Raw genomic sequence first — 144,179 nt, 5'->3', positions numbered from 1 at the left:
CAAAAAACGACGAAAAAACGAGTAGAACAGAGGGCAGAAAGGCACAAAAAATGAGGGAAAACTAGTGGAATAGAGGGCAGAACCGCAGAAGGGCACAAAAAAACGAGGGAAAAACGAGTGTAACAGAGGGCAGAAAGGCACAAAAAACGAGGGAAAAACTAGTTGAACAGAGGGCAGAAAGTCACAAAAAACAAGGGAAAAATGAGTCGAACAGAGGGCAGAAAGGCAAAAAAAAAGGGGAAAACGAGGGGAACAGAGAGCAGAAGGGCACAAAAAAAACGAGTGGCACAGCGGGCAGAAAGACACAAAAAACCGAGTGGCACAGAGGGCAGAAGGGCACAAAAAATGAGTGGAACAGAGGGCAGAAAGGCACCAAAAACTAGGGAATAACGAGTCGAACAGAGGGCAGAAAGGCACAAAAAACGAGGGACAAACAAGGGGAACAGAGAGCAGAAGGGCACAAAAAACGAGTGGCACAAAGGGCACAAAACCGAGTGGAATAGAGGGCAGAGAGGCACAAAAAACGAGGGGAAAACGAGTCAAACAGAAGGCAGAAATGCACAAAAAACAAAGAAAAACAAGTCGAACAGAGGGCAGAAGGGCACAAAAAACGAGGGGAAAACGAGTAAAGAGGGCAGAAGGGCACAAAAAAAAACGAGGGAAAAACGAGTGGAGCAATTAAACTTACACTTACCTTAAAAGTGAAACTGTAGCTCGCCAACGTCGCCAAGCCGAAAATGGTTTCCTAGGTGACGGTGTAGGTCGTAGATGCAGGAAGAGAAGTCTCCAGCAGGTCAGGCAGCAGGTGAGGCCAGGCAGGGACTGAGAACCGCGTCGATATCTGGATCTGGTCAAAAAGGAAAGGAGACAGAGCAAGAAAAGCCCAAAAAATAAAGGGCATGGAGCACGAGGGCGGGACTGCTGAGGTGCAGAAACACCCATCCAGTGACGTCTGCTATGACCACTGATGGTCGCAGATGTCTGTTCCATTGGTAGGTCCGAGTCCGACTCTCCGGCAAGGTTAAGAAGGGGTGGGGCGGGTTGCATGAGCTGCGATAGGCGTAGTTAACAGGGCGTGGTGATCAGCAAGCAGTCCGAGGCTTTACCCGGAAATGCGTGCTTTGGTCGGTGCCCGCTGTGTGCGCTTCATCGCATTTGAAGGTGCAGGGTGGATGGCGTTTTAATAAGTAAGCAGGGGGGCGGCAACCCCCTAGAAAATAAGTGGGGGGACGCCGTCTACCCGCGTGGTACCCCGACTCGAGCCCTGCATCTATCCTAAAACGGGGGTAGTTATTGATCTACCCCTGAAGCAACACTGTATGTGATCTAGGGTAACGTGACACCATACCATTGAAAGGATCCACGTCAGGATAATTTGATGAACTGTATAAAGTTGAACATTGGTTAGGAATGCATTCTAATTTGGATCCTTATACATATGATAGCATTAACATGGTTAGAAGAGTGAGTTTGCTGGATAGTGATGTGAAGAAGTGGGCAGGAGATTGTGTGGTGATTCATTTTAATAGGCCCACTATAGCAGCACGGTATTGACCACTATAGGCTCACTGAGAAATATCAAATCTTCACTAATTCAGGCTCTTGGTTACTTTTATAACCCTGAGGTGGTATGTGCCACTTCTTAGACATCGGTTCCTCAACATGCATGCACACGGAACAGATGGCCTCTGCTGTCCCCTGTTTTGAAGATCGTCAACAGATATCTCATACATTCTTTCAAAACAGCAAGCTTTATATCCAGGACTGGATGAATTTTCACCAGCTGAAGTTAAACTCCGATAAATCCAAAGTTATAGTCACTAAAAATAACCTGATTCAAAGGAATCCCTACTTTTGGCCCCCCGCATTAGGTCCTCAATCTACGCCTAAGAACGTGGTGAAAAGCCTTGGGATTCTCATTGATGAGGATCTATCCCGCAAACATAAGATTGTAGCGGTGTCATCCTCTTCCTACCTCCAAATTTGGACGATAAGGAAAATCAGAAGATATTTTACGGAGGAAGATGTCATCCGAATTCTTATTGCTCTCACGATATCTCGATATCTCGTATTGGTTATGCCAAAGCTCTTTACCTGGGACTCCCCACTGGATTAAACAACGGACTGCAACTAGTGCAAAATCAGGCAGCCAGATGGGTCGTTTATCACCCACGCCATTGACTCACTAAGCCACTGACGAAAAAGCTCCACTGGCTCCCAAGGGTTCAGAGGACCATCTTTATAACAGCCTGCGCTATTTTCAAGGATCCTCATGGCAAAACCCTGTCTGTGTATCCTGCAGAATTCAGTGCAACACCCCCACTCTCCATCTTAGATTGGCTCACCACATTTTACTTACAGTGCCAAGAAGCAAAAGAAAAAGGTTAGGAGGGGTCAGATTGTTCTTATGAGCACCCCTCACCTGGAACTCTCTCCCATTGGACATCAGGTCAGCATCCACTTAAGTGAGTTTCAGGAAACTTTTAAAAACCTGGTTGTTTCAACGAGCTTATGTCTAACCCAGATGCTAGTTGTTGTCCTCTGCTACTTGGTGCCAAGAGATCTTATGGTGAGTGTGCGCTCTACAAGATTCCTATAACAAAACATAACGGATATGCCCCTTTGAGTAACCTAGATTCATGTGACTGACTCTTTCAATCTGATTCTTCTTTGAAGTCTGATGTCCCTCCATCTGCATGACTCCCTGTTGATATGCCTGGTTGTCACCCTAAAGATGTTTTGGTTTTGTCATAAAACACTGCTGGCGTCTACGTTTAATGACTTAAACTGGCTTTACTTTAGAAGGCAATACCATGTGCTTTGTTTGCAAGAAACATGGGACAAGTCGAATCGTGTTTTCCTTGAAGGGTAGAAAGCTAATGTTATTCCTGCAGTGGCATCGGCGGCGGGGAGGGTGAAAGTTGGTCTGGTCACCTTTATTTCCTTAGATTTTAGTGGGAAGACCAAGGAAAACGATCTAGGACCGTATATAAAACAAGCTTTAAAATAAACATATCCTGGTTTTACCACAGTAGCTTTGGTCAACATTAACAATGCCAAATTGTGGTTATAGGAATCTTCTAATCTTTCCCCCTTAATTTTGTTATTGACACACTGAAAAATAAAATGCATCATTTGGATAACCTAATTATAGCAGGGGATTTGAACATCCATTTATGTGGCTGCTTGCTTCATTCACTTAACAAATTGTTTAAGTGTACTGTAGTAGATGGATTACATATGGACCATACCAGGGAGGGCACAGATTTAAATGCTATTCTAAATACCAATAACCGTGTCTTTCACCTCGATGAACTGGTCAACTCCACAACTTCACATATATTACCAACTTTTGCGGGTAGGGGTTGTGGGTCAATAATTGATTTTATTTTTGTGTCGGCCCCCCTCTTCATGCTGATTTCTAAATTTGGTATATTTCATAGTCCGTTTGGTGACCAACATCCGGTCTCTCTTTCATTAAGCGGGCTGAGTTCTCTAATTAGGTGTCTACCTGGGCTACACGGTTGTGTTCTCCAATCAATCAAGGTATGGGACTAAGATAGTCACTTGTGGAGCCCAATAATTTTAAACGTTCCCTATTCTCTGGCTGTATGCAAGAGCTTCTTCTATGTCTGGATTTGTACTTTACTTAGAGGGCGATCCTAGCTGCTTTTGGGAATATTTCCAACAAGGTGACAGCATTACTTCATAATTGCTCTAAGGCACTACAATGCTTGAAGGAAGCCTTAAAATGCATACCTAGAGATAAGGAGCGCATTACAACTTGTCAGAAGTTTTACAAATTGAAACTCAAAAAGCGTAACATCATCCTTAGAGATATAGCATGGGATGACTTGATGCAAGCAAGAATAAGTAAAAACAGCTCCATGCTTTGGCTTGTTTTTAATCAGCCTTGCCTTTGCACATGAAATGGCCCAACCTAATGCCACCACATCACTGCTAGCCAATGGGTTGCTCATTTTGAAGGTGTTTAGAATCGTATGCCTATTTTATCAGATAATGAAATAGGCTCATCTGTAGCAGAGACATCTGATCTCATATTTACACCAGATGAAATCAATCTGGAATCTTAGCTTTGTCAAGAAATCAGGCCGCAGGGATTGATGGAATCGACCCTGACATGTTTATTAGCGAAATTGAGATTTGGGGCACAGCACGGACATTGATTTTAAATGTAGCAGTTAGGGACGGTCCTCCATCTTCATGGAATACCACAGTAATAGTCCCTGGTTTCAAGAAAGGTGGTAGACAATCCGTGATGCTACAGACTGATATCTTTGATTGACTCTGTTGTGAAGGTCATGGGGAGAGTGCTGTTGGATAGACTACCTTTGAGGGCAAACGAGAATAATATAATCTCAGAGTCGCAATGTGGCTTGAAGCCTAACAATCGACCAGTACCTGAACCTATATTTGATCATTATTATAATTATTATAGATTTATAGAGCAACACAGCTACCCAACATGGTTTCCCAGCGTTGGACCGGACAACAGACAAACCACAGGCTGAAGGACGACAGCCCAGGATGTAGAATTTTTGCAATTTTCACCCCGAGTGGGCTGGGGATGCTCAGACGTGAGTCCCAGGCTCTCCACACCACTGGAGTCAAGCTATCCAGGCTGATGAAGGCTGATAGCCAGAAACCGGTTCTTGGATGCTTGATTTCGGTCTGGGACAGACATGGCTTGGTAGTTCGGACTGGACTGTTCCCATGAGGCACAGGGTCAGTTGAGTAGGGTGTCGGGCCTCCGGGTGAACTGGGCGAAGTCCTACCTGTTCCCGGCCCGCCCGCGCAGACTTTGTTCCCAGTCTGCGGAAGGAGTGACGTCGCAGGAGAGGAGTCTTCGCTACCTTGGCACCTCGATCTTTCATGATCAGGCAGACATCCTGGAGGGCAATATTGGATTGGCAATACGGCTCACTAAGGTGAACTTTGACTTCTGGAGCACGCTCCCATTGTCGCTGATGGGGAGAGTGGCACTCCTTAAAATGGTGACCCTGCCGCGGCTGCTTTATTTCTTCAGGACCCTCCCGATCTGGATCCCGGTGAGCTACTTCCGGAAGTTGAGGTCAATGGTGATCGGCTTTCTAGGGGGGGCGGGCAGGCGCAGGGTGGCACACAGCACGCTTCTCCGTCCTAGAGCAGAAGGAGGGCTAGCAGGGCCGGACTATGAATTATACTACCTGGCGGCCCAGCTGCAATGGTTGACACAGTGGGTCGCGAGAGCCAGGAGGGAGGAAGACGGATCAGGAGAGCCGGCGGGACCGGTTCAGGTTTTAGCCCGGATTGTCCTGGGACTTCCGATGGGAGAGTTCCACCTCACCCAGGAATTCGCGACGGCACGGAAATGCTGGAACAGATACCGACGGAGGGGCCACATTGCGGTCCCATATGCACCTGAGATCCCGCTGAAGCTGTGCGGGGCACTCCCGCATGGGGGCTCATGGCGCCGACTTGAGAGCTGGGGGCAGCAGGGGTTGGAGTCCATGGGGGACCTGTATGAGAACGGATAGCTGCTGCCTTTCGACCTCTTGCGAGACCGCTTTGAACTGACTGGGGGGACTTCCTCCTCCACGCGGCGCTGACGACGGCGATCCGCAAGCACTGGAGGACGGACATGTCGGAACCGCCGCTTTCGCTGGGCTGCCAATACGCAGTGATGCTGGCGGGGACGGTCAAGGCTGTCACGTGCCTATATAGACGCATGGTCTCGGAGTCTATCGCCCCACTCCTATCTCTGAAAGCGAAATGGGAGGCCGACTTGACGATGGAAATTCCTGAGGAGGCATGGTCTAGCATAGTGGAACGGGCCCGGAGCGGGTCGCGCAACGCTAGGTTCCAGCTGGTGCACTTCTACGTCCTGCACAGGGCCTACCTGACCCCTGACAAGTTACATACATATTTCCCGTCCCACCCGGCGACCTGCCCGCGATGTCCGGCGGACGTGGCTGACTTCCAGCACATGTTCTGGTCCTGCCCGCAGTTATGCTCCTTTTGGCGGGAGGTAGTGGATACTCTGGGGGAGATCACGGAGAGGGACTTACAATTCAGCATGGCACACTGCTTCCTACACTGGTTCCCACACACATCAAAGAACAAAATCACTAGCAAGTTTCTGGACCTAGGCCTACTCTTAGCAAAGCGGGCCATAACATCCCAATGGAAATCAAGTAGGGGTCCCACTATAGAGAGATGGAAGGCTGAGCTACACAAATGGGCCCGATGTGAGGGGGAGGTCCGCACGCAGGCCGCGCTCAGGGCGAACAATGACGCGGCTCTGGAGAGGGCCAGGGCGTGGGAGCGGTTGGTCCTCGACCTCCAACTCCTAGACCTAGATGATGAAGACAACCCCGCACATAGCCCTGCTCCGGCGGAGTAGCCGTCTGAGGTGGTGATGGCCCGACCTCCACCCCTTGTTTCCCTGATTCCTACGTGATGACTATTAGTCTTAGTTGATTGCTCCTGATGTTCTGCCTCGGGTCCGGGTTAGTAGAGTGGTATGTAGACTCGCATTAGTGGTACTCTGACACGCCTGGGGGGAGGTGGGGGGTGGGGCGAAGGGGGGAGGGGAGATGAGGAAGGGGGGAGAAGGTAGGGCGGAGGGGGGGTTGGGGGAGTTGGGCAAGGGGGAGGGGTTTGCTCGGGGAGGGGGACGAAGTTTGGTGGGGACTGTTGTAACATTGCAAGCGTGGGGGGGAATGTGGGGTCCGAAAAGCGGCCTTGCCATCTTCCAGACAACAGGATGTCGCTGACCCCTGCGACATCCCCCAGGACGGACCTTTCTCCACGATTGCGCCACTCAACCTCCGGGGTGTGAGCTAAATGGCTGTGTGAGGGAAGCATTGGAGAACTATATGCACACTGATTAATGGCTGATATGGCGAATACAATATGTCATAAATACTTGTTTTTGCTGCAATAAAAATATAGTTACCCAAAAAAAATGAGGCACAGGGTCAGAGCTGATTTGCAGATAGCCAGTGTCTAACCCAGGGTGGTGTGGAGTGCAAAAAAACGATGGATTTAGGCCCAGATCCTTGTACTGGGGTGAATGTATAACATTGTTCTACATTCTGTCCATCAACTGTGTTTTTTGCAATTTTCACCCCGAGTGGGCTGGGAATGCTCAGATGTGAGTCCCAGCCTCTCCACACCACTGGAGTCAAGCTATCCAGGCTGATGAAGGCTGATAGCCAGAAACCGGTCCTTGGATGCTTGATTCCGGTCTGGGAAAGACATGGCTTGGTAGTTCGGACTGGACTGTTCCCACGAGGCACAGGGTCAGAGCTGATTTGCATATAGCCAGTGTCTAACCCTGGGTGGTGTGGAGTGCAAAAAAACGATGGATTTAGGCCCAGATCCTTGTACTGGGGTGAATGTATGACATTGTTCTACATTCTGTCCATCAACTGTGTTTTGCAATTTTCACCCCGAGTGGGCTGGGGATGCTCAGACGTGAGTCCCAGGCTCTCCACACCACTGGAGTCAAGCTATCCAGGCTGATGAAGGCTGATAGCCAGAAACCGGTCCTTGGATGCTTGATTCCGGTCTGGGAAAGACATGGCTTGGTAGTTCGGACTGGACTGTTCCCATAAGGCACAGGGTCAGAGCTGATTTGCACATAGCCAGTGTCTAACCCAGGGTGGTGTGTAGTGCAAAGAAACGATGGATTCAGGCCCAGATCCTTGTACTGGGGTGAATGTATGACATTGTTCTACATCCTGTCCATCAACCGTGTTTTTTGCAATTTTCACCCCGAGTGGGCTGGGGATGCTCAGACGTGAGTCCCAGGCTCTCCACACCACTGGAGTCAAGCTATCCAGGCTGATGAAGGCTGATAGCCAGAAACCGGCCCTTGGATGCTTGATTCCTGTCTGGGAAAGACATAGCTTGGTAGTTCGGACTGGACTGTTCCCATGAGGCACAGGGTCAGAGCTGATTTGCATATAGCCAGTGTCTAACCCAGGGTGGTGTGGAGTGCAAAAAACCGATGGATTTAGGCCCAGATCCTTGTACTGGGGTGAATGTATGACATTGTTCTACATTCTGTCCATCAACTGTGTTTTTTGCAATTTTCACCCCGAGTGGGCTGGGGATGCTCAGACGTGAGTCCCAGGCTCTCCACACCACTGGAGTCAAGCTATCCAGGCTGATGAAGGATGATAGCCAGAAACCGGTCCTTGGATGCTTGATTCCGGTCTGGGAAAGACATGGCTTGGTAGTTCGGACTGGACTGTTCCCATGAGGCACAGGGTCAGAGCTGATTTGCATATAGCCAGTGTCTAACCCAGGGTGGTGTGGAGTGCAAAGAAACGATGGATTTAGGCCCAGATCCTTGTACTGGGGTGAATGTATGACATTGTTCTACATTCTGTCCTTAAACTGTGCTTTTTGCAATTTTCACCCCGAGTTGGCTGGGGATGCTCAGATGTGAGTCCCAGGCTCTCCACACCACTGGAGTCAAGCTATCCAGGCTGATGAAGGCTGATAGCCAGAAACCGGTCCTTGGATGCTTGATTCCGGTCTGGGAAAGACATGGCTTGATAGTTCGGACTGGACTGTTCCCATGAGGCACAGGGTCAGAGCTGATTTGCATATAGCCAGTGTCTAACCCAGGGTGGTGTGGAGTGCAAATAAAACGATGGATTTAGGCCCAGATCCTTGTACTGGGGTGAATGTATGACATTGTTCTACATTCTGTCCATCAACTGTGTTTTTTGCAGTAGAATTATACTTGGCTATAAAAGAAAGTCTTTAGATTCTTACGAACGGCTAGGAACGAGTGACACGTTCTGAGCTCCATTTGAAGAGAGTTCCAAAGTTTAGGGCCCATTAGGAAAACGAACGGCCTCTCACACGAACAAGATGGAACCTGGGCACAGAAAACAGTGAAAGGATACCTGATCTCAGCTGTCGGGCGGGTGCCTACGATTTCACCAGGCTTTGTATGTAAGAGGGCACCAAACCATGTTTGGCCCGGAGCATGTAGCATAACGCCTTGAATTCGATGCACTTGGTCACCTCGAGCCAGTGGAGTTTATGAAGCAAAGGTGTCGCGGAGGGATGTCTAGGCAGCCGAAAAAGGAGGCAGGCAGCCGCATTCTGTATGAGCTGCAGACGATGGACTGAGGCTTATTTCTGCACCCAAGTACAATACATTGCCGTAATCTAGTCTGGAAGTCACCAACACATGCATTACCGTTCTCTGGGCTGCCGGTAGAATTAACCTAATGATATTTTTAAGCCATTTGAGAACCGCAAAAGCAGGTTACAGTGACCCCAGACACCTGAGATTTGAGGAAGAGATTGTCATCAATCATCAATAATAAAACCCAGGTACAGAGCAGGTAATGGTCCCAAAGTGTTAGGCTAATGGTTAGTTCCCCAAAGTTCATCAATACATAAGTAGTAGCTCTGCCCAAATTGATTCATCTGGCCTTTATAAACCTTACGTCCGCTTTTGATAGGGTCAACAAGATAAACTGGGAAACAGCAATTAGAACATGACTATTACTACAAATTATCTCTGCAACACGGCTGTTACAAAGTAGGGTTCCATTACCATGCATTACCATTACCAAGCAGGAATTTTATAGTGCTTATGCCTTTACCACACATGCCTATACAATGATTTTGTTGCAAATGCATGAATGGTAAAGGCATCAGTATTTCAAATGTAAGTATTAGATATGTACTAAGTGAAAAGAATCTGACACAACAACAATAGGAAGCAACACGGAGATTGAAAGATGATACGTCCATAGACTTCAAACCATCTGTTAACCCCTTCGCCGCTCGCGGTATTTCCCCGCTGTGCTGGGGGGCGGGGGGCGCGTACAGCGCCACCATACTCATGACGAGGTCAGCTCGTCATGAGCCACGGCGCTCCGGTGCTCATGACGAGCTGAGCTCGTCATGACCGCGCCCGTTCCAGTGGAACGTTCAGCACAGCAGGGGAATCAGCCCAGCGTGCGAGCGTTCCACGGAACGTGCGCGGTCATGACGAGCTCAGCTCGTCATGAGCACCGGAGCGCCGTCGCTCATGACGTGCTGAGCTCGTCATGAGCATCTAAAAGGTTAAAGGTGGTAATGTGGTGTTACTCACAAAGGAAGCCTACCAAAATTAAGCTTTGAGACAACTTGGGAACCCTGGATGTTATCAACCAGTATCACAAAAAATCTACTCACAATGTATAGTTGAGTTTCCCAAGTTACTGATCTCTTGAAAAGATAAAGGAACCTTAGAATATAATGAATTTCAATATCTTTATTGTGAATATCCAGTAACACCAACTTTTTACGACATCCCCAAGATACATAAGGATGCCATTTGTCTACCGGGACTTCCTATTGTCTCATCCATGTGCAGCTTTTTGGAGAACACTTCAATATGAGTTGATTCATTCTTTTCTTCTTTTGTCTGTAGCATTAGTTCATATACCAAGTACACCAAAGACTTTTTGCGGCCGATTGAAGGGATAAGATGGGAAGATAGACTCCTACTGGTGCCTTTCTTCTCACATTGCCAACCTGTATACGTGCATTTCTCATGAAGATGGATTGAAGGATGTGTAAAGTTTTCTAAAGACACGAGCTTTAAACTTTTATGAACATAATACTATGTGTTTACAATTCACTACATTTTGCCGGTATAATACAATTAATTTGTTTGCAGAACAACTGTATCAACCGAAACAGGGGACTGCCATGTGCACGTGCCCCAGTTACGCAAATCTTTTTATGGGCTGGTGGGAGAAGCATGTGGCCTGTGCCGGAGAGAATGAGCGGTGGATGGAGTCCCTAGTATTATGGACTTGTTACATCAACGATTTATTTATAATCTGGAAGGGTACACATAAGGAGGTAGAAGAATACGTTAAAATTCACAAGTACTATCAGCCATACTAGTGTCCCGTTCCTAGATGTAACAGTATTCATGAAGGGGAATAGACTAGAAAGTACCCTTTACAGAAAACCAGCTGCTGGCAATTCTCTACTGCTTGCAAGCAGTCATCATTCACATAGCCTAATCCAAAGCATTCCTTAGAGAGAATTGCTTCGCATTAAAATGAAATTGCTCCACTTCCTGTGAGTACTTATGTGCAGAAGAGAAAACTATTAATAGATTCAGGAGATGAGGATACTCACCAAAGGTTCTAAGAGAAGAAAGGGAGAAGGTACATCAGAAAACAAGACAGCAACTGTTACTAGGAAAAATAAACAAATAAGCAAAGAGAGTGAAAATGTACTCAAGAATTTATGAGACTAGTTACAAACTATTCCACCAGTGCATCAAAACTGTTCCAGATAATGAGACATAATTGGAATATTTTACAATCAGATCCAGCAATAGGGGGATCCTTAACAACATCTACACAGACGAAGTACTGCACGGAAGGACCTACTGGTCCACAGTCATTACTCAAGCATGAAACAATATAAGAAACATGATAAAACGTATCCAGTTGCAAGATATTTTCAAACACAACATAACAGCAACCGGGAACTTTTAAGATTTTTCTGTTTAGACCAAATTGGGAAAGATGAGAGAGGAGGAGACCGGGTGAGAAAATTGAGGCAGATGGAATCAAAATACATTGTAACTTTACAGACCAAACACCCGGTAGGCCTTAACTCTGTAGAAGAACTATGGGTACACATAGGATTAAAGACTGATATACATCTCTTTCCCTTTCTTTCCGGTAATTGCAATATTTTTAGAAAAAGTCAGATTGAAATTAAATGAGAGATAACAGAAATTTAGTATGATGAGATTTGATTCAACCATTGGAAAGGGACAACTAACAAAGAAATGCTTAATTAATGTTTTGGAATTAGTCACAATGATCCCCTGCTCACGCTCAAAGTGTATAGTCAAATATAAGTCAACAGTTGTCTTCTTTCTTTCTGCTCTTTATTGTTTTCTTTCTTCAGTAAACGGTGTCACTTTTTTAGCCAATTGAATCTTTCGTAGCCTTAGCCAACACGTGTTTTGTCACCTTTAAAGGAAGTGATCCTGCGACTTCTTCAGGGCTAAGAAAGTACATAAATACAACAACTGTAGTGTATGAGGTCTTAGTGACTTGGTACCATTCATTAGGTCCAAAGAGCATTACTAGTATTTTATGCATTTGTGGAAACAGATGCGTACATTGTAGTGCCAGATCCAATGCAATACATATGATACATTAATAAATATATGTAAGAAAATGAGTGTAACATAGAGAAAATGCAAATGGTAAAAGACCCGTAATACAGTTTCCTGCCTCTAGCGAGAATTCATTGTTTTAAATAAATTGTAGACGTAAAAAGGAGATTAAAGAAGGGAAATTTCCATTGTGTTGCCGATAACCGTGAGCCTAAATCAAATGGATATTAAGTGCTCCGCTCATTTCGGGGATAATATGGTGAAACAAGTAATTCACAATACAATACCTAATATAACTCCTTCTAGAGTCCTAAAATTAAAAAAGAAACAGTGGTCACTGTGTGATCACAGTTAGTCCCACAAGTTTCATCACCTGATCGGTGTAAATCCAATACTGTCAAGGCTGGGCATACCTTTACTTCGGTGATAACTCTGACCTAAAAGTCATCCAAACATTATCTCCCAACTACCAAAATTCATAATATATATTTGGGTTTTCTTCTTAATGTTATGCTCCAATTACAGAGACAACTTTATCCTTGTGCCCGATCCTTAAAAGAAAGAGCAAGGGGATGTCAGAATAGTGAAATACCGCCTGACCGTATGGACAGAATTCAGTTTTGTAATAGCCTCAGACCCAAAGTGTTTACCGGTACATTTAGTGTTCCATGCTGTCCCAGAGTCCGTGAGTACGCCGAGTGTAAGAGAACGTGACCGTACATCCTTATTCAAGGCACTGGGAGCCGCTGACATTGAAAACGGACTCAAAAGAAACCACCCAGCCCTCATGTGTTTACCAACCCTGTCTTTCAAGGCTCTGATGGTGCTGCTGATAAATTTCCTTTGCATTTACACTCAATGGCATACACCACAAATTGGGTTTTACAGTTAATATTAGCCTCTGTCTTATAAGTTTTGTTGTTAGGCCCATTGAATTGTTTATTTTTGTCCAAGGCCCATCGAGACATAGCGCAGTGGCCACATTTGAAAAAACCCAATGTATGTGAAGTGAGCCAGTGTTTCTGTACCACCCTCCTATGGTAACTAGGACTTAAAAGACTTTTCAGGCATCTGCCTCTGCGATATGTTATTTCCCGTCAGGGTGATGTGAAATCTTAAAGTGTCTTATCTGCATGGTGTATGTGCCAATGTTTTTTCATGGTTAGCAAAAAATATTGATTCTGACGGAGTCTAAGTAAAACTTGATGGACATGCTAGTGGTGTAAGAAGGGATCACTCGAACAGAGCAAGATATCATTGAGATGTATTACAATTAATTGGTTAAGCATTTCAGCAAAAACGTAGTCCATAAAACGCTGAAAAATGTTTGGAACATTACTCAAACTGAAAAGCATAACTCGCTATTCTGATTCTGGTGTTCTAAAGGCAGTCTTCCATTTGTCCTCTTCCTTTAGTCAGAGAAGATGGTATTCTCCAAGAAGATCTAACTTGGTAAACATTTTAGAACCTCCAAAGGACTCTAAAATGTCTTTAATCAAAGGAAGAGAATATGTGCCTTTTATTGTGACCTTGGTTAGCCCTCTAAAGTCTATGCAGGGTCTCAACTCTTTCTTCGAGACAAAGAACATGGAAAAATGCAGTATGCTCGTGGAAACTATATGCAAAAACACAGCAGGTCAAAGGAGGCAGATGATTTACACTCTAGGGACTGTGCGGTATAGCGTGCCCCCTACGACCACCTGCAATGAAGCCAACACCTCTGCTACAGACAATCATACTCATGCATGCACGTGGTCTTCCAAGTATGAGCCTTGAAGTTTTACATTTTGCAGCTCTGTCCTATGTAAGTATTTGTTTAATACTCATTTATAGCACAAAGAGCGCAAAGAATCCTGACTAATACAAACCTTACCTCATCACTAATCCCACTCTTGAGTAACCCAGACACATAAAAACTAATTTCCAACACGGAGCCTGCACAAGAAGAACATTAGCCCTCTTTCTATCAACTAAACAGCAAAACTCTCACATAGTAGGCTGCTACTTGTCCAAAAAGCACTTCCACGCCTCAACATAGGTAGAAAATCCTAACAGCATATCATTCCTTCACATGTGGAAAACAGCAACATTGAATGTGCACTCAAGGACAGTGCTGCTCAGCCAGTATGCGATTAGATCACAAACAATATTGCAAATAACATCAAGAACATCTTATTGTGTTTTTATCCGGGAGCCTAAATCGATATTACTATTTTATGCCCTTGTTCGGTTATAATCAATAATATCCCTATAACGGCATAATAATCACATCCATATTCAGTCGTAGCACATGCTATCACATTAAGCAAGGCTACTTCCCCGGCCCCCTAGAAAGCACAACAAGTTCTCTAAACAATCCAAACCTCCAGCAACCTGGGAAATCCCCCTTGCTTTGTTTTGATTTCATCCTAGAACTCCTGTAAAGCACTGTAAGAACGGCCAGTTCTTAGTGACATCTTTATTGACGTCTTATGTCCAGCCTTACGTCAAACCCGGCACCTTACAGGTATAAATATACCAACGTTGCCTTAAGCAAACACACGGTGGTGGTATTGGGAGCAGCTATCTACTTGCCCGAGAGCCCAGCTGATGCGAGAGCCCACAGACGCTGCCCCTCCCTTCTGACGCACTGAGAGAGACGCTGTCTTTTCTCCTGCCGAGAAATCCAGCTCAGGTGTTTCCAGATACCTTTGCGGGTTACTGGGATATCGAGTCCTGAGAGAGAGATACAAGACCTCCTGCTTTCTATTACCCAGGTACGGAGCTGACTAAACCCTTAAAGAGAATTCTTGAGTCAGATTCTTGGCAAAACCAACTTAACTTAAACTGCTAATTACTTACTCCTTCCCACGTATTAGGCTTAGGTCAGGTACACAGGGATAGGCGTATTTAGAAGCACCAGTTGAGTACGTTAGTCAATGTATATATGTATATATATTTTATCTATTTTAAAGTAGCATATGGCTAAGAACCCATAACAATGCTTTTACAGTATTATTTTATAATCCTCCTTTTACTGTACGCACTTTACTTTACTATGAGTATTGCAATTGTGGCAATTCATTTCTCTTGTATGAGGAAGAAGACTGCTCAATAAATTACACCTTTTTATTGAAAACGCCCGTCTTTCTTTTCTCTGCATTCTGGTGAAACTAAGTACGCACATTTGACTGAGTGAAATAGCTGTCTATTGTTTTCACACGATTCTAGAGATACACTCTTATTCTGAGAGAGCAAAGTTGTCATGTTATATGGTTGTCGGAAGCTAATCCCTTCTTGTCTATCCCGGGAGGTTAAAACTCCTCCTCGTTTATTCGAGAAAGTTTCTAGTGACCTCTGAGCTAGCTGGCAAACCTTAAGTCTAATATAGTCATTAGAGACCTAGTCGACCTCAGTCCTACGTCTACACTGCTGAATATATTATTCCAATGCGCAGAGCCTATTGGGAATATAGGAACTACACTACATGGCGCCCAACGTTTGGTAAGGCGATAAATCTAACGCAAGACGTTAGAGTAACTCAGTCGTGCTTTTTCACACAGACCCTTTTTCCCGTAAATACTCCAAAAGACGTCTGGAGTGGGTAAAAGGTTAAAATCCGCCAGAACTTAGTAGAAAGAGATTTCTATGTATAGTTTTTGGTATAGTCAACGTTGAAGGATACAGTGTTCCAAAATATTGTGCACCTAATCTTTGTTTCCTTGAAACTTGATCTGCAAACAAAAACCTTTCTGCCAGTAAAATGACAGAAAGTGAAGAAGAAAGGGAGGCAGCTAGAATAGCAGCTCAACTCCTAGCGGATTACACAAATCTCCAAGAAAATGACCCGAGTGTTATACTCATTCCGTTCAACAGAAGGAAAACTATAACTCTTAAACTTATAGAAAACGGACTAACACCAAGAGGTGGAATAGTCGTATTCGTAATTGAGGCCCATGAGTATCGGCAGACAGAGGTATTCTATTCATGGATAAACTTTCCAGCAGCAAACGCTGTCACACACGACTTCCACTATTACAAAATAGAGGAACCTCCGGATGAGTACACCCCTTTCGAAGAGGTGGAAATACCATTAAAATACCAAGAGCACCTGCTCTGGTTTAAAGGTGCCCTAAAACATAATAATCACATCACCAGGCTCGGTCCACTAGGTAGACCAGGAGCAACGTGGCCGGTTCTAGCCAGCTACACACCACATCCAGACATAGAAAAAATGTCAGTACCAGAACTTTTGGTCCAGCTAAAAGTACTAATTAAAATACATAGACAATTAGTCCAATATGTAATGCGGACTACAACGGTCCAACCAGCAATTAACATTCCACAGCTGACCCCTCATCAGGGGAACACAAACAAAATTACACCACAGAACATACAATCATGTCTGGGTAAAGTACCCGCAAAACGGGAACAAATTCCATTCTGGTTAGCACAAAAAATCACTCAAATAGAGGCAGTACTTCCGGATACTACCCCTACTGAGAAACACAGAATTCTGACTATCTGTCTTCTAATGGGGATCGCACCACATGTGGAGGACTGTGACACTTGGGGCACAGTCTTTGTTTTTATTTACTCAAAAACACATGGTGTTCCATCTATGGCGATAATACCAGATGTGCTAAGACAGATTCAAAATGAATACGGTGCAGAACCTGCTTTAACTCTGGGTATGAAATTACTGAAAGACTTCAGGCAGGTCTCTGCTATATTATTAGCCAACATAAAAGGAGAAGCAGCATCTGTGGCGATCCGCCAGAAATTGAAAGAAACAGATATAGCAGACCAACCAATTGAACTTGCCAGAATCATAGAAAAATCCTATGAAGAACTAGGTAGATATAGTTTGGGTGGGAAACCAGTAAAACCCCAACTAACTGAAAATCCTGAAAAAATATTTATTAAAAATAATCTAAACAGTCCAAAAAAGAGCTGGGATGGAAATAAACAATCCACTCCCAAAGAAAAAAGATTCCAGTCCAGAGGAAGGTCTCCTCGGCGGAGAGAAAGATCTCCGTACCAAGGACACAAGTCTCCCCAGAGGGAGCCCTCTGAGAAAAGATACAACCTTAGAAATAGGGATAATCTGAAGAAACCTGATAGATATCAAGACATTGATACACGTCCCTCTCGATCTTTTCAGACTTCCTCGCAGAAATCGGAAAGAAGAGGACGGTCAGAACACAGGGAAGAGCACGTCAAGTCCAAAGACAAGGAACCTGCTCATCAAAGTAAAAAATTACAATTTCCAAGAAAGAAGGTAGCCAGCATTAAAATAGTTAAACATGCTGAGGATACTGAGGACACAACTGAAAAACGGAGAGTGGGCCCAGACAATGCTAGACAGCGCAGCAGAAGTGACCATAGCTCGCAGGATCCTGATGAATCATCTGGAGACAGTGGACACGAATGAATACATTCAGGTGGAAACTGCAGATACCAGAGTTAGCAAACCTCATAAAATATACGAGATAACATTACGTATAGAGGGAGATAAGAATAGGAAAGTAAGGGGTCTATTTTGGGATAACCTTTCCAAAGGCTATGACATCCTTTTAGCTGAGAAAGACTGGCCACCAGAGTTTGTCAGGGAGTGCCCTCATGGCGAAGAAATGATTATGCCTGCCTTCTCAAATCATATTCCAATTCATAACAAATAAACATATGCAAGAAAATGGACAGTAGCCCAAGCTCCTGCATTATATAAAAATCATGTAGGATGGGATGAGGACTCTCCTCCTCACAAAATCCAGTTAAAATGTCAACCAACTGCACAAAGACAGTACCCAATTAAGCAAGAAGCTAAAATACAGGTCAGGGAGATCTTAGATCAACTTGAATACCAGGGGGTGATTGAAACATGCACCTCACAAATGAACAATCCTTTGTTTCCTGTCTCCAAGCCAGACGATTCGTATCGTCTAGTTTTGGACTACAGACACCTTAACTCATGTTGCAAGACATTTGCAGTACAAAACTCACACAGTGCAGCACTAATGAATAACATTGTGCGCAAAAAATACAAAACAACATTAGGCATCTCTAATGGTTTCTTTTGTCAAAACATAGCACCTGAAAGCAGGTATTGGACCGCTTTCTCAATAATGGGGTCGCAGTAAATTTCTGTCGACTCCCACAGGGATTCAAGAATAGCCCAGGTTTATTCTCAGCAGGGGTAACAGAGTTACTACAAATGTATGATGATGAGGCATTATCTTATGTCGATGACATCTATCTCACAGATGATGACTTGGATACTCACTTGGAAAGAGTGAACACCATAATACTTGGGTTCGCAGCAGAGGGTTACAAATTCAACTTTAAAAAGTCACGAATTGCCCATCTAACAGTCCTGTTTTTAGGATATGAATTATCAAGTGAAGGCAAAAGCCTAGCAGACAATTTCTTAGAGAAGTGTGCTGTACTCCAAGCACCTAAAACGCTGAAGAACTTACAATCAATACTAGGTTTCCTGAATTTCTGAAGAACTTACATTTTAAATTATGCGGAGAGGGTTAAACCTCTCTATGAATTAATAAAACCTGATTTTAAACCAATCAATTGGACTCAAAAACACACAGAAATTTTGAGATCATTGCAAACAGACATGTTAGCTAAAACAAAATTGCAAACTCGCGATAACACACGCAACCTTGTAATCCGAGTCATCCCAGGAAGATGCGGATTCACGTACCTGACCTCTAATGAGGGAGAAACGGTACCAATAGCTTACAAATCACACTTGTACACACAGGCGGAAAAATCATTCAGTCTTGCGGAAGATATTGTAAATGCGGTTCAAACAGCTGTAGCAAAAGAAAAAGCCCAAGCCGAAGGCAAAAGGATAACTGTTTTAACAGCAGAATCAGTCTTTGAGTCATTAACAAGCCCACCTAATTTAACTACCGTGGCATTAGATCCAAAATGGATAGAATGGGAAAATTCTCTTGCTACAGAAAAAGTGAAATACTATTTTGACCCGGAAATGAAAAAACTGAAAGATCTAACATGAAAAAGAATATCCTCTGCCAATGGAGATTCTGCCTCTACAACTTTACGCCTGTGTAATATATACAGACGGATCTGCTCAACCCTCAGTTTGGGGAAAGCAAGCTCACAATGCTACGTGCTCGGTTGTTAAAAACCAGTGGCACGGAGGTAAATTGAGACCACTGGTAACTATGTCTCAATCCGTAAAAGACAATTCAGGTCAACGAACTGATTTATTAGCTTTAAAAATTGCGCTCGATATTGCCGATCGCGAATTCCCCACACTAATAGTGTGCGATTCGCATTACTGCATCAAATCTTACAATAATGACTTGCAGAACTGGATTCAAAACGATTACAAAGATGACACAGGTGCCACAATAAAGCATAAAAAGCTTTGGGAACAGGTAGTTCTTTTGCAGAAATAACTGCAAAAGACTCACGTGATACATACACTGAGTCATCAGCGCATGGGTACTCACAAACTTTCTCTCGGGGGCCAAATTTACAGTGTGGTTTGTGGCCGAGGGCCGCACCGGAGGGGGCGGGGTCAGTGGGGGAGGGGGCGGGGCTAGAGCAACAAAAAAACTGTGACCATGAGGTTGAACACGGGCCAATGCAGCGGACGCCTTCGTCCACTGAGCCAACAGACCCTGCATACACACATCCCTCGCTCCCTCTCTCTCCCTCCCTCTCTCTATCTCCCTCCCTCTCTCTCTCTCTCTCCCTCCCTCTCTCTATCGCTCTCCCTCACTCTCTCTGTCTCTCTCTCTCCCTCCCTCCCTCTCTCGCTGTCTCCCCCGGTCTCACTCACTCTGTCCTCCTCTCTTTCTCTATCTCTATCTCTCTGTCTCCCTCTCTTTCTCTGTCTGCCTCTCTTTCTCTCTGTCTCCCTCTCTCTCTCTCTCTGTCTCTCTCTCTCTCTCTATCACTGTCTGTCTCTGCCTCAAACTGTTTCTGTCTGTCCCTGTCTCTATCTAGCTCTGTCTGCCCCAGTCTCTTTCTGTCTCTGCCTCTATCTGTCTGTATATGTCTTTATCTGTCTCTGTCTCTATCTGTCTCACCTCACCTGGCTCTCACTCCATCTGCCCTATGTCACCTCACCTCCCTTAGTCCCTGCTGTCCTCTGTCACCCTCTGCCATCTCACCCAGCCCTCACTCCTTGCTGCCCTTCGTCACCTCCCCCCCTCTCCCCCCTTAGTCCCCGCTGTCCTCTGTCACCCTCTGCCATCTCACCTGGCTCTCACTCCCTGCTGCCCTTTCTCACCCCATCACAAATATCAGATTATTTTAGCATCTTTTTAGCAGTTAAAGTGACAATGCAGGGAATAGGATTTATTGTCTTTAATTCTGGCAGGCAGCAATTTGCATTCGGCACTCATACATATAGAAAGAAGCTGAGGAAAAAAGGGCAGAAAAGGCAGAACAATTTGAAGGAATGGAATAAAGGTTAGTAAGTTCACCATTCGGAACAAGCAATGCTATTTAAATTGTAGCAATATTATGTAAAATGTGGTCATGTCACAGACGCTATTTCTCAGATGTAAATATTTGAAAGATTAACCAGTCCCGGGCAGGCCCGGCTCCAGGAATTTTTAATTGGGTGGGCCAAGGGTGCATTTGGGTGGGCCACTGCGGGCTCGATTTGTCGCATATATGTCTAGGCAGGCCTGCTTCAGGCCCCTCCTTTACCTCTTCTTAGTCTTACAAGGCCCAGTAAAACTCACTCTTTTCCAAATCTCTTTTTAATGTTATCACTCACAAAAAGTGTTTTTTCTATGTAATGTTCCTTTGATGGGAAGAGGAGGTTTCTGAGGTGGGAGTATCAGGCAAGTGACATTTCTCGGGCTCCCTCTGTGTGAGCCTTCAGGGAGAATCCTTCTTCATTACTACCTTCACCTGACCCTGGACTCTGCAACGCACTCCCTTACAAGCTTGATTAGCCACTATTCCTCTCCAGTGCACCTTATCTCACAGATGACCTTGGGCCCCGCCCCATGTCAGGCACCATCTCCCGGTAAAAACATTAGTAAAATCACCTTCATACTTAAAACATTGAATAGAGCAATAAATATAATTAGCACACACTTTAAAGTATGTTCCACAGTGGCCCTTATGGCCCGACTGCTAATTAAATAAACAAAAACAGAAAGGCCATGACAGGGCCGGCTTCAGCGCTGATGCAAAAGTTTTTTTTGGCGCTGCACCAAAAACCTCTTTCTCCATAAATACCTTTACTACCACCTTCCAACAGTGTACCTCATCCATCCATGCCCCCCCCTATTGACCTCTTCCTCGGATTCCCTCACTGCCACACGCCACAAGTGCCCCTCATCTCCCCATAGTCCCTCCCCTTTATGACCTCCTCCTCGGATTCCCTCACTGCCACCCTCCCCCAGTGCCCCTCGTCTCTCTGTAGCCCCTCCCCCTCATGACCTCCTCATCAGACTCCCTCAATACCACCATCCACCGGTGCCCCTCATCTCTCCCTAGCTCCCCCTCCACCCCATGACCTCCTCTTCGGATTCCCTCACTGCCACCCCCCACCAGCTCCCCTCATCTCTCTGTAGCCCATCCCCCTCATGACCTCCTCCTTAGACTCCCTCACTACCACCCTCTACCAGTGCCTCTCATCTCTCCCTAGCTTCCCCCTCCACCCCATGACCTCTTCCTCGGATTCCCTAACTGTCATCCTCCAACAGTGCCCCTCATCGCTTCATAGCCCCTCCCACTACCTCCTCCTCGGATTCCCTCACTGGCACCCTCCACCAGCGGCCCTCATGTTTATGTATCCCCTCTCTCATATGCATTTAATTTGTTGTATAAAGCTGCTCATATCAGTGTAGTGTGTGTCAGTACTTTACACCACACACACACACTTACAGAGACAATGAATCATGCAAGTATGTAAATCAGTCTACAGGGAATGTCACATAAGCCAATGAGGATCACAAGGTGTAGGAATCATAGGTCATCCATTCTGGTGGGCAGTATATTTTAAGAGGGTTTGGTCTGGGGAAACACAACCTTAGGATTTAAAGATTATTCCATGGGGGTCAGCTTTACTGATAAAAATGTATATCTGCCCAAACATACTCATTTTAGCAACATTAGAATAATGAAAAGACTAGGGAAGTTCTAACGATATCACAAAATAAAAAAAGCGAAGTTCTAATTATGCCATTCATGTTTCTTTGCAGCTCTTTGGTGGCAGTTCATTGTTCACTGCCTTTTGTTAGGATTGTAACTTCTTAAGTAACACAAGGATCTCTGTGACAAAGGCAGTAACCCACTGAGCTATCCACATAAAATACAGTGCGTCTGCATTTAAAAAATACTAACAGACAAACGATTGCTCTAAAGCAGGATCATTAATCACCAACTTTATCTGGGCATTGCCATTTTGTATTGTTTTATTGTTGACCAGCATCGGCTATGATGAAATGATAAAAACTGTTTAAATGAAGCACATACGAAGTATGTGTCCTGCTGGGCCTGTGCAGATTTTAAAAATAATTTTTTTTGTAACACATTCTCTTACCTACTCCATTAGTCATACTTTGTGTCACAGCCTTATGTGATAAGCAGCTGCAGGGGTCAGGGGGTGACTAGGAATAAACAGACCACTTTTCCCCTGCGCTGCATAGAAAAAGAAATATCAACGCAGCAGGACAGTAGGCAAAGGTTACCAATGGTTACCGTTGTCAAAGAAAGGATTTGTCCCCTTTCACCATGCAGAGATGAAGGGGTGAAAAAAGTAAACAAAGCCTAGTTCACATGTTAGTGGTCTTTTAAAGACCTGTTAAGTACTTTGGTGCGGCTACGATAATCTTAAACTCTGTGTGTGTGTGTGCGCCCAGGAAGCTGTCTCCCCGGGCTGACACACACACACGATCTGTGGGTTGCACGCCTGCCTTCAAGCCCTCACTGCGAGGGCCAAGGCTCCTGTTTGGGTGGGCCAGGCTCATACTTTGGGTGGGCCGGGCCCACCCGGCCCACCCGCTAGAACCGGGCCTGGTCCCGGGGATACATTAAGCCACTGTAGGCAGCTGCCTGGCTGCTTGAAACTGCAAGTTGGCGCCAGATTGCATGGCAAAGGGAGTACCCAAACGCAAAATCTTATTTTGCCCGTGCTTCGAAAAAATTCCTGCTGTGAAGTTGAGATTAATTAACTATGAAAGCCAGCAGTAAAAGTTACTGCAAAGGCACCGAGCATAGTCACTGTTTCTTTATGCTAATGTCAATATGTTTAGCAAAAGGGGCACAAACCACCTCAACCCCCATCCCCCCTCCTCAGTCCCTGCTGTCCTCCGCCACCTCACTCTGCGCGTCAGCCCGGTATGAGGCAGCTTCCCCTGCACGAACACAGCCGCACCCAGTACTTAACAGGTCATTAAAAGACCATTTACATGTTAATGAGGCTTTGTTCACCTCTTCTTAGTGCCCCTGCAGCTGCCCTCTGAATATCGCTCGAATCTCCTGGCCCGTCTCTCCGAGTCCGTGCTGTTGCAATCAGTGGTGTTTGCTGGCACTTTCAAAAATAAAAATAACACAGGTATGCTGTCTGTAAGGTCCGCGGGCCGCCAAGGAAGGCTTGCCGGGCCGCTGCCGGCCCGCGGGCCGTACTTTGAGTACCCGTGCATCAGCGTGATGGCGTTCACGCTGCAGGGAATTCATTGGCTGACACAGCCAAAGCGGAAGCAACTAGACCGGCTTCCGTAGCCACGAAAAAGCGTTCAGAAAAATACATAGACGGGGAAACCATGCTGGCGGTAAAAACGTCTTCAAAAGGCGACTGTGCAGCATTACCCGTGAACTATCCACTCAATTATACATACATAATTGATGCAAACTCCGTTCCTTTTGCTCGAATCCCTGGAGTGGGGGATAGAGTAATTCCAAACACGAACAGGAGAATCTTCTTAATACAAGAAGCACATATGGGATTAGGTCTAAGGCATCAGATGATCAAAAAATCTCTGACAGAATTACAATCAGAATACTGGTGGCCGGGAATGAGCTTGCATAATCACAAATTTGCAATAAACTGTCAAAACTGCAACAGAGATCGCAGTGGCGAACCGGCCGAAGTAGTGCCAGGACCCCTATTAGAAAGCATAAGGCGATCTATACGCAAAATCAAACGGGAAAAATGCGTCCCAATGTATATTATTTAAGACTAGATTCACTTAAAATGTAGACACCAGCGCTCGGCTGACGCCAGAACTGTTATAAAAGATTTGCGAGTCTATACCGGCACATACGCAATTGGCATGCTACATTCTGATCAGGGTCCTGCTTTTAGCTCTCGAGCTTATAAGGAGGCCATGACCAACATGGGCATTGCATTGCGGTACTCTTGTCCCTTCCATCCTGAGGGAAATGGGATTGTGGAAAGAAAAAACCGAGACATAAAGCAATCTATATCGGCGAGGGTATTAGGTTCGGGTGATGGGTGGGTCCAACATTTAACAAGTGTCCAACGTAGTCTTAATAATCTGCCAAGAAATTCTCTAAAAGGTTTCAGCCCGTACGTACTATTGTTCGGTACTAGAATGCATATTCAGGACTTAGATAGTCAGACTTCAGTGGTAGAAGAAAAATGCTTTGATATCAAAGATCGTTTGGCTATTTTACAGGACTTAAATGAAACAAGAAAAGACCTGAGCAACATAAAGCTAAAACAGCAGCCAACAGCCACTGAAGAGAAACCACCTGTCCCAGCAAGGCCTGTCTGGATTCCAAAGATTGGGGATCTAGTCAGAGAGAAAATAGCGGTGAAGAAGGAATTTGGGCCTTCTTACAGAAAAGCAGTACCTGTCTTAGCTGTCAGCGGAACAAGATCAGTAGCACTACCGCCCCTTGCTGGTAAAAAGGAGAACCGAGTTGTATCCATCGACCTGGTAAAACCACAATCATGTGGCCAATAATAAGTAGTAGGCCCAGTGGACTCCCAAGATGTAGCAGAACAACAAAACTTGCTACAATACAAGAGGTTCAAACTGAGAGACTAATCACATTTGATAAACCTGCAGTGAATAAAAAAGGACTATGCAACAATGCCATGGAACTTGTGCCTCTTGAAACCCAAATTTCAACAGTTCGTCAAGAAACACCTGTCTACAACGATGTAGCCTCAGACTATGCTAATGAAACAAAAGATGCAAAAGCAAATAAAAATCCGGAAGCGATTCCAACAATTGACAGAACTGCATCTGGCTACTTCATCAATTTCGATGACTTTTCTGAGCGAGCCTGAAGAACAGCCAACAACAAAAACTTTTAAAGACAAAGTAACAGAACTCTTTCATCAACTCAAAGAAACCTATCTGATTTCTCCATGGATTGAATTTTGGATTGTGTTAGGTGTACTTTTCCTCCTGCTTTGGCTCATCATGGTTCTTTGAATGGGAAATTTTATTGAAGGAAAATACAGTACAATGGACACAGCAAGTCAGAACATCAACTTGGTCCTAAAGCCACACAAGTCATCTCACATCGAGAAAGGAGAACTATCATCCGTGAATGTCACAGCCAATCCAATACACGGTGGGGTAGCTTGGGACAAAACAGATTACGAAATCTATGGCCCGGTCGAGCTCTTGAAGTATCCACACCAGTTTAAGGTTTCATTAAGTGACTTTGTAAAACCGAGCACATTCTCTGATGATTGGGACTTTGAAAGTATTAATGATATGATGTCAGATTTAGTTATGTCAGCAAAATTTACAGAACATGATTACTTGCAGGGTTCATCGAATTATGAAGAAATGTACTGCTACAACCACTTTGCACATCATTATTTGCATAAATCTGCTCAACCTAGAAATGTTTTTAATTATAATCAATGGGAACATTGTGCAACTCCACCAAAAGGCAGTTCGAAAACATTTTACGAGAAATTCCCATACTTCTCAGGGTTTAACACAAGTGATGCAGAAACGTTTTATTTTAAAATGTTAAAAAAGACAGGAATGAAAACAATGCTGACAAACACTAAATTAATGAAAAAATGACTATATTTGGTTTTGATTTCTGGAAAAACAACATTGAAACAAAAACCATCTGGGGTACCAAAGATTGGCAGGTCCAAGGTTTAGAATCATTATTTAGAGCCTGTATGATCCCAGAACAAATTATATTCTTGAATGACACCATTCAACAGACAACCTGTCTTGGCCTAGCCAAAATTAAAGACTTAAACAAACCGTCTATTCCAAAGCCAACACCTGACAGTAATACCACTACAGACGTTGAGATAGACGTATCCCATATTTTTAACCAAAACAGAACACATCCTGATTGGAAAAAATGGTTGATCTGGCCCACAGACAAAAATAGCTGTCAAGATAGATTCCTGAACAAATTACAGGGGTTAAAATTGACCAGGCCAGACCCAAGATACTCCCAGAGACAACATCCAGGGATAGTTACAACATACAGTGTAGGAAAACTCTGCCTCGAATGGCTACACACATCCACACTGGCAGAAATTAAGCAACACTTGACTTTACTTAAAGACGGTGCTGACTTGCGTGATTTCATAATGGGACCACACAAACAGCGTCAAAAACGTTTCATAGCGGCCGGTGTATACGCTGCATACAACGAAGCTTGGAAAATAATGCAAATTGAAACAGCAGAAAAAATAAGAGAAATTGATTGTATCAATTTGGAAAAATCACTTTCTGTTGTGGACAATGGGTTAATGACTCTGTCTTCCAGAATATATTCACTGGACAGTATTGTATCATCTGCTATTGATATAATAGAGCAGGACTTACTAATGTTACAACACGGTCAGTCCCAATTGCGTTCTATTGTACAGCTTGGCTGGACGTTGCAAAATCTGCGTTCAGGCTACGTGCCCTGGCGTTTAATCAACACAACGTCATTATTCTCTATCTTTAACCTTACTGATACACAAATCAGTTTGGCACAAAAAGGAGCAGAGTATACAATTCTGAGCAGTGAAAAACTTGAGAGATTACCATTGACAATGTCAGAAAGACCTGTCATTGAATGGATAATACACGGAATAATAACAATTCCGATAACAACTTTCCAATTTAAATTCTGTCAAGAGTATATACCAGCAGGCCAGTATGAAAGGTTGGGTAAAGGGTACATTAAGTCATCATGGAAATTACCTTACACACACACATGTTATAGTGCAAAGGAACAGAATGTATTTCTTAGTGGTAACAATTGTAAACGATCACTAAGTGGTATACTTCTTTGTCAAGGTATTAACTTGCAGTTAGGAGAAAGGTACAACAATATCCAAAGAGAGAAGTTCCCCCAGTTTGGAGAGAAGGGGACGCAAACGCTAATCCAGCTGTTCTGCCTCATTTTCAGAGAGTATGGGTACATGTGCCATGGAAGAGAGTAGAAGTTTTGGCCCTTAAACAGTCTTTACCTGATCCCCGTAAGAATCCAGCTGACTATTACAAAGAATTGTCCCAGACAGTTGACGCATGCATCATGAATTTGGCAGATAGTGATATGCTGTTGGGTAATGTAGTACCTCAACTTCTATGGACAAAGATTCGTCATGAGGATCATGCAATTGAATTAGGTGACTCATGGGTCAATATTGCTGCTGCGCACGCTAGACAAGTTGGTGGTTCTAAGCCTGAGCCTCTAGTGGCAGATCTACCTGGCAGAATTATAGATTTTATGAAAACAATGATGCCAGCGTTACGAGTAAATTGGGACAAGTTAGCAGCATGTAAGCAGAAGAAGGACGAAAGTGTATCTGACTTCTTCACTAGATTTGAAGAGACATTTATCGACCATAGTGGTCAGGCTATGAGTACGAAAGGTGGACAAAGATTGTTCGTAGATAAGTTTGTCTTCAACTTACTTCCTGAACTGTGTAATAAGTTGAAAGATTCTGAGAGTTCTTGGGCTGTTTCCTCGTCGGCCCAGATATTGGCGACTGCATAGTATTATAAGAATAGGGATAAGGACGAGAAAGAAAGAGTAGAGAAAACAACAAAAGACTTAAAGACAAAGGTTCTTTTGCAGCAGGCGTATCCGCCTCGCTCGAATCAGCAAGAATCACAGCAACGCCCACAGATTCAGTAACGTCCATCGTTTCAGAGACCGCAACAGACGGCTGAGTATTTTCCTCCAAGACCTCCTTTGGGCTTGAATCAGTGTGCGTATTGCAGGGAGGACGGTCATTATAAAAATGAGTGCCCTGTGTTACGACAGCGTGCGAGTGGTATGCCGGCCCCAAGAGGTTGTGGTGGTTTTCAGCAAGTGTTTAGGGGTAGAGGACGTGGTGCGTTTCCTCAGAACGAACGTTCCTTTCCCCCACAAAATTCTATGAATTGTTTCGATCAACAGAAAATTGCGTCTGGTCAGTCGACTCAGTACTATGCTGATGACTATTATGTTGAGAGTGAGAATGCTGACTATAATGATTGCTAGGACAGCCATGGACAAAGAGAGGGAGTAGTGTCGGTTCCAGTAGATCAGATTGGGCCTTATGTTGCAGTAGTTACATCAGGTGTGGTAGCGCCTTTTCTTTTGGATACCGGTGCAGCGAAAAGTTCTATCATGCACTCTAAACTCCCTGGCGCACCTTTGTCTGGCTTAACGAATGTTTCGGTAGGATTCTCTGGCACCCCAGTTCATAATCCAGTTTCTAGTCCCTTGTGTCTTTCTATAGGGCCTTGTGAATTGGAAGCACCTCTCATTTTAACGACAGGTTGTGGTGAGAATTTGTTGGGTTTGGATTTGTTGAAAAGGTTGAATGCGACATTGCATTGTTCTCCTTCGGGAGTACAGCTTACATTGGGTAAGAAAGGGATCTCTCCGATGTATTTGTCTAAAGATTGGCTTCCACCGGAATTGCGCTCTCTCCCTGATACTCTTTGGGCTACTGGTCCTAATGATGTGGGTCTTTTGGAGATTCCACCTTATGTTGTAACACTCAAAGCGAATGTTAAATTGCCACGTATTCCCCAATACAGGATTTCTAGCGATGGTGAAAGAGCGCTTTTAGCAATCATTTATGATTTAATTGAGAAAGGTGTGATTGAAGAAACGAGAGGTAATGTGTGTAACAGTCCCGTTTTGCCTGTCTTGAAGCGCACTGACTCTTCTCAGCAACCTGTCTAGAGGTTTGTGATTGACCTTCGAGAGGTTAATAAAATTGTCGTGCCACAGTTTCCGGTTGTCCCAGACATTACTGCTTTGCTGACTATGATTCCTGCTTCAGCTGCCTGGTTTTCGGTTATAGATCTGAAGAATGCTTTCTTCAGTATCCCAATCGCTGAGGAGAGCAGAGATATTTTTGGCTTCTCTTTAGGAGGCCGAAGCTTCCGGTTTAAACGCGCTCCTCAAGGCTATTGAGAAAGTCCTTCCATTTATAGCCAGGCTTTGAAAACTCAGCTTGATACTCTGGTGTTGCCTGCTGGTACTGCTCTCATTCAGTATGTTGACGATTTGTTGGTGACTGCTGATGATGAAGAAACTTGTAAAGGAGCTACTCTTTCTTTGTTACGACATTTGTGTGACTTGCATCATAAAGTGTCACCTTCAAAGTTGCAGTATTGCCGCCAAGAGGTGACCTACTTAGGTCATCTCTTGTCAAAGGAGGGAAGAAGGTTGACCCCAGAACGAATTCAAGCGATTGCTCGAATGACTGTGCCTAAAATGCAGAGAGAGGTACGTGCTTTTCTGGGTATCACGTCGTATTGTAGACAGTGGATTCCGAACTTTTCTTTGTTGGCAAAACCTCTGTTGGAATTGACTTGTAAGGATATACCGAACCCTTTTCCTTGGTCTGACGATTGTCAGAAAAGTTTTTCTGAACTGCGTGATGCGTTGTGTTCTGCTCCAGTGTTGGGTACTCCTGACTATAGTAAGCCATTTACACTCTACGTCCACGAGAGAGAGGGTTGTGCATTATCAGTTTTGACTCAACAATTCGGTGATAAGCAGCGTCCATGTGCGTATTTCTCGTCGACTTTAGATCCGGTAGCTAGAGCATTGCCAAGTTGCTTAAGAGCTACAGCGGCAGCGGCTGTTTCTATCCGACAGTCTGCTGGATTGGTGATGGATAACACGTTGGTTGTGATGGTTCCACATGTAGTGGATACTTTGTTAAATAGAACCAAGACTCAGCACCTTACTAGTGCGAGATTGTCGGGCTATGAGTTGACGCTTTTGGCTAGTCATATACACATCAAGCGGTGTAATGTATTGAATCCAGCGACATCGTTGCCGATTTCTGTGGACACAGATGGTCAGGAACAGCATGATTGTTTTCTTAGGACGGAGGAGGAAACGAAGGGGAGAATCGATTTGAAAGATACTCCTCTTGCGGATCCTGATGGTACGCTATGGGTTGATGGGTCATGCTTCAAGATCCCAAATGGCGATACGACCGCAGCATATGCCGTGACGACATTATGTACGATTGTTGAAACAGAACGAGTGAGCTATAATTCGGCGCAAGCAGCAGAATTGATTGTATTAATGAGAGCGTGTATTTTGTCTGAGGGAAAGAGAGTGAATGTGTATACTGATAGCCAGTACGCGTTTGGTGAAGCACACAGTTTTGGACGCTTGTGGAAAGAAAGAGGATTTCTCACATCGCATGGGACTAAGATCCAACATGGGCAGTTGGTGAATGAGCTTCTGGAGTCACTTACTTTGCCGAAGCAAGTTGCGATTGTGAAGTGTAGTGCTCACCGGAAGGTTACGGATGATGTTGGTCGTGGTAATGCGTTTGCGGATGAAGTCGCGAAAGAAACAGCGAGAAATGTGATGAGTCGAATGTATGTTGCAGGCCCTGCGAGATGGATTGGTGCAGCTGGAATGTGTGAAGACACGATTGAGAGTGTGAAATCAATCCAGGCTGAAGCCACTGAAAATGAAAAGAGTGTGTGGAGAGAAACTACGGGTAGATTGGATTCGACTGGTTGTTGGGTTGAGTTATTAGAACACCAAAGATGGATGTTGCCGGATGCATATGTGCTTGCGGTGGTTACGATGGCACATGGGTTGTCTCACATTAGTGCGAAAGGAATTTGTAAGTTGTTGGCTCCAGTATGGCAGAATGCTGGAATTCCTAAATGTGCTGAGAATGTGGTCAAGAATTGTATGGTGTGTTTGATGTATAATCCAGGTAAGGGAACTCCAACTCCAGCAGGTCACTTTGCGCCTCCGACGTATCCGTTCGAGGTTCTGCAATTGGATTTTATCCACATGGAAAGATGCAACAATCTGAAATACGTCCTTGTAGTTGTTTGTGCCTTTTCTAGATGGGTAGAGGCATACCCCCTAAAAGACAATACGGCCTCGTCCACAGCTAAAGTCTTGCTCAAAGAATATTTTCCCTAGGTTTGGGTTGCCAAGAATGGTATGGAGTGATAATGGAAGTGAGTTCGTGGGGAAGATCATGAAGAGAGTGTGTGAGGGTTTGGGCATAAGACAAAAATTCCATGCTGCGAATCATCCCCAATCAGCTGGATTAGTGGAATGTTACAATGGCACTTTGAAGCTAAAATTAGCCAAAATTCAAGTGAGTTCTGGTCTCCAATGGCCCGATGCTTTGCCGTTGGCACTTTTGTCAACTAGAACTACAGTGCATTCCCGAATCGGACTCAGTCCATAGGAAATTGTCTTTGGTTGACCGGCAAATGTGTGGGGAGTGCCGAGACCAACAAAATTTCGTGATATTGACTATCCTGTGTTGGTGGACTATTTGTATGACCTAACGGCTAAATTGCGTGTCTTGCATCAACAGGTTCACGATAACCTGTCATCGGCCTCTGTGGACCCAGGTCACACCATCAATCCTGGTGACTGGGTCCTCGTGAAAAATTTTCAGCGGACCAAGAACGACCAGCCCTGCTGAACGGGCCCTCATCAGGTGTTGCTGTCTACAAGAACCTCTGTAAAGGTCTTTGGGAAGAAAAATTGGATCCACGGCGTGCACTGTAAGAGGGTACCTTTACCTCTGCCGTACGACTGGTGGATCCTCGACGGTATTGCAGACACCGAGACCGAAAGGTTGCCAAAGTTCACACCGTGAACACCGCGACGCTGAGTTGGTATGGAGAGGGACTGAGAAAGAAGACGATGATGTCCAACAAGCAGCTGTGCCTTCATCTTTGAGATTGGACACCACCGAGCCTGAACTGCTATTTCAGAATCAGACAGAGCTTGGTAAAAACCGTTATAATCTACGACCTAGAAATAATGGACTAATAAAGAGCAAATAATTCCTTTTTGATTTTAGAACTGCACTCTCTCAACCAAAAAACTGTTTGGATCTTTTTTCCTTTTTCCAACCGCCATCCGGGTTCAGCTGTAGGGTCGCGGTGTAAAGACTTGGGATTGCAGCCGTGTAGACACAAGGTTGACGGTTCTGGTTGGTCTTAGGGCGTTCCCTGGGCTGACAGACGCACTCCTGAGCAGAAGAAAACCAACCACCGCGAACAGCCCAGTTAGAGGATGGAGTTTTTTGGGATCAAGAGAGCTGCTGAGAAAATGAACTTTAAGATGAAACTATGTAAAATAATACATAACAAGTACTTTCTGATCACATGTATTCTGCTGTTTTTTAGCATGAAGTTGACTTTGGTGGGTTGGATTGTCTTTTCTACTCAATTAACTTCTGCACCCGTTTCCCAACCTACGACTTTTCCTACTACTACTTCTTTGCATTCCTTTCATATCTTACCCGAACACGAGTAGATTAGAAGATCAGAGTTTGTACATAACACATTCATACAGCTACTGCACCAACATCAGTTGGTAGTGAACATTACTAATTGTTGGGTGTGTGGTCTTATGCCACATACTACAGATAGAGTTGTTCCCTATCTGATCTTACCGTTTAGTCAGAATGGATCGTTATGGGCTTTTCAGACGATGTTCATTTATGCCCTGGAAGTCTATCCCCTGCATTCCATGAGAGATAACTTGAGTAATCAAGCCTTGGTGAAGGGAGTTATGAATATGAGCAGAGATATCGATACGTACAGGACTATTCCCAAGGAAGAGTTATCGGCTTATGTTGGATGGAACACGACAGGATACAGTGTTAGTGTGAGTGAAAGGCAGAAACGAAAGAGGTCACCTCCGATTTGGGTCGTACCCCACCAAGGTCAATTTTGTCTGCAAGGTAATGGCAATAATCCGAAAGCTCAGCTGGGGAAGAGTGTTTGTACTCAGACGTATGTTTTTACGTCTCAATCTTCCCCACCGTTTTTGGCAGCTAAGGGCACGTATTTTGTTTGTTACAACAGAGCATATACATGGTTGCCCCCTGATTTTTCAGGAATGTGTTACGTTGGATACTTGTTGCCTCCCACGTATACTGCTGCTGCAGATTACCACAAGACAAGAGTTGTTAGAGGTGTTTTCGATCGGGAAGATACCGCTGGGCAGGAAGTGGGAGACTTCTTTAAGGGTTTCTTGCCATTTTGGGGACCTATGGCTAACAGTAGAGGCTTACGGCAATTGACGAGAGTGGTTGAATCCACCATAAACGAAACTGCCAGTGCCCTCAGTAATCTGAGAGCTGAGCTTCAAGCAGATTGCCTTATGACGTTACAGAATCGTATGGTTTTAGACGTCATACTCACAGATCGAGGTGGAGTATGTAAAGTGATCCAATCGAGCTGCTGCGTTTTTATCCCAGATAATGCTCCAACAGTATACGAGGCCATTTCCAAGTTACATAAGATCTCCGGGTCTATAGATGTGGACGAAGGAGATTGGTCGTTAACTGGATGGTTTTGGGGACTATTATCCGTTTGGGGATGGAAGCTTCTGATGATCATTGGTGCGGCTCTAGCGGTTCTTTTCTCGTGTTGTCTTTGCATACAGTGCGGTCCTGCCATATGTGGCCTTTGTGCTACTACATGTATCAGGAGACCGCCTGTCTCGATAGATGCACAGAGAAACAAGATAATGCTTCAACAGCATCTTGGTGATCTGATGAGAATTGACATCGACTCAGATATAGACTGAATAATTGCCTATGTAAGGGCAAAAGGAGGGTCTGAGGTTCCGTGAATTCTGGACCCGTGTTTTAAATGTCATGGTTCCGTTATGATTTCGGTAACAAGGAACCGTAACAGATGAGTTCGGCAAGTAAGAGTGTTTTCGCCATGTTACACACGAAGACTCGCAGTTTATTTGAAGATTTTGCTCTGAACCATAGTTATCATTCTGTGTAAAGCAGCCATTTTGTGGTTGCCCTCACATAGGCCGATGACCGCGGCTGAACAAGTCTTTAAGACTCGTGTCGTTTTGCTGGGGTTTGTGCTGACTTTTACATGACCCGAAGTGAACTGACCTCGTTGCCTGAAGCCGACCTTGCTGATTATTCTACAAGAGACACATTCTACTGAAAAGGAGCTGAGAGATATGTGTAGTAATAGGAAATGGATTCAGCATGTGATAACGACCACACAGCAGACTACAAATAAGGGAGTTGCTATATTGATTAAGGCGAATCTTGATATATCCTTAATAAAGTCAAGAGTGGATAGTAAAGGGAGGTGGGTGATAGTTAAGATCAAATATAACACACATAATTTCACAGTTGTAGGATATTATGGGCCAAATTTAGATGACACACTCCCTTTGAAAGAACTTTTGGTGGAACTTAGATTTTGATGATCCTTTAATTTTTGCAGGGGATTTCAATTTAGTCTTAGACCCACACTTAGATAAATCCCATAAACTCAAATATTCGCATAATCCTAAAACGAGACTATTATTATTAAATGCAATAAAACAGTATGGCTGGAAAGATATATGGAGGAAGAGAGCAGGCAAATATAAGGAATACACCTTTCATAACAAGAAGCTTCGGCATAAATCTAGATTAGATTTTTTCTTAGTAGCACAGCAACTTTGTCAGTCTGTCAAAGAGGTTAAACACGTTGGTGCCCATATCTCAGATCATTCGGCTGTTTCTCTATCTCTCAAATTACCAGACACACAGAAGGTTAGAAGATATACCGTAGATAGGAGCATTCGTTTGGATAAAGAAATAGTAGCGACTTTGCTTTTTGAATCAGACGAGTTTTTTAAAACTAACTTAGAAACAGCTACGCTCCCCATAGTTTGGGACACATATAAAGCTTTTTTAAGAGGACTATTATTAGCTCTGCAATCTGCTAAATATAAAATATATAGAGCAAAGATTACCCAGATTGAGATTAATATTAAAGCTTTAGAATCTGGGCTATTTGATCCAAGCTCTGCAACTTCAGACAATATTAAGGAAGAGTTGATTGCCTGTAAATCACAACTTGAACAGGTTTTGGATGAGAGGCTTAGACAACGTTGGCAGGCTAGTTCTCTGGCCCACTTTGAGTATGGGGAGACCAGCGGCAAGCTGCTTGCTTGGAAAGCTAAGAAAGAGCAGAAGAGGAACACTATTAAGGGAGTTCAGATAGATACCATGGCTGAGGTCACAGAAAACAGCACAGATATCGAACAGGCCTTTTATCAACATTTTTGCACAGTGTATAATGAGGACTTAAACCCTGATCATGAAAATATTCGGGCATGGATGGATAAATATGCTCTTCGTCAGATAGATGATCAGAGATCGGAGAATTTAAATAGGGGAATTAGCTCAAATGAAATAATGTTGGCAATAAACTCCGCCAAAAAAAGTAAGGCTTCAGGTCCGGATGGATTGCCGGCGGAGGTATATAAGATTTTGGCTCCTATAATTACTCCCGTTCTACAAAAGCTCTTTACTTATATTTTCGAGGAAGGGGGCCAAATTCCTCCTTCATGGAATGAGGCTACAGTTGTTCTTATTCTCAAACCATTGAAGGTACCATCTCAGTGTGATTCGTATAGACCCATCTCTCTGCTCAATTCTGATTACAAATTGATGGCGAAAATACTGGCAGAGAGATTAAATGGGGTAGCAGCTAGCCTGTTACACGTTGACCAAAAGGGATTTGTTAGAGGGCGGTCTATACAAGACTTAACCCAAGCACTAGTAGGTTCAATCGATCTCGCTACTTTGCACAAAATCCCACTCGCGGTCATAACATTAGATGCCACTAAGGCGTTTGATCGTGTCAATTGGGTTTTCCTGACCAGGGTCTTAGAAAGGTGCAATTTAGGTAGGAATTTGTGTAGATCTATCGCGGCATTCTATCAAGCACCAACTGCTAGAGTATTAATTAATGGAAATCTATCTTCTCCCATAAAAATTAACAGAGGCACAAGACAGGGTTGTCCGCTTTCACCCTTGCTTTTTGACCTATATATAGAGTCATTGGCAGAAAATATAAGACAAGACCAGCGCATCTTACCATTTAAATTTAATAATTGGGAAAAAAAAGTTTCTTTATATGCTGACGATATGATGATATATACAGCAGATCCAATTAATGCTATTCCTTTTATTTATAGTGCCGCGTCTCATTTTGGTCAAATTTCAGGTTATCAAATCAATCAGGCCAAAACAGAATGCATGTTTTGGAATGGTAGAACTTTACCAAATATTCCAATTTTAAAGCAGGAAATAAGATATTTGGGAATCCAAATTACGCAGGATATAAATCTAATAGCGGAAAAAAATCTTATAAAAGTAGAGCGGGAAAGTGAGGAAGCATTGAAAGGTTGGGCACTTCTTCCTTTGACCTTGATTGGTAGGGTTAATATGATCAAAATGATGTTGTTACCTAAATTAATCTTTATTTTTCAGAACGTTCCACTTGCCTTTAGTGAAGCCCAGCTAAATAAAATTCAAGCTAAATGGAACACTTTTATTTGGGCCTCAAAGGGCATAAGAATCGCATGGAAGAAGTTACGTAGACGTAAATGTAAAGGCGGACTATGTGCACCGGATCTGAAACTCTATTCCTGGACTTTACTGATCAAGGCAGGAATCAGGCTATTCGACTCTCCAACAATGACAGAAACAGATAATATGTTCCAGATTATGCTTTCTGAGCTCCAGGAAGGAACTCATGGATTTTTGTTTAAGTTCGGTGATGTCCGTTTTTTCAAAAAAGTTCGGTTAAAAGTCCTTAGAGATATGGCCCATGTATGGACAAGAATGAGAAGGGCGTTGAATATTTCATATTACTCTGCGATGGCTCCAATCTGGGATTCACCAGGCTCGCCAGAATGGACCAAAGATTCTTTAGCATTGCCTCTATGGGCAGCTGATTTGAATGCATGGGGCCAGATAATTCCGGAAGGAGTTCTTTTGAGTTGGGAGGAGATCCTCACGCTTACTGACAATAACTTATCCAAGTTTAAATACTTACAAATCAAAAGTTGGGCTCAGGATAAGTTAACTCAGATTGGTGTAAACTCTGCTTTGGAAGAACTCTTATTGAATAAAGCAAGGAAAATTAAAACATCGGTGCTTTATTGGACAATCTTAGAAGCAGAGGATGGGGAGTTTAGCCTACCGGAGCATCTTTGGAAAAATCATGACCTAGATGTCGACTTGCAGACTATATGGCAAGTATCTTTTGACTTACTTCATCTGACAGTCTCACCTGCCAATTTAAAGCGAAACCATCTCTTTTCCCTCCATAGAGTCTATTGGTCTCCGGCTAGATTGGCTAAGTTTTCTAAAGGCTCTATTCCATGCTGTCCAAAGTGTAAGTTGGAGAAGGCGGACGATCTCCATATGTTTTTAACCTGTCCTAATTTAAAGATTTTTTACTGTTACCTGTTTCTGTTTCTTTCTTTATGGTCTATTTATGACATGGGTCGTGGTCTTCTTTTATTATGGAGTCTAGAGGAGAATGTTGGGTTTGTCCGATGATTGATCATGGGCCGGACAACTGAAAAGTGGGTTTTACCGTCATGCGATACTTTTGGTGTAGATACATGTGATTGGACAGTTTGTAAATATTAGGTGTTCTGTCTGGAATGTGATGTTTGGCATAAAAAGGGATGACTTGCTTTGTAAGGGTGAGCAGTCTCCTGAGAACTCATACCGTGATGATTTCTAGGATTTCTGTTACTGGCTGCAGTCAATATATTCGATCTTTGACGTCACCACGAAGAGTCCCGTGTCTCTGTATTGAATTCTAAGACAGGTGAACCCGAAGACTTTGGGCGTGCCCCTGGTGCCGCCGGGCCCTAAATAACCCGGTTCTTCAGTACCGGTGAGTACCAGCCCATTTAAAGCACTAGTCCTATAAAAAATTTTAACGTGTTAGGAGAGAGCATGTCCTGCCTATAACAGCATGCAAGACAAAGTTATTTGAGAAAATAGTGCTTGGAGGCTGTAACTAAAGCCTACCAAGCAACAACACACATAACAGGGGGTTTTACCATGGGAGGTTACTATATGAGGCAAGGGGGGACTACTAAGCCTTTTGACCAATGAACAGCCACAGCTTACAGTGGACAGTGACACAAGCCAGGGAAAAATGAGGACCAAGAGTGGGCGGAGCTTCAAGTCCCTACATCAATACACAGACCCTCCAGGATTTCGCAATTTCGCGGTTTGCCGCGAAATCGGCACTTTTGTAAAAATGCAGCGATTTTTACAAAAGTGCCCACGAAATCTGCACTTTTGTAGAAATCGCGGCATTTTTACAAAAGCCGCTATATCCTGGGGGGTCTGACCAAAGCGTGGCATGAGTACTGTGGAGAGAGGTGGCGTGCCACAGAGTGGGCATTGCTGCTTCTACATCAGAAAGGTTCATTTGAAGGTTCAGGAGCTGTCCTGCATGTGCTCCGGAAGTCCTGTCCAGTGTATTCACTGTTTAGCAGCGATTGTTCATTTCCCATCCTCAGATTTTAGCTCATTGTTCCCGTGGCACATCGCTTCCTAACCTCCACGCACGAGATGCTACGGAAAAAACTTGATGGATAGATCGATATTTTCGACTTTCATTTACTTCCCCTCCAGGCCTCCGCTCCTCCCTTTCTGAAAGATGAGCAGCTATTAGTTTTTCTTTACTATTTATCGACGCAGGTCACTTCACGGTACTGGAACACTTGAGCGCGCAGAACTACAAATGCAATGGCATGTCATATACATGGGAAGCTGCACTGCAGGCAGATCCGAAGCAAGATAACTGTGTGTACCAATCCCTTCATACACACGGCAGAACAATCGGCGCAAGACTACCGCCACAACCCTGTGTGAGTAAGACCTTGCCTTGGGGCGTTCAGTCACAAAGTGAGGTAGAGAAGATCAACCCCATGCAAAAGGGTAAAACCTTATCCAGAAAGGGGTTCAAAACATTCTGGTATAACCCTAATCCTTAAAACACCAAAGCATAGAAATCAATCCCAGATTGAAAAGCAATCTCAACCCTGTGACCTTCAGTTTCAAAGATAAAACAAGGAAACAAATCCCCATTGGGAATGAATCTACAAATCTTTGTTCTACATTACCAAGTCTGACCCTACTAACCCTTCATTGATAGTAACTTGTGGAACAATCCCATGGTACACATCATGAAATATAGCTGCAATAGTCACTTACTAATATAAAGCCAAGGTACAATTGTGTGCCCCACAGAAACAAAGGCAGCTCAGGTAAGCAAACACTTACAAGAAAGCAGCTTCTATCCATATTCGAAACAAAACTAGAACTATTTGCAGCAATATATTTCAAGGTGGAACATGTTGTATCTTGAGTCTCCCTGCTGCTCAGCTAGAATGAATGTGATGTAGAATGTTGGATGAGTGGAATGCTAGTGCTTGGTGAATGTCAGTTGGGTGAGGGCTGAGCAGCAGGACAGCTGCTCCTGATGGGGTTGTCATTATAACTTACTACTTAACATCGTAAAAGTAACTTGCTAATCAACAAGGAAGATCCAGCTTCTTATTGATTACATCATTTGGCGACATCTTTGGGGAATCTACGCGTGCAAAATAAAAGAAAACGAACAGCTAAGGAGTACTGTTAAGGAAAAGCAGAGAAATTCAAGCCTGAAGAAAAAAAAAGTACATGATGAGTAAGGGAAATCGGAACCAGGATATCTCGAGGTAAATGAATTTTAATTTAAGGGTGTGTGACACAGACTGGCAAACTAACCCCATCAGTGACCCGTACATCGGTCGCCCTGAAACCGGAGTTTGCCAGATCCATCACCGTGTTGTTAGATGTATTCGGGGGCAGTAAATCGAGCCTCAGTGTAAAACATTTACACTTTGACAGCTGCTGCGTTATTGTATGTGGATCGGGGGCAGTTAAATCGAGCCTCAGTGGAGAGTGATGATAATTGCAGTTCATCTGTTCATTTGTAATCAGGGCCGAAAAACGAGCCTCAGAGAGTGGTGAGAGCATTTGGAGAGAGAAGCCGCTTTGCCGTTTATTTGTACACGGGGGAAAAATCGGGCCTCAGTAAGAAGTCTGCGCATGGATTTTCAGGAGAAAAGATTGACACTTGCTGACCTTTAATTAGCTAGAACTTCGGGGGCAGAGAATCGAGCCTCAATGAGGAAATGAGTCTATTTCGTGAAAAAGCAATTTGTTATTCTTGTTGGAAGAAGGAAGATTTATTAGGAAAATACTCTGTGGTGAATGAAATTTAAAAAAACGAGTGACTTATAAGGTGTGTGAGCCTGTGGAACAAAAGCTAAAAAAAAAAAAAAAACAGTGAATTCAAAGGAAATACGTTTGTTTAGTAACAGCGTGTAATTAGACTTGGGTGAGTGATCTTACTTGGCCCCAACTGCCAACTGCTGTGTTCTTCGTGCTCGGAGAGATCCTTTCACTGGGAAATCGTTTGGTGATTGATGACGTGTCAGAATTTTCAGGGCTCATGGTGGACAAGCTGCGTGTCCCACGTCACACGTTTCCTCTGTTTTCCTTCGAGAATTAGACGCTGCAGCTCCTGGTGACTCATGCCGTTACCTTCTGACGTGTTGACGTCTCTTTTCTCTACGCGATGGCAACCATTTGCATTTTTATAGCAACAATGAGGGTTGCTAAGTAACACGCGGAATGAACTTTTTAGTTATCGTGAGGAAACTCCGTAGCAGTTGTGGGAAGGAGAAACTGTTCATGAGGTCTACGTGCATGTACAGCAGTTTTGACGGTAATGTGCTCGGATTTTGAGACAGTTGAGACCCAGGATAAGAAATTTTGTGAGAAATAAGAAAAATAGAAAATGGAAAGCAACAGTGTGTTATCAACATGACTTTCTTCTGTATGGTTCATTGACTTATGGATAACGCCGGCGTGATAACAACTGTGTGGATGCAGTTTTGAGAAGTATCTGTAAACTTCAACTGTCCTAGAAATAGTTGCGAGACTGTTAGCCCAGAAGTGTATGAATTAGACGATAGTCCCAATAATAGTGGCGGCTAAGTGAAACCATGATCGGGACCATTTTACAGAGTGGAAAACACAAGGGGGAACCGTAATATGGGGTCCAAGAACCAGGGTTGGGGACAACTCTTTGTATTCACCAAGAACTATTTCACCGTGTGTGTTGTGTATGAGTAGTGTGTTTGTGTTGGGAGTGTCCATCACATGTGTTGTGATAGGAATGTCCATTGCCTCGCACGTCAGGGTTGCGATGTAGATGGTTGTTGCCTCACACTTCAGGGTTGCGGTTGAGATGTCTGTTACCTCGCACGTCAAGGTTGCGATGGGGATGTTTGTGTCTCGCACGTCAGGGTTGCGATGGGGATGTTAGTTGTCTCGCACGTCAGGGTTGCGGTTGAGATGTCTGTTACCTCGCACATCAGAGTTGCGATGGGGATGTTTGTCGTCGCGCACGTCAGGGTTGCAATGAGGATATTTGTTGTCTCGCACGTCAGGGTTGCGGTTGAGATGTCTGTTACCTCGCACGTCAAGGTTGCGATTGGGATGTTTGTTGTCTCGCACGTCAGGGTTGCGATTGGGATGTGAGTATGAATAAGTTATGTAGGGACTTGTTCATTTGTCTGAGTGGTACACGTAGTTTCCTGATTTATTTGGTGTTAAAGTTTATTCCAGTGGGTGCTACTTGTTGTACTGGTCTGGCCAACTGGTATGATTTGTAGTATTTGGGATTGATGGTGTAGGGTGAAGGATAGTGCTTTATTGCGGATATCTATGTGACGTTCTACCCAGACTGTGGTGTGCAAGATGAGATGTTATTTAGCGTTTCAGGTTGTATACTTTTAGTTGTTAGGTGAATCGTGGTATAACGATTCAGGATGTACCTTCTTTATAAGTTGGTTAGTAGAATGATATTGCGTATATTGCATATTCAATTTTGTGCATTGTTTTAAGTTTGTGACTATGTGTACATTTCATATGGTCATTATCTTAATTAATTCATCTGTTATATTTTTACAATGTAATTGTTCTCATAACAATGGGAGATATGTTGTATTTCATTATCTTAATTAATTCATCTGTTATATTTCGCATTGCAATTGTTCCCATAACGAAGGGAGATATGTTGTATCTTGAGTCTCCCTGCTGCTCAGCTAGAATGAATGTGATGTAGAATGTTGGATGAGTGGAATGCTAGTGATTGGTGAATGTCAGTTGGGTGAGGGCTGAGCAGCAGGACAGCTGCTCCTGATGGGGTTGTCATTATAACTTACTACTTAACATCATAAAAGTAACTTGCTAATCAACAAGGAAGATCCAGCTTCTTATTGATTACATCAGAACACTCTGCTAAAACAGTTTCCATTGTTTTAAAGCTGAAAATGAATGATTATGAGTAACATATGGTGCCGCAAAAATGCTGCTAAATTTCAATATTTGTGCCGCTAAATTTCCATATTTGTGCCGCTAAATTTGCTAATCCATGCCGCTATATCCTGGGGGATCTGACTACAGCATGCCTCGCAGAGGTCGACCAAAAAAGGGAGAAAGAGGACTTTGGAGAGTGTGAGAAAAGAGGTAGAGACAGGGAAAAAGAGATAGGAGTTGAGACAGTGATAGAGGCTGGGTAGAAATCTGTGCTATTCCTTTTGCGTAACCAAGACGCACTGAGGTTTCGGTGTACCTGGTTCATCATTTCATGAAGCTTTATTCGGTTCATATTATACAATGACCATAAAAGCACATAAGCAAAATGCATAATACAATACAATACAATACAGTTAAAAAGGTGCATGATAAAAAACAATGCAGGTTAAAAGGAATAAATATTTAAAATAACATACCATTTCTCATCTGAACTGATTTGGAAATAAAAGTGGCAATATAAAAACATTTGTCCGGAGAATTCATATTATAAATTAGCTTCATCGCATCCTCCACATTTCCGACACCATATTTTACAAAAATCGGTTTCAAGTAGGTCACCCTAACATTCAAAAAGAGAGTGCAAATTAACATAAAGTGCATGGTACTTTGCTTGGAATGCCCATCACATGGGCACGGCCCAACGGGTTGCTTCTTAGGTTGGGGAAAGGCCACCAGAACGTGAGCCGTACCAAATCTTAGTCTGGTTAAAACAAACCTATGTGCAGGTCTAGTTACCATACTCAGGTATAGCTGTGGTACATCACCTTCAATGTATTTATTATAAAGACAGACTGTAGTAAGGCGACAGTTAAATTCCAGACGTTTCTGTGCTCTGTACTGCATAAAGATGTTTTTCATGTCTGCTTTAGGGATATTCCCTGCAGAACATGGTTCAGCCAGTACATTGAGCCCAAAAATATCCATGAAGCTGTCTAGAACATACTTAAGCCAGGGTATCTTAGTGTAGTTGTCTAGATCAAGGCAATCCTTAATGACGCTTTGATTAAAGAACGTTTCATCCTTCCCCCAGATCGCACGCCATATCATCAGTGGTCTCAACGAAATGAGGTCACCTGAATAGGCCACACCCAGTTCTCTGTGAGTCAATTCGTTTGGGGCTGAGGTAGGTAGGCAAAGAAGTTTTTTGAGGAAGTTATTTTCTTCTCTTTGCACAACATCTGCATTAGTATAACCCCATATCCCAGCACCGTATAGTGCAATTGAGACGCTCCTGGCCTTGTAAATTGACATCATGTCCCCAATCCGTCTATCGCCGATCTTAGAGGCGAACTTAAAGATACCGTGGGCACTCTTTACCATTTTTGTCCTTACATTTGAACGTTCTTGAGACCAGCTATTATTATGTGTAAAGGTAACACCCAAGTAGCAAAATGTTTCCACCTGCTGCACTTTTACCCCTTCAATAAAAAAGGCGTGCCTTTTGTTACATTTAGCCCCACAAGTCATAACAAGAGTTTTGCTCTTATTAATCAACAGCTTTCTTTCGCTAATAAAATCAGAGAACTTATCCATCAGGCGTTGTAGACCTATAGGGGTCCTCGAGAGAAGCACAGCGTCATCTGAGTAAAGCAGTACTGGCACGCCTGATCCATCCTGTACTTGGTTATATTTCTTCCCACTGACTTCCAATGGATAGAGAGTACGGTTCAGTGTGGAAGGGACACGTGAGACGCTCGGAAAACAGAACTACAAAGTGATATATGCACACCCCTGTAGTGCTATGCACACCACTGTAGTGCAAGAGGGGAGGGCGTTTTCAAAGGGTCCTTGATCGGCAGCTCCAGCCCATACACTGTTAGAAGGCCAGAACTTCACGGTCATAAAACTGAGGAGGTAGGCGGAGGGTTAATGAATGCCGTGGGTAGTTTAATTGCCAGGGCCGCAGGCGCTGCTGTGGTGTTTGGTCACACCACCAGTGTTCTAGGTAGCCTTTCAGGATCATCTATTTCCAGTCCTACCCCGATGGTGGTTGGATTTAGTCCACTTTCTCTAGTTAGACCCTTGCATGGTGAATGCTAGGAAAGAATATATTTCTGGTTTCTTCAGAGGAGATATCGGTGGCGGCCCAGTTTAAGAATCAAAGCACCGCACGCTTTGCCACACTGCCTCTCAGACTCCACCCTGCCAGGGCCGCACTGCCTTGCAGACTCCACCCTGCCAGCTACAGAAAGCATTCTCCCAGATGTATTTATTTCACACGCTCTCCCCGCTTCTGGCTTTTCACTTGCGTTTCGGCCTGTTGCTCTTCTCTGACCCCCTTCCCTGGTATGAGTCATGGGCCCAAGAGGTCGGGGCTGTAAACCGAGAGTATGTACACGCTCCGGGCCCCCCGGCGAAAGCAGCAGGAGGATTTACTTGGGTCAGAGGCTCGCCTCGAGCCGCTGCCTGGCACGTGCTTCACATACTTTAAAAGAAACCGAGCATTTTGAGAAAGGGCCCTTCGGCACTTCTGCCCCCCCCCGATGCCGCGCTCACCGGGAAGGGCAGGTGGCAGGCGAACGAGCGCCCTGCACACAGACCACAACAAGGCGCGCGGACCGGTATTGTGCATCTACGCACCGAAAAAACCCATCTGCTGTTTGTTTTCCATCTGAGTAAATATGTCAGAACTGGAGGCAGACACGTGACTGGGTTTCTAAACTAGGGGAAAGACGTCTCGGATTTGAATATTGTAAATGAGGCGTCGAGGGAAGGTCTGCGGGAGAGCGCGGCCAGTGCGCCCCGGTGGAAGCTGCAGCGGGCTGTGGGCTCTGTTTGCTCTTCTTGTGCCCCGTGCCCTCCAGGACTGCTCCTCTGGCGTGTGCGTTGGCACGGGTGCCAGCCTGCATTCCCCACATCAAAGTCGGCGGCCCGTAGTCTATTTCCTCAGCAATTAAAATGAGGAGAGGCAGCCAGCACCAGAGCCTTTCTCCGGCTGCCGGCAACGCTTGATATTAAGCTCTGACTTCACCAACGAGACATGTGCGAACTCTCAGATCTGTAGTAGTCTGACGGGTCCTGTCACTGGGAGAGAGCGTGTGTGCATGTGCGGACGAATCAGGGGTGTGTGCAAGCAGGACGTCACGGGAGGGAGGCTATAAATGTACCCCCGGAGCGGCTGCCGCTGGCACACAGAGCGCTTCGCACATGGACGTCCACACATCTGTCTTGGACGCGCAGCGCCAGCCACCTCCAGACTAGAAACTTGGGACTCAACGTGCTGGCCCCAGGACAGGGTGGGCTCGGGTTCTCGAGAGCCGGCCGCCTCCGGTCCAGAGGCCCGTGACCGCCGCGCGGGTCCAGGTACAGAGAGAGGCCCCTGCGAAGTTTGGATGGCCGAGGTGGCCCGCCTGGCTGCACACATTCCTCCTGGAGCTTGTCCTGCCGGGGGTGTTTCCTACAGGTCTTCGCGTTGGTGCTCCTACCCCTCAGCTGTCGCCGCTGCCCGGGCCAGCTGCTGTCACAGGAGCACCCATGTCTTCATCTGACCCCCCGCACTTGTTGACCGTGCGTCTTTCTCGGGTTTCCAGACAGGTTGTGAGCATCCTTCCGAGGTTCCTGCTGCCTGCCTGCTACTGAGGGGGCGGCTCCGAGGCCGAAGGGGTGCCGGGACTTCTTCCCGAGGAAGGGCACTTCATCTTTCTGCAGGGAAGAGAGTGGGACAATCTCTCGCAAGTGGGAGAAAAGCACCGTTTCATTCTTCAGGGAGGGCGAACAGGACATCTTGCCGCTAAAAGCAATAGTTTCATTCTGCAAGGACAGGAAACCTCCCTGCACAGACGCATCAGAATCTCTTCCTGCGGACATCAGCACATATTTCCTCAGAAAGGACAGACCCGACACCTTTCAGTAGAGAAGGTTGAAAGGACGCCTTCGTGCAGGGAGAGTCGAAGGGACACCTCCCTGCAGAAAAGGAGTCCGGACACCTTCCTGTGGACATCAACACATAATTACTGAAGGTATAGCGGCAGGGGACTCTCCCTGCGGGCATCAACGCATCTTCCTGCAAGAAGGGCATTCGGCATACCCCCTACAGGGAGAGTGCATGGACGACTTCCTGCGAACATCAAAGCGCCTTCTTTGAGGGGTCATAAACACGAGGCGTTCCTCCTACGGAAAGCAGTGTGTTGGGGCAGTGCCCCTAACTGCAGGGAAGGACAGCAACAGGTCAGCAACTTACCCTGCCCGTGCAGGAACCGGAGAGGAGAATATAGCATCTTCCTGCAAAAACCGCAGAGTAACATACCACACCTCTTGTAGGAACAAGAGAACAGCCCTTTCTGCAGGAACCACAGAAGAGACCATCACCTCTGCAGGAACCAGAGCAGGGGCTCGCTCCATTCTGCAAGAACCAAGGAGAGACCATCGAATCTATCGGGGGAACCAGAGAAAGAGCTCACTCCTTTCTGCACGAACCACACAGGGGAATCGAATATTTCTGCAGGAACCGGAGCAGGGGGAGCGCACAGGAATCCGAGGAGGTCACGCCTAGGAGCACCACAGAGATGGTGTCGTTTTTGTGACAAGAGGGGCTATCAGATCTTCCTGCGGGTCTGGGGAGAGGAGAGAAGCAGAGAGAGAAACTCTCGGGTCCCTGCAGGTCTTGGAGCACCCCCTGCCGGCACCAGGGAGGGACACCCCGTCCCCTCCCCTTCCCTAGAGGCAGGGCTGCTCCCTCGGGAGCTGCCCGGACTGGCTCCAAGGCACATCCCTCTCCTGCACCGCCAGGGGATGCGCTGAACTTTTTGCAGCCGCTGCGTGAGAAGGGGCGCCCCATGTCTTTCAGGACTGGCGGACAGAGTCCGAGGAGTTCATGTCCGTCTGGGGTCTGAGGAGGCGAGTAAAAGGTGAGCCAGGGCCCATGAAAGAAGGGGTGGATGGTGCTCCGGGGCGTCGTTTCAAGAGTATATCAAAAGAAATGCAGGGAGTTGGAAGGAGGGTGTGTGTGTGTGTGTGTGACACGTCAACGGCATGAGCACTCCTAGTGCACGCGAGAGACGGCAGGATTTCTGCACGTATTCCCTGATATGTATCATTTGCACTTTATGTTTATGTGATGCTACGTACATATGGGTCAATGCTTGTTCTTTTTTCTTTGAAAACCCAATTAAGGACTGAGATACACGCAAAAGGCAAGTCCTCTCTTAGGCAAAGTGTCCGGGGAGCGCCCGATGCAAATTCACCACAGCATGCAAAATGTTTCCGTGTGTTTACCCCGCTGGCTCGGGCGCCCTTCCTGTGGGGGTGTGCGTGGCGGGCGGGCGCACAGTGTGATAGCACATTCTCCTCACGAACGGCGGCGTTCTGACATCTGTAAGGACGGGCCGCTATGCCACAGCCTGCAGGGCGCGTGTTGTTTATGCCACAGTGTGTGAGTGCTGTCATATGACACTGCACTGCCTACTGCTGCATGCAAGCGTTCAGGCAGATTCTTCCAAAGAGTGAAGGAAGGCAGAGATCGCAGCATTGAAACACTTTCTTGCACACCCATCTTTCATTTTATTGCATTTATTCTCGCAGTTTGTGTGGTTGGATTAAAGTACTCATATTTAGTTTATTATATCAACGCATGCTGTGCCACATTGCTTATGAAATTCCGTGACATTTTCTGCAGATCGTCCAAAGTGTGCCAAAGCTCAAATACAAAAAATCCAAATAAGTCTCTACCTATAGCAAACTAGGATTCCCCATACATTCACATTGGCTATGGCTAAAGCTGTGGGTGCATAGCGAGTCATTTTGTTTGCACAATGTGTTCATTCACAGAGACGTGTATACTGGAGTTCTATATCATATAAATGGCGTTACTCTCCATATTATAAAATGCACCAATATTCTGGGAATTTGAATCCAGCTCTAAGGGCCAGAGGAGCCGAGAAACAAAGGCATTTAAAAGTATGTAAAGTAATACTCTTTCAATGTTGCTTAATGCAGTTTTAAATGCATTTCCGAATTGTCCCCAAAACTTGTGAAATGGGAATATTCATGTGCAATAGTACAAATAGAAAGAAGTGGCAAGTGCCCTCTTTGCGTTCTTACTACTAGGGAGTTGCACATTTTGGGCCCGATTCACAAAAACATTTATGAGTTTGTAAAGTGCACGTCAGTAGTACTGCTTCGTGCACTCTGGACTCTGCTCCACAGCCTTAGTATATGGCAGCTTTGGTGAATAGGAGAAGCCATGTTCGTTTCTTGTTGAACAGTGGTAAAAATAAAAGGATTTTGCCTTATGTAAACTAAAGATCTTATCACTTGTAGCATTGAAATGGCAACGCGAGCTGCACTACATTTGGCTGCAGTGTGATTGTGCAATGCTCTGACGCTGTACAATAATGTATACACCAATAGACGTGGAACGGGCCGAGCCGGCCAAAGGAAAATATGTGATCGGGTTGCAACATGGCTGACGAATAATGTTTCACAATGGGACTTTCATTAATGCATCTATGTGGTTCGCATGCATTGGTAAAATAAAGTCAACAGTTACTGCAACTGGTGCATACACTTTACTTTGCAATTTTTTTAATGTATAGTCTTTATTTTGATAGCATCTCATAACCTTCAGAATCCTTGTCAGTTGTTCATACACAGATGTAACTGTAAGAGCTGCACGATTCAGTTCTACAGCACTCAAAGGCAGCTGTTACATTGGCCTTCAAGGCCTATCCCGGTGCTCGTGTATATATATATATATTTATATGGTATTTCTATAGCGCAAACCTAGCCAAAGGCAGCGAAGTGCTGATGGCCATGACCTTCAAGGACATTTAAGAAATTAGGTAATTGGTTTTAGATACAGAAATATCATTCTTAGTGGGTGGAAAGAGCATTACAACGGATTACACGTTCACTTGCTTTATATGTGCCTTCAAGGTTGGGCCATTTCACTGATGATGAACATTTTACACTTTGAGTTGCTGGACACACTAACAATTGACTGTCCCATAATGCATACATAGCCATGTGGCAACACTCAGATGGAATTTGCTTGTCTTATGTAACTTTGAATTTGGGGTGAATACATTAAGTTGCTGTACAAAAATATACAACTGAAAGGTGTTGTAAGCTAGTACTTTAAAACCACATTCTTTAATGGTAGTGTTGCTCAATGGTTAGGTGCATGGTTTGCAAGCAGGTGTTGTGGTGCTTTCAAATACCACTTTCACCACTTCAGTCAACAAGCATATTAAACAGAATGTATTGAACTTTCTAAGGATATACACTTGCTGTTAGTGTTGTTAGCTGGATAGCTACTCATTTGAAAACCCAATAAACATATTCAGACAGAAAGTTCTAAGGATAGAACTTAACAATGGTAAATGTGTGCATCTAAAGTGGAGATGTTAGTGTTAATCGGGTACAGCAGTTCCACAAATTCACTTAAAAGGTCCATAGGCTATAATTGTATTTGTAGTTAACAGTTATGGTTAATTCCCAAGACAATTTTGAATTCGTAGTGTTGTATGTTTACAAACGCAGGTGACACGTGTTTCGCTGAGGCTGAAATAAGCCCATGAGCTCTTTCAAATATAGAAGCATGTCAGTGCATATGTTTGTTATGATGTTCAGCTCAAATTAGATTGCTGTCCCCGGGAAAATCTCTCTGTCAGCAATTAGTGTCTCTTTAAGTGCAAGTCATTAAAAAGCTTGTCCATTCTGGGATCTGTGTTTGCCCTTATGCCATCTATTACATAACTGTGTGTGTTTAGAGTTGTATGTTACAACGTCATTAGCAAATAATATAGTCTAATAGAAATGTTGTTTCTGAAATATTGTTTGCCAAATTATTGTCAAATTAGGCGTAGATTCTCTATTAGTCGTCGATGTTTTTGTAAACATTTAGGACATAATATTTCTGTCAGACGATATTTTGAAACCATACTGTGGAGACAGAAGCACGTTACTGTGTGTATAGGTAGGAGTTTGTAGTGTGATGCTGTTAGTTATGCCTTGACTGAACTGGCTCAATAACACTACCAGTATTTGTTTACGTGCATTGGTATGTTTGATTCCTCTTAGTTATGTAATGTAAGGCATGTGGCCTTGTACCTCAGACAGAGTGAGTCGTAAAGGCCCAAAGTTTTTTTGGGTGGCCCCTGAAGGTCTGAAGACCTCATGGCAACCAAGGGGGCGTGCAGTCTTTTCATACCGCCTCCCACCTTGGGATACGAGGCACTAGTCCCCAAAAACAGAAGCACTTTTGGTAGGGATTTAAGAATATGAGGACCATCTGAAAGCAATTACATAAGAGTAATTCGTTTGGATTTATGGGTTAAGTCCTAAAAGTGCTTAGATTTTCTATGAAATATTGAAATCAATGTTGGTAGACGAAACAGATGTTTTTTTAAGCCTTGCTTTCAAAACAAATTGAGGAAGTTCATCTGTGTTTACATGGTTTGTTTAAGCCATAAAGTTGGGGTGTCTGTGGAGACACAAGGGCACAACCCATTGTCCACACTGTGGACTGGACAAGAGTCGGAAGGAAGGTCCGGGGTGCGGACATCCGGGTCTGCTGGTAACTCAAGCACCTTATTACTCCATTCTGACATGTCCTCGCGGCCCCCTGTGCAGACTGCCGGCCAGGCCGCCTGCGGGCGTGAAATGGGGTTATTGCCTCCCCGTGAGGGGTCTGTGTCCGATGGATCGGACCTCGCAGCAGATGACCTGTTCTGGCTCCTCCAGTCTCAGGACTGGTATCCGAGAGAAAGACAAATGTGTCGCTAGCAGCTGGCATATTCATTTCTGTCATCGCCGCCATGCTTGTCTGTCAGGAGCCCGCGTCCATTAGGGTCTCGCGCGACTGCGGCCGCTGTGCTCACGTGGGACCGTGGGGAGAGGCGTGCTGATGCACGCGCCCAGACCACTGCCACTGTCAGAAGTGCGCCCCACACTGGTGAGGCTGGCGCACTGCCACTCGCGCACAGACGAGCAGTTCTGTGCACGCGCAGCTTCAAGGCACACAGGCCCAACTGAACTCCCGCCTTTTTTGAAGTAAAACTCTCAGACGAGAGGAGGCGAGTCTCAGACTTTTCAAACCAATGTTAGGTTGGCCTTGTAATAAAAGCCTGTGTAGATCACACCCTATGAAATTGTTATACGTGTACGCCCAGCTATAAATTCCAGTTGACTGATATCTAATAGATTGTTTCGGATGCAGCTGTGCCTACGGGTTTTCGACATTGGGTAATAGACTTGCTGCCCAAAAAAACACGTTTATCTCAAAATAAAACAATTGAGACAACAGACACCTTTGATAGCAACATCCCGGTGGTAAAAATAATTGTATCACCTGAGATTTTCTCTCAGCTCTTCGGTAGATGCCCAGGTCTTGCATACAATCTGCTTGGTGTGGGAACCATTTGGAACTAAGCATATGGAGCTGTCAGCAAGCTGTGTTGCTTCGGTGTTGTTTTAAAAATCAGGTTATGGTTTTGAATTCTACAAACACTGTTCCATTTAAAGGACAGAGAGATTACCTTAGTCTTTGTACTATATGTTAACACGGGATTGTCATAAAGACATCTGCATGCTTTTGTCTGCACATTGTTGCTTTGAAATGTACACACATTTGCCCCCCAATGTCCCTCGGCGTCATTCAGCACGAGACAGTCTCATTTTGTATATAGTTGCCTCCTTAAACGCCGTTGCATTTCACACTACAAACTGACAATGTGTAATTTCCATAATCGCTGCTTGCCTTGCAAGAGTGTAAAGGCCGCGTTCAAGTGGCTGACTAGCGCTGCCCTCTAGCGGTGAGAACACACCACTGCGGGCATCTGGACGCGATGGCTCTGCCCTCTTGAGCGCCTAATGTTTTATTGCTGCCTTCACGCGACTGTCGCTCAAATCAGATCCCGGATTCGACAGGTGAAAGTAAAATGTGCTGCTAATCCTTCATCCATCTGTTCAAAGTGCAGATCGGCACAGAAAACTAAGAAGTGCACATTCTGCTGTAAATTCCAGAAAAACTGTTGAAGGTCAAAAGTCGCGGGAAGCTGTGTTAAAAGGGACAGTTTAGGCTGGAGGTAAAGGGGCGACCTTATAGAGTACCGAGGGGCCCTCTATTCGACCCACAGCCAATGAATATTTGTGAGATATAATAAACTCACTCAGGGGCCCCTTATCCCATTCTAAGGCGGAGGCTGGGTCGGCATTTAGTGTAACGCCACTGCATTTGCGTCAACAACCATGTGCACTGAAGCATAAACGTTCAACATTAGTGTACACAAAATGCGTCTTATAGGAATAAGATCGTACACGGAACAGTGGTGAGAAAAATGCACACAACACATAACAGCTTTTTGAACTCGTGCTTGGAGGATGTACAACTTCCTGACAAGCAGTGGACTGTGCTCACAAATACTCAACGCTCTAATGTGACTGCAGCTGTTTTGTGCCGCTATTTTTCCACAACGAATTTGCAAAAGGTGTTGTTTCTTAAACCCCTGGTACAACGGTACTTTGGAGACAGTATTTCGAATAGATCCAGAACCCACCTCAGGTGAGGACGGTACTCACCTTAAAGATGCACACTTACTTTCCAAACCGAAATGAGAGAACGCACATCACAGAGACACGCCCCATAGTGCAAAAGTCGCGATTTGTTCTGAGTTATATAGTGTCCCAGCGCGTTGTTTACATACATTTCTTTTGAAGTGTATGCGTTGATTGATTGACATAAATCAGCTTCCACATCTGCAGGAACTGTCTCTGAGCGTTTAAACAAAGGATGGGAAGTTTATTTTAGAAGAGTGAGGTGTCTCACCGCCCCTGCACTCTACACTGTCAGTAGGGAGGCCTCACCCGGGATAAAATGGGCAAAAACACTCGCGAATCACCGATATCTGCGGTTTCTGTCCACTGACTGGTCAAAAAGCCAGAGGAAACTGACGTGTGCACACCATGATTCAACTGTCAGTCACACTAAAGACAGCAAGAACATCTCCATCTTTACCACCATTCTTATTATCACTACTACGATAACTGCAGTTGTTACTGCTGGTAATATTAACGTCAAGACTGCTTCTATGGGACGCTCTACAAGCGGAAGAATCTCTAGGCGCTAGACAACCTCACCTGGATGAAATGGTGAACCAGCCCTGCCAGCTCTGACCTTCTCCTGTTCATATCAGCAGCGAGCCCGCTGTGCTATCTCTAAGGCCGGGCTAGTTTCTATTTAGTAGGGGTGCAGTGCTCGAAGAACGACCTTTACTCTAGGTTCCACACTACAAAGAAGAGAGCGCGTTGGATCGGCTCTGGAACCATCTACACTGGAGTTTAAAATGTCCCAGGAACACACCTGGGCGCGCTCCCCAATAATCTGGTAAGCTGACCTGAAAGATATTTGTCTCCATTAGAAAAGACCCTGTGTTAGAAAACATGAGTTTGTCCAAATCCCAGGTCCACCCATAATGGCCGGTTTTCAAATGTCCTGCAGGCCACTCAAGAATGATCCTGGAACTCTTCCCGGGCACGGATACAAGCACTGGTGGAGCCCCATCTTGCGTTCGGAGCGTCCAGGATGTCTCATAGAAAGTAGTGTGGACTGATGAGCATTGCCTCACAACAATTCTTCTCATTAGGGCTGCAGGTGCAAGGGCTCCAGGCCCAGTGCAGCCCATAATGTATATTAAAAATAATAGGAACACGTGCCTAATGGTTTTCTTAGGGGCCCGCTCCAGAGCCCAACACCGCGCGCTGAACACCAAGCCTGTCTGTTCATGTTTACTTCGTTCATCCAGCACCCCGGAGGTGGTATAAGGCATGGACAAAGTCGGCAATTGCCCAGGGCCCGCCCTTTCCAAGGGGCCCTCTGGAAAGTGAACTTTCTCTCTGTTTGATTATCTGTATGTTATATTATCTATCTACAGCTCTGTAACTCGCTGTCTAGCTCTGCCTCTGACTTTGTCTCTCTACCCGCTGCCATCTTAAGGATGCCCTGGGTTCCAGGGCATATTTCAGCTGTTTTGTGTGACCTTTTAAAGTTTAAAACAACATTGTGTATTGAGCGGCTTCATGGGGGCATGAGTTAACGAGAAGCTGGCCATAAAATAATAAACTGTCCCTTAAAGGGGCCACCAAAATATGTCTTGCCGAGGGCCCCTAAAATCCTTAAGATGACACTGCACCACTCAGTACTCTGCTCTCTTTATCTCATGCTTACAGGTCCTTGTTCATCACCACGTTCTGCATTTGTGGCAGTTTTGCTATCTTCCATTTTATCATACTTTCTTCCTTTTCAGCTTTCCAATATCTTTCTGTAGGTCAAACATTGATGATGAATAATGCGTTTTGTTCCCCAACATTTCCTAGCTTTCAGATTTTTTTTATAGCACTGAGCATACTCCCAGGAGGACCAAGCCTAACACTCACTGCAATGCCAAAATGGTGGCAAGGCCACACTGCTGAGCCCTGGAACGCCTTACAAAAAGTACCACAGCAACTATCATGGCACTCTCACTCAGGGTCCAAGAGCTTTGTGAGCCAGGGTACGTTATTGAGACATTTAGGCAGCACTGTGGAGAATACAAGTTCCCACAGCACAGACCACCACCACTGTTCAAGCTTCTTTCGTCTTCTAACAACCAGCTTCAGAATCATTGGGACATTTGCTCAAGTGACCAGGCCTTGGGACGTTTTCCTGCATCGTGGAACTGGGGACGCTTTGCTGCTTGTGAATTCATCCGACTGGGACTGAGCCTTTACACCTACTTCTCGCGGAACCCGCTCCGCGGGTCCCGCATCGTGAAGGGGGACTTTGTTGTTGCCATCTGAAGGGAACGCTGAGGGAAGTGTGTGTCCACGGGGCTGCGAGCGAGTGCGTGTGCTCGACTGGGACTTCAATTCCCAGGAGCGCCCGCCAGCCAGGATCACCAACACCTAGGCCGCTCTCCCCGACCCCTCCCACCCTTCCACCAAGCAATTTAAAACCATCACCTTTTTGGTCGGTGAGCGGGACGCTTTGCTGCTTGTGAATTCATGCGACTGGGACTGAGCCTTTACACCTACTTCTCGCGGAACCCGCTCCGCGGGTCCCGCATCGTGAAGGGGGACTTTGTTGTTGCCATCTGAAGGGAACGCTGAGGGAAGTGTGTGTCCACGGGGCTGCGAGCGAGTGCGTGTGCTCGACTGGGACTTCAATTCCCAGGAGCGCCCGCCAGCCAGGATCACCAACACCTGGGCCGCTCTCCCCGACCCCTCCCACCCTTCCACCGAGCAATTTAAAACCATCACCTTTTTGGTCGGTGAGCGGGACGCTTTGCTGCTTGTGAATTCATCCGACTGGGACTGAGCCTTTACACCTACTTCTCGCGGAACCCGCTCCGCGGGTCCCGCATCGTGAAGGGGGACTTTGTTGTTGCCATCTGAAGGGAACGCTGAGGGAAGTGTGTGTCCACGGGGCTGCGAGCGAGTGCGTGTGCTCGACTGGGACTTCAATTCCCAGGAGCGCCCGCCAGCCAGGATCACCAACACCTGGGCCGCTCTCCCCGACCCCTCCCACCCTTCCACCGAGCAATTTAAAACCATCACCTTTTTGGTCGGTGAGCGGGACGCTTTGCTGCTTGTGAATTCATCCGACTGGGACTGAGCCTTTACACCTACTTCTCGCGGAACCCGCTCCGCGGGTCCCGCATCGTGAAGGGGGACTTTGTTGTTGCCATCTGAAGGGAACGCTGAGGGAAGTGTGTGTCCACGGGGCTGCGAGCGAGTGCGTGTGCTCGACTGGGACTTCAATTCCCAGGAGCGCCCGCCAGCCAGGATCACCAACACCTGGGCCGCTCTCCCCGACCCCTCCCACCCTTCCACCGAGCAATTTAAAACCATCACCTTTTTGGTCGGTGAGCGGGACGCTTTGCTGCTTGTGAATTCATCCGACTGGGACTGAGCCTTTACAACTACTTCTCGCGGAACCCGCTCCGCGGGTCCCGCATCGTGAAGGGGGACTTTGTTGTTGCCATCTGAAGGGAACACTGAGGGAAGTGTGTGTCCACGGGGCTGCGAGCGAGTGCGTGTGCTCGACTTGGACTTCAATTCCCAGGAGCGCCCGCCAGCCAGGATCACCAACACCTGGGCCGCTCTCCCCGACCCCTCCCACCCCTTCCACCTCTTGTCAGCATACTCTTTATTAGTCATCAGTACTCCCGCAGCGCGGGAGAGCGCGCGGGAGAAGCCCGGGACAAGGGCGGGACCGTCTGTTGCCGTCCGGGGCCGCAGGAGGCCGGGCTGGGCCACAGTATTGTCATTTGTACTTTAATATTGTATGTTATCTTAACTATTTATATTTTATGGTTGCCCACCGCCTTGCGGCTGCTAGTTTATTAGCATAGCTTATCTGTGTAAACAGCGTATTAAGTTGTCACCTCCTATATTTGTTCCACTTAGAAAATATGTCATTACGTTCTGGCAAATCACGCATTGTCCAAGTTCAGACTCCTAAAGGCGTGGTCTCGGGCCCATTGGATGCGTTTATTTCTCGTGCCACAGGTATACTTGAAAAAGAAATTACTATGGTAGAAAAACGTCTTTCACTTGACCTACTTAGTGGAAAACGCTCTTCATTGGGTAGGCTGGCTACGATCCCTAGCCCTGTGACACAACCCCATGCAGCTTTTAACTGTATTCATTCAGCAACTACTGAGGCTCTAGTACATATAGATAGTGAAGGGGTTGATTCGTATGCACATACACCAGCCCATATTGAACATAACTTAGATGATCTTGAGGCAAGTAGAGAAACCGCATCTCAAGTTAGCTTTGAATCAGATTACACCTCAGATACGCCCCATTCATCTCCCGAGTCCTCTAAAACAGTTTCCAAAAGGGTGATACAAATGAACTCAGTTGGCGCTGATACGGTAACAAGGAAGAGAAAGCATGACATGAGTTATTTAGGGGGGAGAGAACGCAAAATGCCCAAATTAAAAGTAAAAGAAACCGCCGATAATTCCCATGGCAATTCTACATCACTAGCTATCGGTAATCGTGGCGATAAAAAAAAATGTCCTAGTACTTTTCCCAATATTCCTTGCCCTTCCCTTACCTCGCTTGGATCCTCTGACCCTTGCCCTACCTGTCAAAATAGCGATGAATCACTGTTGGTTAAAATTGAGGCCTTGATGAAAAACCTCTTATTGCCTGTTCTAGAGCGGACCAGGTTAATGACCCAAAAAATCGAATCCCTGGAGGCAGTAGTAAATACTAACTCAGCCCTACTAGCATCCCTAACCGGCTTGAGCCAAGGGGGGGCTAACCCAATACTTCTAGCAAATAATGCTCAAATAAACACTCCCTCATCTCTTAATAAAAAACCCCTTGGGGTAGTAACTAATAGACCAATGAGGGGAGGAGATCTTAAGGTTGCACCTAACAACACATCAGTGGCTCCATCCCAACCTATGCACAAGAAGCAGCCTGTGGCCAAACCTGATAGCTTAAACCCCGCTAGACCCCACTCAATTAGACCACCTTCCCTGGCTCAACCCAGTTTGAATACTCCTCGGCCTCTTTTCCAAGGACCCTTAGCCAATCAAAAACGTAACACGATAAAACCCCTGGTTGAAAAACATCGTAGACACACCAAGCCACGGGCCGATCTCCCTACCGAGGCTGCACTATACACAATAGTTTTGACTGGTGTAGCCCCTCTTCCATCCGGTAAGAGGGAGACTTTTGATGATCTACGCAATAAGGTGACCTTTTGGTTAAATAAAAACCGACCGTTACCCCCCTCTCTGCCAACTGAAATCTTGTTTGTGAGAAGGGTGGACTGGGTAGGCCATGGCACAAAAGATCTGGAGGGTGATTGTATTTTGATTTCGTTTAAGGATCCTTGGGTGGTGGAAATGATTAGTAGAAAAGCGAGGTTTGCCAGACAGGGGGATGTTCAAACGTTGAGCCTATCATATTTTTACCCACATAGGCAGAGTAGTACCCTGACGGGTTTCAGACATGGCCAACCCAACATCAGGAGTTACCCCATCACGAGGACTACCCAGCCCACGCTCTTCCCATTTCTTTTCAATCAATTTGGCCCATTATCTGATCTTGAGGCCAATGATTGACTCTACTCTCGGTCTTGCATAATTGACCACATAGTAAATCCTGGGTCTTTGCCAGCTAGGCCGTGTAACAAGCCTTCGCAGTTTGTAATTGTAGAGGATGAGCGAATAGGGGCCCCAATAACAGCAAGTGCTACCATATTACCTTTAAGGGATGTAGAAGTCTCCCGGAAGACAGGGAAAATTCGGAGCACCCCTGGGTGTACCACAAATGGGTGGGATGCTGAGAATAGTCCGGATGCTTTAGTAGCCCTGGACTCGGTGGTACCCCTCGTGGTCCATGCCCCAGAACTACTCACCATTGTCTCCTGGAATGTTGCGGGGGTTAAAAGTCGTATTGATTCAGATGACTGGCTGGAGTTTATAGATAGATATGATTTTATCCTACTCCAGGAAACCTGGGCAACTGAACCAACATTTCGGCAGGGATATATCAACTTTTTTAAACCTGCAATTAGAGGTCCGAAAGGGAGAGCTTCTGGGGGTTTACTGATCTGGGTGAAACAATCCCTGGGATTCCATTCCACAGAAATAACAGTACACAACCCTGACCTTCTTATCATTAAGTTGAGTAAGACTGGTTGTCGGGATATGATCTTGATTAATGTATATGCCCGAGGCTTGCCAGGAGGCCGCTCCCCTCTCCTGTTGGAAACATTGGATCCCATTCTAGACGATCTTGATAGCGATCTTGTAACCCTCCTAGCTGGAGACCTAAACTGCACCTTTGAGCCATTGCTTGACTCAGGGGACAGTTGGGGCTACGCGGAGGATGCAGTATGGGGTATTCCTGAACTGTTGCCCTGTAAACCAGTAACTGCTACTGAGGCAGCAGTAAATTGGACGGCTCTTTGCCTCAATAGGGGCTTTCGGGCTGTCAATGGCCGCGCCAAATCAGACCAGGAAGCAAATCCTACATTCGATAACGGGTTAAGAAAAAGCCGTATCGATTATATCCTATTAAAATTAGGAGACTGGCCCCTGATGATGGACATGGCAGTTCTCCCCCGCCCAGAAAGTGACCACAACCCCTTGTCCTTAAAACTAAAGTTACCAGGTTTAGTGAGATCTGAGAACCCTGGCACTTCACAGACTGGGGATGCCTTCCTAACCAATGATAGGAAGAGACTAAAATGGTCCAAAATTGTGGAGGATATTACTTTAAGGGATACGGTAAACATAAAAATCAGCAACACATATAGTGAGATGCTGGCATATGATCTTCAAGGGGACAATCCCGAAATGGCTAATAATATTATAAACCTCCACAATCGTTGTTTTGCTGACCTCAAATCCCTGCTTTCAAAACCACGGCCCCAGGTAAACCCCAAAATACCGATCTGTCCCAAGAAATGGTATAACAATAAATGTAGGGAAGCCCATACCAAACTTATCAGTGCGGTTAAGTCCAGAGTTATGATCTCAGTGAAAGAAGCTAGAGTAAATTATAAGAAAACGCAGTGGGAAGCTAAGCGGGTGTGGGAGGATAAGCATTGGTCGGATTTATTGGAGGCTACCACTTCAAATAACCCCATTAAGTTTTGGGAAATAGTTAAGTGGGGGAAAGATCCGGATGCACGCATCCCTGTGAACCATGTGTCCCCTGTGGAATGGGTAACATTTTATTCGACCCAGTTTTGTGCCGAGAACCCCAATTCCCCCAGCATCACGGCGTTGGTATCCCAGCCACCCTTGCAAACTAGGATTATTACCTTTTCGGAAAAAGAAGTCGAGCTGGCTATAGGTCTTACAATGCGAGGGAAAGCACCGGGCATGGATCTTATACCAGCCGACCTGTTTAAAACCAACCCCGCCCTATGGATACCCTACCTTACTAAAGTGGCTAATTCAATAGCCGCTGGTGCAAGTATACCAAAATCCTGGAAGGGGGCTGAGATATTACCCATCTACAAAAAGGGCAGTAGGTCAATTCCTGGCAACTATCGCCCGATTAGCCTCATTGATACAACCCAGAAACTCATTGCACGTATGATCTTAGGTAGGGTCCAAGGATGGATCGAACTAGAGGACATACTATCTCCAATGCAGGCGGGCTTCAGATCGGGAACGAGTACCATTGACCAGGTGTTCAGATTCTGTCTGATCTACTGGAAGGTGGTTCAGCTTGGCGGTGGTACAATCTATGCTGCGTTTCTCGATCTGAAGTCCGCGTTCGACCTAGTCCCGAGGGATAAACTGTGGGGAGTCTTGAGGAGTTTGGGAATGCCCGAGGAGTTATTAGTTTTAATAATTAAATTGCATGAAGACAATTTTGCGAGGGTGAGATGGGGCGGCCAGGGGAAAGTGACGGAACACTTCCCAGTAACCCGAGGCGTCCGCCAGGGCTGTGTTCTGGCACCAACCCTTTTTTTATTGTTTATTGACCAAGTGGTCAAATTTTTTAAGGATACCCCAACGGACGCCCCGATGCTAGCAGGACAGCGATTCCCGATGCTCATCTTCGCTGATGACACCCTTCTCCTTTCCCGGACACGCTCTGGCCTACAGCGGGCGTTGGACCGGTTTGGGGAGTTTTGTGCCATCAGCGACCTCAAGGTGAACGTCGGGAAAACCAAGCTTATGGTACTAACAAAGAATCGCCCTGTCCGGTGCACAGTTAGTATGGGTGGCGTTAAACTGGATCAAGTGGAGAATATGGTATACCTAGGGGTCACCCTAGACAGCCGTCTGGGATGGAAAGCACAAGTCGAAGCACAACATCTAAAGCTTGCCCGCCTCACCGGCTGTCTATTAAGTGAACAAAAAAGATCTATCACCAAGCGGGTTTGTCCGGTTCTCAAGATTTATGATGCCAAAATTAACCCGGCAATTTTATATGGTGCAGATTTGTGGGGTTATATGGATCTGATGGGTTTGTTTAAAATACAATGCAAGTTCCTGCGCAACCTAGTGGGTTTGCCACAGTCGACCCCTTCCACCCCTCTCTGCTTGGACATGGGTTGCCCCCCAATTAATGAGATGGCTAGATTTAGATTGGTTGCTTTTTGGAGGCGTTTGTGGACAACCCCTGAACTTACCCTATTTGCCAATGAGGTAGCTGAAGTTAGGTCACTTGGGGGTTCAGGAAAAATTAAATGGTTTAAAATGGTAAAATCTATCCTGACGGATATGGGGCTAGAGCAACTTAGGATATCCCCCTCCACCAGCACTTTTCCATCTAAATTAGCTTTCAAGGAACTGTACTGGGCCACGATTCGCCAGACTAGAGTCAATGCCTCAAGCTCCACCAATCTCACGGGTAGGTTCCTGTCATTTAAGTTGGACTTGTCCCGTGAACTTTATTGGGATTTAATCTCCAAAACATTGGACAGGAAACTCTACCATCAGTTTCGGGTGGGTGCATTGCCGGTGAATGTATTCACTAAAGGTTGGAAAACGAGTACTATGGACTATTGTAGATGGTGCCCTGGCCACAAGGAAACAATAGGACACTTCTTGTTTGCTTGCCCTAGATATCTAGTACCTAGAGCCAAATGGTTAAAGCCACTGTTCCAGCGTATGCCCATAAGAAAATCCGAAGATGCGATTCGTGTATTAACAACTAACACCTCTGAGTTCATTTCAGTGTGCCTGGCTAAATATCTGGGATGGGCTTGGACATTAAGGTCGAAACCATAGTACAATTACTGTATCTGACCATGCAAATGCTCCTCCATGATGTACCGAGCTCTACCAAAACAGGCTGTTCATTTCTGCTCATGCTATCGAAAACTGTTTGGAATTTAATTGTAAACTCTTCCGTTTTTTTATTTATGAGCTTAATCTTAGTAATTTTCTTCTCAGGTTTGTCTTTTTTGTTATTTAATACTAGTTTTATGAACTTAAAGTTATGTATTTTTTAATTAAGCAATGTTTGTTAATGTCCGTCTTTTATGATTTTTTATGAATCGAAATAAAGACTTTAAAACCTGAAACCTGAAACCTGAGTAAAAAAAAGGATTTAGAAATGTACTTCTTTGGATTTCCTCCAACCATCAAAGTGAAATTCAGATTTTTTTAAAGCCCACAAACCTTTCCAATAATTTGCTTGGGTTGCTTTAACAGTCACATATTCCATGTCATACTCTGCAAAATCTTTTAGAATCCCCACCTGTGATATTGCAGACACATTTCTGCATGCATATCTGTACAAATTTACAATCTTTTTTTATTTTGCATAGGAAAATGTCTTGCTTAAGTGCAGTGGCACCTAGAAACTTTTTGAATAAATGTTCTCATCTTAAAAAATATATTTTCCCTGCAGAACAAAAACCTTCCGCCCCACAGTTATCATTTTCAGGAGTGTTCCTCTCCAATTCCAAACCTGGATGAGATTTACTCCTGCAGTTGGCAAGCAGGAATTTCCAACCGGTTTCTGGGTGGGAATGGGTGATGGAAACGTTTGTGAATGTTTGGAAACTAGGGTATTGATGACTGTTGCCACAAGTTCAATGGCATTGGCAACCAAGAACATTCACTCTCCGCTCCTGGAAGAAGAATTACACAAAAATGTGACTGATTACATCTCTTTATGAGTGCAAAACTACGTTTTGTGGAACACTGATTAAAAAAATCTATTTGAGCTTGTAAATGAAATTTGCGCGTAAATGCTTTGTGATTCAGGCCCTGGGGCTTCTTGTGGCATAGACACATGTGAGGAGGGCGTTCGGAAATAACTCTTGCTGTGAACCTCAACTCAAACCTCCACCCTGGGACTGCATTTCTCAATGTGGGCAGAAGGGCTCTGTGGTGTGAAGACTGCGTGCCATGTAGCATGATCCTTTACTACGTCAGTGCTCAGTGTGTCTGCAAATTTAATTCGAGATCTACATTCAAAACTGGTTGGTAGAGTACAATGATTAAGGCTCTCGGTTGATGGCATTTATTTTTGTAAGATTTCTATTTGTATTCATCAATATTTATGTTTTGTTTATTTTATCTGAATTGATCCGTATTTATTTAGGGTTTAGAGAGAAATGAAGCTGCAAGTAGTATATTCTGCATGCCCAGTGAATCGAATCATGGGTATTCATACTTGGATGCCTGGCGGGTTTTGATGCTACACATACACCTATATGAAACATCAGTATACTCCTATGAAAACATGAGTATTTCCGCTCACACACATTCATTCATGTCTGCAGATGTTTCATTAGAAAAAGTTCTTCACTTCACCCCTATCAGTCATTCTGCACAGCTATTGGCTTACAACACAGAATCGTTACAAATTGTGGTTTCCTTAATCGTCCATGTTTTTATATAAATACAGACAGAGAAGTAAATGGCATTCCGTGTATTTACTTGTAAAAATCAGCGAAGAGTGAAAACCGGAAACCTTAATGATTATGTCAGTTCGTTCGTTTTTAAGCCGGGAGCCAAGGCCTGTGTTTTTTCTGAACACTCGAAGTCTTATGTCAAAAATCCTAACTTATATAACTGGATCCTGCAGAAACATTTGAAATGGGCAGCTTGAACTTAGAAGAGGTAGGGCACGTCTAAATGTATTAGTGAGAGGTGTTTAGATAGCGCTTTAATTTCGGACTGAGGCAACTCCAGAAGCGCTTTCTTGCCGATTTTCTCTAGTTTGTGGGTTTTATGTCAATTAGATAACATGCTTTTACTCCATAGGACTGGGTATATAGGTGTATGTGCAAAAACCGGTTGCACATATACATATGTAAGTGTATGCATACCCACGGGGCCTGCATTCCGTTGCTGTGGAATGCGTGACTGACTAAAGAAAGCGTTGCTGTGTAAACACGTTGCAGGGTCCACGCTGCTTCCTAGGGGATGCCTGGAGCGGAGTCCTTTGGTCCCTCGTGTACATGGATTTCCCTCCTCCAGTGAGGGGATCAGTAGCCGCGGGGCTCACGTGAACGCGCTCCTCCGTAAGAAGTATCAACAAGTGTCTGCAGAGAGCGTGGCAGTCCCCCACCCACCCACCGCCAGTGCACGCGCTGCGGGGACTGTAACTCGAGGCCGGGGCTGACTCTCCCTGAAACGCAGTAATCGTGGATCAAGGGGGCCCGAACACAAAAGCGCCTCTCCCACAGAGTGCCTCACTGTGAGAATAATTAGTGGGGTGTAAATCATATCCACACCCCCTCGGGAGGCCCTGCCCTCTCAGTCTGGGGTATGTGCGCGCCTGAGTGGGAGCAACAGCAGGTCACACGCCAGGGTGCGCCGCTTTTCTTGTCAAAAAGAAACAGAATCACAGTATGCCATACAGGGGGGCAGCCAGCAGGGCGGCCTTTAGCATGGGGAGTTGGGCGCAGGCCCAGGGTGCCAAAGTTCCGAGGGGAGCATGGAGCTGTGTTCATTAAGGTTATGCCACCAGCAGCGTCCTTCCCATCTTCCTCCAGCCCTGACCTTATCCCGGCCTGTTAGTTTCGGTCTGATTTGCTGTATTAAAGTGGTTTTACCCCTTCATTATCATACAGTGAGAGGATGTGGCCTTCGGCCAGAGCTGCTGACTTTGCAGCTGGGGAATCAGGTTCGAGCCTCTGCCAGATTTTGGGAACTATGTCATGTAATCTCCCCGGTCCTACCCCAAAAAATTGTGTCCTTGTGTAACCTAACTGGTGCTCATGTAAAGTGCTCCAATACCTTCGGGTCGAGTTTGAGCTAGGAAAATCTGAAGAAATAAAATACAGTGGGCGATGTTTTTAACTCCCCACCATACCCCTTTCTTGCCCTCCACTCACCCTCTGACCCCTGCAGGCACACATCAATAAAACCCTCATCTGCGGGAGGATGCTAAGCTAAATCATGGGTGATTTAGGTGAGCTGTTGGAGGTCCGGGGAAGTTTGAGTTCAGGGGATGGTTCCTGCTCATCCAGGTCTGACCAGTAAACAATAAAAGGGACCCCCCCCCCTGCTGCTTCATTTTATTCACTACCATCAGCAAGGGTGCCAAATTTCTCTCTGTAAATGCCCTAGGCGGTATCTTAGAAAAGGCCTGCCCTGGCAGCCAGGAATAAAACTACAAGCGCCTGCTAGAATAACCTACCGACAGTAGCGGCCCGAGGTGGGGGTGCTGCTGGGCGCTGACGTGGGGGAAGGGCATGGTGGGGGGTAGTAAACAGCGGATTATGGCCGATTAGAGGTAAGTGAACATAAATTAATGTAACACATTTTGTTGAGCGCGCTGCATCGCGCGTAACAAAATTAGTTTTATTTATTTATATGTTTACTTACCTCTAATCGGCCGTAATCCGTAGTTTACTATCCCCCAAACTGCCCCTCCGTCGCCCCACGTCAGCGCCCAGCAGCACTCCCACCACGGGCTGCTAGTGCCTACCAACAACAGGCCAGAGCTACATACCTTGAAACACTTCTATGTTGCTCCTATTCCTCCTGTTGTATGTAAATATTTATTTTTATAAGATATATGGCTAGCGAGGCGCTGGCAATGCAATTCCTGGAAGACGTCTGTTAAATCTTACCCTAGTGGTAACCCCGCCCACCATATTCCATACTATTCTTATGCATCCTTTAGCCGATATTGGTGTTGATAACCCTGCACATGCCTAGATTACTAACCTTCTAGCGGATGGGCATCAAGTGGTTACACTGACTCCTTTTTTTTCTAATTCGATCTCTTTGGATTGTGGGGTTCCCCAGAGGTCTGCCTTCAGCTCTGTGTTCTTTAATACTGAGATATTCCCATTGGCAGAGCTGGCTTGCAATCAAAATGTTATTGCATGCGGACAACACACAATTGATTGTGTCTCTAGCCGAGGAGGATCCCAATAACCATAAAAAGGTTCAGAGAATGTTTAGTCTCTGTCACATCTGAGCAAAGAAAAATCATCTAAAACTATATGGCCAGTGAGTCGCCGATGTCCCACGAATATTTATTTATTTATTTTATTTTTAAAATTTCTAAAGCGCGCAAATACCTTACGGTGTCTCGGCGCTAGTGTAAGCAGATTACGAGGGTTGTGAAAGATGTTACTGGTTAAAGAGCCATGTTTTAAGATGTTTTCGAAAGGAAAACAGCGAAGTGTGTTCCTTGATCTGGAGAGGAATCTGGTTCCATAGTTTTGATGCAGCCACTACAAAACGTCTGTCTCCCCATGTTGCCTTTTTTGTTGGAGGAATTTGGAGCTGTTGGGCCGTGGATGACCGCAGTGTTCGACTGGGTTTATAGATTTTGAAAGCGCTTTTGAAGAAGTCGGGACCATTATTGTTCAAGGCCTTGTGAGTAATACACATGGCCTTGAACTTTATCCTACTTCTTATGGGTAGCCAGTGAAGCTCTCGAATTGTAGGAGAGATAGAGGCGTGTTTTGGTATCCCCATGAGGATCCTTGCATACTTAACATTACTCACCCCACCCCATGACACAACAATGCAATGAGCCCATTTCTTTTGAATAGGGGTCGTAAGACCCCTGGCCCTATTTATTATAATTTCTCACTCAATAAAATCACATTTTATAACTGTTTCACACAGTAGCCACATTACTTACATTTTATGTTTACAAATGTGACCTGGCCTTAACAGAGACACTAGCACATGGGAATCACCTAACCATAACTAGTCTGTTCCTGTGCAACCAACAAAAATATTCCATAACTCTTCCGAGTGTGATCAATACTGGCTCTGCCCCTTCTTTTACCCCTTCCTCTGTCCCAAACAATGGGGGCTTTCCTTATGGGATGAGCCCACTGATAAATGCTCTGAAGCAGGTAAAGTTGTAGAAGGAGCTTTATTAGTACAACCATCAACAAGGAAAGACAGCAACTGACTCTTCAGTAGAAATCATAACATTCTGATGATGATGTCAAGAAGGCAGAGCTAGTAAAGTTCCATTAAAGAGACAGTGAGTAAAGAACAGTAACCACAACACATCCCCTTCCCAATAAATAAAACAGAAAGAAAATGTATAAGTCTTCATTAGAATAAAAACAGGAAAGGATTAAGTCTATGTCATGACATAATCATCGAATTTCTGAGGAAGGTGAGAAGTCCTCCCAGAAACAGTTCTTTGATATCGAGGAGAAGAAGTAACACTAGGACTACAGGAAGAACTGGAACTGCTGTTGGGATAGAACTTAATAGCATCACACTTGGCCAACTTAGACATGTTCCAAGTGCAATTATTGTCTAAAGTGACAATATTCTTCCTGATGGAAACAATGGTGAAAGGACCAGTGAAGTTTGAAACACCCTTATGACCACACTTGGATTTCTTCACCAGAACACGATCATCCACATTCCACTTCCTGAGTTTGACATGCATCTTAGTATCATAACGTTGTTTATATTTTTGTTGATAATTTGTCAACGCTTCCCTCCTTCTCACCTCTCTTTCCATACTGTAATCACGACTTTTTTCGGGAAGCCAGGTAGGATTGAGTTTAGAACAAGCTAACCTACCCCTCAAGGCTTCAAAAGGGGATCTCTGCATGACAGCATTGGGAGTCGTGCGATGCGCCCACCACGTCTCCCTCAAGACATTGCTAAAAGAAGTTTTGGATTCCAAAGCCCTCTGTGCACAACTCTTCACAACTCTATTCATCCTCTCCGTGAGACCATTAGCTTGTGGAGAGTAAAGAGCTGTCTTTTGATGAATAATGCCAAGGTCTTTCAAGAATTCATCCATCTCTCTGGAGGTGAATTGCACTCCATTGTCAGTGAGTAGGAATTTAGGAACACCCTCTGACACAAATACTTCTTTCAAAAACTCAATTACTGTTCTAGAATTGACAACACTCATGCATTTAGAAACAACCCATTTAGAAGTAAAATCAACTAACAGTACAACAAATCTTTCATGCGCAGGCATAAGCTCAAACAGACCTGCAATGTCCAGGCCCAATTTAGTCCACACGGCAACAGGAACTTCAACAGGAGATAAAGGGGATTGACTAGTGGTGCGTGATTTGTCATTGACAGCACATAAATGACTATCTTTGACTACAGTCTCCACCATTCTATCCATACCGGGCCACCAGTACCTCTCTCTAATACGAGCCTTCATGAGATTCCTACCTAAATGCCCTTCATGAGCTATGTTAATGATCCTCTCTCTCAAGTCACCTGGGGGTATAACTCTGTCACCTCTCATTAAATTGTCCTGAATAAAAGTCAAATCATCCCTTACTGACCAAAAAGGCTTCAAAACACCCTCCAGAGCATCATAGTTGGGCCAACCATCTCTAATCATACCTTTTAGTAGTTGAAAACTAACGTCATCAGCCACACTTTGTGACCATTCCTCCTTGGAAATGCTGGACTCCAAAACCCAATTCACACAAACACCCTCAGTAACACAATCCCTTACAATAGGAAGACGAGAAAGACAATCAGCAGGTTTATTGTTCGATCCAGGAATGTATTGTACTTTAAAGTTGAATTCTTGCAATCCTTCACTCCATCTTTTCAACCTAGGCGCCATATGATCACTTTGATGACATGAAAAGATTTGTACTAGTGGACGATGATCAGATTTTACAACAAAAGGAATCCCCCACAAATAAAATTTAAAGTGGAATACCGACCAGAATACTGCCAACGCTTCTCTTTCGATACAAGAATAATTAATCTCAGCTTCTCTTAAGGCCCTTGAAGCGAAAGCAACAACAACTTCTTCACCATTCACCACTTGTGAAAGTACAGCACCTAAACCTTTAAGGCTGGCGTCAGTTGTGAGAATTGTTTTGAGCTTCGAGTCAAAATGACCCAAAGTAGGCATTACACCAATTTCCTTTTTTACCAACTCAAACGCCATTTCACAATCATCAGACCAAGAAAAACGTACACCCTTCTTTAAAAGAGATCTAATTGGTTCGACTAGACTGGCAAAACCTTTGACAAACTTGGAATAAAATTCCGCCATCCCTAAAAATGACTTAACCTGATCTTTGTCCACAGGAGTTGGTGCTCCTACAATACTCTCAGCTAGCTCCAGTTTGGGCTGAATTCCATTTCCAGAAATGACATGTCCCAAATACGTAACTGACTTTAAACCAATGCGACATTTTTCCTTTTTTACAGTAAGTCCACTCTCTTCTAATTTGCTCAAAACAGACCTTAGTATTCTATCATGTTCACCCTCATCTACTCCATATAACAAAATGTCGTCTTGAAAAAACATGACATTTGAAAGACAACCCAAGACCATCTTCATAACTCTTTGAAAACACGCAGCAGCCGAAGCTAACCCGAATGGCATACGTAAAAATTGATAAGCACCCAATGGCGTGACAAAAGATGTAAGATGCCTGCAATCTTTATGTAATACAACTTGATGGTAAGCTGAAGAGAGGTCGAGTACACTAAATACTTTCGCACCTTTCAAGGTACTAATGCTCTCAGTTATATTGGGTAATGGTTGCCGATCCACCCAGATCCACTCATTCAATCCACGCAAGTCCACACACATTCTAATTGACTTTCCACCATCCTTGGGTGCTAGAACCACTGGACTCAACCATTCAGATGATTCTATTTCTTCGATCACTCCTAAATTCAATAATTTCTCAATTTCACGCTTAAGTGGCTCAAGCATCATGTTGGGTACTTTCCTCACCTTGTGTACACATGGCTTGGCAGATTTTTTGAGAATTATTTTATGCTCAAAACCTTTTAGACATCCCAAGGTATCTGTGAAGACTTTTGGATAATCAGCAAAATATGTTTCAGAATTAGACACATAATCTACTTGAGGAGAAGTAGAAACATGAAGGTGCGCAGCAAGGAAATCTTCCTTCAACATAACTTGATTTTTTGGATCGTTTGCTCCTGGATCAAGGATAATCCCCAAATCATGCTGATGTCGCCATCCCAGAAGATTATCACCTCTGACAGCAACATAAACCTTACCAGAGATACACTTTCCTCTGAATGAAATGTTAGCTACAGTATAACCTAGTACCTCTATCTTTGACTTATTATAACTCAAAGGAGAGATATCAGAAGGCAAGAGTTTAACATTCCCTAGACCAACCTCCTCATCCCAAATTTTGTTCCCAATTAAGGTAAAAGGAGAACCAGAGTCAGCCATAAGTTTGAATACAAATTTGTCAATCGTTATATCACAAAATGGCATGAATATGTGTTCAACATCAACCATACCTTTGCTAACACTAGAAACCACAACCGTACGTACTATATCAGAAACAGGTTCATTACCTTCTTTCTTTTTACCAGATCTGCACACACGAGCATAATGCCCTTTGATACCACAATTATTACAAATGCTGTCCTTAGCAAAACATTGAGGAAAATTGGAAGTGTGAAAGAAACTTCCACATCTAAAACAACGTATTTTTTGATTGGTGAAGGAACGTTGTTGACGAGAATCATGTTCTTTAGAAATAGTGGATTCTCTAGAGGAAGGAGGGTGTGTTTCAGAAGAACCCTTCTGAAAGGATGTATTCTTTTGAGAGGATCTACCCTTAGGTCCAACACTAACTTTAGCAACATCCTGATGACATTCAGTGAATTCATCCTCTCCTAACATATGTACAGAGTCAGGAGTTTCCTTTTTATGATCACTAACAGTTTGACTCTCATCTTCTTTATTTTTCCTTATTTCTTTGACCCATGTGGAGGTGTTCTCCATACCTTCTACAATATCCATTGCATCTTTTAGTGAAGGATTTCTTGCCAATAATTTTTCTTGCACTCTGGAACTGTTCGTGCATCGAACAAGTTGATCTCTGACAAGAGATTCAGAAAGATCACCAAAATCACAAGTGCGTGAAAGAGTTTTTAAGGCAGCAACATATGTTCCCACACGCTCACGAGCGCCTTGAATTCGAGTAAAAAATCTATGTCGCTCTAAGACAACATTTATCCTTGGACCAAAATACTGTTCCAACATAGTCATAGACATTTCGAAAACATCTGCAGGTTCACCATCAGCTCCACTCACAGGTATAGTGTCCATACTATCATATGTATGTCTACCCTCAACACCCAAATTGTGTAATAAAATGGCTTGTTTTCTGAAAGCTGAAAATGTCTCTCCCCCAATAGCAACCAAATATGAGTCAAACAAGTTCCTCCATCTCTTCCAAGGGAGAATGGGTTCACCTTCCTCTGAAAGGAATGGAGGTGGCTGTGCCATGCTAGATGTAGTAGCCATTATGAAAACAAACCAGATAATGAATAAATGTAAGAAAAACTAGGTATGACAACAGGTGAGAAAATTGTGCAAGTTCTCAAAGTTTCTAGTAAAAATACTGCTGCTTGATATATATCAATAAACTAATGTAAAATTTAGTAATAACTGTTCAAACCTTGGGTGAAAATAGTCAAAATCTTGGAGAAAATGCACATAAAAATTTTGACCAAATATTAGAAAATGTTGTGCACATCAACGAAGAGAAAGAAAGTCTTGTTCTTCTTCTTTGAATATTGCGTTTGAGTTGTTGTGCGCATCAACGTGGTAGTCTGAAAATTACAAATGCGCTGCCGTGCACATCTGCGTTGTTGTCACGATAATCCAAGTAATTAAAATGCGCTGCCGTGCGCATCGGCGTGGTTGCTAAAGAAACCCAAAATGGCCGCTGCGTGATGACTTCACGCGTAGGACGTCAGTCGTCAGACGTCAGGAAGTCAGAGTTCAAATGGAGCTGCCGGAGCGTAGAAGAAAGGCGACACTCGCGCAATGGCACACGTTCTCTTCAGGTGCCTGTGCGAGAAAAAGAACAAGGCACACGCTCACCTGAAGCTGCTGGAGCGTGGATGAGAACGAGGCACTCGCGCAATGACAGGCGCGAAGATGGCACACGCGAAGGCGATTCGAACAACAACAGGTAACGGTTGCTTCAAGGCATTACTAGTGACTGTACCTGTTTTGTGAAGTTTCGCAAGTTTTCCATCAAATCGGGAAGAAAGTACTGCAAGGCCTGTCAATGTAGAATAAATGCAGTATGACTTTAAGTGTAGTCCAAAAAAAAACGAAGAGACAGACAGCCAGTCAATTTAGTGCGCAGGGTTTCAGTAATGATAAATATAAATCCAATCCAAGAGAGGCAATAAAGTCTGTAGATTAAAGATCCAGACAATCGAAACCAAGTCCAAAACAAATACACTGTATCCAATGTAATCCAAAGGCAGAAAAACGAAATTAAAAAATTTTTTTTTTTTTTTTAAATCCAAGTCAAAACGAGATTCCAGAGGTAGGAGAATTGATGGTTGTAGGTGCTTGTCTCCAATCAAGCCTTGACCCTCGTCGCCAGTGATAAATGCTCTGAAGCAGGTAAAGTTGTAGAAGGAGCTTTATTAGTACAACCATCAACAAGGAAAGACAGCAACTGACTCTTCAGTAGAAATCATAACATTCTGATGATGATGTCAAGAAGGCAGAGCTAGTAAAGTTCCATTAAAGAGACAGTGAGTAAAGAACAGTAACCACAACACCCACCTTCCCTCTCCCCTCCCTATGGGGAGGTCTCCAACCTCTGAAATTCTTGTGCAGGGGGCCCGGCTGGCCATAGGATACCTACTGCGGGCACCTCCTACACTCAGGTTTGTCGTCCCCCAAGGGCCAGTGCTAGTGATCCCGCGGCATACCAAGAACAGATACTCCACTACCATATTCTCACCTGGGCCCATAAACACACAAACACAATTGAGTAAACCGCTAGAGTCAAAGTTTATCATTTTTTTCACAGTTTTCAAGATTAGTTATTCAATACTCCTTACTAAACTTTCACTGATCCAAAAGTTATTTCCTTTGGTCGATGGACCATTAGTTGAACTAGTTGATGGTGAAAATGACATAAGCTAACTTTTCTATCTCAATGTAAATAACCACAGACTTGGGAAAAGTTTAAAATCTTTATCTACATTTCAAACGCATGTGAACCATCTCAAATACACCGTGCAGTCACCATCATTCTTAGGAGAGAAAATTCAATTAATTCCTCAAACCACATACTTTGGACTTATGCAATGATCAATGCGCAGGAAAGGAGAGGACAGAGAGAAAAGAAAATCTGCGAATAACATGGAAATATAATTACTAAGAATGGTGCGACGACCAACCCCCTGGCCAAAGGGCTGGTAAGGGTCCCCCGGGATAGATCAGGCCACAAAGACTTCAGGACAGGATAGTTGACCTCTCTAAATACTGACGGTTGTGTCGCACCCCTCTCTGACACTCTCTTCCTCCTCGAGATTCTTCCGCGATCTTCCTATCTAACCCAATTAAATTAGGCTAGAAAGTTCTGCTTCAGGTTCTGCATTCGATTCTTCATCAGTATCTCACAGCATCTCTTCCAGCAACAGCACCTCCTGCAGCAACAGCATCCCAAATCGCACTAGCTAACTAACTTAGGCTATCTCAATTATACCTTTCGTTCTTCATGTACCACCCATTAAAGTTTCAATATCGTAAAAATACGAGATCTAATTGGTCAGGCAAGGGGGGGAAGATCATCACACCATGCTTACATGTCATCTAAATCAGTTTGTCCATTGTTCACAAACCCATCCCCTTCATTTTTATTTAAAATGTTATTTCACACACGCATTTACGTTTTATTTGCAACATATTTGTTATTAGTCTGAATACAAGTCCACATCGTTGAACTTTTCACCATCCGTTCCCAAGCTAGGACACTTTGCGACCTTGGCTTTCGTTCAACTTCCAAGTCATCATTCCGTGTTAACTTTCAGTAGTCATACGCAGTCGTCATGTGCCTCAGCTTACTTCAGTTATACATGAGAGGCCCAAATATGCACTAGTAATAAAGTCAGAAAGACAAATATTACTTTCACAAATAAATGGTTTCAATGTATACCACCCACCCACCTCTACTCTATCCCAGTTTATTTATTAGACTTACCCCTGCATTAGCTTTAGTAAAACCCACTCGGTTTAGTTCAAACAAGCAGATGCAAAGCACGCAAGTCTTCAAGACTCCGTTTTAGTGTCTTCTGCTCATGCTCAATAATTTTCCTCCAAGTGATAGCCCGTCTTACTGCGTATATGCAGTTGATGCATGCACAGTAAAGATTTGCCGTTTAAAGCAGTTTTAGTCCTTCGTTCAAGTTATTACCTTTAGTAAACACATAAGCAAGCTTCACTAACCCGCATATTCGTGTGGTGCGCATTAGTTTTACACAAAACAATTTAAATAACTTGGTAGTGAGTTAAAGGAGCGATTGCATCCGAACATGTCTCTTTTCTAGGAGTCCTTGCTCCATCACTAGTTTGTGCCCAAATGCGCCTGTGCGGGCGGTTAATAGGTAAGGACTGTGAGTCAGCGACCACCCAGTACCCCTGCAACCTTACCACCTCCTTTCGACCTGGTGGCAGCACCCCTTGGAGGGTCCAGGGATGCCAATGTTAAGTTTGGCAAAACAGAATGCCATAAAGAGCTCGAAGTGTCCCCCTAATCAGGTGGCGTCCAACAGCGACTGTGTCTTCTCAGGCTGCAAACAGAAAATCAGAGACCTGCTTGTGGCCGCTTAAATAGGGGCGGAATCAACATACACTGCCCCGGAATCACTTTAGTGCTTCCGGGGTAGCGGCGCCCATAGCCAATTAGGTAAATCCCTCACCGGCAGGATGGGGCGGCCAGGCCCCGTTCGTGCCGCTGGCCCTGGCTCCCCACCATATCGACGGCTATCCCGAGGTGGGGGAGAGCCTCTGTTGAACTCCGATAAGATTGAGGTGTTGATCCTAGGTAACAATCACTGAGCATGGACCAACCAATGATGGCCATATGGAACTTGGCCCTCCACTTCCACCAGTGAAAGTGGTTAGAAATGTGGGTGTAAAGTTTGATTGTCATCTTCAGGAACGGCTGCTACCGGACCTGGGTGGTGAGGCTGGGGTGAGGGGGGCGACGAAAAAAGTAAAAACAAACACTTATCTGTGACAGCCGGCTGGCCGCTGCTTCTCCTCTGTCCTCTTCTTCGTGACTCTGGTACTGCAGCAGGATGCAGGAAGCAGCAGGAAGAACCCGGCTCCCAGCCTCCCACTAGCTGATCACAACGCTGCACTGCGATTCAGCGTTATGATTGGTCTGAGCACCGTAGATCGCGCTCAGCCATGGAATGGGGGCCTGGGCATGTTCTCCAAGCAGGCTGTAATGCATCCTGCATGAAGAAGATGCGAAGTGCGCATGAATGTCTCGGGCCGGCCAAACTGTCATGTGCACTTAGGAGTGGGCAAACCACTCCTCCGCAGCTCCTCTGTCATCGGAGCCTCCCCGCCCCAAATGCAAAGCTACAGCAGAAGGAAACATAAAATGATACTAAGACAAGTTTTATATTTCCTTCACTTCACTGCTGCGAAGCAGTGGAGTGAGGCGCCTCCGCCTTAGTGGAGGAGCCGCCACTGCTCAACTTATCTTCAAAATCAGATTTATGAAGTCATATCAACTTGTTTTGGCCTTCTGAAAACAGTTTTAAATTTTTATATTTTCTGCCCATTTCAGCCCAAAATTAGTGACACATGCATTAATTACTTCCAGGCTGGATTATTCAAATTCTCTGTACCTGGGCCTCCTGGACAAATGAATTAGAAGACTCCAGCTGGATGAAAATTCAGCCACAAGTCTACTCCTTAAAGTCCCCAAGCACAGCTCAATCTCAGCTCAGATAATAGGTCCAAACTGGCTTCGCATAGTCAAAGGATTCAATTATAAACCCTTATGCATGTTCACAGGGCCTTCTATCGCTCTGGCCCTTCCAGCCTCAGAACTTGTTCAAACCTTATATTCAATATATCTAAAGTCAGACAATTCCTTTTCCATCCTCCCTCCTAAATTTTGTAAGGTAAGAATTAAGAATGGAAGGGGATTCAGCAGCAGTTATAGCAAACAAACTATGGAAGAAATTGGCCCTTTAACTTTAGGCAAGATCGGATAGCACCCATTTTTTGAAAGACCTTAAAACATGCCTTTCTGAGCACGCCTAGTCTTGGCTATCCTCCTTGCCGGATTTTAGGCATAACTTGCTTGCTTGTTTCAGGAGGGTCCTAGAACCTAAAAGCCATTGAGCAATAATTGCGCTTTATACATATCAATTACATCACTTATACTGGAGGACACAGTGAAGGCGCAGACTATACTTTGCAGAGAAAACAGTCAATAGGGAATTGACACGGTTCAGCAAAGAGAATGCTATCCTCGACCCGTCCCAATCCGGATTCCAAAGCAACCTCAGCCCGAGACCACCCTACTCGCTGCCACAGATGACATCCGCATCCTCCGGGACCAAGGCCACTCCGCAGCCCTCATCCTACTCGCCCTATCAGCGGCCTTCGACACAGTTTACCACAGCTCACTAATCCGAAGACTACACGAAGCCAGCATACAAGGAACAGCCCTGGACTGGATCTGATCATTCCTCACCGGAAGAAGACAAAGGATCAGACTGCCACCCTTCCTCTCCGATCCCACAAAAATCACCTGCGGAGTCCCACAAGGGTCATCATTGAGCCAGACCCTCTTCAACATCTAAATGGCCCCCTCGCAGTCATTGTCCGACAACACGGTCTCAACATCGTAAATGTAAATGTAAATGTAAATGTAGAGTATTTATATAGCGCACTTCTACCCGGAGGCCTCGTAGCGCTGTATTCATACCGCTGTGGAACCCATCCTGGCTTTCCTGTGAAATGTCCACTCCTGGGCACCCCCAAGGTGAAGCCAGGCATCCAAGCGCTGCTGGGGCCGTTGTGGAGATTAAGCAAGCTATTGCCCAGAGTCACAGAGTGGGACCCATGATTAGACTAGGCACCGAGGCGAGAATTATCAGGTCTGGGGAAATTGAGTCCAAGAGCCGCCGAGGCGGGAATTGAACCCTGGTCCCAGGCCAGACCTCTGCATCAGGGTCTGCCGCTCTAACCATTGAGCCACGCTTCTCCACCGTATCATATCCTACGCTGACGATACCCAGCTCATCCTCTCCCTTACCAAAGACCTCACCAATGCCAAACTCAGCTTCCAGAAAGGAACGCAAGACGTTGCAGTACGGATGACCAACAGCTGCCTGAAGCTCAACACCGAGAAGACAGAACTTCTCGTCCTTGGACCACCCCCTCGGCATGGGACAAATCCTGGACAAAACCGCCCTCGGAAGTCCACCTTCCCCCTCAGACCACTCCAAGAACCTCGGCATCGTACTCAACTCATCATTCACCATGAACCGACAGGTCAACGCCGTCACCTCCAGCTGCTTAAACACACTCTGCATCCTCCGCAAGACCTTCAAATGGATCCCCCCAAGTAAAGTAAAACAGCCACCCACGCACTCATCACCAGCAGACTGCTCTATGGAAACGCTCTCTATGCCGGCATCAACAAGGCCCTACTCTGTGAACTCCAGACAATACAGACTCGTCCTAGGCATTACCCGGCACAAACACATCAGCCAACACCTACGAAGACTCCACTTGCTCCCCATGGAGAAAGGAGTCACCTTCATAATCTTCACCCACGTCTACAAATGCCTACTCAACAACAGACCCAAATACCTCAACAACAGAATCAACTTCCACATACCCAAAAGAAACCTCCGATCCACCAACCTCTCACTGGCCAAAACCCCGCGAATCCACAGAGCCAGAATAGGTGGAAGATCCTTCTCTCACATTACAGCCAAGACCTGGAACGAGCTACCAGCAGACATCAGACGCGCCCCCTCCCTGAACACCTTCAGGAAGACCCTCAAGACCTGGCTCTTCGGCTAAACAGACCTGCGCCCCTCCCCCCTCCTACAAGCGCCTTGAGACCATCACAGTGAGTAGCGCGCTTACAATCCCGATTGATTGATATTTTTGATAAATGGTCACATTATTTTCGACGGGTCAAAATCACACCCTCCACCCCATAAAGGAAATTTATATGCAAAGAGCGCAACTAAACCCGGAGGCATCAAGGCGCTGAGGATGGAAAACCAGAATGCTCAGATATCAGCCAGGGAAGAGTTAGAGATAGGCTTCTTGAAATAGCCACGTCTTGAGTGCCTTACGGAAATGTATGTGAGAAGAGATCCCCTTGAGGTCATTGGGGAGCGTATTCCAGAGTCTGGGCGCAAGGAAGCGAAAAGACGCTTTACACACCACCATAAGTCCCAAAACATGTGAATTTATGAAACCCTACCCACTTAAGTACAGTTCTCATTTCTCTGCCAAACATAATCCAGATTTTCTTCCTTCTCTGGGCCTTCAGGTGCCCTTCTGGGTCTAATGATTACTTTACCTTCTACTTACCTATCACTGTTTTATTCCCTTAAACCTCTAAGTCTAAGCACTTCCAGCGCCTTCATACAACATATAATATTACTCAAGGCCTCTTACTGGGCTTTCAGCCCTATTTCCTCATCTGGGCTTACTTATTATTCAACCAACTTGTCTGAACGTTACATCCGTGTCACCCACTGATCCACCAAGGCTTTTTCTCACCTTTATTTAATTGTTCTCCTGCAAGCTAGCGAGGTCGCTGGACCAATGCTGCTCTCTCATCCACCACTCCTCTTCACCAGCATTTACCTTCTCTCTAGTGAGCATCCCACATTTCAGGATCTGGGCTACCGCATCTCAGTACCCTATAAGTACATCTCTAACCTCCGAGAAAACACCACTTTCAACACATTTTAATATAATGTTCCATCTAGAGAGGATTTAAACAACTTAATGCTAAATCAGAAGGCATCTTTCATCTAAGAGACAGATATCGTCTGTTTCCTTTCCTCCTTCAAAAGCCAAGCACCTCTTCTGTACGATGGGCGTCAGAAACCACAAGGAGGAAAGAATGACCTTCCTCTGGCTCTGCAGATGAAGTTCCTCACTGGACACTTAAGGGTCCATTAGGATGTCGGGCAGATTTCCTCCGCCAGGCTGGCGGTGGCTACCGCCAGCCTGGCGGAGGAAATCCGCCCGACATCCACAGCCCAAATCCCCCCGCCATATTAGTATGGCGGGGTGGACCGCGGCGGTGAGAAACACCGCCCGCATGTTTACCGCCCCGGTCGCCTGGCGGCCGGGGCGGAAAACGAGTAACATGGTGGCAGTGTCTGTTAGACACCGCCCGCCATATTACAATGGGCTTACACCAATGCATTTCCGTGGCGGCAATGCCGCCACGGAAAGGCATGCGGAGACTCCCTGCGGGGGCCCGTTGCGGGCCCCCTGGGAGTCCCTGGCTTGGGGGGTTGCACATGGGGGGTACCTATGGTACCCCCCCCGCATTTCAAAGTGCATCCTGGCAGGCACCGCGCGGTGCCTGTCATGTTGCACTTAGAAATGCACAACGTGCACGTTTAACAAGGCGGCGGGCGGAGATTACTGCTCCGGCCGCCGCAATGGCAACAATACAGGATGCGCCCGCCTGTGTGGCGGGCGCATCCTAATGCACATTTCGGGACCCCCGCCCTCGAGGCGGGCGGTCCCGTTTCCCGATAGGGTGGCGGACGGGCAAAGCCCGCCCGCCATCCTAATGGCCCCCTTAGCGTATTATTAGTGAGGTGTCCCCCACGCTCCATGTACCAATCCTCCAATGTCCCCAGATAAAGAAAGAGGATGTCCGCTCTTTGCTTCGGGACCCCTTGCAGTATTTGCAGTATTTCTCTCGAATTTACAACGGCTTCTGAATTCGTTTAGTGAGAAAGAGTTCCTCATAGCTTTATCTTTACCTACGTTTAAACAGAGAAACAGACAAACATCTGGTTGCTTTCGAAAGGCCTTACATCAAGGAACGGACCGTGTGCAATGAATAAAGCTCTGCGAGCAAACTGGCATCATATCAAACAAAACAAGCACTGGAAAAGCCAACAGATCCAGCCATAATGTGCTAACTCATGGAAGCAGAACTTGTGCACATCTGTATCTGCTTGTGTGAGCTCTTTAAAGCCAGACCTATTGACTTTGGCAACGTTGTTTTTTTACACTAAACCACAGACAAGGAAGAATAATAGATAAGGGAAACAGGGGCAGAAGTCACATGGGATAAACGAATATTAAAGACACATGCATTGCAAAGTCAGTAGGATTGACTCGAAGGTGAAAGAACAATGGGTGAGACAGATGGGAAACAATATGCCCCTTAAGTCCTGAATAAAACATAATGAAAAGGATGCTGCAGCGAAAAAAGGACTGTTTTCTGTATACAATGCATGCACGAGAAAAATAATTAAATGTGTGATAGTCCATTATGATTTCAATGCATAGGATGCAACATGATAGGTCAACCACCCAACAGAATGAGGGAGAGAGTAATACTTCGCACGGTGGAGCTCAGTCCCACTACATGCATTTCGGAAAAATTGATATAAATAGGTAAGCAGAGAGCAAATCTGTCAAGCCAGACCTAAAAACTGAAATAGGCTGCCGCCCTGGTACGAACCATGTATGTGTGTGCCAGCAAAGCACAGCAGGGTTTCAGCGGGGTTATCTTCCTTACCCTAAGTGTGCCCTGCTGCCCATCTTCATGTGAGGGGTGTGGGTTGTATATGTGAAACGTTTGTTCATGCAACTTGGAGCTCAGAAACAGAACCAGTTTATCTGCCACCTAGCCTTAATTAGGAAGTAGCTCGACCGCGGAGGATTTTTTGTTTTCTTTATAGCCCTTCCTAAACCCTGTAGCAGACAACCTTCTTGGAGACAGGGCCGGACTGGGAACCAAAACCGGCCCTGGCAAAGTGCTCGGCCGGCCCCCCTCAACTGTTTGCCCTTATACATGCTTCCATAATGGCCAATATTTATGTATGGATATTTATAATATGTTACTGTATTTGGAATTGATTTTTATAATTTTTGGGTTGCAGCCCTGAAGAAGTCATTGTCTTACGGACTGACGAAACACGTGTTGGCTGCACTTTTCAATAAATTGAACTTCTAAAGACATTTCTGGATTCTAATTTTGGATAATCTTTGATGAATGAAGATAATATTCGACATAGACATTGATATATTGAGTGCTCGGAGGACTACATAAATATTGGCCTTTGGTTTCTTCAGAGATCGTGGTAACCGGTCTCAATTCTCCTCCTGAGCACCGACAATACGCATGATATTGTAAATTGACTGCTTGCCTATACTCTGCTGTGCGCTCTTGTTGACCGTTACCTATTTTTGTTGTTGTTGCTTCCATAATGGGTTCACTGTCTTGAACACAAGGTATTCCCTATATTTACAAACAGCATCCACTTAGGGAAATGTAGGATGCCATCTTTATAATTTGTGGGCACTGGAACAGCACCCACACATTTGGTATCACAGAAGGGCCCTGTGACCCTTTTAATCATATGGTACAAACTGTGTCGAAGTAGGTGAATATCTTGTAATATGGCCCTGAATGTCCCCCTGAGTTAGATCCAGTATCGGAGACAAAATGGAGTTATGGTAGTGCTCAATTTGTCACAATGGTTGCATGTGGTGCAGATCTGCACTCATATTTGGGGATGGGGTTTTATTTTTCATCGCCAAACTTTGGCCCAGAGCAACAGAGAGAAAGGCAGAAAAGGGAGAAAGAAAGGACGAGAAAGATAGGAACAAGTTACGTTTGGCGAAATTAGATAAAAAGAACCTTCAAGAGTGAGATAAGGAAACAGGAAGACATAGGTATGAAGGATCCTAAGAATTTCTCACTTGTTATGCCTTCAAGGCTATCGTTGGACATTAATAATTATCAAAAATGTTCAACAGCTGCCCACTTTCGACATGCTAGTTTGTCTGCTCGGCTAGACATGTTTTCCAAAATAGGACAGCAGTGACGTAGAAGACTGGATTCAATTATATATTGCAAAAATTCCTTAACCTGGTTACCATTACAGTCCGGAAGCAGTTCAAAGGGATTTGTAGCACTGCACCATTTCCAAAGTCGAATTCACATCCACGGTTAGCTCAGTGATCACAACTACTGGAGTTGGTAATGCTCCACTGATTTAATCACTACATCGGGTATATCTAGACAAGTATGTGGACTGAGCTGAAAGGAAATATAATAAAGTGGTCCCAGTATTGTAACATCCAAAGTGTTAAACAGACAAACAAATCATTGTAAAATACAATTGAGCAAACACCGTTTTCTGGTTGTAACAGTGTTATTTAATCACACTGAAATTTTGTTACCAAAGCCTACATTTTTTTTACATATTTTCAACATGACAGTGCCCCAAGTAGGGAAGGAGGAGGGGTGGGGGGTCGGTGGGGGGGAAGGTTGTGACGTGAAGTTTTAGGAAAAATGGTGACAAAAATTCACAAATAATTCAGGCTTATATTCCTCATATGCCTGTGCAACAGGTGGTCAACTAGACATTCATGATAGTTCACAATCCATGTATAGTTTTGCCATGGGGTACATTGTTCACAGTAAATCAAGTACTGTTGAGAAGGACTGGCAATGTTCAAAAGTCGCCGTTTCGACCCCAATTTGTTGTGTAGGTAGTTATCAGTCTTACGCGAGTAGACTATTTTGTGGTAAGTGCGGGACCTGAGAGTACAGGCGGCACCGTTGTCATCATGTCATAAGGTATTAGTCTGTGGACAGGCAAGACATGGAGCCCGCTCTCCTCAGAAGGGTTCAAATAACCCAAATAATGCTTTTTTAAATAAAGTATGGGTCTTATTTTATTGAAAAACATTGGCTACCTTTCACAATCCCATTGTACTTATAAAAACGTTATCCTGACAAGGGAATGACAAGGGAAGACTGACAAAACTTGAAAAAGGCGACTTACATTACTTTCATTAGAAATGAATTGATATTTGCCAGCAAAATTAATGTCAACATTGCTGCAGCCCAGAACCCATCTCACAGTTATTTTATGATGAAGCTTAAAAAGTTGACAGCTCTAAACTATTTGTACGGCCCTTAAAAACTACATACTAAAATGATATTATTGCAATCATGCTGGAGTGCCAACACCATCCTTAAATAACCATACTCTGCGGTGATCTTAGTCAACCATCACTAAAAGTGTCTTTCAGGATCAGACCCCTCTTTTCACCACATGGACCTCCTGCGTGAGGGCCATAAAGATCAGAAGCATGGTTCCTCAATCCTAAATTCCAAAAACTGCAAAATCCCTCAGTGGCCCAAGCTGGCAGTGAAAATAGTTCATGCAAGGCCTTCAAGTGTCAAACTGTGAGATGTAAAGTTCCCCAACGGCATTAAAAAGCAATGGGAGCAATACAAACTCCTCTACCTTGCATGGAGGTGCCCAGCTTATGTGCTCCAACCCCCCAATTTGTGTGATTTGTGGGAGGGGAAGCTGTGCAGCCAGTGTATTTTTTATCCTGGCTGGGGAAGAGTAGGGCATTGAGCGGTGTGTGGCTCTCTGAACCCCACTGTCTGTATTAGCAGTGGAGCTGCTTCTTTAGTGGGTCGATCCCTAAACTTGTCTGAGACGATGAAGCAGGAAAGAAGCACATCGCTCCATCAGGATATGAGGTTATCCATCAACGCTTCCTTGAGACCCCAACAATACCAATCTGGATCTGTGTGTCACATTTTATATGGTGTAGGCTTCTTGCAGCTGTGATCGGTGCATGTTTTTTTTTTTATAAATCTTTTTATTGAAAATTAAAGAAACATACAAGGCAATAACCATGATACAGTAGGATATCCGTCCGAATGAGGAAGGAAAAAAGCAATACAGGTAGGTATACAGTCAACACCAGGGGGGGGGGGAGCAGGGGAGAGAAGAACTCCAGACAAATATATACAATACAATACAAGGAATGGTAGGTCAGGGGGAAAGTGGAACTTCAGGAATGTCCACAAGAGGAGGAGTGCAAATGTCTCCATGGTAAATGTTCCAATGGCCCCAGATCTTACCCCATTTCCTGGGTCCCCCTCGTGCCACATAGACCGTCTTCTCCCTAAACATGCACCAATCCATGTTTTCCATCCATGCCTCGACCGTGGGTGGCCTCTGAGAACCCCACAACTGCGCAATATCTCTCTTAGCTACCGTATTTCCCAGGGTCGCCCATTGCATCTGCATTACATCATAGTCATTTGGTTCCCAGACAATCAGGAGACAACGTCTGGCCTCAGGCAGCAAGGCAACACCGGTAGCCTCCTCCATCTTATTGTGTATCCCAGTCCAAAAAGCAGCCACTTCAGGACATTCCCAAATTATATGCAGAAACATCCCAAGAAGCCCACAACCACGCTTGCACAGACCATCCTCCGAGTAACCCGTTCTAACCAAATGGGGGCCAGTCCAATAAATTCTATGCAGGATTTTGAGCTGAACCAAACGGAGACGGGCTGAAATCGCGACCTCCGTAGGAGAAGAGACCGCAGACTGCCAGTCCTCATCATCTAATTCAAGGCCATCTCGGGTCCATACGTCCCGGAGCTGCACCAACAAATCAGTCCTATCGTTAATCAGTTTTTTGTAAATCAAAGAGATAGTACTATCCGGCACATGACCATCCAGTATTCTATCTTCAAGCGGAGAGGATTCCGGAATCTCGACACCCTTAGGGAAAACAGACTGCAAGGCATGGTGGACCTGAGCATACCGAAAATATTCTCTATCACTCAGTTGGAACTCAGACTTCAACTCCTCAAAGGTTTTAATCTTACCCTTAGCCCAGAGGTCACTCACCTTACTAATGCCAATCATATCCCATTTCTCAAATCCTTTCGTCGTCCACAAGTTACCCAGCTTCTCGGAAGCAAAAAGCGGGGTCGCTCGGGTCAGTCGATTCTTCCAACCCATCACAGTATTTGCACAGTTCCATACCCGTACCGCAATCTTTTTGGGCCCCGAGAGGTGCCCTCCAGCCAATATCGAATAAAGCGCCCTCTAGTAATTGCCCCCCGGCAAAAACCACCTGTCCATTGCAAACGCGGGGTTCAATTCGGGACCATACATACCGTGATTAATGGCCCCCAATTGAGACGGCCAGTAATATCTTTTGATGTCAGGGAGAGCAATACCACCATCATACCATGGAAGCGTCAGCTTGGCGAGGGCGATACGCGATCGCCCATCTCAGATCAACTTCCTCTGAAGACCCTCCACCGCCCAAAAATAGCTCGCGGGAACTACGTCAAAGGCATTCTGAAGAGCATACAGAAAGCGTGGCAACGACATCATCTTAAAGAGCGCCGCACGGCCGAGCGGCGAGAGTGGCAGCCTGCGCCAGCCCACCACGTCAAGTTTCAACCGATTTAATGGAGGGAGCAAATTCTGTTGGTATCGGACAACCGGGTTCAACGATACATAAACCCCAAGATACTTAAAACCCGTCTATGTAATCTGAATGGGACAACCGCGCGGCAAATGGGGGACATCTCCCGAGAGAACGTATATGTAAGATTTAGTCCAGTTAATAACCAGGCCAGAATTCCCACCAAAAGAGCTAAGGACATCAAATAAAACAATTAACGATTTCCGGGGTGACGTCAAGTACAACAGTATATCGTCCGCATAAAGTGAGATACGATCTTCAAAGTCTGGGGCCCACTGAATACCCCTCATCAACGGTTCCAATCTAATCCAGGCAGCAAGGGGCTCAAGAGCTAGGGCAAACAGGAGCGGCGACAATGGACAACCCTGTCGTGTACCTCTCCCAAGAACGAAAGGGTCAGAGACCCGACCGTTAACCTTAATCTGCGCCAATGGGTCCTCATAGAGGAGTCTCACCCAGCCAATGAAGCCAGGACCGAAACCAAACTTAGCAAGTACGGCCCACAAATACGTCCACTCCACAGTATCAAAAGCCATCGTGGCATCCAAGGAAGCCAAGATGGCCGACTCACGCAATGACGCAGTCCTCGCGAGGTCACCATGCAAACTTCGCAGATTCAGGGCCGTATTTCGATGTGGGATGAAACCGGATTGATCCGGATAAATCAAGTCACTAATCACCTTTATTATACGGTTGGCCAATAATTTAGCAAGAATCTTGGGTTCCGCGTTAAGGAGTGATATCGGCCTATAAGAAGCACAATGGTACCTTGGTTTCCCTTCCTTATGAATCACCACAATGGTCGCAAGACCCTGATCCCGGGGAAGGGAGCACCTATCTCGTGATTCTAGGTACATGTCACGAAGATACGGCACCATTTTGTCGGGGCGTAATTTATAAAGCTCAAAGGGGAGACCATTAGGACCCATCGCCTTCCCCGAACGAATGGAACGGATAGCGAGCGCCACCTCATCAGCGGTTATTACTGCGTCCATCAACTCTCTATCCGAATCAGACAAACTGGGCAATACAATGTCGCGCAATAATAAATGTGAATCTTCCTCCGGTCTATCGGATACGGGGAGTATACTTCCTGGAAATGCTCAGCAAAACACTGGACTATCTCCTCGGGTTCAGTCATACGCATATCATTCACTCTCTCAATCACAGGAACCACACGACTCGCCCTCTCTTTCTTGTCGAACCATGCTATCAGTTTACCCGCTTTATCCCCGACATCATACAATCGGCCCTGCTGTTCCCTGCTCATGACTTTCGCAGCATCCGTCACCAACTCCCTGTACTCAAGTTGTTTAAGACGCAAAACATGCATCTTCCCACGGGTGACGCCCAGTTCCAAATCATGCAATCTCTGTCTCAAGGCTAACCACCTCCTCATTCTTACTCTTCTTAGCGCCAGCAATCAACGACAACGCCTGACCTCGGATAACCGTCTTAATAGCTTCCCAGAGCGATACCGCCGAAGACACCGATCCCTCATTTTCAACAAAATACTGGTCAAGTGATTTGACCAAGGAAGCGCGAGTTTTAGGGTTACAGAGATACCATGGATTAATAGGGGCTACTCGCCCCTCTGCACCCAGACGCGACTCCATCCGAAGCCACAGTGGAGAGTGATTGGATATTCCCTGAGCCAGATGTCGAACCTCAGTAACGGAGGGGGCCTGCGCAGCTGGCACCAAGACATAATCAATCCTGGAAAGGCTACTGTGTGCACCCGAGTGGAAAGTGTATTGGTTCTGGGCCAGATGTAGCAATCGCCAACAGTCCACCAACCCCAGTGTATCTATGAAGCCGCTAAGCCAATTCTGTGACCCTGTGAAGTCCCTGGGCGGGTGTCGATCTTCCCTACCAGAGACGACCGAGTTAAAATCTCCGCCCATGACCAGAGTCCCCTCAGGAAGTCCCAATACAACACGCCCCAAGTCCGCAAAAGTTGCCGACTGTAATCCCGGGGGAACATAAACAGAGAGCAGGGATACAGTTCTACCCTCCCACCTTCCCGTGAGAGCTACGTAGCGCCCCCTATCATTCAGGACTGTTGCGTCTATTTCCAAGGGGAGAGAACTCCTAACTAGGATACCCACCCCTCTAGATCCAGAGGAGAACCTGGCATGGGCAACCAGATGATACCCTTTCCGGTTCATTGCATGACAGGTGTTACCGATCAAATGTGTTTCCTGCAACAATACCACATCATGGGAAAGTCGTTTCAACAGTTGTAACACAACCCCTCGCTTTATCCTGTCCCCCAACCCATTCACATTCCAACTCATTAGTCTCAATCCCCTACCCCCATCCCGAAAGTGAAAGTACATCCAACCCCACAGAGCTCAGCATCCAAATCAAATGATACGGGGAGTACACCCAAATGAACACCCCCACCCCCAAGCCAGAAACCCGTTACAAACCCCCCCCACCCTGCACCCCTACGTAAGACTAAATAGCCACCCGAACTTGCAGTGTGCCTGTCGCCCTAACATCGAACTAGTCTACAAAAAGAACCCCAGAGGAGGAAAGAGTCCCACTAAGCGCCCCTCCACTCCCGGGTATGACACAGCAATGCACACAATAAAAGTCATCGAACCACAGTCAGGGCTATCAGCTAAGTTCAGAGGCCGGAAACCATGCTCCTATTCCTGCTCCATCGGGCCGCCCTCCGCTCCTCCAGAATGTTCCTCCTGGCCACGTCGGTGAGGCAAAGTATCAAGCCAGTCTCCCACCGCCTCTGGACGATCAAAGAAATATGTCAGTTCCTCAAATTCAATGCGTAACTTAGCTGGAAAAAGCATTGCGTATTTCAGCCCCATCTCCCTCAGTCGTCGTTTAACACCCAGAAATCCTAGTCTTTGCTTTTGGACAGTCTGTGTAAAGTCCGGGTAGAAACTTACAGTGGTCTTTTCGTATTTCATGGGTCCACCCACCCGCGAGGCCTGCAGGATAGCGTCTCTATCCCTGAAGTTAAAGATTCTGGCGATGATGGGCCTCGGCGGGGCACCCAGCTTCGGTTTACCACCCGGCACTCTGTGGGCGCGTTCAACTGCAAAGAACTTGCTCAGTCTTTTCGGTGCTAGGTGCTTAATTATAAGATCTTCAACAAAAAGATCAGCCGCCGGATTCTCCGACTTTTCAGGGACCCCAATGATGCGTACATTGTTACGCCGGGCCCTACCTTCAAAGTCCTCCAACCCGCGGGCAAAAAGATCACTGGACGTTCGCAGGTTACGGACCTCTGTCTGCAAGTCGGACACATCACCGTTAGGCTAGAAGTCTTCAGATCCAAAGATTTGACCTTCTCATTAGTTTTTGATAAATCCGTGCGGATTAAATTGACATTGATCGAAACAGTGTCCAGCTTGTGGGCGAGAGTCTCAAATTGTTGGCCGATGGAGGCCTTCATCCCGTCAAGGGCGCCCATGACGTCTTGCAAAGTCAATTCCGCCGATGAGGCAGGGTCCTCCCCAGTGCCTTTCAGAGATTTACCCGGACCACTGGAGGATCCTTTAGATTGGGCATAGCGATCCATGTTGTTCACTTGGGTATTACCACCTCGCCGAGTGATCTTGGACTTTTGCTTGTTTCCATCAGGTCTGGTCGCCATCACGGACAAAGAGACCCCAGAAGCAGTGGGCACCGAGAGAAGATGGCCGCTCTGAAAACCGCAACCAAACCATCAACAGCAATCAGAGGGTACAGACCGTCCGGGCCCAGCATACACACTCAGGATAGCACTCATGAGCGCCACACAGTCCAATGGCTTTCTGCTCGCAGAGGCACACTTCCTGACGGGATCAGACTGGAGCCTTAAAAGCGAAAGTGAAAGTCCAAATCAATACGACAGTCCGTGTCCCCTCAGGCCGTTGTTGTTCAACTTCTGCCCGGGCACCATGCCAACTCGAGCCCCGGGCGACGCCGAGGGGCAGGCCTAAATATTCAAATCGCTGTTATTCCGGTTCCTGAAGTCCAATTCAAATTTGGACAACGGTTGCTGCCTCAGCCATGGTTCGTCTTCAATAACCCGTCAACGTAGTCAGGATATTTATCAGGATAGATGCGGGAGGTTGCGAGGGTCTCGGGAGCCCTGTGCTCACGCGGCCATCTTGGTTGCGCGCGAAGCTCCTCTTCCGGTGCATGTTTAATACATCAGCCATACCCCATAGTGTATGATGCTGTGATGACTGACAGTCACACAGTATTACCACCAACTGCAGCATGTACCTGCCTCTGTATATAAACTGTTGATGAATACATGAATAAATACACCTTGCAATGCAACGTTCACATGCCACAAATGTTGTACAGCACTGGGACAGTGTTATCAATTACCTCTATGGTTGTGAAGACATTCAATGACTAAGGCGCACTATTGTTACAACCTATGCCACCTCATTAACGTCTGCAGATGAGGGCTAGAATGGCCCATAGATCCAAGCATCATAAACTGAGCTGCTGGCCGGGCCAGGCAGCAAGGATAGGTCGCACAGCTATCGGCAGAAATGATTTCACTATTTTGGAATGCTGCACCCATTTAAGGCAAAAAGTTATAGTTAAAACTATGGGGGTAAAAGGCAAGATGGCCCAGTGAGTAAAGAGTTGCTTTTGATATCTGATGTAATTTGTCCATCACAAGTTCCAATCTGTCTAAGGCCAGCATAGCCTTTCATTCTTCCCAAGACCTGTAAGTTGAAAACCATGACATTGTTTCGGCCTAAGATCGGATATTAACTCTGATTTGAAGTGGTTGAAGTGCTCGCAGTGCTCCATGATGCAATGGATAAGAACAAGTTATTATTGAAGACATGCAAAAGTATGTCCGCAGGTCTCTGGATGTTATAATAAGCCACGTGACACAGAACTGTCTTTAGTGGACCTCCTAATATTTTCGTAGGTAATTTGTGGTTTTGAGAAAGCAATGGTCACTGCATTGCTGGGCCTATTTCTGTCCACACAGACCAAAGCTCAAATTATGTGTATATTTATTTACATACTGAATTTATTTAGCTTTTGACAAAGCACTGTAAAATCATTTTAAAAGTATATGGTATAGCTATTAAGGACAAGTGTATACAGTCGGAATGCAGTAATCAAAGGGAATACACAGAAGAGAGAAGTGATCCCTGAGAAGGTACTAAGCTAGGGCTAAATCTTAAATGGAGCGGAACAGAATCCAGTGGTAAGGAACAAGTGTAATTGAAAACAATTTGATACACATGGTGGTTTGAGGGAAGAAATTGAAAATCAAGCCTAAGAGTGCGTGAAACTCCAGAGAGTCTTAGGGTAGAAAAGGTAAGGGGACGGGAACCAGGATGTATTTAAAGGTGATGCACAGAAAAAAAAGATGATGCAGGAGTGGAAAGCTGGCCATCTTAGAGGAGCAAGGAGATAGGATGGTTAAAAACTGCAGAGGCCATTGTTAGTTTTCTCTTTACCTGGTTGTGAGCGGGACGCGCTGCTCCACCCCATGTGATAAGACTCTGGGTTCAAACCCTCCACATGCAAACATAACTTAACGGCAGCAGATAGGAGGAAGCGTAGATGTGAGTTGACTGTGGCCAGCAATCCTTCTCGTCTGTCAGGGTTTATAATGTGTTTTCTTTTCCCTCTCTCTTTGGCCCTGGGAAGGTCCCTCTCTTGGAAGCTGATCTAAGATGAAGTTATGGGCTGCTGTGGCTGTCTGCGTGTTGCTGCTGAGCTCCGTGTCGAACTCTCCTCTGCCAGCAAGTTGGGAAGCCGCTAAGAAGTCATCGGTCCTGCGAGAGCCTGAGAAGGAAGAGGAGAACCAGATCTCCCCGCTGTTCCCGAAGCTTCCTAGAGACCCACCGTCCGGCCCGGGGCTCAGGGCTCTACCCACCCACAGTAAGAAACACTTTATCTACAAAGGGGTGGGAGGCAAAGCGGGTGCATTGCTCAGAGGTAGGCAGAGATACTGGGCAGAGGAATAGCGTTTTAAGGCATGGGCACAGTGTACAGTTTCCCAGTGACCCCACTTCCAAAGGGGCCCCCTGGGAAAAGTAACTTTCTCACTGTTTGACCACCTCCTATTCTATTTCGTTGTCTAAAACCTCTCTCCCTTGGCCTACATCTACCCCTGGCTTAGTTTCTTCACCCAATGTCATCTAAAATATTCCTGAATCTTTCATCTCTTCTTGTGTGACCCTGTTAAAGTTTAACAAATAGTTGAGTACTGTTTGGCATCGGTGGGAGTGCGGGGGCTTGAATCATCAGGAAATGGGTAATAACATTCAACTTTATTCCATGCAGGGGCTCCCAAAATATTTCTCGCCTGGCAGCTCTAAAAGACCTTCAGATTACATTGTCTGAAAGGATAGTAGGGCTGGAACTCAGCTCTTCACATGTCAAGATTGATAAAAGCTCAGTGCCATGCAGGGTGGCATCCTCACTCCATAGACATAGTATATCCAGTTCTGGGCTTGTCACTTACAAGTCATTGCTATCTGGGGGTTTACAGCAATTAGTGCAAATGAGGATTACAGTACAAACAATGCAGTATGTTGTCGCACAAAAGCCCAGGTCTGTAAAACAGAGATTCCTTTATAAGGTGGAAGGAAATGACGATGGTAGCCTTTCCACCATTTCAAAGCCAAGCATCTGTGAGCATTTCTATTTACCAATGGTCCAATTCGGCTATAAGAGATTGGCATTAAAATCATTGAAATTTACACAAATGGAATTCCGATATATAGTGTGCTATTATTTCAATAACGGAAGGAATGCTATTATATTTAGAAGATGAGGTTTCTGGAGGCCTGTTGGATGACTTGCAGTTAAATCATGATGCTTTTGTAATATTAGTATCTGTTTTTCTTGGTTACATATGCAAACGGATTTGACAAAATAATAGCCTTTATTAGGAAGTCAGTATGTGCGAGCTACCAGATAACTGCACGATGACGAGTGTTACTGTGTTCTCAGTACTAGCCTTTCATTATACACACCACTTTAATTGCAGTTAGTTAAAAAAACAAGACAAACAAGACTGAAGCTCCCAGAATTAATTGAGTTATTAAATGAAAGCAAATTACGTACACTGTAACAAAGTCTTTCTATAAATCTTTTGACAGGGCTTAGTGTATAATTTCCCTGCCTCTTCAAAACACTTTGTGGCTCAAGTCAAATTCTTTATTTCCCATACATAAATTCTTACACAAATATTACACATTTTTCAATTAATTAATGTTATCATTTTAGAAATATCATAAAATCTCCAATAAACAGGACAAAGACACATCAATGCAACCGCCACATAACACAGACCTAAAAAAATATAAATAGGTGTATAAAATACCTTCTCAACCAAAGTGCATCTTAGGTGATCTGCAACCCGATTATACCATAGGAATGTATCGGTTTAACCTATTAAAATGCAAGACCGATTTCAATTGTTTAGGTAACAAAAGTGCATTGTGCATGGCAAACAAGTTAGTTAAAAAAACAAGACAAACAAGACTGAAGCTCCTAGAATTAATTGAGTTATTAAATGAAAGCAAATTACGTACACGGTAACAAAGTCTTTCTATAAATCTTTTGACAGGGCTTAGTGTATAATTTCCCTGCCTCTTCAAAACACTTTGTGGCTCTAGTCAAATTCTTTATTTCCCATAAATACATTCTTACACAAATATAACACATTTTTCAATTAATTAATGTTATCATTTTAGAAATATCATAAAATCTCCAATAAACAGGACAAAGACACATCAATGCAACCGCCACATAACACAGACCTAAAAAAATATAAATAGGTGTATAAAATACCTTCTCAACCAAAGTGCATCTTAGGTGATCTGCAACCCGATTATTCCATAGGAATGTATCGGTTTAACCTATTAAAATGCAAGACCGATTTCAATTGTTTAGGTAACAAAAGTGCATTGTGCATGGCAAACATAGCATAAACCTGCAAGAGGACAATCCATATTTAAAATACCTTTTAAAAGCACATCTTAGGTAAATCTACTGCAGACTCACAAAGGGTGTACACAAATCCAAACCATAATTTGAACACCGCTGAAGGGTTCATATTCTCCCTGGCACTTCCACCCTCTACTTCACTAGTTCAAGGGTAACACAAGGTCGCAGATTCTTATGATTGATATACATTGAACTAAACCAGTTGTTAAGAACCGAGATTGCAATTGCCAGAATGCATTAGGTTGTTGAATGTAAAGCCACGACTAGGTGATACTACATGTAGGCACCTGAAAAGCGAACTAATAAACACACCCCAAAATATGACCTCTTGGTTTCTTGGCAGCTTCCCAACAGAAGTACAGCAGGTGTATGTAACGATATAAAATAAGACTACAGCATGATATCACTGCATCGAATCCATAAAATCAAATTTGCCACTATGAGAATACCGCAGCATTGAAGCTCATTGCTCCCCTAACCTTAATTCTAAGCTTAAATCCAGTCTTTAATTAACCTAACACAATGCCTATCCACTACCCTAAGCCTAATCAGAAGGCTAAACCTAAACTCAGGAAAACCCATAATCCTAAACCTAACCCAAACGTTCCGCTAACACATAAACTAAATTTACCCCCTTACTCTATGCCTAACCCTAATCTAAACCATACACCTAAACTGAATGCCATTCTAGGCATAAACCTTATACTACCCCTAACTCTAGTCCTAACCATAAACTTTACTACGAGACTAAGAGCACCCTCTACTCTAACCCTAAACATAATCAAAAGGCTTCCGTAACCCTAAACACAAAACTGCCCTAATCCGAAGCACTAAATCTAAGCATTGCTCAATCCTACCCCTAAACTTACTATAATTCCTACTACCCCTGGGTTCTAGCCACAATCAACGCCAGACTCTGGCCATAGCCCTACAGCCCTAAACCTAAGCACTAATCCTACAACTAAGCCTAATTACCACAATTCCTACCTCTAGGTAACATTGCCCCTTAACTTTGCTCTTACTACCCCTACAACCAAGCCCAACTACTACCCCTACCTGTAGCTGACACATCCCCTTGCTGAAATCAGAACAGTTACCATAGCACTTAGCTTACTCGATTTAGTGGTATTCTCAGTAGTAACTACAATGGAGGGACAGCTATGTAACACTACATCGACGCAGATTATCCACAGCAGTAAGGTTTCGCACACCAGCACCCACGAGCTCTAAGCGCTATATGAAATGCAGCGAAACAAATAAACGCACACTGCTCACTAAGACCAAGACAATTCAGGAACACTTCAACCCCTGGAGCTGAATAGCACGCCCTCTCCTCCCTGCAGTCGCAAGCCATCCCAGCCACAGAAAGGACAGAACCAACCCAAGAAACCGCAGAGAAAGGACCAAAGAAGCCATGGAAAGGTTGCTTTGTTGCACTCGCACTGTTTGAAGTTCACAAAAGCCATTAAAAAGTAACCAGGGAAATAGAACAAAGCAGGGACAATGTTTCTGGGCCGTGGCCCTCCCTCAGAAGTTATCATGAATGCCTCTGAGGCTGGAAAGGCTGAACGGGTTCTGCAGAAGCATTAATGTTTGAGGTTTGTTGACCTTTGTGCAGACATGAAACGATTTGCATCGGTGTGGTCCTTGCTCAAGGACAAGCAGCGCAAATGACACCCAAGAGCTAATTAGTATATGGACGGTAATGGGGCAGTAATTCATCCCTTTCAATAGTGTTCACAGGGTTCTCACAATATTTTTTTGTGTCTTCAAGGGGCACTGCACTGCACGTGCATTAGGCCCTAAGGAGGGCGAGGGACTGCAGGTCGCAGGCTCTCCCATCTGGAAGCCACCGAAACAGGCAACCAAATCAAAGAAATGGTGGGATGGTAATGTCAAATCCTCATTCTTTCGGCAGAAATACTGAAACAGTGCTGTGTTTACAGAGATTGGTATAAAGTGGGATTGTAAAGTCTACACTTCAGATAAGGGTATAACGTGGTAGCGCTACGATTTTTCCTCTATTCTGAGATGTGGATGTCGGTATGTGGCATTTTTTCCCCCGTCTGAATACCGCCATATTTTAATAGTTGAAAATTGTTTAGAGAGTGCAGTAATCCCTGCTCATTTTGGAATCCCGGTTTGGGTTCTAACTCCCATTTTCATCCAGACTGAGATTTCTGCAGGAGAGGATGGGGATCTTGGAGCTGGGTGGTAATAGAAAATATCCTGATAGAGGCTAAATCTAGAGGCCCATTCATCAGTGGAGTTTTCACCACAGTGTTATACTGTGGTTGAGTTCAGTATACCAGTGGATAAACATTTCTTAGGTGCAGTATTACCACACTCAAATAACACAAGAATCAGGGCCACTACACCAAGCTCTTGTGTTTGTTTTGTGCTCACTCAGGCCTAGGCTATTGCTATATTGTTACATTAAAGCAGGACAAACAAGTTAGACAAAAAAAATATTATACATCGTTCGTCTTTTATGTCATTATTTGATATTGGCTTAGCGCACAAATGCCTCTAGTGTGAGAATGTGCACAGATGACAGGTGTCCTATGTGGGTGTGATGCAGGAGGGCTTGAGATGTGCTCCCATCTGTCCGTGGTGCATTTGGCGCTAAAGCCAAGGATGCATGTGTCACAAGATGTGTTTAAGATGTCACACTTTTTATGCATAGCCTGGCGAGGTCTCCCCGAGACTATGTCTGAGACTGAAGGCAGGGGTGGATTTAGTCCTGAGGAAGGAGCGGGTTTGGCCCAGGAGAGAGAAGCCATGTTTATAAAGCTCTCCAGAGGAAGATGTGGACTAGTATTTTCCAGAAGCCTACTGGACGGGTACTAAGTGCAGGTCCTGGAGGAGGGGACCCTGCCAAGTTTTTAGATCTTTCCGAATAGATAGGTGGTCCTGTAGTTTTAACATGTGAACTGGTAAAGAGATTCATAGCTTGGACCGAGAAAGAGGTGTCTTTCCCCGATGAAATATGTACCATTGAAGAATCTCAATACAAAGTGGATGAAAGGCTTCGCTTGGGCTTGTAACTTTGCAATCTCTGTTGTATGACGTTGGTCTAATTCCTTGGAGTTCATGGTGTTCAAAGCAGAGAGCCCTGAACATGACTCGCTGGGCGACCTTTTCCCAATGAGTTGTCTGTAACACCAGAGTCAGATGGTTCTGCAGAAGTTGCAGGAAGAGTCATGCAGCTTTGTTCTAAAAACATTGTTTCATAATCGTGTTCTTTAAATATACAGCTTGGTACCAGTGGCTTGCCATCTTGTGGCTCTGTAAATGACAGGTGTTACCCACCTCAATGATGCACACGCTATCACATTTGGAAGGAGTGAAAAGCCTTGCTGGGGTTTGATCCAGTGACCTGCCTGCTGGTTGCACACAGATGTCAGCACTAAGCTCTTGACCCACTGAGCTATCATGCTGATTCATTATTAGAAGTTTCATTACATTCTGAAACGACTGTAAAATGTATTTAACATTTCCTGTTCAAACCTTTTAGGGCCTGCTTTTACTAATGGCAAACATCAGTCTGTTTCCTTTCTGCATGCACTAAATCAGAATACTTTTAGAGGCCATCCAGTGTAAAGAGAAAAAAACAGTTGTCTTTACCTAGTCCAGCTTCTCCAACAATCCATAACAATCCCTAACAAAAGGTATTCTTGAATGTCACTTTGTTTGGTGATGTCAGCTGGGTATTGTCACATCATTCGGTGGATGAACTCTTTAAACTGACTGGGTAGTCCTTTTACGCATCATATTACACTTTGTAAGAATTTGCTATTTTTACTTCCTTTATTTTTCCAGTTCTTAACTGTTTTACAGACACAAGATGGGAACAATATTTGTAGTGTTTCAAAGCTATGCTAACCACTGCAAAAAAAAGAAGAAAATTCGCATGACCTCACAATGTGTGATATTATTTTAAGCAGCCCCCTCACAATATGGAATATCTTAAGTAGCACCCTCACAATATGTAATGTTATCTTAAGTAGCTCCACACAGGCGATTAGTTCATGTTATCTGGTCTTCTAGATGCATGCACGGTGATAGCGAAACTATAAGGAATAATTGCCTACGTAGCTTCTCAAAGCTATTTTGCTCCATTTTTTCTTCTGACAGTCAGAGAGCTATTTGGCAGCAATAAAGGTCAGTGTACCTTGTCTGTGCAAAATAGTAAGGCGCTGCAAAATAGCTCGGAGTGGGAACGTGTGCCATTTTACTTAGTGCACAGATTCGCCAGTCTGCTCCATTTCAATTTGCGGCGTCCTCGACCACAGTGCACTCGACTCCGACTATTTTCATTAAAAAAAAATTCATTAAAAAGGTACCCTTTCCAGTTTCCTTGTCCCTGTATTTTCTGCATTGGTGGAACCCTACATCCCTGATCCCTGGCTCTACATTAGGCGCTTGGTGATAGTGGCGTAACGAAATTCGAGCCCCCACCCTCCTGCAAAGTTCATGGAAGGGAGTCCCATACTCCGGACCCAGTCAGGAGCTCTCAGCCGCTACCCGTGCACAGTGCCTGAGGGGTGCCCCGGGAGCTCGGGCCCCCTCACACTGCGGGGGCGGTGGGACCGGTTGTTACGCCACTGCCTAGTGATGAGGAGGGTGTCGTGTTACCAGGGCAGCGGGCTCCATCTGATATGTCCAAAGATGGCCCGGTAGGGTGCGGCCACCAGGTTACATAACACTTCACCTTGCTGGCAGGACAGGTGATACCCGGGCAGTGTCAGATTCTACAGGTCTCCTCCACCAAAGAATAGACACACAATGTCTTTTCTCTCTCCTTGGCAGGTCGCTGAATAAGGCAACGAGCCAGGACAATATTAATCATTAAAAGGCCGGCTGACCTCGGCATCTTTGATGTCCTGTCCCTCATTGATTTCCACTGACAGGTATCTCTTTGACCCCCGTTTTGCCCCTAGCATCACGCATTATCAAGGAAATCTTCAAAGCGAGGATAATCCTCAAGTGGGTATATACACTTATAACATTTCATAGTTTGAAATGTTTTTGTTGAAAAAAGAGCTGACCAACATGCTCCGAAAGGTTCAATACCATGGCTTGAAATGTATTTTTGGAACAATGGTTAAACAAGGCCAAACAAATATAAAATACAAAAAAGCAAATGCATTAAAAGTAACAGTCCCGTGGCAGCTATATTAAAACCCTATCACCAAGGAAGCGATGGTCTTTTTAACTATCTTATTCGTTTAGAGGCTAGTTTTGCTGCCATTTCAGGAGCATTCCGTCTGTCTGTGAAATCCAACCTACTATAAGACTGGAGTAGTATGTGCTCACTCCACAAAGACATTTGCACACCTAAGTTGAACATGTGCACAAAAGGCATACTTTACAAGTGTAAGTTCATATTTGTTATTCACAAAATTAGAATGTAAATGCTCAACATCACTTAAATTTAATATTGTAGCACTTTAGTAAAAATATTATATGTGAGCAATTCAGCCCAAATGGGTGGGAAGTGGCCAACTCAAAGGTTTAATTTTTTACTTTTATATTTAAATCAATTTACCAACATTTAATGCTAAATTTAATTTTATAGCGGTAACACGAAATAATACATCCAAGCAAGTCTGCTCACAGGGAAAGGAGTGGGCATTCCAGAGAAGGAATGCTTCGGAAAGTAGGTGAACACCCGTAAACTTGCAAGTTCCCACTCTGGATATGGTTGCAGACTTACTCCTGTCAAGGGCAGGAGTTAATCTGTATCAAAGCTGAGAGTGGATACCCATCCCCAAACTGTTGGTGGTTCTGGAGAAAGAGTCTCTCTACAGAAAATATATTTTCCCAGTAGAGAAAAGAAGAAATTGCAAGCACTATTGTGAAGTAGTCCCGCTTGCCTGCATTTACACTTGTGACATTTACACAAATGAAAATTCTTTGGCCTCCGAGGAACTGTTACTGAAAAACTGTGACTGATGCATCTTTGCAGGTAACGCCCACAACCTTTCCACTTCACAACATAAGAGTGTTCCCTAATGATTAAAGAATAAAAAAAAAAGTAAGAGCCAGGGCCTTTATGGGGAGATCACTGCACCCTGCCCCACCCATTGCCCCTGCCAGCTCTGGCAATGACAGTACCAACACAACTACTATCGTACTCCTAAAGTGTGACAATTCAGCCTGTTCCAAGCCACTCAAAACTATAATAAAGGCGTGAGCGGCAGGTCTTATTCTTTTTCAATGTATATTGACTTAATAAACACTGTTATTTTACTCATCTTAAAAATAGACAGACAGCGCCACCTTGTAGTGAACTTGTCAGTAGAGTAAGTTGGACTGCTGAGCCCCGAAACCACAGGCTCAAATTAAGCACTGGTGTTCCCACAGGAGTACATTTATGGATTTTTGTTTTTAAAAATCAGGCTCCATAAGAGGTACCCCATTTATCACTGAAAAAGTGCCAAATCCTCCAATACCAAAAACAATTGGGGGTACCTGACTCCTTTGATATTTTTTGCCTACATTTATTTATAGCAACTATCCAACAAGAACCTTTTTTGTGTTTGATTGTAGGTTATTTATCCAACCAGTTTGTTTGAATTTTCAAAATATTTTGTCAATGTTTGTTCTTTCAAATTTTGTTTGCATGAATGTAATTTTGTGAATTGTCCAATGTGTTAATTGTTGTCGATAATTCAAATATAATTGGATCTTTTTTTCCTACTGTTGAAAACAACGTTTTGCTAATAAATATTAAAAACATTCAAACAAACTGGTTGAATAAATAACCTATAATCAAACACAAAAAAGGTTCTTATTTGATAGTCGCTCTAAAGAAATGAAGGCAAAAAATATCAAAGGAGGGGGCGTGGCTTCGAGAGCGGCAATGGCGGTCGCAGCTTCTTAGAGCTCCCGCTTGCCCGTGACACATCCGTCCATTTATCCTGGTCCCCGAGCCTTTATGACTCACCCCGAGTGCGGCGAATACATCTGAGGGCACCGGGCCTCTTCCGGTGCGGTCGACGGCGATTCTGGTGTTTTGGTCCCGGCTGGGAGGCAGGGAGAAGAGCGCGGCCTGGTGCGCAGCCGGAAGCCGGGACCTTGATTTTGGCGCTCCCCGTCCGGGACGCACCTGTGTGGCGCAGCCGCCTTGCTGCTTCTCCGCTACCGCATTGATCCGGCGGGACAAGAGAAGACAGATACTGTCCCCCCGGGAGTCCGGCCACTGCGCCATTGTCTAGGAGGGGCGAGGCTTGCTCCATTGGTTGCTGGGGCCTAGCGGGACCGGCAGAGCCGGGGGCCTCGAGTTTCGCGGCTCCCGCCCGGGGCTAGTGGTGTACTGTGGCCGCCTCCGGGACTGGACGACGCCTCACCATTGCCTCTCAGCACACGAGGGCCACTTCACGGCGGTGCGGCGGTTGGTGAGCGGCACAGAGTGAGTACCCCCATCTGGACCCACAGGCATTGACGGCAGGGGCGGCAGGATTCAGGGTGCACAGAAGGCGCAACAAGCCCCATTGATACGCTGAAAGACTTGCGGGGCAGCGTGGGGGTGGCTCCTGAGGCCTGCTATCCTTCACTGGAGCTGAGATAATAGAGGGGCGTCCGAGGGAGCACATCTGGTGGTGGGACGTGTTCGGCTGGAGGGGTCCCCATTGGGCGGGACGGAGGACGTGGGAGACCCCATATCGCCGCACCTCTGTTGACTGCTGGTGGCCCACGGGCGGGTGGAGATCATGACCCGCGGAGGAGGTGGTAGCCAAACCAAGCAGCCGACCATCGACAAGTTCACGGGACCTACTGGAGGTCCAGGCCCATCGGGCGGGGGACAACATCAACCACCGCCCCCCCCGGACAATACCGCCCTCATGGCCGCCATCACCCAGTCCAGAGACATGCTGGACGCCAAAATTGGCGCAGTGGGCGCGGATGTTACCCTGATACGCCAAGACCTACGGAACGCGGTGGCACGGATTACCGAGGAGGAATCCAGAATCTCTGTAGTGGAGGACGATGTTGGGTCCTTGAAGAAACGACTGCCGGTGGTGGAATCGGTGCAGAAGAATCTGGCGCTTAGGGCTGAGGATGCGGAAGGGCGCGCCCGTCGTAATAATCTTCGATTTGTTGGTTTTCCGGAACATTGTGAAAAGGGGAACATGGAACAGTTCTTAACTCAGTGGTTGCAGAGCTGGCTGCCTCCGGGGATCCTGTCCACGTGCTTTGTCATTGAACGCGCACATCGCGCCTTGACCCAGAGGCCGCCGGAGGGTGAGCGGCCCAGGGCAGTGATCGCTCGACTGTTGAACTACCACGACCGCGATGTTATCCTGCGGGAGGCGAGGTCCAAGGATGCCATCCTATATGAAAACCACAAAATCATGGTGTTCCCTGATTATACCAAACTCGTGCAGCAGAGGCGACAGTCCTTCATGAACGCTAAGGCGAAGCTCCGTGGTCTGGGTCTCCAATACTCCCTGCTGTACCCTGCTCGCCTGAGAGTAATTTTCCAATCCAAGACGTTGTTTTTTGATTCTCCGGAAGAGTTGTTTCGCTGGACTGATGAAACGGTGGCGCTCAGGCCGCATGCCCAACCGGGACTGAATCCCGGGTCCTCGAGGGGTTCCTCACCGGAACGCAGAGATCAACCGACCAAGGGCAAGAGACACCGGAGATCTAGATCACGAAAGCGGTCGGCCTCTGCCTCTGGTACACAGGGAGGCGGCGGAACTGAAGATTCGGACCTTTCTGGGAAGTGACATTGATACTTGCAGGTACTCTGTGTTCCTTGTTTGATGGTGTGGCTCCCGGGGAGGGGAGAAGTAATGGCGGTGGCCCGGCGAACTGGACGCTTTCCTGATGCCTCAGCGTCATCTCGAGACTATGTTCTTAGAGTTAAATGGGGTGGTGGAAACTGGCTCGGGTACAGCCGATTGGGGGCTGTCCCTCTCCTACCCTTGTAGGAGATGGTTTTTTTTGGGGGGGGGGGGTTGCGACAATGGGTTTAAGGGTGTTGGGATCCATTGGCATGGTTGGTCTTGGGCCCTCTGTTTTGGGCCTGGGACTGCCCATGCCGCGACAGATGCTTCATGGTTCTGTGAGGAGTAGGGGGGGGGGTTGGGGGAATGGACAGTACAGGAGGGGACAGCAGTTGCGGTCCCTGAAGTTTCTGAGTTTTGGGGTAGTAGGGGGGGGATGCACGTACTTACTATGAGGATGCAGATGTGGTTGAGTGGTGGGTGGAGTGGACACAGGGGGACTTCCGGTGGAGTCTCTACGTGTGGTTACATGGAATGTGAGAGGGATGTTAGACAAGGTAAAACGTGGGGCTGTCTTGCGCTGGGGGAAAAGAGCCGCTGCAGATGTGCTTCTCCTTCAGGAGACTCATATGATGGGGTCAAAGGCGCTTAGTCTGCAGCGGTTGGGCTATCACCAAGTATACCATGCTGGCTTTACTAGGGGGTCCAGGGGAGTGGCTGTTCTAATCCATCGTAGAGTGGCGTATGTACACGAAAAGACGTGGGCTGACCCGCAGGGTCGTTATCTGTTTGTCAAGGGCAGGGTGGGTACGGAGCCCGTGGTCCTTGGGAGTGTCTATGCCCCCCCCCCTGCAGTGGGCCCTAGCTGAGCGACTGTTCCAAGTGTGGGGAGATATCCCGGAGTCCCTGGCGGTGATCGGGGGAGACTGGAACGAGGTGATGGACGTTTGTATGGACCGCAGGGGGTGCCGGGAGCTGGGCGGACTGACCCCCCCTTTCCCCCCCCCCCCTCCCCTCCCTCTACTAGGCTGCGAGCGATGTGTGATGGAATGGGCTGGATTGATGCCTGGCGACATATGCACCCTACTGCGCGCGAATATACGTTTGTGTCTGCTGTGCATGGCTCCTTCTCCCGCTTGGACTACGTGTTTGTGCCCCAGTTGTGCATGTGCAGGGTGCGTGCGGTGGAGATTTTGCCGAGGGGACTGTCTGATCACTCCCCGGTATCGATAGACGTAGAACTCGTTAGGAAACGTCAGCCCTTCAGATGGAGGATGTCCTTGTGGCATCTTCAGCAGCCAAGTTATGTTAAGCACCTCCGAGAGGTCATTGATCATTACTGGCGGGAGAACCTTGTTGATGACATCGACGCAGTAGTGGTGTGGGAGGCCTTGAAGCCCACGGTGCGAGGGGTGGATATTGCATGGACCACTGCGGCTCGCCGTGGCCGTCGTGAGGCGATCGTGGCGGCAGCGGCACTTGTGGAGACACTGGAGCGGCAGAGTCGGGGGGGAGGGGATGAGGTTGGTGTGCGGCTACTCCTCCAGGCGCAGCGATCCTACGCATCAGTCCTACTGGACGAGGCCAAACAGGCATGGCTGGCCACACGAAGCCGGATATACCAATGGGGTGACAAATCGGGCTCTATGCTCTATAGACTGTGCCAGTATAGCATTAGGCCCGACACACTGCCCGGTCTTCTGGCAGAAGATGGAGCAGTTATCACAGACCCGGCCAGCCTGGCAGCGAGCTTCGCCGCCTACTTTGGGACGCAATATGCTTTGTGTGATAGCTTATCAGGGGAAGAAGTAGCTAAATTCATTGATGATCTACCCCCCAAAGCGGTGTCTGATGAGGCCAGGAAATCCCTCGATGCTCCTCTCACGGCGGAGGAACTGGGGGAAGCACTGGGACAGCTGAACGCGGGTAAGGCCCCCGGGCCGAGAGGTTACCCCTGTGAATTTTTTTAAAAATTCCATACACAATTAGGGCCCCACTTTAGGCGTGCACTTGAAGCGGCGCGTACACAGGGTAGGTTGCCGCCTGATTGGCGTCATGCCGAGATAGTGGTTTTCCCGAAACCGGGTAGGCCCCCGGATAGGCACGACTCATATCGCCCCATCTCGTTACTCAACATTGAAGCCAAAATACTGGCCAAGGCACTGGCGAATCGATTGCTTCCGTATATAGCGGAACTTGTACACCCCGATCAATCGGGCTTTATGCTTGGCAGGGCTACACGTCACAATATTCGGCGTGCTTGGGCTGCGATAGAGGCTATGGGGGCCACGGGTGAGCAGGCAGCTTTGTTGCTTGCTGATATTAATAAAGCGTTTGACTCGGTAAACTGGACATATCTGTTCGCGCTCCTACCCCGTCTAAACCTGGGCCCGGTTTTTCTATCCTATATTAGGCTGCTCTATACAGATATCACGGCCGCAGTGCGTGTTGCCGGGGCAGTGTCGGAGACCTTCCCCATTGGCCGGGGTACCCGACAGGGATTCCCTTTATCCCCATATCTCTTTGCCCTTGCCATGGAGCCTTTGGCCGCCTGGGTACGTATGGATGCGCAGATGCGAGGGTTTGTGTGGCCCCGGGGCCTCTCTGATAGAATAGCGTTATACGCAGATGACGTCCTCTTCTTCCTTACAGACCTGCGACGCTCCGGGCCGCGAGCATTGGACATAATGAAGATCTTTGGCGAGGTCTCGGGCCTATACCTGAACCTGGGTAAATCCACCCTGTGGGTCCTGGGGGGTGGTGCAGTCTCAGACCCCTGGACGCTAGACCTGCGGGTGGTGACCGAAGGCTTACGATACCTGGGAGTATTCCTGTCCGAATCAGTGACCCTCACGTGGGAACGTTCTGTGCTGCCGGTCTGGGAGCGGGTGCAGGCCGATGTGAAAACCTGGTCCCGGATGCCTCTTAATATCTTTGGCAGGTCCGCCATCTTCAAGATGGTGGCGCTTCCACGTCTTCTGTACCAGCTGCAAAACTATCCCCATCCGGTCCCAGCCTCGTGGTTTCGGCAGGTGAATTCGGTCTTGGGGCGATTCCTATGGGCTGGGGGTTCTGTCAGGGTGGCGCTCCGTACGTGCTTCCTATCTACGTACTGTGGAGGACTCGCCACCTCGGACCTTCTGTCCTACTATCAAGCAGCTCACCTCCTCATCCTTAATGACTGGTGGTACAGCGATAGGGGTGACCCGGCGTATGCATTAGAGCGTGCTCTGATGGGCGACAACACTCTCCACATGCTCCTCTACTCTGCCCGGCTGCGGCGGGAGTTGCCCAGTGTTACGAAAACTGTCTTCCTTGTTTGGCGTCAGGCGTTGCGCCGCATGGGCTGGTGGGGTAAGCTGACTGCGGAAACACCGCTGTGGCGTAACGGTAGACTGCCTGCGCTAGCCTCTTTGTCGGGTTTCGGTGGCTGGGACGCGATCGGGATCTCGTCGCTGGGCGATGTAATGTCTGGGACTGCCCTTAAGTCGTTCCAGGAACTTCGTGCCGCGGACCCAATTTTTCCGTTATCTGCAGCTTCGGCATGCGCTAGCACCATACATTGCCGACTTAGACTCGCTCCCTGAATTCAGCCCTATTGAGGCGAAGTTGTTCATGGGTGATCTTCGAGACAAAAAAGTATCCCGAATATACCAAACGATGGTCACTCACTGCGCCTCCGACCTTCTTCCCCTGCGGACGGCCTGGGAGGCGGATGTTGGTCCCATGGACGAGGTCGATTGGCGAGAGGCCCTGGAATCCCCACGAGGGACAGCCATCGCAATGAGGCTCAGGTTTATTCAATTTAAAATTCTCCACAGGGCTTATTTTACCCGTGAGCGCCTCTGGAAGGCTGGACTGATTGAATCACCGGAATGCCTGCGTTGTGGGATGGAGGTGGGCTCGCTGCTTCATACGGTGTGGCTGTGTCCGAGAATTGCTGGCTTTTGGAGGGGTGTGTGGAGTTGCCTATCTGAAGTGCTGCACTGGGACCTGCCCCGCACCCATCGGTTAGGTTTGCTTCATATTCTTGAGGGAGTGGGGGGGAATAGTTACAAGCGCCATTTGCTGCTGTTGGGGCTGGTACTAGCCAAGAGAGACCTGGCACGGGCTTGGAAGGACGAACGGGCCCCTCCTTTGTGTGTATGGAAAGCAGGATTGGATTTTTGCATGGGTTTGGAGCGCCCGATCTTTGAAGCGCGGGGATGCCCCCGCAAACACTTTAGGATATGGAAACGATGGGCCGATTATAGGGACCTGCCATTAGACCCTCCAGTTGAACCCGAAGAGGAGCCCTAGGCCTCCCCCATTGCTTGGGCCTGTCTTGCGTCATGCTAGCTACTCTATACTCACCTAACGCTGTTTTTCTCCTCACACGTGCATGGGGTTAGGGAGGGAATACGGGGTGGGATTGTTGCGGGTGGTGGGAGTTGGGGCAGGGACGGGGTGGGGGGTAGTTCCTAATAAATATGCTTTGAAATGATTCTAATTCGAATTCTGATCCTGCCATATGTAATGTCTTGAAATGCTTAGTGGTTTCTCCTGACTGTGGGGTACCACATTGATTGCCTTGCTTGACTATTCAATAAAATCTGTTGTGAAAAAAAAATATATCAAAGGAGTTAGGCACCCCCCATTATTTTTTATAATTATTATGGCCTTACCTGTCTCTTGTCCAAAGGGCCTAACCCTTTGGTTTCAAATCCTCCAATACAGCATATTGGAAATTCTCACAGGATTGGTATGTAAGGGTGCAAAAATGCACAGCAACCGATATTTCCTTTGGAGACTTAGATTTGTAGGGGGAGACAGAGTCAGACAGACACACACACACACACACATATCCATGGATATTGCCTGTTTTTCTGTCACTCAAAAATTGTCCCTTAGGTGCATATTCAATATTTATTTTCGAAAGCCCAGAGTTTACACATACTTATTCTCAATTGCACAATACAGTGAATGTTAATTGATTACAAACCAAAGGTAAGGCAAATGTTAACTTTTTTTGCAGGGTGTGCCAAATCCCTTGTCAGATAGGAGGTATAATTAAAGGTAATATTAACATTACCCATCAAAAGCTGCTGAACGTGACCCGCACGGTACTTGTAACATAACCTATATATATGTGTGCTTTAATCCCCCGACAGCCCTCACTAACCTATATATATATGTATGCTTTGTATTCCCCGACAGCCCCCAACATTTCCACCAAATGCACTCCCCTCAGTGAATGGCATGTGCTTCTACTTTCACCACCTGATCACATTCATTCACCCATGCTTAATTCTCGATTCACAGCATCCATCCACCTCATCACCATGCCTATATGCCCACTCCATTACTAAACATGCAAACATCCAAACGTGGTAACAATAGTCAATATCTTTTTCCTTAAAGCTTTCCCCCTAGTTCATGCTGCTAAATATTGAATTCCATATAGGTAATGCTCCAGCTTCAAAACACCATTTATATACCGTTCTTCCGTGAAGCCATCACACCTTTTCTGCCCCCCGCCTGTGAGTAAACTCCTCACACTACCAAATCATCAACAGCCTATCCACACATGACCCATTGCTACTTCCAATCAGTTAATCAGTAGATTTGCAGAGCGGCTCTTGTCACACATAAGGGTATCCAGGCGTTGGCAGGCTCCAGTTGATTAGCCAAATAGGCAGACTTTCAGAGACTTTCGTAACTCTGAAAGAGATGGGAGGTCCGTAGATGAAAAGGTAGTTCATTCCATGTATTCGCTGCTCGGTAGTAGAAAGAGCGACCTCCACATCTGCTCCGTCAGATGCAGGGGATGAGGGTTAGAGAAAGTGATGCGAAGTGGAGGTGTCTGGTGGGCTGATGGAAGTTCAGGTGGTGGTTCAAGTAGGCGGGTCGGCATTTTTGTAGGGTCTTGTATGCCAGGGTCGGGAGCTTGGACTGGCATCTTTTCTGTACATGGAGCCACTGGAGTTCCCTGAGGCAGGGGTGATATAGTTTGTCTTGGGAGAACCAGGACAAGTGTGGCTGCAGCCTTCTGTATGGTCTGTAGTTGTCCGAGGAGGTAAGCTGTGATCCCTGCATACAGAGCATTGCCGTAGTCCAGTTGGCTGGAGACGAGGGCCTCGGTGGTGATGCGTCATGAACTTTGGGGTAGCCATTTGAATATCTGATGAAGAAGCAGGAGGAGGAGATAGAGTCATGATTAGCTTGTCCAGAATGAGGCCTAGGTTCCTAGCGTGGACAGTGGAGTGAGAAGTAGGTTCAAGTTATGAGGGCCACCAGGGTCCATGTGGGGCTTTTGTTTATGAAAATCAGTACCTCTGTCTAGTCCATCTTGCGTTTCAGGCAGTTGTCCTTCTTCCACTTGGTGACGTCTGTCATGCAATTGTGAAATTTGGTCTTGTGGGTGTATGTGGAGAGGGAGAGGATGAGTTGTGGGTTGTAGGCGTAGGGTAGGATGTTGAGTCCGTGGGTTTTGGCGATGCTGGCTAGAGGTGTCATATAAGTGTTGAAGAGATTTGGGCTGAGCCAGGATCATGGTGGTACTCCACAAAGATTTCCTTGGGTTCGGAGGTGGAGGAGGGAAGGTGGAATTTTTGGGTTTTTCCAATGAGGAAAGAGGCAATCCATCTGCGTGCAGCTTCTTGGATGCCTATGTTGTGCAGCCTTCTGATGAGCACGCGGGGGAGACAATATCGAAGGCTGCCAGGAGTTCTAGGAGAATCAGAGCCACAGCCTCCCCTCAGTCAAGTAAGGCTCAGATGTTGTCAGTAGCCATGATGGGGGTTGTCTCGGTGCTGTGGTTGCTGCGGAATATGGATTGGGAGGAGTTGAGTAGGAGGTTCCATTGCAGATGTGAGGAGAGTTATCAGTTGATGACTTTTTGTAATACTCTGGCCGGGAGCAGAGAGATTGGTTGGTAGTTGTTGAGTTCGCGGAGGTTTGCAGATGGTTTCTTTAACAGGGCATTAACTAATGTGTGTTTCTAGTCCTCTGGGAATGTGGCCGTGGCAATTGAAGTGTTGAATAAGGTGGTGAATACGTGGCTGATTCTGGCTTAACCTAGGTTGAAGATGTGGTGAGGGCCTGGGTCGGTTGAGGCCCCTGAGTGCACCGAGTTCAAGATGGAGGCAAAGTCGTAGGCTCCATTAGGTTAGTCATATGTCTGTGATGGTAGCCAGGTCGTTGTGTTGCTTGAAGAAGTCGATGGCCGTGGGCTGGGGTTTGACGTTTCTGTTGATGTTGGTGCTCTTTTCATGGAAGAAGTTTGCAAGGTTGTTGCACAGAGTTCATGTGAGGGGGTAATGTTGTTTGTTGCAACTGAGGGGTTGGCGAATTCTTTGATGAAGTTAAAGAGTTCTTTGCTGTTACTGGAGCTTAATTCGATGTGTGAGGATAAGGCCTTTTCCTTCGATTCTCTCAACTGTCTGTGGTAGAGGTTGAGGACTGTCTTGAAAATGGTATTGTCGGTCGTGTCTTTGCTGGTGTTTACTGTGTCATTTAGCGGTTATGGGGGTTTCCGTGTACCAATAAACCTTCTTGGTGGACCCTTTGTTGAAGTTGTTGCCAATGGGAGCTACACAGTCAACTCAGTTAGTGATGCAATTTTTGAAGTTTCTGACATTCTGGTTTGGTTGTTGGAGGAGATGGGGTGGGTGGTGTTGAGGACATTGATCTTTATGTCCTTCAAGACTTTGCTCCAGCTGCAATGCGCGGCATTGGGCAGACTGGGGGTGGAAGTCCATGAGCTGGTGATGTTGAAGTGGACGATGGAGTGGTGAATCCAGAAGAGTTCCTTGGTGTGGCTGTACCTGATGCAGTCACTGGAGCTTTAGATTGGGTCTAGTGTGTGGCCTGCAGTGTGTGTGGTATCGTGGACGAGTTGGGTGATTCCCGTGTTGTTCATGCTGTTGAGGAGGTTGGTAGTGTTGATGTCAGTGTGGATGTCGAGAGGGGAGTTGAGGTCGCTGAGGAAAATGTTGTTGAGGTCTATGGTGAGGGGGGCATAGAAGTTGGCTATGAAGTTGCAGACGGCTGGATGTGGTCCCCAGAGGATGGTAGGTGAGGGTGCCTGATGGTGGGTTTGCTCTTTGTTTGGAGTCGGAAGTTGAGGTGTTCTATGGCTGGGGTGATGTCATTTGTAGTGGTGCACTGGATGAATTCCTTCTGTATGATGGCGATCCCTTTGCCATGCTTGTTGAGGTGGGTGATCTTGTATCCTTCAGGTATTGCGGTGGCGATGTTAGGCGTGGAAGTGGGGTTGAGACAGGCCTCAGTCTCTCTCGCTCATAACAAGGCCACAGGATTGATATAATCTTCTTCAATCCGATTTTGTGCTGCGCGTCCACCTAAACTCCTGAGGAATTCTTTATTTATACAAGATTATGCAGAAATATCATATAAACAGGGCCACTGGAGCCAAATAGCAGCGCTCCTAGATGTCGGATCATGTTTGGACCAATTCTGTAGCATAGAAAAAGCTAATTATACAACATAAGTCAGTAAAGTTAGTTTGTGGTGTGCTTTCTTTGGTACGATTGCCTAGATAAGCTGTCATTTAGACACAGGGCTGTATTCATCAGACATAACAGAGTCTTAAGATTTACTGAACTTTTATTTATTTATTTATAAAGGAGTTTTATAGAATGTTACAAGTCTCCTTTAAGAACAGATTTCGCATATAAAGTTTGGTTTCCAATCTTGTTCCAACTTCCTGCAGTAAAAGAAACTTTAATTCTGAACATTCTATGTACGCTTTAAAATGGGTCTCTTGGGTATCATTCTGGAAGGTATTTTGTTCGCATAAACGAGGCAATGTGCACTCCACTATATAAGAGCCGGCCCTGCAGTAGAGCATGTCAGTAAAACTTGTATCTGAATGTTCCACTAAGAGAGATTTTAAAGTAAAGACCTCAAACACTATAAATACACCGAAAGCGTTTTGAGGTTGTAAATTCTGCACAGAGAGCAGAAACATAGATAGAACAATAAAACAAGACCTTTAAAGCATTCATTAAAAATATAGATTGCAGAAAGTGAAATCACGACATTACTTCAATGTTTGTATTTAACTGGAATGGAATTTCTGTATACATCCGATTCTCATCCTCTTAATCTCAGGTATTTAAGTGATCCGAACTTCTAATGCCTGTTGAAAAGACTATTTAATTTTTTCATTTCATGTTCAATATCTGTTTTCTACTAAAGGATAAATACAAAACATTGTCCCAATCTTTCAGAGCCTCTATTAGATATAATAATCTAATTAGGATAGGGGTCTGCACCGTTTTAAAGGGTAAGTAAAGAGATGGACAGTCGAATTGTACGAAATCTTTATCCCAGGATTTTGAGAGCGGTTTTATATTTCACATACAGTAGTTTTGTTAGATATTATCTATTTTGAATAAGAAATATCTTATTCACAGAAGAGCAGATTTGAGGATGGGTTTTGTGGCAAATGTAGTAAATTCCTAAGAATGCAGACTTTGTCTTTAGTGTGCAATCTCGTAATCCCAGTGGCCTTTTATATTATGAAGCATAAATCCTAATAATATTCTAACACTAAATTTTGCATGAACTCCACTTGTTTTAATCATGTTTTATGTATACATTTGGATGAGAAGTTGTACAAGCGAGAGGCCATTTTAGTTATAAGTACACATTAGAAAACGTCACCTTTCACCCTCTACACAGAAACGCCCAAAATCATAAATATCATGAACTTCACGTTTGCCCTTCCCAAGTCATCAAGCACTGTAAACTCCGCACCACTCATATTATGATGTACCTCTTCTGTGCATCTAGCAATGACTCCACTATCCTCAGACTACAAAAAAAAGCTATTTATTCACTCATAAAGAAACACATGCTCATCACAGTGCGACCCTTTTTTTCTTAGTCAAGCCTCTAGAAAAATGGCAATCATGGTCCAGACCAAGATAATAACAAGAGACTACAATGTTAGAGACCACACTAGGGAAGATCATGCTGTGAGATGTTACAATACACCTTTCAAACAAGGTAGAGGTTACGCACTCCGCAGTTGATAATGTGATTAAGTTGTGTTGTTGAAGTGGTGCCTAAGCGCGATGACAGAGACAATAACACTTTTCTCTTGCAAAGGGAAAATAACTGGATTACATTTCGGCAATCCTCAAAACCACTGGGTTTAAATGAACGTATGGAATTTTTGTGTTACCTGTGAAGTGATGAATTATCTGCATTTCTTGATATTTGCTTCTTATATGCTGTTTGCATTTTTCATGTACTGGTTTATACGTGGGCTGTATTGATCTGTTTAGTTTTTCTGTTTACTTTTCATCTTTCAAACACACCGTTACAAGATGGCCACCACCATACGTGTCCTCTTTCTATGTTTACATCTGTAGCTTACTTTCACCCTTTACTATTTCTTTTATACAAACACGTTTTAGTGTAATGATAGCGGTACGGTGTGGACACGCTGTTCGTTTCTGAACCTTCAAGTAAGTTTTACTCACTTGTCGCTAGCACATTTATTTAACTGACCGCACTTTCGCACACGGTATATCCCGTTTTATTCATCTGGGCTCAAGCTATCTCTTTAACCTCGGTACTATTTTTGGGTTCACGCTCTTTCTTTAACCTTGTTATTATTTTCGTTAAACTTTATTTTTTGGCAATCACGAGTTTGATATACAATCCAATACGCTTTTGTTTCTCAAGCTAACTTTGAGCCACTTGCATTTTCTGACATTCGTTTGTTATATTTGGGGTAAACATGACACACTCATGGTTTCTTTCAGTTCACAATTTTCAGGGACTATCAACTTTTCTTCCATTTCAGAACGCTCGATAATTGGGTTTTTTGCTATCTGTTTTTTGTAATCACATTCATGGTTTCTGATACTATTATGGTTCAACTCTCAATGATTTTGCAGCATGTGATTTATTGTTTATTCTTGAAATGTGTTTGTGCAATGAGACACTTGAAAAGATCCTACATATATTTTTTCTATATTATTTTCAGACCACCCCTGACGAAGGACTTTATTAGTCCGAAATGCATTGGGTGAACTCTCAATGGTATTTTTGAACATCTTGGGAAGTTTAAGGATGTTAAATTAGCAACTTGCTACATGATATACACAAGTTCCTGTGAAAAAAAAAGGAATAAAGTACTATGGAAAACATGATTCCTTGAAATTTGATTATACGCTTCAAGACGTCTTCACGTCCTAATTGGTTGTGCTCAGGAAGACGACGCTCATTCCAAGTGTCGCAACCTTTTTCACAATACACCTTTCGAAATATCAGTGTAGGAAACTCCAGATTTTATGGTCGCACTATAGTATTGCTTAGGACATTAACTCACAACATTGCTAACAAGAATTTGCAATGCAATAGGTTTCGCATTTGAGATATTTTAAGCTATTGGCATTGTAAATGATAATGCCTTTTATTTATCTGTTTTGATAATAAACATATAAATATAAGGAATTGTCATTTACAATGACAATAGCTCAAACTCTTGCAAATGCAAAGCGGCTGCCATTGTCCCGGGATGCTTGGAAAATGAAAGCATGCATGGTGCGCTGAATGTTGCAGGAAAGCATGTCGTGCCTGCAGTAGGAGAAACTTGTGCTTGCAGACTAAATAAGACATACCGTATAAAAATAGAAGTAAAAGGACCAGTCCTCATGGGAGATTACAAATGAAAAAAAAGGAGGTACTAAGGAGGGATTAACAAGCCTATTAACAAATTAGAAGCCAGCATTTATGAAGGACAATGCCACAAGCCAATAAAAAATATGGGCAGAAATTAGGCAGCGCTTCAAGTCCCTACTCGAATACAGCATGCCTCGCAGAGCAGCATATGCGCTGCCCAGTCTCGACCTAAAAATCAGATCTAAGTCATTGCATAGGCTTCATCTCTGGAAACAACATTATAATATCCTTTTCCACAGGCCATTTAAAAAACGTAATAAAAGTCAGACACAGTGCCATAACCTATAGTTATACACAGACAACTGGATTCATTGCTTGCCATCTGCTATTCAACAAAGATACCTTTATCCCCAAAGAGACGTTAAGTTCTTGAGGATTTCAAACATACAACAATCTTTACACTGGCACCCTTAAAAATATATTGCGATGCTTACAAAAAAAGCACAGACTTCATTGGTGAGAACTAAAGGCGTCATTAAACCACCACTTTCTCAGCTTGGGTGGGAGTGGAAGATGTCAACAATATTTAGATGTTTTTTGCTCCTTTAAATTTGATTGGAGACTGCGATATCGAAGAAGGATGGATAGAGGATGAATAGATGGATAGGTTGAAATGCAGAGATAGATAAGCGGGGAGGATGGAGGAATGGATGGAGAGGGATGGATGGAGGGACAAAAGGAGAGGAGAGTAGATGGCAGATGGATGGAGAAAGGATGAAAGCAGAGAAGTATGAATGTATGGGAAGAAAAGAAAAGAAAGTGACGATCCAAATAAGGGAGGTAAGATGAATGAATGGATGGATGATGAATGAAAAATGTACGAAGGAAAAAGACAAGGATGCAGACATCGAATAATGGATACAAATTAAGATGAACAGAAAGTCGGATGAGTCTACGGAAAAGACAAAGATGAATGAATGAATAGATGCATGAGCGGATGAAAAAAAGTCCAGAAATGATGGTAAAAGGGAATGAAGTCAAGAAGGAAAAAGAAAGAAAGGACAGGGAGAAGAAAGGACAAAAGACTGTCAGAAGCAGAAACATTAAAAATCTTAAATGTCATGAACTTCTGGTTTGCCCTTCCTAAGTCATCAAGCAGTGTGTACTCCGCTTCACTCATATTCTGACGAGTCTCTTCTGTACATCCAGCTATAACACTCCCATCCTTGACTACTAAAAAACTCTTTATTCACCTAAGAAACAAGGGAGGAAGCAAATTTAGGAATTGTAGAATTCCCTTGGTGGAGCAGGCACATACCTGAACTTTTCTCACCCCTACACTCGGAGCCATTTGGGACATGGTTCCCCTTGGTAGGAACATACATCAAAATAGCTGGATTATCCCTATCCGAAAAGATCTCATTCGACTTCCCACATCAGCCACGGACACTTTCACAACAGCTTTGCATAAAACATTGTAAAGATGTCTACCTTGCCACCTGGAAAAACTGTATTCAACCGTAAGAAACATTGATGCTAGTTTATAACTAACATGAACCTCACAGGGTAGAGAGACATGCTTTCATCAATAATTCTAAACCTTCAGCTAAAATATTTGGAAGAGCATTTTCTACACACTGGACGGGAGAACAAAACGACATAATCTTTGGTAAACTCCACCTATCCCGGCCATCCCAAGGAACTCAGTAGGACTAAAAAGTCAAGGAACCAATTAAAGCATTGCAATTAATACCATAATAACAGTAATACAATCATTATATTCATATGAAGACAATAGGCAATAATGTCCGTAACAATAGGAAATAATCGTCCCAATGGTCTGATACCGAAAGGATTGCTTAATGTAACTGCTATTACTTTAATGCGACCCCCAATTGTGCTTTACATGGTGATCTAAATATGATAATCAAAAGTGAAGCAGCAAAGTGGATGGTATTGGCGATTATCTGAGAGGTGCAGAACAAAGCTCTTATTCAATGCAAACACAGTGGCCGAAAGAATACTTTTCAAATCATTTCAATTAAAGAAGCAGTTACAGAATTGTTTAAAAGAAGTCAAGTGCCCTACTCACCATTATAATGACATCACATGTTTCAGAGGTTGCCACGTCCCTATCAGAGCTCTGTTTGCACCTACTTTGTGCTTTGAAATTGACTTAGAGTTGAGCCATTTTTTAAAAATTCAAATTAACGCTCAATTGAGTGTTCGCTAACTGCTCAAATGGGTGGGTTAGTTGGGATTAACCAACTTCTAAAGCCATTTAAGATTTGGACACTTTTGTCAGTTAATCTATTTTAGACTTCATAATTAGATTGAGGAACTGATTAAATAAATGAGGGTGGATGGCAAAGAGGAGAGGAAAGGAGAGTAGGAAAGGACAGGGGAGATCATTTTTAAACAGTACAATTTATTGTATAATTAACTACAACGGTAACATTTCAATGCTGTTTGTGATATTTTAAGCTCCGATATCATTAGTAATGTGATAAAAGAGTTAAGGTTTTTAATTGTGTTGGTGTGTTTATGTGTTCTTATTAGCGTCAAATTGTCAATTATTTTTAGTATATATGTGTAAATGACTACATGTCCGTGTTAGGTTTTGGGAAAAGAAGATTTATTTTAGACAAAATTAAGGTTACGATGCAAAAACCCAGTTTAGCAAAATGTGGCAGTAAGGTAGCTGTAAGGTTCAGTTTTTGCGGGGCTGGATTTAGCTGGAAATTTCAGGCATTTTGGCTTAAGCACTCAAAACACTCCTTTCTAAGGGGTGCACCATCAATGAGACTTGGCTATTGCCATACTACTGAAACCTGGCCGCATGATTATTCATGAATGTAAACCTTGTTATATCCGTGCTGCAAGCTTACCAGAGAATGCAAGCATTCAGGAGTAGATGGCGAACTCCTCACACACAGTCAGGTAGCATGTTGCTTGATGCTGTGCTCAACACGTGGTCCTCGATGCTAAGAATCCATTGGTGTTTTGCACTCACGGTCACCTGGAGAGGTAATTCGCTAGCCGTGCAACTTTATAAATAAATAAATTGTGTGAGAAGCGTGGTAATGGGACTAGAGTTCAGTGTGAGAAAGTTGGGTTTTTGTTTTTTCATGTGTCAAGCCCAAGTCGACAGCATGAGTTTTAGCATAGACGCCAAGACATGCCTTATAAACTGCCATTTCAAGATGTTGGTCTGTCCAGAGAATTCTATCTAAGGTTTCCAGTCAAAGATGAAGTAGAGTTTTTAGGTCTCGCCTGGCGAAAGCAGCGCATGCGCTGCTCTCGCTATTGCGAGCACCTTTTGGAATCAATCCTTCCGAGGACTTTAATGCACGCGTCTGCATGGACAAACATGGCTGCTCTCGCCATTTGTCCATAGCAAACAGCATGCGCATGTCCGTAGGGACTGTGGACAGTCCCACGCCATTTTGTTGCCATAGCACCGAAAATGCCGCTTCGCGTGTGCTTTTATTTTTGCTGTCCTGCAGTTCCCCCGGGGCACAAGCAGGCATCCGCTTCTGGCTTTTTGCTGAGATCAGCTTGTTGTCTGTCAGCTGCCAAAGAAAGCACTCCCTTTCCTTTCACAGTTGATTCTTTCAAATCGTAAGCATTTTCTACCATCCTTATACTATGTCGAATTAATAAGAATACAATTTTTTTCTTTGAGAATTGTGACGTTAGAAGGTTTACTTTTGAAGAGACTATTCGAATTATTGATGTTATATTGTTCCACCAGAGGGCCTCGGGCAGGAAAAAACGATTGACGTCGGCCCGTCTAGCTAAAAATATATAATTTCCTGACATCTATCGAACACAGGTTCAAAGTACTGTAACTGCTGCTCATGATGCACACTTGTATTTATAGTAGAGAAAATAAGCATACTTGTATTTATATTTGAGAAAATAACGCTAAAGACGCGCGTCTGCTTTTTGGCATCTCTTGTGCTTTAAAACTCTGGTTGATGCCCCCTTCCTTCCGTTCAAAGGCCGAGAACACGTCTGGCTGATCGGTTCACACTCCTCTTGTTCTCTTTTCTTATTGTCTGCTACTCTGAAGCATTCCCCAAATATAGACGCAATCCTCCCGGCCCTGGTGCCTTCCCAGCAGGCAGGGCTCTGTGCAGACCCTTCATGCTATTTTTACCCACCCTCCTTTCGCAGCCTTCAGCCCTGGCCTTATTTGGAGGCAGCTTCGACTGAACCAAGATGCAGTATCAGAGCGCACATGCGCCGTGGTGCAGGTCCGTCCATTGAAGCTGGGAGAAGAGGGGTTTGAGGGACAGGGGTTTGCACTAGGGATATCTCCGGGCCTGTGTAATTTCCGGTTGTTTGTGCTAATCTTCATAATCTGGGTTTGATGCTACAGCGCCCCCGGGTTCAGTGCATTTGATGACTTCCTATTCTCACAGCTTTCTAATAAGGCAAAGTTCGAAGATAGCCTGTGAGCCGGGTTGACAATGTAAACCGGAGCGTGGCCCTCTGTCGGCAGTCAGAAGAATTGCAGTCTTTAGTCTGAAGGAAATCTCCAATGAGGCCATAGTATAGAAGAGATGGCAAATCCGGCATAACCATAATGCATTTGTGTAAGCATAGAACTGTCGCAGCAGCAAAAGTCTGTTATCGATAATTATTGGACATTGATTTTGAAACTGTTTTGTGACATAAGAGCTGGTTCTTTTGGTTGTACCCAAGGACTTAGAATTCGGCCGCTCTAACTGTAACATGTAAGACAAACATGTACGCTCCGTGTAAGGCCCTAGATGCTATTCAGACTAAATAGGTCTTAGTTGCACTGTGTGTGGTGCTAATGAAGGTATTCTAGTTTAATTTTTGAAAGGTCTCCTGTATGTAATGGAGATCTGATAATTTAGTACACAAACAGGTTACTTAATCAGATCAAGATGTTACTATATAGTTTTGTAAAATCTTCCCAAATTAGAATATGAATGTTTAATCTCAATAGAAATGATTGTACACGAAACGTGAATCCAGTAAAACGTCTGTGCTCTTCTGAAAATGAAATGCGCTTACATTTCCTGTAGTCCCGAGCTCTGCTCCCCTCTAGCGCCACTAAATGTGCTTACATTTCCCATAGTCCCCCGGGCTCTATGTGACGATGTAACCCCCATTGAAGGCCTCTATTAGCCGTCCGTGGCATCGCAGTCTTTAGTCTCCGTTGAACTCGATTAGGGACTTTGAAAACAAGCACTGGTAAATTCAGCTTACACATATTGCATTGTAAGCACCGAACCGCCAGCAGTGTAAACAAGCATTGGCATAGCCAATATGTCTCACCTTTGGGACCTTATAAGTGTTTAGCCATGCAACGATTGATGTTGTAGCACCAAGGATATTGTGCTGCATAACTAACTACTTATAAGGTCCCAAAGGCGAGACCTATTGGCTATGCCAATGCTTGTTTCTTGTGGTCAGTTCCTGTTTGAATCTTAAGTAAGGAGGCGTTTAAAAGGGATAATTGCAACACATTTATCACCTTATTTTGTGTTGTGTTCTTCGCTCCCTTGGTAATAAATTTGTCTTTGATTTGTAGTTCTTGCAGTTGGAACTTTTACTGCATCTACTTCTGAATAGTCTTGTTGGCTCTTTCCTCTGAGAAATGCAGCGAGAGATGATGCTGTGGAATGTGGTGTGCTTGGGGGTGTTCTGTGCTGCATTGGTTGGTTGCAGGTAGAAGGAGAAGCTGGAGTGACAGAATGCCAGTTAGTGGTTTGGGTGTTCGTACCATCTTGATTTGATATGTCTAACTGGAACCAAGAAGTTATTTATTTACTGCTCCTTCAAGGTGGCTTCACATCTCACGCACACAGTATTAAACCCTAAAACCTCATGTGCAAGGGGAAGGGCTGTTGAACTTCAGGGCGCAAGAGTATTAGTGTGTCACATTGACATATTTAACAAAGGCTGTTCAGGTTAGCTAGTAGACTTAAGAGGACTCAAAGGTGGTGTGCGGAAAAATAAGTAATAATATTCTGGTAAAGTGTGAACTGATAACCTGGATGAGCAGAAGTACTATACTGAGAATTTGAAGAAAGTAATGACCTGTTGGGGTACAGAAACATACAGCTTCGTAGCAGTTAATTTGTGATTCTTTAAAGTTTTGCTATAGGTAGACCAATCTATAAACAAGTGGTATAGGCCGTTGCCTAGTAAGCCCCTGCTGAGGGGTATTACTGCTCATGTGGAACTGTCCGTCAGAGCCAGACCATGGAGACAGAGCAGGCAAACTGAGAGTAGCTGTGCCTACCTCTGTCTGTACAGTGCTGACATTATTGAGGGGACAGTGTCCCCTTCACAACACAGAGTGGACATCTAATTAGCAAGGTATTATTCTGCTTATTATGACTGGTGACAATTCCCTTTGTGGGCAGACTGCATGCTATGTTATTTAGTAGTATAGAAGTCAGAAAGAGCTGTCACTTCAAGTGACCATTTTGCCTAATCGCCTGCACATCTTTGCGATATTCATTTGTTACGTTCATAATCCAAACACTGAACCTCTGCAGAATTATTTTAATAAAAGACAGTAGGTTTAGTACTTAAAAGAATTTACAGTAGGGCAGGCATCCCGCAAGCGCAATGGAAGCCTTCGTGCAGACGACAGATGACTTCGTGCTCCCCTTAAAGTGAAAACTTTTCACTAACAAGTATTTTTGGGTGGAAAAATAATTCCCAATACGGCCATAAGGAATGTATATGTAGGGTATCAGACACATGATTTTGAAGCATGAATCCTTTTCTGGATTCACATGCTGGACATTATTCTGCCATCTAGTGATTGCGTCCGGAATAGTGTTTTTCTTTTTTTCTTGCTTGGGGCGTCGTTGACTACCATTTGGTGCTAGGTCCATCCCTTGTGTGACGTCAGACGGCACCCTGGAAGTTCCTTTGTGTGGTAGCCATCTTCAGATCCTTTTTTCCGCTGTTGGGTCTGGTAGCAAAGGGAGACACTCCGAAGATTTGGATGAAATCCCTGAAGAAATCACAGAGTTTGAGTAAAAAAAACATTGATCATCGACACCAAAGACACGGGAGATGGAGAAGGACCTCCGGACACCTTATTTCCGTCGGGAGACCCCGACGGAGCAACTACGCAGATTGATCAACAGAGGGCGAGGTAGGGGCCATGGGAAATACCCCTTTTAAATTTGCTTAAAGTGCCAACACAAGTTTGCACAGCGCAAGTTTGCACAGCGCAACCTCTGCCTGCCGAGGGAGCGCAAGGATAAGGACTGCAAGGTCTGCGCGGTGTTCGTGTCGAAGACACTCAAGCTATGCCGACAGCAGAGGGAAGACCACTACGCACCCATGCTCCAAAGCCAGAAATAGCCTTCATTGAGGGACTTGGGCCTCTCAAGCGACGAGGACGACCAGGGAGTATCTGCAGAATCGACCCACGAGGGATCAGACATCAAAATCCTCGAAGGAGATGCCAAGAAGAGGCGCACCGCAAAGTAGGTGACAGAGAAAAAGACGGACAAGGTAAGAAACCCTGAACCATAGGAAACCAAGGGCCACGAGAAAAGAAGGTGCAAAAGGCAGCTCAGGCGTTGAAGAAAATGACGACCGAGGGTCAGCAGTGACCAAAAAAAAAACACGGATCTCACCCCAGGAATACCAACAAGGGAAGATTGTCTAAATCAACGAAGGCAATCGCCGAACGAGAGTCCACGAAGGGAAAGACCACAGCCTCGGAGCCAGAAGCCACCACACCCAAGAAGAGGATCTCCCCGGCCTCAGATGTCGAAAGGGCCCTCGAGGTGGAGAAAAAGAAAAGACGCCTCGAAGCAGAACTAGCGGCACTCCTTCAATGAAAAAAGCAGTTTAACAAAGCGCTGAAGACATTCCAAATTCCCACGAAACCCACTGGTGCCGCCAAAAATGCCAAAGAAGAGGAAGTGATCCTCGAAGCTCCAGCAACCCCCGAACTGCACGAGGAAACCATCGAAGACGAACTCGGCGCCCCAGAAGAAGAGGAAGCCTAGGGGACTTTCAAGAATGAATGGAACAACCTTGACACACAAAGCCCAGAAGAGGTGGTCTGTAGCTATGCCCCAAAGGCTTCGCCACCAGACGGCATTGCCTTCTACAACAGCCTCATCAACAGAGTAGCTGATACCTTTGGGTCCCCTTAGAGGAGGAGAAAGTAGATTCCTGTTTCCTCCTAGAGACTTTGCCACCATCCACCAAAGGGACACAATGGACCAGGGCAAGGAGGTTTTCAAGGAGCCTGCCTCAGCAAAGGGGGTAACCCCAAGGGTGGAAAATAAAATACAAGCCATCCACTAAAGACCCAAAATACATTCTGGGAAACACAGTGCTAGATTCTATCATTGTCACCACGACAAGAAGAAGAGGCAATGCCCACTGGCCAACTCCAGAGAGAGAAACCAAAATAATGGACATGGTAGGGAGATCGAGAGAGAAAGAAGCAGCAACGCAATTGCACATTGCATCTCCAATGCTCTTGTTAACAAGTATGGCCACCAACAATGGGATGACATCAAGGAAATGATGAACAAGCTCCCAGAAGAAGATAAAAAGAGGGCAATATCTATCATACAAGAGGGAAATAACATAGCTGGCACCTGCATGAAATCAGCCCTAGGCGCTGCCGATACAGCCAGCAGACAAATGTGCACAGGCACTACGTTGAGAAGGTACCCCTGGCTCAGAATTTCAGGCTTCAAACAAGAGGTACAAACCTTAATAATCAACAGGCCCTTCACAGGAGACGCCCTGTTTGGAAGTGAAGCGGATGAATCAGCAAATAAAAAGGACAATGATGCTGCCAGAGATATGGGAGCCCTACAACAGAGGAGCACCTTCAAAAGAGGAGGTTTTAACACCAGAAGACCCGCAGGTAGAGGAGTCTTCTCAACAGATCAATAACAACATCAATCTCAAGGCAGTGGGCAGCAATCAAACCAGCATTCCGGATACCAAGGCTGGCAACAGCAGCCAAGGCAGTCATCTCAGGGCAGATGAAGAGGCAGGGGACAACCCTCAAGAGGAGGAGGAGCAAACTCCAAGTGACTTGTCCACAACAAAAGACCCCCCCCCCACAACACCAGTGGGATGCAGAATAGCACACCACCTACTGCAATGGAAATACATCACCACAGACAATTGGATTTTAAACGTGGTACGCCACAGCTATTGTATAGAACTAACAAACAACCCCCACCAAACGCACCAAAAAAGAAGTTACAAGGAACAGAACTCTTACAATTAAGACAAGAAATAAAGGATCTCCTGCAAAAACAAGCAATAGAGAAAGTACCAAAGAGGGAACACTTCAAAGGAAACTATTCACCTTACTTCTTAGTACCAAATCAAAACCTCACGCTAAGACCCATCTTAGACCTCAGATTCATAGACAAATTCATTCGCACACAGCACTTCAAGATGGCAACACTGCAGGAGGTAATCCCACAGCTACAAAAGGGGGATTTCATGGCAACAATAGATCTAAAGGATGCCTATCTCAACAGCCCCATGAACCAAGCTCACAAGAATTACCTCAGGTTCTTCTACGAGAACGCTCACTACCAATTCAAAGTTCTGCCTTTTGGGATAAAATCGGCACCAAGAGTCTTCACAAAGTGCCTAGCAACGGTGGCCGCATCCCTAAGAAGGAGAGGGATACAAGTCTATCCCTACCTAGGCAGCTGGTTTGTGAAAGCAAATTCAAAACAGAGATGTTACACTCACATCAATCAAGTGATCACAACACTGCAAAAAAAGGGGTTTCTATAAACCACAAGAAATCATCCACAAGGCCAGGACAAGAAAAAACCTTCTTAGGAGCAAGATTAAACTCCAAAGTTGCATAGGCATACCCAAGTCAAAGAAGAATACAAACAATCAAACAAGAAACTCACCTTTACCAGAAGGGCAAGCCTCTGATAGTGAGGACAGTCATGAAGCTCATGGGCATGATAGCATCATGAATTCCCCTCATCACTCCTTCATGCCTCCACATGCACCATCTGCAAGAGTGGCTATGCAGCAGTTGGTCTCAAACAACATCAGGGAGTTAGAATATCTAGTGGTTGTAACAGAAAGGATTCAAAGAGAGATACAATAGTGGGCATCCAAGTACATAACACTAGACAGACCTTTCAGGACAGAAACTCCCTCTGTGACCATTTCAACAGATGCATGCCACAAGGGATGGGGAGCACATTCAGGAAACCTGAAAGTATGGGGTCAATGTAACAATATAAAGCACATCAACTTCCTAGAGATGAAGACAGTGTTCTAGGCACTAAAGGCATTCCAAGCACATATTGGAAGGAAGACAGTATTATTACAAATGGACAACACCATGACTATGTTTTACCTAAAAAAAAACGAGAGAAATGAAATCATTCACCCTGAGCAAACTAGCTCAAGAAATATTGAAATGGGCCAATTCAAGCAAAATCAGCCTACACACAATTAACCTGCCAGGGAAAGACAACACAGAAGCGGACCAACTCAGCACACAAAACAGCAGTTTGCGCGACAAATGTCAACCTGCTGCTAAAATAATATGGCAATCTCACACACTACCTTAGCTGGCATCAACACTCAAAACATTTGTTTCTAAGCTTAAGCATTGCACATATACACTCTATAAAGACTTCGTGCCTTTCATGCTTGGCAGACAGTTAGGCCTGGCTTGAAGAAGGGCACAAAGTCACACAGGATTCAAATATGTTCTCCATGTCCTGTAACCTGAAAAAACGGACAATTGAGATAGACTCCACTGGGCTCAGAAGCAAAACGGCTGTTTTTGGTAACAATTAATTCTGTTGCATCATTTGCCATATTCAAATATTTAGATGGGGTTAACAAACAGCATGGTGTCCTAATCCCTTTTCTTTCCATTTGACACTATGTTATGTTAGTAGAGATTTGTACAGCACTGAATTGCCATCAGAGCTGCGCTGTTGGTTACCTTCATGCCCATGCCGTGTGGATTCTGTCCTAGACCAGAGTCTGTTTTCAGTCTGAGTAGTATTCTCAGTCGCATGACTATATTTATATTATCATATCAAAACCACTAAGGGAGGGTAGAGGCAAAAGGAGGTAGACTCGTCCTCCAAACTGAAATCCAGTAACCAAAGAAAAGTCCCTTCTGCTAGAGAAGAATGGAGATGCAAGCTCCTTGTAGGACGGGAAAAGAAAATGTTCTTTTAAATAACCCCCACCCACCAGGGTTGCCCCGTGGTGGCATGCTTCATCATAGGGTTCATCCCTGACCTTCTACAGACTGGGGCATGCTACTACCTGCATAGACGCGGGAACACTTCACAAACAAATGTTCCTATACACCTATTTGGAATAATGGAGTGGGTTACTTATATATACAAAAAAGGTTTTAAAATATCTAACTAGTGGGAAAAATAATTATTACACACCATAATGTGTGTGCATAATCACCATAATTTATGTGCATAATCAGCAATATTAGTTAAAATGTTATGATTTAAATTACAACTCCTTTTTACTCGTATGGTTTGAAAACAATTTGCTTGAAAGTTTTCTTCACAATGTGAAGAAAATGAATGAAGTTATCTTATTAATGGGTTTGAGTTTCTTTTGATTTTGGGAGCTTTATTTCAATGATAAAAACCTCCCCATTAAACACCTTTCAAATTAATAGTCCTCTCTTCCTGTCTACTTATTTCCCATCTGGCATTCTCCTTTCTCCTTATTTTGTATTACATTTGAAAAAGATTTTCGCTTGTTTGGAATGGAAGACATTCTCTGTTGGTCCTTTATCTGTTTTCTCTTCCTCTCATAATCATACCTGTATCTTCTCCCTCCCATAATTCCGCATGTTTCTTTTGTAGCTTTGGTTTTTATTACTTTTTATAAATTGTTTCTCGCACCACTTGGTAACAAAAGTGTTTTTTCAAACAAAACGATTCAAACAATTGTCCAGATGCATTTAGATGCTGTGCTCAGGCTTTTAATGGGATTAGCTGGATAAAGCGTAAAGGTGATCTCAATCATATATTGATCATTAACCAAGCTCGATGATGATCATTGTTGTCAAGCAGTAAAACTACATTTTATAATTTTATTTTGCAGCGAATATGCCTGACCACTATCCAGATCGACTTGATGATGTGATGGAATATATCCAAGATACCATTAAGAGACTGAAGAGATCATCGGACAGACAAACTCAAACTCTTTCAAAAAGGGAGCGGAGTCGACAAAAGGTAGCAGCAAATATGGATAATTACTCTAAAAAGACAGGAAAAGACAGAAGGCGAAAGAACAAGGGTTGTGTTTTAAAGGAAATCCATTTAAACGTGACTGACCTGGATCTGGGATATGAAACCAAAGAGGAGCTTATCTTTCGGTACTGCAGTGGGACCTGCAATGCTCCAGAGACCACGTATGACCAAATCTTAAAAAATTTAACTAGAAAGAAAAAGTTTGCAAATGACAAAGTGAAACAGGCTTGTTGCAGACCCATCGCCTTTGATGATGACCTTGCATTTTTAGATGATAACTTGGTTTATCACACACTACGGCAACATTCCGCAAGAAGATGTGGATGTGTCTGACTGGTTAATATCACAACAATACAGTGAGTAGTTCCATTCCTGCGAGTAGTGCAAAGAGAGGGATCAGGTTCCCAGGAAAAAGGCTTCTGAGGAGGGAGAAGAGGACCAAGGGCGATGGAATGCAGTCGACAAGGGAGCCTCCAGGGGAGAAATAGCCAGCGACAGAGCCACGGATAGGACAGGAGTCACAAAGAGTTGTTTATGGCTGGACTGGCAGCATTGATGGATGGGTGGATGTGCTTTAACCATTTCGTTGGGCATGGTTAACCAAAGAGGATGGTGAGATCAGTTTATAGGCTTGAACACAACCAACTATGTATTGTATTTTGAGCATTTTGTTTCAACCACTTTTTGCCATTACAATAAGAATTGCTACTGGTGTGATTTAACGTAACAACATTTAAAATCATAGGGTTCTTTCTATTTGAAGATGGCCTTTGGAAACATACAGAAGAGTGTCTTTTACTTTAATAAGCACATCAAAATTTAAACAAGACACACTTGCCTTAACTGTTTAATTTATGGCGGGATGAAGAGAAGGACAACGGTAAAGTGTTTGGGGTAATTGTTCGAAGTCTTGCAGATAATGTTTTAAAGTACTGAGATCTCACTGGACTGTTGCCCTTCACGAGACATTGTGGTTTTAAGCATTGTGTGTAGTGGGGAGTTAGTGTATCCTGCTGCACAACACACAAGGCATTTCTTCTGGTTTACAAAAAAAGACTAATTTCTCTTGCATAACAGTACATCTATGATTGGTCATTGCGACCAAAACTTGACTATTTGATGCCATGCATCCATTCAGATTCATAAATATATAATAGATATTTATTGAGATTTAAGTTATTGTTATTTATTATAGTCCAATTATGAACCTTTTCTCTTTTCTTATTTATTAAAGACTTTCTTCAAAGGTGCCAAAGTGGAACATGTTCGCAAGAGTTAAGCTGGGAACAAGAATCCAAGTGTTAACATTTACAAAAAACAAAAGAATCACTCACTTTACCTTTTTAAACAAAAACTACTTTGCTATTGCATATCAATAAAATGTATGTAAGGTTGATTAAGGACGTCCCAGGATGCATATTTAGTAACAGTATTTCCTAAACCTGATAATTTGTTTCCAATCTCTATTCTGGCTAGCACATTGCAGTGTGTTGTAGCGATGTGTTATTAACATACACTGGCATATTATTGATGACTTTTCATTATTATGACTAATCTATAAAACGTTCTGTCTAAAATATTCAGGACATTTCTAAATGATTACAGAAATGAAACAAAACTTTGTAAAACATGATTTGAGAGTAGCAAATTCAACACAATACTTCATGATCCACTTGGCACACATGTATTACTCATCCACTAAGAACCATTCTTTCTACACAAGGTGGGTAGAGTTTCTTTGTAAGAGAAGGAAGTGCACAAAGGATATTAACGCTTTGCAATTGGCTCAACATAGATAGCCTTCTTTCTGCTGCTGGGAAATGGTTAATGCGAGTAACAAAGCGGACCTAGACTATCAGCCACACCATCAATTTAAAATTTCTGCTAAGTATTAAGTCCTGCAAAAATATTTCTCCATTCTGTTTGTGAATTGTTAATGCTAGTTCCTGGATATTATTAGTTTTCAAGGAAAGAATTTCCAGTATTCTTAAACAAAGCCCCACTCATAATTTCCATTGTACTTATAGTAAACTGGCACTGTAAAATGTTAGCCCTGGGCATATTAGCAAGAGCTAGTTTGTGCAATAACGTTTGCAATATTAGAAGATTGTTAACATGCATTTCTTGAAGTATCCCTTTTATTAGTAACTTTTTCACAAAGTGGATGGTCATCAATTTCCATCAGCCTTTCAAGAGCAAAATAATAGGGTCCTACACCAGTTTAAATGGTTTTAATTCAAATTGGTGCATTGGTAATAAACCCTTTATTGCTGCTTCACTGGTTGTGGACTCCCTGCCCAAAGAAATGTGCACCATGCCATCAACAGGCTTATTAATTAACTATATGTTCCCTAAAGCAAGAGGGTAAAGTTTGTGATTTTCCCAACTGTATCAAAGAAAATAGTCATACTTCTCTACAGGTTTTACTTCACATGTCTCCGTCATTTTGTGTCATTCAACCAAAGTTCTCTACAGACTTTATTTTTGTACAATATTCATTTTATAACTTTTTACAAAATAAAACTCATTTCTATCATCATCTGCATTGTCTTTTTCTATGACACACAGCCTTCTAACATATTTACTTACATACAATGATGTGTGGTGGTTTAATCAACTAATTTGCATGTTGTGAGATACAGATTTGAATCCTGGAAGAGCACTTTCTTCTTTAATTCCTATAAGGTTCCTAAAATAAGGACCATTGAGTTGGGTAATATTAACACATGCATCCTAAGGCAGTATGAAACCACATGAATGTGGAGCAAGTAGATAACCAATAACAATACAAGGAACTGTTCACCTGTTATTAAAAAACCTACAAAAATGAACCATAATCACAACAATGCTATCTTGAGCACTTAAGTGCGAACACGGTCAAGCTGGAGATAAATACAAAAAAATAGGATGTTTTGATTTAGAAATGTTGACAAGGCATTGTTATACCATTAACATTCCAGCTGTTGCCCAACTTATGTCCTCCTATATGAGCAATAAGTGTTTCAAGCATTCCAGCAGACCTAGACTGCTAGGAAATATGAGAATACGAGGCTAATGGAGGTGCACCAGGTAAAGGAAGTCTAATTAGATGTCTTTGTCGAAAGTTCTTTATTTTTCAAATTTAATTTCTTTGTGTTTACACAGAAAGTCCAGCCAATGCGTTTCGTTCCACAAAACACTTGGAACTTCATTAGGGCTGAAAAACAATATATAAAAACACATCAATAACACAGCACAAGAATCAAAATCAATTTATATAAATACATCAAGACACGGCACAAGACACCACCAATTAAAGCAAGAATAACTGTTAGGAAAATTGAAACATTACTAACCACACCAAAAAAACACTTTTGTAAGTAAACACATAGATAAATGGAATAACATAAAATAAAAGACACAAAAATAAACAACAAACAGAGGGAAACATGTTTTGGATACATACAATAATAATTAGCTAGGATTATTAATACATTTTTTTATTTTAATTTTCATACAATCCCCAGTGACTTAAAACACATAACTGGCTCAAATGTAGAGAAGATTCTCAATCTCCTCATATACCTCATGTTGTGAGTGGTCACAGCCAAGGTCTTACCAGTTTGAACTTAAATTTAATGCCCATAACAGGAGCAAAGGGAATTCCCTAAGCAAAAGTAACAATCCACACAAAGGAACAGAAAAGTCAAAAACAATTATGAATATGCTTATAAAGAGAAACCAAAAAAAACTGGTAAACTCAAGGCCACAGCCATCAGAGGTGTTGAGGGGAGAGTAAAATTAATTTCAAATAAACACCAGTGGCACCAAGTTTAGACGCCTTAACTCCAAGACCAATTTGCTCTTATGTCTCACCTTAAATGTCTTGATACGATCAAAGATATTCACAAATTCATGAGACACAAAGGCTCCAGCTCAGATTTGTTGGAGATAGAAAATGTACAAAGGGCATCAGGGTGCCCACGTTAAATACCTGATAGAAAAAATATTCAGTCATCACCGGTGTTATAAGGAAAGCTGTATCACTCCAAGTCAATATTACATGTGTATATGGTGAAGAAGTTCCCCAGGCACCAAAAAATGAGCATCAAATGGTCTGCAGCTACTATATGAATGTGTAGTGTATACACGCCTCATAACGATATCACCATTAAGTTGTATTTCATGCCACCCAAATTGTCTTCCTTTCATATTGTAGTTTCCAAAAAGTCTATCCCATTCCGTAAGCAAACTCTAATCCATGTGGCCCTTGTTGCAAGTGAAATAGTCCTGCTTGAAAATGCATAATGCTCATGATACCTCACAAGCTTGATAGGTGGGTCGCAGTGATACAGGAAGATGTATATAAAAGATCGGTTGACTTAACAAAGAAACTCGGTCTGAAAAAACATTCGTGCACATGCACAGCGTTAACCATTCTGTAATAATGAAGCAGTGTTCGGGAACCTATTCCCCCTATTCATAAAGAATTAAGGGAAAAAGAGGGAGAAATCAAAATTAAGAGCCCAGGCTTGACCTAAGTCCCTCGTTCTGCTTCCAAATAATATATATATATTACGCACTGGCCAACAGACGCCTATATTTCGTTTACTGCATTACGTATATCTGGGAAGGCATTGACCATTTCGAGTGGCACCTCAGAGTCTGCCCCTCCAAATTAATTAACGCGTACCGGCATAAAACTCATATTGCTAGTTATGCCAACAAAGCCATAGCCCCCCTCCAGAAGCCCCATCAAGAGCATAAATTTCCAAGACCAAAAATTCATCCAACACTCAGCTTGCTAAGTAGGATCACAGTATGTGTTATGCGGTCTGTCTTCTGAAAAAGCGTGCCCAACCACCTCTTATTTAAATACCCCATCCTGCTCCAGGTTGTTCAGAGTTAGGAATCAGTACTCCGGATATTGTGATGACATACCGGTAAAACCCAAACGTATGTTATGTCTATGTCCTGTACATAAATCGGCCATTACAAAAGATAGACCACGAATAACACGCAATTGTACCTGACTACTATCATATTGCAATTCTCTTATTATCAAACCAAAACAACACATAACCATTATACTGATAGAATAAAATTTTGAATTACCAGCAAATCCCTGATATATCGGCCATAGTATAAATAAGTATGGCATGAAAAGTTGTGGCCATCTTAGAATGTTCAAACTAGGTATTAATATTATACTGAAAGGGTAAATTGCTGAATTGCCAGTAAATCCCTAACATCACGGCCATAGCGTGAATATCATTAATCATGGTTAGAAGAGTTGTCAGCCATCTCGAAAAGTCCAAAATAAGTTTTACTAACCAAAGACTCACCCCTGGTGTTAATGGATTGCCCTTGTCACCGTATTAATCATTCATAAATCTACCTTGTTACATTCCCATGCCAAAATCACTTGGCATGGTATGGAGAATTGTGGGCCTTCTTAAAGTGTCCAAAGTAAATATTACTAATATACAACTCCCCCCTTTTGGTATTTAAATGTAATTGCCCTCGTCACTGTATTTATCATTCCTAAATATCTTATTAAAGTCACAGGTGAGTAGTAAATATCGGATACGAAGAGCAAAAACCAAGTCATTGGAGAACTCATGGTATCGCTGCCACGGGTCAAAATAGGTTTTTGCATGGTATTGGTCGGGAAAATTGTCAGCCATGTTGAAATATCTAATTAGAATGTAACCAGTCCCGACACCTCACTGTCAGTTGCGAAGGATAACATCTAGGCACTTAAAGTCACGATACTGACATAGGGAATAGCCAAAATCAAACAATTAATCAAAAAGAGTCGTCATTATTTGATAGAAAGATCAAGGATTAAGTTATTAGCAAATAAATAGCATTACAGCCACGGCTCACAAGATTTGCATAGCACGGTCGGGGAAGATATCGGCCATATTAAAATATCTCATTTAAATGTAACCAGTTGCAACACCTTCCTGTCAGCTACACACGGTAACCACCAAGGCATTAAAATAGGAATGCTAGGAAATATGACACTAGTGAACCTAACCATCAGATTCAAGTAATAGTACTTCAAGATTTATATTAAGGTCTAGCTTGACAGTGCAGCTGTCATCATACCTGATGTGATCAACAGAAAAGAGACTTAAGAAGCAGTACTGAGAGAGAGGCTTTGCTTCATCCAAATGTAGATTTCCTTGACTTTAGATTTTGATTGGACAGAGGTTGATTGCTTCCACTGAGATTTTTGCCCTGTGTGCAAGCTTATGCTCAATACAGCAAAACTAATTTGGTTATGGTGACAAACCAATGATCGAAGTTATAGGACTGATCTGTTTATAATGAAAAGTAACGACAATATGTAGAAGGCCTGGCTTGTGTGTTGTGAAAAGCATAGGTTAAAGCCAGTAGGCCTTTAAAGGCAGATTGTCATTACACTGTGTTAAAAACTTGTAGACTTTATTATGCTACATTGACTGACAGATCATCACAGCAGGCAAAGGTTTTGGTGTGATGATCTCCAGTAACAAACCCTGGGGGTAGAACATTTGCACTTTAGGAATCCTTGTTATGGCAATTTGGGAAGGATCTATATTGTTTTACCAATTGCAATTTTGTACACATTTGTAATTTTATAACTGTATACTGATATTTGCTTTGATAGAAAGCTTATGCGGGATACATTAGACCTTATTTGGTATTTGCTAACAAACCAGTGATAAAGGCTATACAACTGATTGGTTTACTGGAAAAAGTTATGTCAGAGGTTATAGATGTAATCCTTTTACAATGAAAATGTACGATAGATGCAGTGGGCCTGACTTTTTATTTATTGTGTAAATCATATGTCAAAGCCAATAGGCCGTTAAGGGTGGAAGTTTGCGTATAGTTATAATTTTCTGTTTGTATGCCTCAGGGTTAGTTTCTGGCAGCAACTTTATAGAATTCAGTGGGCCTTAGTTCACTGGGATTGTTTATGTCAAATGCCAAAAGTCTCATCTATTTATTTTGAAGAGTTACGACAAAGGAAGTACGGGCCTGATCAATTTATTGTGAAAAGTGTTAGTTAATGCTAATATGCCTTTAAGGGCTGACTGTCATTACATTGTGCTAACGGCTGTAAACAGGTATTTCGTTACATGGACAGATTACAGTCGCTGGCAAGGGTTCGGTGTTGGCTACCTCCTGACAATCACTTGGAGTTAAAGACTTGCAATGTGATCATTCCGAGGCCTTTTCTGAAGGGCTGTATATTGTTTTTCCAACTGTAATTTGGTATATATTTATAATTTTATGACTGTCTGCCTAGTAGTTGCCAGCTTGCGGTCATTGCAGACTTTAGTTGGTTAGGGTGATAAATCAATGATAAAGGCTGTAGGCTTGATTTGCTCACTGGGAAAAGTTATGTCCATTGCCAAATGTCTGATCTGTTTATTATGAAACGTTATGACAAAGGTAGCAGGCCTGCCATACATATTGTGAAATGCATTTATTTAATCCATGGTGAAGGCCTTATTATTATTATTAGGGAGTTTTGTAAAGCGCCTGGTGTACGCCTGCAGGCGTGTCCCCGCGCTATAAAAAGTGGGGTAAGCAGTCAAGCAGCCAGCACAACCGTCTACCATCTGAATAAGTAAGTTTTAAGTTTTGTTCTAAACAAAAGTTCAGATGACTCCAAGCGTAACTCTGACGGAAGGCCGTTCCATTGCTTCGCTACCAGATATCTGAACGACTTTCCCCCCATATGCGCTTTCCTAATCTTAGGAATTTTCAGAAGACCTGTGCAGGAAGAGCGCAGAGACCTTGTGGGCTCATACCTGGTCACCAGGCTCTGTAGCGGGGCAGGGTCTTTGCCACCCAAGATGCGATGACACGTGGCCAGGGCTCTGAATTCCACTCTGCTCTTAACAGGAAGCCAGTGCAAGGCCTGGAGTGCTGCCTTAGAGGAGGATCTTCTAGGAAGCCTCAAGATAAGGCGAGCAGCAGCATTCTGCAGCACCTGTAGGCGATTGAGAGCCTTTCCCGTGGCCCCCAGATACAGCAGATTGCCGTAATCCATACGAGCGGTGACTAAGGCATGCACCAGCGTCCGACGAGCAGAAATGGGCAGGTAGTCCAATACCTTTCTCAGAGTTTTTAGGACTTCGAAACATGTCCCCACCACACGTCCAATCTGGGGGCCGAAAGCAAGGTCAACATCCAGCCATACCCCAAGGTTCCTAGCTTCCTGGCAGGGGACAGGCGTCTCTCCTAGGCAGGGCGGCCACCACGCCGACGTCCACACTGATGGGCATCCCCCCACCACGAGCACCTCGGTCTTGCTGCCATTAAGTTTCAGGCAGTTGGCGGACATCCAGGTTGCCAGTTCTTGCATGCACACTCTGAAATTGTCCGCCATCAGACCGGGTGCGCGCGAGAGGGAGATGACCAGCTGCGTGTCGTCGGCGTAGGACACCAGACGAAGTCCATAGCTTTCCACTATGGTCGCCAGCGGGGATACATACAGATTGAACAGGGTCGGGCTCAGGGACGAGCCTTGCGGCACGCCCTGGCCCAATCCAATCTCCCTGGAGTAACACTCTCCCTGGCGAACCTGGAAGCATCTGCCTGTCAGGAAAGATCGAATCCACCCAAGCGCAGCCCCTGAAACTCCTCCCTCATTCAGACACTGTAGCAAGGTGGAATGAGCTACAGTGTCGAATGCTGCGCTTAGGTCCAGGAGGATCAGGGCCATAGTCTGACCCTCGTCCACTCCCTGCCGTAAGGATTCTACTGCCATTAATAGTGCTGACTCGGTCGAATGGCGCGGACGGAATCCGAACTGCGAGTCATGGAGCAAGGAGGCTTCCTCGACAAAGCCCATGAGCTGAAGGTTCGCAATTTTTTCAGCAACCTTTGCCATATAAGGCAAAAGAGAAATTGGGCGAAGATTGTCCAGCCTATCATAACTAATATTGGGCTTCTTTTGAAGCGGAAGGACTACCGCCCGCTTCCAGGCCTCAGGGACAGAATGAGTCCCAAAAGAGATGTTCAGAAGATGGCGAATGTATGGCTCCAACGTAGGCAAACTGCCCACCAAGCGCCTAGGGGTGGTAGGATCTTTTGTGGAGCCTGATTTTATCGAACCACAGATCTGAATGAGATTTTCAGTAGGCGGGGTGACAAATGCAGTTAACACCTGATGTCCCCCCCTTACCCCACAATTCTCTACAATCTCAGAGGCTATGGTTGCTTGACTAGGGAAAGCCGAGTAGATAGTTGCCACTTTATTAGCAAAGAACTCTGCTACTCGGTTGCAGCTATCCACCGTACAGAATTCCTGCTGCAGGATTCCTGACCGAGAGAGATTTATAAATTAAAAACAGTTCCTTCGAGGAATTTTCTGCCTCCTTAATCCTTATGTCAAAATGCAGCTTTTTTGCCTTTCTAATTAGTCTGTGATAGTTGAGCCTGCTTACAAGATAGTCCATCCTGGTTTGAGCAGCAGAGTCTAATCTCCACCGTCTTTCTGCGCGTTTACATGCACTCTTGGCCGTTCGCACCTCAACTGTGTACCAAGATGCCGATTTCGAGGCACGTCCCTCAGATCTTACCGGGGCGAGCGGGGCAACCTGGTCTAGCGCAGCCAAGATGCGCTTATTCAAGTTCTTATTAGCTGTCTCCACGTCCTCAGCCCCCGGGACACCCCCCCTCGTGAGTGCCTCACTAAATCTGTCTTGGGAGAAGTTAGCCCATCTTCTCCTTGGATGATGTAGTGCTACCTGTTCCCGGAATGTAGATCGAGAAGGGCACCAAGTAGTAATCTGACCAGGGAATAGGTACGGGAGTAGCAACCTCCACTTGTTCCCAGGTGGCAAAAATTGGGTCCAATAGGTGGCCACGTAAGTGGGTGGGAAGTTTGCCTAACAACTCAAGTTGAAGCGCACTCATTGCTTTACAAAGGTCCCCGGCCATCTTATCCCCAGGATCGTCCAAGTGTAGGTTAAGATCACCCAACACCAGGAACTTATCCGTGCGCAGGGCAACCTCTGTAACGCATTCGACCAGGCTATCAACGAATCCTGCAGCTGGGCCAGGAGGCCTGTATATCAGGAGGCCCTTCACACTATACCCCCCGTTGACCTGAATGGAAAACTCTCCCGCCTCACTATTATTGATATCCATCGGCTCAAAATGGCAGCGTAAGCCCTGTCGGGCAACAATGGCTATCCCTCCACCTCTCCCTTTCGGTCTGTCTTGCCTGATCAGGGTATAGCCCTCTTACACTAGTATTTTGAAACATGGAATCTCGCAAATTAATTTAGTAAGCAAAAGTTTTGGTGTTGGTTACACCTGTGGATAAACCATTGGTGTAGAAGAATTGAACTGTAACAATCTTTGTAAGCCCTTCTCAAGAGTTTTCAACCATCTTTGGAAGTGTATATGTTAGAAGAATGTGCATGCCTTACCATTGAGAATGATACAGGTAAATGAGATCATTCAAACTCATCACCTGGATTGAGGTTTTCGATCTGCAACTCATGCAACAACTATATGTTTACAGCTTGTGTTCTTCTAGATCACCTGCTGTACCAAATCCTGAAACCTAGTGTTGGGTTTGGAATACATTGTTTACTTCAAGATTTAAGTTGCAGTTTTGAGAATGAGCTGTAATTACTTAGTGAAAATTCAAAACGCATCTTAAAGCCTGCCTCGACCCATGAGGAGGTTTAGACCCATAAAATACTGAAGAGATTTCGAAGAGAGATTTACCCCAAAAGGGTCCACCGAAAAGATATGCCCTGTTCCGATGCTGCTTTAAAACTGATACAGCATTGGCAGTAAAAGCATCCTCTGCACCAAAATAAATCTGAGAAAACAGACTATGCCTACACATTAACACAAAAGGATACAACGGACAGTACAGACCAAAAACAAAATCTCTGAAGAATGTATTTAGGTTCACAAACTCTGCCAAATCAACCAGTACTTCATCGTAGAATCTACCATTTTCAGGGAAGGATGGTATTAACCATAATATAAATTTGAGGAGGCTATTTAATTTACCCCACATACGCAATTATCACATTTCTAAGTAAACGAAGACCCTTGAGCCACACAAGCAGTCTATAGTCCAGCAAACACCACAGGGCATTTTCATAGTCTTCTGGGCCACCATCGCAGTCAGACAGAGCAGAAAAGGAAGAAAAGGGCTAACCATGAGAGGAGCTTCAGAAGATGCATGGAACAATGATTTTAGTTGTAGTCAAAAAAGTACTTATTTATTTATTTATTTAATTGCTTGTATCGCGCAGGAATCGACCAGAAGGTATCTCCGCGCTTTGCTCGCAAAAGTTCTAAAGTATGTTGTCTCTGTGGAAGTCACATGAAGAATTATGCCATCTGAAACAGGAGAGTTTTTAGGGTCTTCCTAAAACACAGGTGGTTATCATTGTGTCTTAGGTCAGAGGGAAGTTTATTCCACATGGTAGGGCCAATAAATGATAAGGCACGTCCACCTTGTCTGACTTTTTTTACATTGGGAGTTTCCAGTAGGCGTTGGTTGCTCGAACGTAATAAACGTTCAGGTTTATATATCTGAAATTTTTGTGCCAGATATTTGGGGCCTTGCCCATAGAGACATTTGTGCACTAAGCAACAGATTTTAAATGTGACACGTTGTCGTATGGGCAACCAATGAAGATGACTTAACAAAGGTTTGGACGGGGTCCTTGCGGGAGCATTCAGAATTAATCTGGCTGCCGTATTTTGGACCACCTGCAAACGATTTAACGCCTCCTCGTTTGCTGATATGAGGAGGCCGTTGCAGTAGTCTAGGCGACTTATCACCAGTGCCTGTACAAGGGTCTTCTTATGATTGTCAGGCAGCATGGGGAAGATTCGCCTTAACTGGCCAATTGTTCTAAAACAGGCTCCTGTAACAAAGTTAGCATGTTCCTTCAAACTCAAAGTCTGATCTAGTTTTACCCCCAAGTTCTTAACAATTGGCTTTGGGCATGGGACGGGGCCAAGATCTAAAGGCCACCAGTCGGGAGACCAGAGCATGCTAGCTTTCCCAAATAGCATTACCTCCGTCTTCCCGACATTACACTGGAGGCAGTTGGTAGCCATCCAGTGGGACACCGCTCTCATGCCCTCGGCAAATTTGTTCTTCACATCGGGCGTCAGAGAGTTAAAAGGAAAAAGCAGCTGTGTGTCATCAGCATATGACACTGGTGTGAACCCAAACCTTCTCACAATCGCTGCAAGGGGGGCCACATACACATTAAATAATGTGGGGCTTAGACATGAGCCCTGTGGCACCCCCTTAGTGAGTACCCTCGAGGTGGAACGATAGGGTCCCATGCTAACAGATTGTGAGCGGCCGGAGAGAAAGCTCTCCAACCAGGACAGTGCCAATCCTCCAATACCCACTCTCTGCAATCGGCCGAGAAGAATCTCATGAGACACAGTATCAAAAGCCGCCGACAGGTCTAGCAGCACCAGAATCATCGATCCTCCTCTATCCTGTGACATCTTGATGTTATCAGTCACGGAGAGGAGCGCTGACTCTGTGCTGTAGTTGGGCCTGAACCCAGATTGTGATGGGTCCAGGCCCCCTGTCGCCTCTATGAACCTGGAAACATGGATGTTTACATGCTTCTCGGCCAATTTACCTAAAAAAGGTAAGAGAGAGATGGGACGGAGGTTGGAGAGTTCTGTCCATGGTACGGCCGTGTTCTTCCGTATTGGGTTCACAACTGCCTCCTTCCACTGCCGAGGGAGCTGGCCTTCTTTAAAAGAAAGATTTAGAATCTTTTGAATTGTGGGGCAAACAATTTTATTCAAGGTGGCAATAATTTTAGCTGGTATCAAGTCAAGAGGGGATCCTGTTTTCATATTATTAATTAGTGTTTGGGTTTCACTATAGCTAATCTCAGGGAGGGTGAGAAGAACACCTCTAGATGTAACAGGGGAATGATTTATACTGGAATACTCCGAATCACTGGGGTATTGGGCAGTGATAATTTTTTTATAAATTATCTCAATTTTGTCCTCAAAAAATTGGGAGATGTTATTACACAAGAGTTGTGAGAATTCGTCTGGACTTTCACATACAGTTGGTTTAGTGAAAGTGTCTAAGATTTTATACAACTCTCTGGAGGAATTACCAGCCCCCTCTAACTGTGCATTAATGCTATTCTTCCTTGCCTGCTTAATGTTTTTGTAATAGGCAGACATTGCTTTTTGATAATTGATCTTATTTTCACTGGTGTGAGTTTTCCTCCAGAGTTTTTCCAGCCTCCTACATCTTTGCTTTTCCAATTTTAAGGATTCAGTATACCATATATCCCTCTTGGCCACAGACGGTTGTTTAACTGTTCTTAAAGGGGCCAAATGGTTCACCATGTCAGATAAGATGGAATCAAATTTAGACACAGCTGATCCAATCTTATCGGAGTCCAGTATTACGGGCTCAATCCAGACTTCCTTTACTGTTTCTGCCGTGATTTTATACCAAGGCCGACGTTTAACAGTCAGTATACTAGAGGGCTTGTTTAGTTTATTTATACCTTTAAGAGTAAAATCTAGCATACTGTGATCTGACCAAGTAACTGCTTTAAGATGATGACAGTATACCGAAGTGCAATTGGTGAATATTAGGTCCAGTGTATGGCCACCCCTGTGGGTAGGCCCGCTATTCTGTAACTCGAGACCCAATAAGGCCAGGTCAGATATTAGGGTTTTCGTCTCTGGATGGTCCACTTTGTCCACATGAAAGTTGAAGTCTCCCAATAAGATAAACTTTTCTCCAACCTTCATGTGTTGGGCCAGTAATTCCACTAATGCTAAGGTAAAACCAGCATTAGGTCCAGGGGGGCGGTAAACTAAGGCTCCCTTCCAACACTCCTTAGGTCCCAGTACAATTGAAAATATCATGACTTCCATAGTAGGCTTCTATATATATTCATTGAATTATTATTTGCTATTATTACAAAATTCCCATTCTTTCAATACTAGCTAAAAAGAAAAAATAACACGTAATTATATCACCCACCACAGTATAATATCATTTAACAAATTGTTAAAACCGATCCACTTTAAAATTATTTTTGTAGTATCAATCCTTTTATGAATTCACACGCTTTGAATCCATTCTGCCATCTAGTGATTGGGTCTAGAATAATACCACGTGTTCCTTCTCTTTTTTTGTGTGGGTGTCGGCGACCACAGTTTGGTGGTAACTTTGTCCCCTGTATGATGTCAGACAGCACTCCGGATGGTCCTCTGCATGGTCGCCAGCTTCAGATTCTTTTTTCTGCTATTGGGAATAGAAGCATACCAGATGATAATCTACGAACACATGCACAGAAAGGAAGAAAAACTCGACCAAACACACCAAGAATCTCCAAAGGTGAGGAAAAAGCACAGCAGAGACGGGAGCCTTCTCGACCCGGATGGGGGACACCGTTGGTGAACACAACATGGCCAGAGAATGCAGAGGAGAAAGGCAGCCAAGGGATATGGAGAACACCCCCTTCAAGTTCTTCCCTAATTGCCACAAGTTTGCATAGAGGGATCCACACGAGGTCTGCAACCAAGATTGCACCAAAGACCCTCAAGACAAGGTTTAAACAACAACTGGCACCCACAAATTAAAGGAATCCCTGATGGGACTGTGCCTTTCCAGTCATGACAAGGAAAACATCAAGAAAGTGGAGCCATTACAAGGGGGAGAGTTGGATGCCAAAAGAAGCATTGTTGTTGTCGAAAGAGCAGAAGCCGTTAAGGCGGCGTGGGAGGCTGAAAAGACCAAATGGCAGAAGGTAACTAAGGACCTGAAAGCCACCTCAGCATCGAGGCACTTGATGACCAAAGATCGATACAAACAGAAAGAGCCACATGGGTCGCCAGCAAAGGACACAGATGGGGCACACCTTCGAACCTACCCTTGACGCTGGCAGGCACAAAGGAGGGAAGAGAAAGAGCAAGAAGGCGAAGCACAAAGAACCCGAGGGTCCGAAGAGGAAGACCTCCTCAACGACCAATGATGAGCATTTGCTTAAGGTCGACTCCAGGCCAAAATGGGGGCCCTCCCACAGCGCAAGAAGTTCAATGACTCCCTGAAGGTGTTCCGCATTCCCACAAAGCCCTTGTGGCTGAGTGACATCGAGGTGCCCTCGAAACTAGAACCACACAAAGAGGAGCAGGAAGACATCTTCGAATATGAGGAGTCCATTGTGGTGGAGAGACAAGATCAGATTGACGTCCAATGGCATGGTCTCAACGCCGAAATCCCAGAAGAGAGTGTCAATAGCTACCCAGAGGCCCTCGCCCCAGATTACCTGTCCATGTACAACTGACTAATCAAGAGGGTGTCAGATACGCCTGGAGTCCAGCTCGAGGAAGACAGAGAGAGAGAGAGAGGAAACATGCTTCCTCTTGGAAACCCTGATGCCATCACAAAAGGTAAATGATTATTATTCTTTAGCATTTGTACATTTGTAAAGCACATAGCTACCCAAGGGCATCCCAGCGCTAGCGACTAGAAAGAGGTTGTGGTGTCAGTTTATAGAGCAGATTGCTGGATTCAGCGCAGATGTGAGGGGGCATTGAGTTCCAGAATCTTGCCACATTGTGGGAGAATGATCTGCCTCCGCATCTTACACTTCTAATTTTCAGAATAACTGCAAAATGGAGACTAGCTGAGCGTAGGCACTTTCCGGGATGGTAGGGGGTGATGAGAGGTCTGATGATAGCCAGGCCGGTACCCCAAAAGACCTTATGGGCTATACATAGAGCCTTAAATGTGGTTATTTCAGAGACAGGTAGCCAGTGAAGCATCCTCAGGGCCGGTTTGGCTGACTTCTTTTTTGGTACCCCGAGCAGTAGTCTAGCAGGGCAGCTCTGTGCAACTTGGAGTTTCCTTAAAGTTGCTTTGGGTGCTCCATGGTAAAGGGAGTTTCCGTAGTCCAAGCGCGATAGAACCAGGGACTGTATCAGGGTCCTCCTTGCATTCAGCTGTCGGAGGGTGAGAACCTTGCGAAATAGTCTGATAGCGCCAAAACAGGCTCCAGCTACTCTTATTGTTTGGTCTTCGAACTTGAGGGCACTGTCCAGCCAGATGCCCATGCTTTTTATCTTGGTCTTAGGAGTTGGGGTCGGCCCCAGGCAATTGGGCCAGATCTGTTTGAGGTCTAGTCCGGAGGAGTTACTCAGGAGCATTAGCTCTGTTTTTTCACCATTTAGCTTGAGGCAAGAGTGTTCCATCCATGAGGACACTTCCCCCAGACAGGTTTCAAAGTCCGCCAGTGTCTGCATATGTACATTAAATAATGTGGGGCTCAGGGAGGATCCCTGAGAGACTGCACAACTGATTGCTAGGGTTCTAGGGGATGACTCCCTTGAAAAGACATGAAAGATTGGATCCAGTTAAGTGCCTCACCTGAGATACCACTCCTCCTGAGTCTCTCCAATAGGATATTAAAATTCACAGTATCAAAGGCTGAGCTCAGGTCTGGGGAGATGATGGCCACAGCCTTCTTAACCCCCCCCCCTTCCCGGTCGAGGATGAGTTTAGAATCCTCCATCATAGCGAGCAGGGAAGTTTCAGTTCTGAGTTGAGGCCGGAAGCCTGTTTGTGTGGGACGTAAAAGGTTGTAGGTTTCTAGAAATTCTCAAATTCACATGCTTTTCTAGGGCCTTAATGATTACTGGAAGCAGGGATATTGGGTGATAATTACCCAAGTCATCTGGGTCCAGGTTGTTTTTTTTTAGTAGCGCCCTCACCATGGCATGTTTCCAAGGTGACGGGACTGAGCCGGTAGCCATAACTGATTCATCAATTCAAGCATATGGGGGAATATCACTGTTCCTACTTTGTATAGTGCGTGGGGGGAGCTGGATCTAGAGGGGAGCCTGACTTTATTTGAGAGAGGGTTTCTGATAACCTGGCTGGTAAACATCACTTACAACGAAACTTTTACAACGCACTACCATTACAACGCGGTCATAAAAAACGCAAACTATTACAACGCATTGCGCTGGGGGGCGCTCTAGGATAGGGAATAGGTTAATTTACTATCCAATAACCTTCCCTAGTGTCCACGGGGACTGGAGTTGGAATAGTAAATTAAACTATTCACTATCCAACACCCAAAAGCGCTATGCGTTGTAATGGTATGTGATGTAAAAACCGCGTTGTAAAGGCAGGTGTTGTAATAGCCTGCGTTGTAACGTCATACATCCAACCTGGCTAAATTCAAAGGGGGAAGAACTTTAAGGACATGGTCTGAGCCGGGCGGAGGCTTGTTCGTTACAAGTACGTCACTAGGGCGGGGTAGGCTGGGAAAAGCAGTGTAAATCTTCTACTTTTTTCGTAGAAAGAAGTCTGCTAGTTCATAACATCGCTCAGGAGAGGTCGCAAGATGGGTTTCGGAACTTGAAAGTTCTAAAAGGTCCTTTGCGACACAGAGCATTTCTCTGGGGGGTTACCTGCTGAATGAATTTTCACTTCATAGTATGCTGCCTGCGCAATCTTAATTCCTTTTTGATAATGCTTTATGGATTCTCTGTATATCTGTTTGCTG

The 144,179-nt window shown here is 44.8% G+C and overlaps 1 protein-coding gene across 1 annotated transcript; it reads left to right on the top strand.

Annotated features, from left to right (window-relative positions):
• Window positions 1-45,977: 45,977 nt before the first annotated feature.
• GDNF (glial cell derived neurotrophic factor) lies at window positions 45,978-129,175 on the top strand. Its single transcript, XM_078674978.1, has 3 exons — window positions 45,978-47,698; window positions 91,677-91,910; window positions 126,485-129,175. Exons 2-3 carry the CDS (start codon window positions 91,703-91,705, stop codon window positions 126,967-126,969), a joined length of 693 nt encoding a protein of 230 aa, XP_078531104.1. The 5' UTR covers window positions 45,978-47,698; window positions 91,677-91,702; the 3' UTR covers window positions 126,970-129,175.
• The last annotated feature ends 15,004 nt before the right edge of the window (window positions 129,176-144,179 follow it).

Source organism: Lissotriton helveticus, chromosome 2_1 (assembly GCF_964261635.1).
Source record: "Lissotriton helveticus chromosome 2_1, aLisHel1.1, whole genome shotgun sequence".
Lineage (NCBI taxonomy): Eukaryota > Metazoa > Chordata > Amphibia > Caudata > Salamandridae > Lissotriton > Lissotriton helveticus.
This window is presented reverse-complemented; position numbering and strand designations above follow the sequence as displayed.

Bases quoted from the DNA above. Each gene is read 5' to 3' on its own strand.
- GDNF (XM_078674978.1), top strand. From the start codon at position 91,703: ATGAAGTTATGGGCTGCTGTGGCTGTCTGCGTGTTGCTGCTGAGCTCC. The intron at 91,911-126,484 runs GTAAGAAACACT...TTTATTTTGCAG, and splicing joins CAGGGCTCTACCCACCCACA to CGAATATGCCTGACCACTAT.